Source organism: Coregonus lavaretus (assembly GCF_964263955.1).
Source record: "Coregonus lavaretus genome assembly, contig: HAP1_SCAFFOLD_336, whole genome shotgun sequence".
NCBI classification, from domain to species: domain Eukaryota; kingdom Metazoa; phylum Chordata; class Actinopteri; order Salmoniformes; family Salmonidae; genus Coregonus; species Coregonus lavaretus.
The window spans coordinates 160,696-304,874 of NW_028162029.1; the positions used below are offsets into that span (position 1 = coordinate 160,696).

The 144,179-nt window shown below is 45.4% G+C and overlaps 4 protein-coding genes across 4 annotated transcripts; 1 reads left to right on the top strand and 3 right to left on the bottom strand.

Moving 5' to 3' along the window:
* Positions 1–9,146: 9,146 nt before the first annotated feature.
* On the top strand, positions 9,147–37,721 carry LOC311119729 (uncharacterized protein). Its single transcript, XM_084194391.1, has 6 exons — positions 9,147–9,329; positions 26,500–26,601; positions 26,884–27,165; positions 27,389–27,525; positions 27,783–27,892; positions 36,289–37,721. Exons 1-6 carry the CDS (start codon positions 9,182–9,184, stop codon positions 36,419–36,421), a joined length of 912 nt encoding a protein of 303 aa, XP_084050517.1. The 5' UTR covers positions 9,147–9,181; the 3' UTR covers positions 36,422–37,721.
* A 16,241-nt stretch (positions 37,722–53,962) lies between these two features.
* On the bottom strand, positions 53,963–114,323 carry LOC311119728 (uncharacterized protein; the record flags this gene model as incomplete). The annotated part of the gene is made up of 6 exons (XM_084194390.1): positions 53,963–54,095; positions 67,826–67,935; positions 68,067–68,203; positions 68,409–68,714; positions 68,998–69,099; positions 114,176–114,323. 6 exons carry the CDS (start codon positions 114,321–114,323, stop codon positions 53,963–53,965), a joined length of 936 nt encoding a protein of 311 aa, XP_084050516.1.
* LOC311119721 (uncharacterized protein) lies at positions 91,871–107,738 on the bottom strand (the record flags this gene model as incomplete). Its single annotated transcript, XM_084194384.1, has 5 exons — positions 91,871–92,164; positions 105,133–105,242; positions 105,439–105,575; positions 105,788–106,261; positions 107,696–107,738. The coding sequence occupies 5 exons, from the start codon at positions 107,736–107,738 to the stop codon at positions 92,032–92,034; spliced, it is 897 nt and encodes a 298-aa protein (XP_084050510.1). The 3' UTR covers positions 91,871–92,031.
* Positions 114,324–124,477: 10,154 nt separating the features above from the next.
* On the bottom strand, positions 124,478–130,091 carry LOC311119720 (uncharacterized protein). Its single transcript, XM_084194383.1, has 3 exons — positions 129,936–130,091; positions 126,899–127,000; positions 124,478–126,616 (listed from the first exon to the last, which is right to left on the bottom strand). Exons 1-3 carry the CDS (start codon positions 130,081–130,083, stop codon positions 124,839–124,841), a joined length of 2,028 nt encoding a protein of 675 aa, XP_084050509.1. The 5' UTR covers positions 130,084–130,091; the 3' UTR covers positions 124,478–124,838.
* Between the last annotated feature and the right edge of the window lie 14,088 nt (positions 130,092–144,179).

Genomic DNA, 144,179 nt, shown 5'->3' on the forward strand with positions numbered 1-144,179 from the left:
TATGTGCAAATAGAGATACTGGGGTACAAATGAGCAAAATAAATAACAATATAGGGATGAGGTAGTTGGGCAGGCTAATTTCAGATGGGCTGTGTACAGGTGCAGTGATCGGTAAGGTGCTCTGACAACTGATGCTTAAAGTTAGTGAGGGAGATAAGTGTCTCCAGCTTCAGAGATTTTTGCAATTTGTTCCAGTCATTGGCAGCAGAGAACTGGAAGGAATGGCGGCCAAAGGAGGTGTTGGCTTTGGGGATGACCAGTGAGATATACCTGCTGGAGCGCATACTACGGGTGGGTGTTGCTATGGTGACCAATGAGCTAAGATAAGGCGGGGATTTGCCTAGCAGTGATTTATAGATGGCCTGGAGCCAGTGGGTTTGGCGACGAATTTGTAGTGAGGACCAGCCAACAAGAGCGTACAGGTCACAGTGGTGGGTAGTATATGGGGCTTTGGAGACAAAACGGATGGCACTGTGATAGACTACATCCAATTTGCTGAGTAGCGTGTTGGAGGCTATTTTGTAAATGACATCGCCAAAGTCAAGGATCGGTAGGATAGTCAGTTTTACGAGGGCATGTTTGGCAGCATGAGTGAAGGAGGCTTTGTTGCGAAATAGGAAACCGATTCTAGATTTAACTTTGGATTGGAGATTCTTAATGTGAGTCTGGAAGGAGAGTTTACAGTCTAACCAGACACCTAGGTATTTGTAGTTGTCCACATACTCTAGGTCAGACCCGTCGAGAGTAGTGATTCTAGTCGGGTGGGCGGGTGCCAGCAGCGTTCGATTGAAGAGAATGCATTTAGTTTTACTAGTGTTTAAGAACAGTTGGAGGCTACTGAAGGAGTGTTGTATGGCATTGAAGCTCGTTTGGAGGTTTGTTAACACAGTGTCCAATGAAGGGCCAGATGTATACAAAATGGTGTCGTCTGCGTAGAGGTGGATCTGAGAGTCACCAGCAGCAAGAGCGACATCATTGATATACAGAGAGAATAGAGTCAGCCCAAGAATTGAACCCTGTGGCACCCCCATAGAGACTGCCATAGGTCCAGACAACAGGCCCTCCGATTTGACACATTGAACTCTATCTGAGAAGTAGTTGGTGAACCAGGCGAGGCAGTCATTTGAGAAACCAAGGCTATTTAGTCTGCCAATAAGAATGCGGTGGTTGACAGAGTCGAAAGCCTTGGCCAGGTCGATGAAGACATCTGCACAGTACTGTCTATTATCGATCGCGGTTATAATATCGTTTAGGACCTTGAGCGTGGCTGAAGTGCACCCATGACCAGCTTTCAAAAACTTTCGAAAGGCAGGGCAGGATGGATATGGGTCTGTAACAGTTTGGATCTAGAGTGTCACCTCCTTTGAAGAGGGGGATGACCGCGGCAGCTTTCCAATATCTAGGGATCTCAGACGTCACGAAAGAGAGGTTGTACAGGCTAGTAATAGGGGTTGCGACAATTTCGGCGGCTAGTTTTAGAAAGAAAGGGTCCAGATTGTCTAGCCCAGATGATTTGTAGGGGTCCAGATTTTGCAGCTCTTTCAGAACATCAGCTGTCTGGATTTGTGTGAAGGAGAAGCGGGGGGGAGCATGGGCAAGTTGCAGCGGAGGGTGCAGAGCTGGTGGCCGGGGTAGTGGTAGCCAGGTGGAAAGCATGGCCAGCCGTAGCAAAATGCTTGTTGAAATTCTCGATTATTGTAGATTTATCGGTGGTGATAGTGTTTCCTAGCCTCAGTGCAGTGGGCAGCTGGGTGGAAATACTCTTATTCTCCATGGACTTTACAGTGTCCCAAAACTTTTTGGAGTTAGTGCTACAGGATGCAAATTTCTGTTTGAAAAAGTTAGCCTTTGCTTTCCTAACTGCTTGTGTATATTGGTTCCTAACTTCCCTGAAAAGTTGCATATCGCGGGGGCTATTTGATGCTAATGCAGTACGCCACAGGATGTTTTTGTGCTGGTCAAGGGCAGTCAAGTCTGAGGAGAACCAGGGGCTATATCTGTTCTTAGTTCTGTATTTTTTGAATGGGGCATGTTTATTTAAGATTGAGAGGAAATTACTTTTAAAGAACAACCAGGCATCCTCTACTGACGGAATGAGATCTATATCCATCCAGGATACCTGGGCCAGGTCAATTAGGAAGGCCTGCTCGCTGTTTTAGGGAGCGTTTGAAAGTGATGAGGGGTGGTCGTTTGACCGCGGACCCGTTACGGACGCAGGCAATAAGGCAGTGATCGCTGAGATCCTGGTTGAAGACAGCGGAGGTGTATTTAGAGGGTAAGTTAGTCAGGATGATATCTATGAGGGTACCCATGTTTACGGATTTAGGGTTGTACCTGGTAGGTTCGTTGATAATTTGTGTGAGATTGAGGGCATCTAGTTTAGATTGTAGGTCTGTAGCAAGCGGCAACAGTGAGAGACTTATTTCTGGAAAGGTGGATTTATAGAAGTAGAAGCTCAAACTGTTTGGGCACAGACCTGGATAGTATGATAGAGCTCTGCAGGCTATCTCTACAGTAGATTGCAACTCCACCCCCTTTGGCAGTTCTATCTAGACGGAAAATGTTATAGTTGGGGATGGAAATTTCAGAATTTTTGGTGGCCTTCCTAAGCCAGGATTCAGACACTGCTAGAACATCAGGGTTGGCGGAGTGTGCTAACGCAGTGAATAACTCCAACTTAGGAAGGAGGCTTCTGATATTTACGTGCAGAACACCAAGGATTTTACGGTTACAGAAGTCAACAAATGATAGCTCCTGGGGAGTAGGAGTGATACTGGGGGCTGCAGGGCCTGGGTTAGCCTCTACATCACCAGAGGAACAGAGGAGGAGTAGACTAAGGATATGACTAAAGGCTTTAAGAACTGGTCTTCTAGTGCGTTGGGTACATAGAATAAAGGGGGCAGATTTCCGGGCGTTGTAGAAAAGATTCAGGGCATTATGTACAGACAAGGATATGGAAGGATATGAGTACAGTTGAGGTAAACCTAAGCGTTGGGTAACAATGAAAGAGATAGCATCACTGGAGGCACCGATTGAGCCGGTCTCGGCGTGTATGGGGGGTGGAACAAAGGAATTATTTGAGGCAGTTTGAGAGGGACTTGGGGTTCTACAGTGAAATTGTATAATAAGAACTAACCCAAACAGCAATAGGCAATGCATATTGACATGGGAAAGAGGCATAAATCAATCACAGGTGTTATTAGAGAGAGCTAAGACAACAACTGGTAATAGCGATAAAGTTTGGGCTGAGGCTAAACAGAATAAACAGGACAGGGTACCGTGTAAAGGAACAGTCCAGCAGGCAACAGCTGTGCAGCTGAGTGATCATAAGGTCCAGTGAACAGCAATATGTGAGTCCGAGAGCAGTTCAAATTGGTGCTTCAGCACAGCTAGCAGGAAGCACAGTTGTAGTTTGCGTGTGCTAGCGGGCCGGGGCTAGCAGATGGATCTTCATGGTCGTCGCAACGGGAAGCCTGTTGAAACCACATCAGACGATTTCGTCGGCAAACCAGTCGTGTTGGATCGGCGGGGCTCAGTGTCAACACTAGGAGGTCCCGTCCGGTTGACAGAGAGGTAGATAGCCGGGAGATGGGCCTGAGGCTAGCTCAAGGCTAACTGGTGCTTGCTATGGGGCAATGGTAATTAGCCAACAACAAGTTGTAGCTAGCTGGTTGCGATGATCCGGCGCTAGGGACCAGTGATTCCGGCAGAAAGTCCGATATGCTCTGGGTCGATTGCACGCTGTGCAGACTGGCCGACGAATTGTCCAGGCTAGAGCTAGAGCTGGCTGGTGGATAGTGTAGGCCACGGACAGTGGTGAAGACGCTAACGGTGACTAATAGCAAGTAGCCATTCAGTTGCAGCTAGACTAGTTTCAGCTTAAGGTTCTTGATGAAAGTTATAAAGAAATAATAGAATCCTTTCCACGTTGGGTGAGGCGGGTTGCAGGAAAGTATATTTAGTTAAAGAATGAAAAGTAAAATTGAGAAATATATACAAAATAGACAAAAAAACAAGAAACTGGATATTTACACTAGGACACAGAATAAAAAATATCGCCCTTCCGCATTTGCGGTGGAAGGTGGAAGAGCTGGAGCGGTGTTTGACAGACCATGAGACATCCTGAAAATCGGTCTTCTCACAAAATCGTATGTAGCGTCCGAACGGTTTGGCCTACAAACAATTAAAACCACTCTATTGAAAGATGAGACTCTCACAAACGTGATGGGGTTCTCAATTTAGGACGTCCACAAGCCTCACAAGACTCTGAAGGTCCAAGATATCAGTTTTAAAAAGTGTATGGAAGTATATATGGAGATAGTTTAGTGCATGAAATAAGGGGATAAATACATGTAAAAAATATACATAAAATGTTTCCTAATCTTTCTTATTTTTCTCAGACACTTCAGCACAAACTTCCTTTAGAATTGTTTGGGGAGTATCTGTTGTTCCATGTAGTGGTCCTCTGTAGCTCAGCTGGTAGAGCACGGCGCTTGAAACGCAAAGGTAGTGGGTTCGATCCCCGGGACCACCCATACACAAAAATGTATGCACGCATGATTGTAAGTCGCTTTGGATAAACGCGTCTGCTAAATGGCATAATTAAATTATAATTTAGTGAATCTGTTATTCAATGTGTTTATTTTGGCTAATAGCAGTAATGACAAATTCAATGTTTCATCCAAGATTTTAAAAAAATCAAATATCTAAATAATCCTTGGTATAACCATCTTAAAACAATTCCATATGTTAGCTTTTTCCACATTTTATTACATTTCAATGTTATTCTAAAATTAATTACGTCCCCCCCACCCCCACACATCAATCTACACACAATACCCCATAATGACAAAGCGAAAACAGGTTTTTAGACATTTTTGCAAATGTATACAAAGAAACAGAAATACCTTTTTTACATAAGTATTCAGACCCTTTGCTATGAGACTCGAAGTTGAGCTTAGGTGCATCCTGTTTCCATTGAGCAACCTTGAGATGTTTCTACAACTTGATTGGAGTGCACCTGTGGTAAATTCAATTGATTGGACATGATTTGGAAAGGCACACACCTGACTATATAAGGTCCCACGGATGACAATGCGTGGCAGAGCAAAAACCAAGCCATGAGGTCGAAGGAATTGCCCATAGAGCCCCGAGACAGGATTGTGTTGAGGCACAGATCTGGGGAATTGTACCAAAAAACTTCTGCAGCATTGAAGGTTCCCAAGAACACAGTGGCCTCCATCATTCTTAAATGGAAGAAGTTTGGAACCACCAAGACTCTTCCTAGAGCTAGCTTCCTGGCAAAACTGAGCAATCTGGGAGAAGTGCCTTAGTCAGGGAGGTGACCAAAAACCCGATGGTCACTCTGAAAGAGCTAAAGAGTTCCTCTGTGGAGATGGGAGAACCTTCCAGAAGGACAACCATCTCTGCAGCACTCCACCAATCAGACCTTTTTGGTAAAGTGGCCAGACTGATGCCACTCCTCAGTAAAAGGCACATGACAGCCCGCTTGGAGTTTGACAAAAAGGCACCTAAAGACTCTCAGACTATGAGAAACAAGTCTGGAGGAAACCTGGCACCATCCCTATAGTGAAGCATGGTGGTTGCAGCATCATGCTGTGGGGATGTTTTTCAGCGGCAGGGACTGGGAGACTAGTCAGGATCGAGGGAAAGATGAACAGAGCAAAGTACAGAGAGATCCTTGATGAAAACCTGCTCGAGAGCGTTCAGGACCTCAGACTGGGGTGAAGGTTCACCTTCCAACAGGACAATGACCCTAAGCACAGAGCCAAGACAACACAAGAGTGGCCTTGGGACAAGTCTCTGAATGTCCTTGAGTGGCCCAGCCAGAGCCCAGATTTGAACCCGATTTGAATGTCTCTGGAGAGACCTGAAAATAGCTGTGCAGTGACACTCCACATCCAACCTGACAGAGCTTGAGAGGATCTGCAGCGAAGAATGGGAGAAACTCCCCAAATACAGGTGTGCCAAGCTTGTAGCACCATACCCAAGAAGACTCAAGGCTGTAAAAGCTGCCAGAAATGTTTTAACAAAGTACTGAGTAAAGGATCTCAATATTTATGTAAATGTGATATTTCTTTTTTTTAAATGTTAAATTAGCCAAAAAAATCTAAAAAAAACAGTTTTTGCTTTGTCATTATGGAGTTTGTGTGTAAATTGATGAGGGAAAAAAACAATTTAATCAATTTTAGAATAAGGCTGTAACGTAACAAAATGTGGAAAAAGTCAAGGGGTCTGAATACTTTCCAAATGCACTGTATGTAGACTGAGTATTGCAACACCATAACACACAGTTAAACAGACCCGTAAGTCAGCATTTCACTATTAGCATATGTTAGTACATACAGTGGGGAAAAAAGGTATTTAGTCAGCCACCAATTGTGCAAGTTCTCCCACTTAAAAAGATGAGAGAGACCTGTAATTTTCATCATAGGTACATGTCATCTATGACAGACAAATTGAGGGAAAGAAATCCAGAAAATCACATTGTAGGATTTTTTATGAATTTATTTGCAAATTATGGTGGAAAATAAGTATTTGGTCACCTATAAACAAGCAAGATTTCTGGCTCTCACAGACCTGTAACTTCTTCTTTAAGAGGCTCCTCTGTCCTCCACTCGTTACCTGTATTAATGGCACCTGTATGAACTTGTTATCAGTATAAAAGACACCTGTCCACAACCTCAAACAGTCACACTCCAAACTCCACTATGGCCAAGACCAAAGAGCTGTCAAAGGACACCAGAAACAAAATTGTAGACATGCACCAGGCTGGGAAGACTGAATCTGCAATAGGTAAGCAGCTTGGTTTGAAGAAATCAACTGTGGGAGCAATTATTAGGAAATGAAAGACATACGAGACCACTGATAATCTCCCTCGATCTGGGGCTCCACGCAAGATCTCACCCCGTGGGGTCAAAATGATCACAAGAACGGTGAGCAAAAATCCCAGAACCACACGGGGGGACCTAGTGAATGACCTGCAGAGAGCTGGGACCAAAGTAACAAAGCCTACCATCAGTAACACACTACGCCGCCAGGGACTGAAATCCTGCAGTGCCAGACGTGTCCCCCTGCTTAAGCCAGTACATGTCCAGGCCCGTCTGAAGTTTGCTAGAGTGCATTTGGATGATCCAGAAGAGGATTGGGAGAATGTCATATGGTCAGATGAAACCAAAATATAACTTTTTGGTAAAAACTCAACTCGTCGTGTTTGGAGGACAAAGAATGCTGAGTTGCATCCAAAGAACACCATACCTACTGTGAAGGATGGGGGTGGAAACATCATGCTTTGGGGCTGTTTTTCTTCAAAGGGACCAGGACGACTGATCCGTGTAAAGGAAAGAATGAATGGGGCCATGTATCGTGAGATTTTGAGTGAAAACCTCCTTCCATCAGCAAGGACATTGAAGATGAAACGTGGCTGGGTCTTTCAGCATGACAATGATCCCAAACACACCGCCCGGGCAACGAAGTAGTGGCTTCGTAAGAAGCATTTCAAGGAGTGGAGTGGCCTAGCCAGTCTCCAGATCTCAACCCCAATGAAAATCTTTGGAGGGAGTTGAAAGTCTGTGTTGCCCAGCGACAGCCCCAAAACATCACTGCTCTAGAGGAGATCTGCATGGAGGAATGGGCCAAAATACCAGCAACAGTGTGTGAAAACCTTGTGAAGACTTACAGAAAACGTTTGACCCGTGTCATTGCCAACAAAGGGTATATAACAAAGTATTGAGAAACTTTTGTTATTGACCAAATACTTATTTTCCAACATAATTTGCAAATAAATTCATTAAAAATCCTACAATGTGATTTTCTGGATTTCTTTTTCTCATTTTGTCTGTCATAGTTGACGTGTACCTATGATGAAAATTACAGGCCTCTCTCATCTTTTTAAGTGGGAGAACTTGCACAATTGGTGGCTGACTAAATACTTTTTTTCCCCACTGTACGAAGCATGTGACAAATAAAATGTGGATTTAAATACGTTCCTGTGCCCATTTTGGGTGCCTGAACTCTGCAATATGTTTAAGCCAATATTTTATAAGAGGTTCTGGAATTCAAGCAGTAGAAAATGTGAGGTGGAAGAAAGGAGAAATGTGAGTAAACATCTCTGAATACCTCTTCTCACTTAGAGAAGTAACTCTACATGGCCATCGATGGTGTGCATGGCGAAATGTGTTAAACCACTAAGAGTATGAAGCGTTGCAGCAGTGTGAAGCGTTAGGCTAAACTTCTCTGCTGTGGGGGGAGAGAGAGAGGGAGATACAGAGAGAGACACAGCGAGGCAGATATGGAATGAGAGAGATGGAGAGAGAGAGAAAATATTAGTGAAAACCGTAGACATTTAGACCCCCCTCCCTCAGTCATGCTCTGTGATGTATGTGTGAATTCACAGGGTCCAATCTTTGCTGCATGGAAATATATTTTCACTTCAACGCTTTAATCAGATGGTAAAACTAATCTACACTGAGGTAAACTAAACTAATAGAAACTAAATATACAAACTAATCTAGACTGTGGAAAACAAACATGTTTTTCAGAAAATAAGGTTGGAGTCACGTGGTGGTGGTTAGTGTCATACTATTGGTTAGACAGTTTCCCCTTTAATGAGGTTGACAGTTAAACATGTCTCTTACATTAGGCTGAGTCACACAGAGGCTCCAGCGGTGAAGTGAGGAGACACAAACCTACAACTGAGATAACAGCAGACGTTACAACCGTAGAAGTTACAACAGTAGAAGTTACAACAGTAGAAGTTACAACAGTAGAAGTTACAACAGTAGAAGTTACAACAGTAGAAGTTACAAGAGTAGAAGTTACAACAGTAGAAGTTACAAGAGTAGAAGTTACAACAGTAGAAGTTACAAGAGTAGAAGTTACAACAGTAGAAGTTACAAGAGTAGAAGTTACAACAGTAGAAGTTACAAGAGTAGTAGTTACAAGAGTAGAAGTTACAACAGTAGAAGTTACAAGAGTAGAAGTTACAACAGTAGAAGTTACAAGAGTAGAAGTTACAACAGTACAAGTTACAAAGGTAGAAGTTACAACAGTAGAAGTTACAAGAGTAGAAATTACAAGAGAAGAAGTTACAAAATTAGAAGTTACAACCGTAGAAGTTACAACAGTAGAAGTTACTGGATTTGAGCACAAGTGTGTAAAGATGTCAGAGGCAAAGTATGAAAACAGAGATGGATTTAAAGGCAAAACACCTAATGAAATAAAGACCATGGATATTGATGATAGTATATTCAGCAACGAAACACCCATCAAGCCCTGCAGGAAGGATGGAGTTGGTGATCAACCATCAGGTAACAGTTTATCCTGGTATAGTGCTTGATACTGACACATACGTATACCCCAACACACACACACACACACACACACACACACACACACACACACACACACACACACACACACACACACACACACACACACACACACACACTACATATGCCCCCCCCCCCACATACACACACACACAGACAGACACACACACCCAAACACTCACCCCAACAAACACAACCTTTTTTTGCACTAACTTTCCTGCACTGACTCTATGCACACACACTGGACTCTACAAACACACTTACACACACTTACACTGACACCACACACACACACACCCAAAACAACGCCGGCGGAGGAGAGGTACTCGGAGCGGTCTTCTAGTCCGACTTAGGAGGCGTGCACACCACCCCACCGCTTCCAAGTATATTACTCGTTAATGTTCAGTCTCTGGATAATAAAGTTGACGAGCTCAGGGCAAGGGTTTCTTACCAAGAGACATCAGGGATTGTAACGTACTCTGTTTTACGGAAACATGGCTCTCTCGGGATATACTGTCTGAGTTGGTCCAGCCAGTTGGGTTCTCAGTTCATCGCGCAGACAGGAATAAATATCTCTCTGGGACGCAGAAGGGCGGAGGAGTTGGTTTATGATTAACGAATCATCGTGTAATTGTGATAACATACAAGAACTCAAGTCCTTTTGTTCACCCAATTTAGAATAACTCACAATCAAATGCCGAATATATTATCTCCCAAGATAATTTTATTCGGTTATAGTCACTGCCGTGTATTTTCCCCCTCAAGCCGATACCACGACGGCCCTCAAATAACTTCACTGGACTTTATGTAAACTGGAAACAACATATCCTGAGGCTGCATTTACTGTAGCTGGGGATTTTAACAAAGCAAATTTGAGGAAATGGCTGCCCAAGTTCTATCAAAATATCGACTGCAGTACTCGCGCTGCTAAAACACTCGACCATTGCTACTCCAACTTCCGGGATGCCTACAAGGCCCTCCCCCGCCCTCCTTTCGGCAAATCTGACCACGACTCCATTTTGCTCCTCCCTTCCTATTCGCAGAAACTCAAACAGGAAGTGCCCGTGCTAAGGACTAATCAACGCAGACCAATCGGAATCCACACTTCAAGATTGTTTTGATCACGTGGACTGGGATATGTTCTGGGTAGCTTCAGAGAATAATTTTGACTAATATACTGATACGGTGACTGAGTTTATCAGGAAGTCTTGTGTGAATATTTGTATTCTGTACAAGCTTCCTTTTCACTCTGTCAATTAAGTTAGTATTGTGGAGTAACTATGTTGATCCATCTTCTGTTTTCTGTTTTTTATGTGTTTGAAATGCACTTCTTGACTGAGGCACCTTACAGATAATTGTATGTGTGGGGTACAGAGATGAGGTAGTCATTCAAAAATCATGTTAACCCTTAGCCTACAATGGTCGCGCCTCACGGAAATCTAATTAACATAATACAAAAATCCCCATCAAAATCCGTCAGTTTAAGAAAGAGATCTTCCGCATCTGCGGTGGAAGGTGGAAGAGATGGAGCGGTGTTTGACAGACCATGAGACATCCTGAAAATCGGTCTTCTCACAAAATCGTATGTAGCGTCCGAACGGTTTGGCCTACAAACTATTAAAACCACTCTATTGAAAGAGGAGACTCTCACAAACGTGATGGGGTTCTCCATTTAGGACGTCCACAAGCCTCACAAGACTCTGAAGGTCCAAGATATCAGTTTAAAAAAGTGTATGGAAGTATATATGGAGATAGTTTAGTGCATGAAATAAGGGGATAAATACATGTAAAAAATATACATAAAATGTTTCCTAATCTTTCTTATTTTTCTCAGACACTTCAGCACAAACTTCATTTAGAATTGTTTGGGGAGTTTGTTTCATCCAAGATTTTTAAAAATCAAATAGCTAAATAATCCTTGGTATGATCATCTTAAAACATTTCCATATGTTAGCTTTTTCCACATTTTATTACATTTCAATGTTATTCTAAAATTGATTACGTTCCCCCCCCGCCACCCCAACCCCCCCCCCCCCCACATCAATTTACACACAATACCCCATAATGACAAAGCGAAAACAGGTTTTTAGACATTTTTGCAAATGTATACAAAGAAACAGAAATACCTTTTTTACATAAGTATTCAGACCCTTTGCTATGAGACTCGAAGTTGAGCTTAGGTGCATCCTGTTTCCATTGAGCAACCTTGAGAAGTTTCTACAACTTGATTGGAGTGCACCTGTGGTAAATTCAATTGATTGGACATGATTTGGAAAGGCACACACCTGACTATATAAGGTCCCACGGATGACAATGCGTGGCAGAGCAAAAACCAAGCCATGAGGTCGAAGGAACTGTCCATAGAGCCCCGAGACAGGATTGTGTTGAGGCACAGATCTGGGGAATTGTACCAAAAAACTTCTGCAGCATTGAAGGTTCCCAAGAACACAGTGGCCTCCATCATTCTTAAATGGAAGAAGTTTGGAACCACTAAGACTCTTAGAGCTAGCTTCCTGGCAAAACTGAGCAATCTGGGAGAAGTGCCTTAGTCAGGGAGGTGACCAAAAACCAGATGGTCACTCTGAAAGAGCTAAAGAGTTCCTCTGTGGAGATGGGAGAACCTTCCAGAAGGACAACCATCTCTGCAGCATTCCACCAATCAGACCTTTTTGGTAAAGTGGCCAGACTGATGCCACTCCTCAGTTAAAGGCACATGACAGCCCGCTTGGAGCTTGCCAAAACGCACCTAAAGACTCTCAGACCATGAGAAAGAAGTCTGGAGGAAACCTGGCACCATCCCTATATTGAAGCTTGGTGGTTGCAGCATCATGCTGTGGGGATGTTTTTCAAGGGGCAGAGACTGGGAGACTAGTCAGGATCGAGGGAAAGATGAACAGAGCAAAGTACAGAGAGATCCTTGATGAAAACCTGCTCGAGAGCGTTCAGGACCTAAGACTGGGGGCGAAGGTTCACCTTCCAACAGGACAATGACCCTAAGCACAGAGCCAAGACAACACAAGAGTGGCCTTGGGACAAGTCTCTGAATGTCCTTGAGTGGCCCAGCCAGAGCCCAGATATGAACCCGATTGAATGTCTCTTGTGAGTCCTGAAAATAGCTGTGCAGTGACACTCCACATCCAACCTGACAGAGCTTGAGAGGATCTGCAGAGAAGAATGGGAGAAACTCCCCAAATACAGGTGTGCCAAGCTTGTAGCACCATACCCAAGAAGACTCAAGGCTGTAAAAGCTGCCAGAAATGTTTCAACAAAGTACTGAGTAAAGGATCTCAATACTTATGTGAATTTGATATTTCATTTTTTTATTTTAAATTAGCCAAAAAAATATAAAAAACTGTTTTTGCTTTGTCATTATGGAGTTTGTGTGTAAATTGATGAGGGAAAAAAACAATTTAATCAATTTTAGAATAAGGCTGTAACGTAACAAAATGTGGAAAAGGTCAAGGGGTCTGAATACTTTCCAAATGCACTGTATGTAGACTGAGTATTGCAACACCATAACACACAGTTATACAGACCCGTAAGTCAGCATTTCACTATTAGCATATGTTAGCACATACGAAGCATGTGACAAATAAAATGTGGATTGAAATACGTTCCTGTGCTCATTTTGGGTGCCTGAACTCTGCAATATGTTTAAGCCAATATTTTATAAGAGGTTCTGGAATTCAAGCAGTAGAAAATGTGAGGTGGAAGAAAGGAGAAATGTGAGTAAACATCTCTGAATAACTCTTCTCACTTAGAGAAGTAACTCTACATGGCCATCGATGGTGTGCATGGCGAAATGTGTTAAACCACTAAGAGTATGAAGCGTTGCAGCAGTGTGAAGCATTAGGCTAAACTTCTCTGCTGTGGGGGGAGAGAGAGGGAGATACAGAGAGAGACACAGCGAGGCAGATATGGAATGAGAGAGATGGAGAGAGAGAGAAAATATTTGTGAAAACCGTAGACATTTAGACCCCCCTCCCTCAGTCATGCTCTGTGATGTATGTGTGAATTCACAGGGTCCAATCTTTGCTGCATGGAAATATATTTAGTGAGCTGACACAAACCTACAACTGAGATAACAGCAGACGTTACAACCGTAGAAGTTACAACAGCAGAAGTTGCAACAATAGAAGTTACAAGAGTAGAAGTTACAAGAGTAGAAGTTACAAGAGTAGAAGTTACAAGATATGGGATATACTGTTACGGGATATACTGATATGGGATATACTGTTACGGGATATACTGTCTGAGTTGGTCCAGCCAGTTGGGTTCTCAGTTCATCGCGCAGACAGGAATAAATATCTCTCTGGGACGCAGAAGGGCGGAGGAGTTGGTTTATGATTAACGAATCATGGTGTAATTGTGATAACATACAAGAACTCAAGTCCTTTTGTTCACCCAATTTAGAATACCTCACAATCAAATGCCGAATATATTATCTCCCAAGATAATTTTATTCGGTTATAGTCACTGCCGTGTATTTCCCCCCTCAAGCCGATACCGCGACGGCCCTCAAATAACTTAACTGGACTCTATGCACACTGGAAACAACATATCCTGAGGCTGCATTTACTGTAGCTGGGGATTTTAACAAAGCAAATTTGAGGAAATGGCTGCCCAAGTTCTATCAAAATATTGACTGCAGTACTCGCGCTGCTAAAACACTCGACCATTGCTACTCCAACTTCCGGGATGCCTACAAGGCCCTCCCCTGCCCTCCTTTCGGCAAATCTGACCACGACTCCATTTTGCTCCTCCCTTCCTATACGCAGAAACTCAAACAGGAAGTGCCCGTGCTAAGGACTAATCAACGCTGGTCTGACCAATCGGAATCCACGCTTCAAGATTGTTTTGATCACGTGGACTGGGATATGTTCTGGGTAGCTTCAGAGAATAATTTTGACTAATATACTGATACGGTGACTGAGTTTATCAGGAAGTCTTGTGTGAATATTTGTATTCTGTACAAGCTTCCTTTTCACTCTGTCAATTAAGTTAGTATTGTGGAGTAACTATGTTGATCCATCTTCTGTTTTCTGTTTTTTATGTGTTTGAAATGCACTTCTTGACTGAGGCACCTTACAGATAATTGTATGTGTGGGGTACAGAGATGAGGTAGTCATTCAAAAATCATGTTAACCCTTAGCCTACAATGGTCGCGCCTCGCGGAAATCTAATTAACATAATACTAAAATCCCCATCAAAATCTGTCAGTTTAAGAAAGAGATATGTTTTTTTGCACGGGCTGCGTCTCAATCCACAACATCCACCGATATAAAAAAAAAAAAAAATTATTTAACCTTTATTTAACCAGGTAAGCCAGTTGAGAACAAGTTCTCATTTACAACTGCGACCTGGCCAAGATAAAGCAAAGCAGTGCGATAAAAACAACAACACAGAGATACATATGGGGTAAAACAAAACATAAAGTCAAAAATACAACAGAAAATATATATACAGTGTGTGCAAATGTAGCAAGTTATGGAGGTAAGGCAATAAATAGGCTATAGTGCAAAATAATTACAATTAGTATTAACACTGGAATGATAGATGTGCAAGAGATGATGTGCAAATAGAGATACTGGGGTACAAATTAGCAAAATAAATAACAATATAGGGATGAGGTAGTTGGGCGGGCTAATTTCAGATGGGCTGTGTACAGGTGCAGTGATCGGTAAGGTGCTCTGACAACTGATGCTTAAAGTTAGTGAGGGAGATAAGTGTCTCCAGCTTCAGCTTGCAATTTGTTCCAGTCATTGGCAGCAGAGAACTGGAAGGAATGGTGGCCAAAGGAGGTGTTGGCTTTGGGGATGACTAGTGAGATATACCTGCTGGAGCGCATACTACGGGTGGGTGTTGCTATGGTGACCAATGAGCTAAGATAAGGCGGGGATTTGCCTAGCAGTGATTTATAGATGGCCTGGAGCCAGTGGGTTTGGCGACGAATATGTAGTGAGGACCAGCCAACAAGAGCGTACAGGTCACAGTGGTGGGTAGTATATGGGGCTTTGGAGACAAAACGGATGGCACTGTGATAGACTACATCCAGTTTGCTGAGTAGCGTGTTGGAGGCTATTTTGTAAATGACATCGCCAAAGTCAAGGATCGGTAGGATAGTCAGTTTTACGAGGGCATGTTTGGCAGCATGAGTGAAGGAGGCTTTGTTGCGAAATAGGAAACCGATTCTAGATTTAACTTTGGATTGGAGATTCTTAATGTGAGTCTGGAAGGAGAGTTTACAGTCTAACCAGACACCTAGGTATTTGTAGTTGTCCACATACTCTAGGTCAGACCCGTCAAGAGTAGTGATTCTAGTCGGGTGGGCGGGTGCCAGCAGCGTTCGATTGAAGAGCATGCATTTAGTTTTACTAGTGTTTAAGAACAGTTGGAGGCTACTGAAGGAGTGTTGTATGGCATTGAAGCTCGTTTGGAGGTTTGTTAACACAGTGACCAATGAAGGGCCAGATGTATACAAAATGGTGTCGTCTGCGTAGAGGTGGATCTGAGAGTCACCAGCAGCAAGAGCGACATCATTGATATACACAGAGAATAGAGTCAGCCCAAGAATTGAACCCTGTGGCACCCCCATAGAGACTGCCATAGGTCCAGACAACAGGCCCTCCGATTTGACACATTGAACTCTATCTGAGAAGTAGTTGGTGAACCAGGCGAGGCAGTCATTTGAGAAACCAAGGCTATTTAGTCTGCCAATAAGAATGTGGTGGTTGACAGAGTCGAAAGCCTTAGCCAGGTCGATGAAGACGGCTGCACAGTACTGTCTATTATCGATCGCGGTTATAATATCGTTTAGGACCTTGAGCGTGGCTGAAGTGCACCCGTGACCAGCTTTCAAAAACTTTCGAAAGGCAGGGCAGGATGGATATGGGTCTGTAACAGTTTGGATCTAGAGTGTCACCTCCTTTGAAGAGGGGGATGACCGCGGCAGCTTTCCAATCTCTAGGGATCTCAGACGTTACGAAAGAGAGGTTGTACAGGCTAGTAATAGGGGTTGCGACAATTTCGGCGGCTAGTTTTAGAAAGAAAGGGTCCAGATTGTCTAGCCCAGATGATTTGTAGGGGTCCAGATTTTGCAGCTCTTTCAGAACATCAGCTGTCTGGATTTGTGTGAAGGAGAAGCGGGGGGGGGGGGGTATGGGAAAGTTGCAGTGGAGGGTGCAGAGCTGGTGGCCGGGGTAGTGGTAGCCAGGTGGAAAGCATGGCCAGCCGTAGCAAAATGCTTGTTGAAATTCTCGATTATTGTAGATTTATCGGTGGTGATAGTGTTTCCTAGCCGCAGTGCAGTGGGCAGCTGGGTGGAAATGCTCTTATTCTCCATGGACTTTACAGTGTCCCAAAACTTTTTGGAGTTAGTGCTACAGGATGCAAATTTCTGTTTGAAAAAGTTAGCCTTTGCTTTCCTAACTGCTTGTGTATATTGGTTCCTAACTTCCCTGAAAAGTTGCATATCGCGGGGGCTATTTGATGCTAATGCAGTACGCCACAGGATGTTTTTGTGCTGGTCAAGGGCAGTCAAGTCTGAGGAGAACCAGGGGCTATATCTGTTCTTAGTTCTGTATTTTTTGAATGGGGCATGTTTATTTAAGATTGAGAGGAAATTACTTTTAAAGAACAACCAGGCATCCTCTACTGATGGAATGAGATCTATATCCATCCAGGATACCTGGGCCAGGTCAATTAGGAAGGCCTGCTCGCTGTTTTAGGGAGCGTTTGAAAGTGATGAGGGGTGGTCATTTGACCGCGGACCCGTTACGGACGCAGGCAATAAGGCAGTGATCGCTGAGATCCTGGTTGAAGACAGCAGAGGTGTATTTAGAGGGTAAGTTAGTCAGGATGATATCTATGAGGGTACCCATGTTTACGGATTTAGGGTTGTACCTGGTAGGTTCGTTGATAATTTGTGTGAGATTGAGGGCATCTAGTTTAGATTGTAGGTCTGTAGCAAGCGGCAACAGTGAGAGACTTATTTCTGGAAAGGTGGATTTTTAGAAGTAGAAGCTCAAACTGTTTGGGCACAGACCTGGATAGTATGATAGAGCTCTGCAGGCTATCTCTACAGTAGATTGCAACTCCACCCCCTTTGGCAGTTCTATCTAGACGGAAAATGTTATAGTTGGGGATGGAAATGTCAGAATTTTTGGTGGCCTTCCTAAGCCAGGATTCAGACACTGCTAGAACATCAGGGTTGGCGGAGTGTGCTAACGCAGTGAATAACTCCAACTTAGGAAGGAGGTTTCTGATATTTACGTGCAGAAAACCAAGGCTTTTACGGTTACAGAAGTCAACAAATGATAGCTCCTGGGGAGTAGGAGTGATACTGGGGGCTGCAGGGCCTGGGTTAGCCTCTACATCACCAGAGGAACAGAGGAGGAGTAGACTAAGGATATGAATAAAGGCTTTAAGAACTGGTCTTCTAGTGCGTTGGGTACATAGAATAAAGGGGGCAGATTTCCGGGCGTTGTAGAAAAGATTCAGGGCATTATGTACAGACAAGGATATGGAAGGATATGAGTACAGTTGAGGTAAACCTAAGCGTTGGGTAACAATGAAAGAGATAGCATCACTGGAGACACCGATTGAGCCGGTCTCGGCGTGTATGGGGGGTGGAACAAAGGAACTATTTGAGGCAGTTTGAGAGGGACTTGGGGTTCTACAGTGAAATTGTATAATAAGAACTAACCCAAACAGCAATAGGCAATGCATATTGACATGGGAGAGAGGCATAAAGCAATCACAGGTGTTATTAGAGAGAGCTAAGACAACAACTGGTAATAGCAATAAAGTTTGGGCTGAGGCTAAACAGAATAAACAGGACAGGGTACCGTGTAAAGGAACAGTCCAGCAGGCATCAGCTGTGCAGCTGAGTGATCATAAGGTCCAGTGAACAGCAATATGTGAGTCCGAGAGCAGTTCAAATTGGTGCTTCAGCACAGCTAGCAGGAAGCACAGTTGTAGTTTGCGTGTGCTAGCGGGCCGGGGCTAGCAGATGGATCTTCGTGGTCGTCGCAACGGGAAGCCTGTTGAAACCACATCAGATGATTTCGTCGGCAAACCAGTCGTGTTGGATCGGCGGGGCTCAGTGTCAACACTAGGAGGTCCCGTCCGGTTGACAGAGAGGTAGATAGCCGGGAGATGGGCCTGAGGCTAGCTCAAGGCTAACTGGTGCTTGCTATGGGGCAATGGTAATTAGCCAACAACAAGTTGCAGCTAGCTGGTTGCGATGATCCGGCGCTAGGGACCAGTGATTCCGGCAGAAAGTCCGATATGCTCTGGGTCGATAGCACGCTGTGCAGACTGGCCGACGAATTGTCCAGGCTAGAGCTAGAGCTGGCTGGTGGATAGTGTAGGCCACGGACAGTGGTGAAGACGCTAACGGTGACTAATAGCAAGTAGCCATTCAGTTGCAGCTAGACTAGTTTCAGCTTAAGGTTCTTGATGAAAGTTATAAAGAAATAATAGAATCCTTTCCACGTTGGGTGAGGCGGGTTGCAGGAAAGTATATTTAGTTAAAGAATGAAAAGTAAAATTGAGAAATATATACAAAATAGACAAAAAAACAAGAAACTGGATATTTACACTAGGACACAGAATCAAAAATATCGCCCTTCCGCATTTGCGGTGGAAGGTGGAAGAGCTGGAGCGGTGTTTGACAGACCATGAGACATCCTGAAAATCGGTCTTCTCACAAAATCGTATGTAGCGTCCGAACGGTTTGGCCTACTAACAATTAAAACCACTCTATTGAAAGATGAGACTCTCACAAACGTGATGGGGTTCTCAATTTAGGACGTCCACAAGCCTCACAAGACTCTGAAGGTCCAAGATATCAGTTTTAAAAAGTGTATGGAAGTATATATGGAGATAGTTTAGTGCATGAAATAAGGGGATAAATACATGTAAAAAATATACATAAAATGTTTCCTAATCTTTCTTATTTTTCTCAGACACTTCAGCACAATCTTCCTTTAGAATTGTTTGGGGAGTATCTGTTGTTCCATGTAGTGAATCTGTTATTCAATGTGTTTATTTTGGCTAATAGCAGTAATGACAAATTCAATGTTTCATCCAAGATTTAAAAATAGCTAAATAATCCTTGGTATGATCATCTTAAAACAATTCCATATGTTAGCTTTTTCCACATTTTTTTACATTTCAATGTTATTCTAAAATTGATTACGTCCCCCCCCCCCCACCCCCCCCCCCCCCCCCCCCCCCACATCAATCTACACACAATACTCCATAATGACAAAGCGAAAACAGGTTTTTAGACATTTTTGCAAATGTATACAAAGAAACAGAAATACCTTTTTCACATAAGAATTCAGACCCTTTGCTATGAGACTCGAAGTTGAGCTTAGGTGCATCCTGTTTCCATTGAGCAACCTTGAGATGTTTCTACAACTTGATTGGAGTGCACCTGTGGTAAATTCAATTGATTGGACATGATTTGGAAAGGCACACACCTGACTATATAAAGGTCCCACGGATGGCAATGCGTGGCAGAGCAAAAACCAAGCCATGAGGTCGAAGGAATTGTCCATAGAGCCCCGAGACAGGATTGTGTTGAGGCACAGATCTGGGGAATTGTACCAAAAAACTTCTGCAGCATTGAAGGTTCCCAAGAACACAGTGGCCTCCATCATTCTTAAATGGAAGAAATTTGGAACCACCAAGACTCTTCCTAGAGCTAGCTTCCTGGCAAAACTGAGCAATCTGGGAGAAGTGCCTTAGTCAGGGAGGTGACCAAAAACCCGATGGTCACTCTGAAAGAGCTAAAGAGTTCCTCTGTGGAGATGGGAGAACCTTCCAGAAGGACAACCATCTCTGCAGCACTCCACCAATCAGACCTTTTTGGTAAAGTGGCCAGACTGATGCCACTCCTCAGTAAAAGGCACATGACAGCCCGCTTGGAGTTTGACAAAAAGGCACCTAAAGACTCTCAGACCATGAGAAACAAGTCTGGAGGAAACCTGGCACCATCCCTATAGTGAAGCATGGTGGTTGCAGCATCATGCTGTGGGGATGTTTTTCAGCGGCAGGGACTGGGAGACTAGTCAGGATCGAGGGAAAGATGAACAGAGCAAAGTACAGAGAGATCCTTGATGAAAACCTGCTCGAGAGCGTTCAGGACCTCAGACTGGGGTGAAGGTTCACCTTCCAACAGGACAATGACCCTAAGCACAGAGCCAAGACAACACAAGAGTGGCCTTGGGACAAGTCTCTGAATGTCCTTGAGTGGCCCAGCCAGAGCCCAGATTTGAACCCGATTTGAATGTCTCTGGAGAGACCTGAAAATAGCTGTGCAGCGACACTCCACATCCAACCTGACAGAGCTTGAGAGGATCTGCAGCGAAGAATGGGAGAAATTCCCCAAATACAGGTGTGCCAAGCTTGTAGCACCATACCCAAGAAGACTCAAGGCTGTAAAAGCTGCCAGAAATGTTTCAACAAAGTACTGAGTAAAGGATCTCAATACTTATGTAAATGTGATATTTCATTTTTTTATGTTAAATTAGCCAAACAAATCTAAAAAACAGTTTTTGCTTTGTCATTATGGAGTTTGTGTGTAAATTGATGAGGGAAAAAAACAATTTAATCAATTTTAGAATAAGGCTGTAACGTAACAAAATGTGGAAAAAGTCAAGGGGTCTGAATACTTTCCAAATGCACTGTATGTAGACTGAGTATTGCAACACCATAACACACAGTTATACAGACCCGTAAGTCAGCATTTCACTATTAGCATATGTTAGCACATACGAAGCATGTGACAAATAAAATGTGGATTGAAATACGTTCCTGTGCTCATTTTGGGTGCCTGAACTCTGCAATATGTTTAAGCCAATATTTTATAAGAGGTTCTGGAACTCAAGCAGTAGAAAATGTGAGGTGGAAGAAAGGAGAAGTGTGAGTAAACATCTCTGAATACCTCTTCTCACTTAGAGAAGTAACTCTACATGGCCATCGATGGTGTGCATGGCGAAATGTGTTAAACCACTAAGAGTATGAAGCGTTGCAGCAGTGTGAAGCGTTAGGCTAAACTTCTCTGCTGTGGGGGGAGAGAGAGGGAGATACAGAGAGAGACACAGCGAGGCAGATATGGAATGAGAGAGATGGAGAGAGAGAGAAAATATTAGTGAAAACCGTAGACATTTAGACCCCCCTCCCTCAGTCATGCTCTGTGATGTATGTGTGAATTCACAGGGTCCAATCTTTGCTGCATGGAAATATATTTTCACTTCAACGCTTTAATCAGATGGTAAAACTAATATACACTGTGGTAAACTAAACAAATAGAAACTAAATATACAAACTAATCTAGACTGTGGAATACAAACATGTTTTTCAGAAAATAAGGTTGGAGTCACGTGGTGGTGGTTAGTGTCATACTATTGGTTAGACAGTTTCCCCTTTAATGAGGTTGACAGTTAAAACTGCCTCTTACATTAGGCTGAGTCACACAGAGGCTCCAGCGGTGAAGTGAACAGACACAAACCTACAACTGAGATAACAGCATACGTTACAACCGTAGAAGTTACAACCGTAGAAGTTACAACAGTAGAAGTTACAACAGTAGAAGTTACAAGAGTACAAGAGTAGAAGTTACAAGAGTAGAAATTACAAGAGAAGAAGTTACAAAAATCCTAATGAAATAAAGACCATGGATATTGATGATTGTATATACAGCAACGAAACACCCATCAAGCCCTGCAGGAAGGATGGAGTTGGTGATCAACCATCAGGTAACAGTTTATCCTGGTATATGGCTTGATACTGACACATACTTACACCCCAACACACACACACTCGCGCTGCTAAAACACTCGACCACTGCTACTCCAACTTCCGGGATGCCTACAAGGCCCTCCCCCGCCCTCATTTCGGCAAATCTGACCACGACTCCATTTTGCTCCTCCCTTCCTATACACAGAAACTCAAACAGGAAGTGCCCGTGCTAAGGACTAATCAACGCTGGTCTGACCAATCGGAATCCACGCTTCAAGATTGTTTTGATCACGTGGACTGCGATATGTTCTGGGTAGCTTCAGAGAATAATTTTGACTAATATACTGATACGGTGACTGAGTTTATCAGGAAGTGTATAGGAGATATTGTACCCACTGTGACTATTAAAACCTACCCTAACCAGAAACCGTGGATAGATGGCAGCATTCATGCAAAACTGAAAGCGCGAACCATCGCATTTAACAATGGCAAGGTGACTGGGAATATGGCAGAATGCAAACAGTGTAGTTAGTGGTCCTCTGTAGCTCAGCTGGTAGAGCACGGCGCTTGTAACGCCAAGGTAGTGGGTTCGATCCCCGGGACCACCCATACACAAAAATGTATGCACGCATGACTGTAAGTCGCTTTGGATAAAAGCGTCTGCAAAATGGCATATTATCATTATATTATTATTCCCTCTTCAAGGCAATCAAACAGGCAAAATGTCAGTACAGGGACTAAGTGGAGTCAGCGGCTCAGACAAGAGACGTATCAAGAGACAGACTGAGACTCTCACAAACGTGATGGGATTATCCATTTAGGACGTCCACAAGCCTCACAAGACTCTGAAGGTCCATGATACCAGTTTAAAAAAGTGTGTGGAAGTACACTGCTCAAAAAAATAAAGGGAACACTAAAATAACACATCCTAGATCTGAATGAAATAATCTTATTAAATATTTTTTTCTTTACATAGTTGAATGTGCTGACAACAAAATCACACAAAAATTATCAATGGAAATCAAATGTATCAACCCATGGAGGTCTGGATTTGGAGTCACCCTCAAAATTAAAGTGGAAAACCACACTACAGGCTGTTCCAACTTTGATGTAATGTCCTTAAAACAAGTCAAAATGAGGCTCAGTAGTGTGTGTGGCCTCCACGTGCCTGTATGACCTCCCTACAACGCCTGGGCATGCTCCTGATGAGGTGGCGGATGGTCTCCTGAGGGATCTCCTCCCAGACCTGGACTAAAGCATCCGCCAACTCCTGGACAGTCTGTGGTGCAACGTGGCGTTGGTGGATGGAGCGAGACATGATGTCCCAGATCTGCTCAATTGGATTCAGGTCTGGGGAACGGGCGGGCCAGTCCATAGCATCAATGCCTTCCTCTTGCAGGAACTGCTGACACACTCCAGCCACATGAGGTCTAGCATTGTCTTGCATTAGGAGGAACCCAGGGCCAACCGCACCAGCATATGGTCTCACAAGGGGTCTGAGGATCTCATCTCGGTACCTAATGGCAGTCAGGCTACCTCTGGCGAGCACATGGAGGGCTGTGCGGCCCCCCAAAGAAATGCCACCCCACACCATGACTGACCCACCTCCAAACCAGTCATGCTGGATGATGTTCCAGGCAGCAGAACGTTCTCCACGGCGTCTCCAGACTCTGTCACGTCTGTCACATGTGCTCAGTGTGAACCTGCTTTAATCTGTGAAGAGCACAGGGCGCCAGTGGCGAATTTGCCAATCTTGGTGTTCTCTGGCAAATGCCAAACGTCCTGCACGGTGTTGGGCTGTAAGCACAACCCCCACCTGTGGACGTCGGGCCCTCATACCACCCTCATGGAGTCTGTTTCAACCGTTTGAGCAGACACATGCACATTTGTGGCCTGCTGGAGGTCATTTTGCAGGGCTCTGGCAGTGCTCCTCCTGCTCCTTCCTGCACAAAGGCGGAGGTAACAGTCCTGCTGCTGGGTTGTTGCCCTCCTACGGCCTCCTCCACGTCTCCTGATGTACTGGCCTGTCTCCTGGTAGCGCCTCCATGCTCTGGACACTACGCTGACAGACACAGCAAACCGTCTTGCCACAGCTCGCTTTGATGTGGCATCCTTGATGAGCTGCACTCCCTGAGCCACTTGTGTGGGTTGTAGACTCCGTCTCATGCTACCACTAGAGTGAAAGCACTGCCAGCATTCAAAAGTGACCAAAACATCAGCCAGGAAGCATAGGAACTGAGAAGTGGTCTGTGGTCACCACCTGCAAAACCAGTCCTTTATTGGGGGTGTCTTGCTAATTGCCTATAATTTCCACCTGTTGTCTATTCCATTTGCACAACAGCATGTGACATTTATTGTCAATCAGTGTTGCTTCCTAAGTGGACAGTTTGATTTCACAGAAGTGTGATTGACTTGGAGTTACATTGTGTTGTTTAAGTGTTCCCTTTATTTTTTTGAGCAGTGCATATATGGAGATAGTTTAGTGCATGAAATAAGGGGATAAATACATGTAAAAAATATACATAAAATGTTTCCTGATCTTTCTTATTTTTCTCAGACACTTGAGAACAAACTTCCTTTAGAATCTACACACAATACCCCATAATGACAAAGTGAAAACAGGTTTTTAGACATTTTTGCAAATGTATACAAAGAAACAAAAATATATTTTTTACATAAGTATTCAGACCCTTTGCTATGAGACTCGAAGTTGAGTTTAGGTGCATCCTGTTTCCATTGAGCAACCTTGAAATGTTTCTACAACTTGATTGGAGTGCACCTGTGGTAAATTCAATTGATTGGACATGATTTGGAAAGGCACACACCTGTCTATATAAGGTCCCACGGATGACAATGCGTGGCAGATCAAAAACCAAGCCATGAGGTCGAAGGAATTGTCCATAGAGCCCCGAGACAGGATTATGTTGAGGTACAGATCTGGGGAAGGGTACCAAAACATTTCTTCAGCATTGAAGGTCCCCAAGAACACAGTGGCCTCCATCATTCTTAAATGGAAGAAGTTTGGAACCACCAAGACTCTTCTTAGAGCTGGCTGCCTGGCAAAACTCAGCAATCTGGGAGAAGTACCTTGGTCAGGGAGGTGACCAAAAACCAGATGGTCACTCTGAAAGAGCTAAAGAGTTCCTCTGTGGAGATGGGAGAACCTTCCAGAAGGACAACCATCTCTGCAGCACTCCACCAATCAGGCCTTTTTGGTAAAGTGGCCAGACGGAAGCCACTCCTCAGTAAAAGGCACATGACAGCCCGCTTGGAGTTTGCCAAAAGGCACCTAAAGACTCTCAGACCATGAGAAAGAAGTCTGGAGGAAACCTGGCACCATCCCTACGGTGAAGCATGGTGGTGGCAGCATCATGCTGTGGGGATGTTTTTCAGCGGCAGGGACTGGGAGACTAGTCAGGATCAAGGGAAAGATGAACAGAGCAAAGTACAGAGAGATCCTTGATGAAAACCTGCTCGAGAGTGTTCAGGACCTCAGACTGGGGAAAAGGATCACCTTCCAACAAGACAATGACCCTAAGCACAGAGCCAAGACAACACAAGAGTGGCTTCGGGACAAGTCTCTGAATGTCCTTGAGTGGCCCAGCCAGAGCCCGGACTTGAACCCGATCGAACGTCTCTGGTGAGACCTGATAATAGCTGTGCAGCGACGCTCCCCATCCAACCTGACAGAGCTTGAGATGATCTGCAGAGAAGAATGGGAGAAACTCCCCAAATACAGGTGTGCCAAGCTCGTAGCGTCATACCCTAGGAGACTCAAGGCTGTAAAATCTGCCAAAATTGCTTCAACAAAGTACTGAGTAAAGGGTCTGAATACTTATGTAAAAAAATTGAAAAACCTGTTTATGCTTTGTCATTATGGGGTTTGTGTGTAGATTAATGAGGGGGGAAAATTATTTAATAAATGTTAGAATAAGGCTGTAACGTAACAAAATGTGGAGTAAGTCAAAGGGTTTGAATACTTTCCGAATGCACTGTAGCCAGTTATTCTGACTGTATTAATTCCTTGTATGAATATTTTAAATGTTGTATCTTTAACTGTGCATTGTTGGAAAAGGACCCTTAAGTCAGCATTTCACTATTAGCATGTGTTTACGAAGCATGTGACAAATAAAATGCAGATTGAAATACATTCAATCATACGTTCCTGTCCTCATTTTGGGTGCCTGAACTCTGCAATATGTTTAAGCCAGTGTTCTATAAGAGGTTCTGGAAGTCAAGCAGTATAAAGTGTGAGGTGTTGGAACTCAGTTCTGGTGTTCTGTCCCTTGTCAAGTTTGTGTTTTTTCCTCGGTGCTTCAAAGAGCAAATGGACACAAAAGTCAATGCAAATACAACGCTGATAAAGAGCAAGTTCTTATGGTAATAATTTGTGCTTCAGTGTTTTATCAGTGGTGGAAGAGATACTCTGGAGCTGCTGCAGTGAGTCTGGGGCTGCTGTGTGTTCTCCTATTGGCTGGGATCATAGGCCTGTTGCTCTACCGTGAGTTTGATATGTTCTCAATCAAACTTTCTCTTAATCATCAGTGGTGTAATGATCAGGGATCAATTCCATTTCAACTCCATTCAATTCAATTCAGAAAGTACACCAAATTCCAATTCCACATTTTCTTCATTGAAAAGCATTGAAGATAATTGGAATTCTATTAGAATTCCAGTGTACTTCCTGAATTGACTGGAATTTAAATGCAACTGACCCCAACCCTGATAATGTGTGATTAACTTTTCCACTGTTACCTTGTTCATTGATCGTATTATTTCACAGAGAGAAACCAATTGACCAGCAACAACACCCTGACCAAAGAGAGAGACCAGCTACAGACCAGCAACAACACCCTGACCAAAGAGAGAGACCAGTTACAGACCAGATACAACACCCTGACCAAAGAGAGAGACCAGTTACAGACCAGCTATAACACCCTGACCAAAGAGAGAGACCAGCTACAGACCAGATACAACACCCTGACCAAAGAGAGAGACCAGTTACAGACCAGTTACAAGACCCTGACTAAAGAGAGAGACCAGCTACAGAAAGGTGTTGAGAAAGGTGAGTAAAATTGTCTATTGACTGTTCTGTTTGACAGTCTCTGCATCAGTTCACATGCCACTTACAAACAGGCAATTCAACTTACATTAAAGGAAAAATTTTAGAAAACAATCTACGACTTCCAAATTGTCCATTAGTTAGTGCCCTGTCTTCCTTGAGTGTTTGATTGAGACTTAATTCAATGTGAGTTGTATGTGACTAAAGAAGAACATTTAAATTATAGTGTGTTCGCAAGGATGGAAGAAGCTTGGTAGCAGTTGTTACTACATCTCTACTGAGAAGAACACCTGGGAGAAGAGCAGACAGGACTGCAGAGGTAGAGGAGCAGACCTGGTGATCATCAACAGCCAAGACAAACAGGTGTGTGTGTGAAAAAAAAAGAGAGAGAGAGAGAGAGAGAGAGAGAGAGAGAGAGAGAGAGAGAGAGAGAGAGAGAGAGAGAGAGAGAGAGAGAGAGAGAGAGAGAGAGAGAGAGAGAGAGAGAGAGAGAGAGAGAGAGAGAGAGAGAGAGAGAGAGAGAGAGATACAGAGAGAGAGAGAGATACAGAGAGAGAGAGAGATACAGAGAGAGGTAATGGTTAAGTATTAACAATGTTGTCTCTCTCCCACAACTACAGACATTTGTCAATTGGTTATGTGGAGTAAAGAAATATGTCTGGATTGGTCTGACTGACTCTGTTACTGAGGGGACCTGGAAATGGGTGGACGACACACCACTGACCACAAGGTAAGACATTTAATGAGTTCTGTGTCACTTTGAAATCACTGTCTGGAGTACTAGACTCAGAGTGGACAGCCTGATTATATGTCTTGTTTCTTCTACAGGTATTGGAACAGTGGACAGCCTGATTCTATGTGTTGTTTATTCTACAGGTATTGGAACAGTGGACAGCCTGATTCTATGTGTTGTTTCTTCTACAGGTATTGGAACAGTGGACAGCCTGATTCTATGTGTTGATTCTTCTACAGGTATTGGAACAGTGGACAGCCTGATTCTATGTGTTGTTTCTTCTACAGGTATTGGAACAGTGGACAGCCTGATTCTATGTGTTGTTTCTTCTACAGGTATTGGAACAGTGGACAGCCTGATTCTATGTGTTGTTTCTTCTACAGGTATTGGAACAGTGGACAGCCTGATTCTATGTGTTGTCGCTTCTACAGGTATTGGAACAGTGGACAGCCTGATTCTATGTGTTGTCTCTTCTACAGGTACTGGAACAGTGGATAGCCTGATTATACAGTGGGGAAAAAAAGTATTTTGTCAGCCACCAATTGTGCAAGTTCTCCCACTTAAAAATATGAGAGAGGCCTGTAATTTTCATCATAGGTACACGTCAACTATGACAGAGAAAATGAGGAAAAAAATCCAGAAAATCACATTGTAGGATTTTTAATGAATTTATTTGCAAATTATGGTGGAAAATAAGTATTTGGTCAATAACAAAAGTTTCTTAATACTTTGTTATATACCCTTTGTTGGCAATGACACAGGTCAAACGTTTTCTGTAAGTCTTCACAAGGTTTTTGTCACACTCTGGCTCCAGGACTTGTGTATTTGAGCCAGGGTGTATGTTGTTTTGTTGGGTTTTGGGTGATTTTTTATGTTTGCATGTCTGTCACGTTTATTTCTAGGTGGGGAGTTCTGTTGTGTCTATTTCTAGGTTGTGGTTGTGTTTCCTTGTTTGTATTCAATGACTCCCAATCGGAGGTAACGAGTGTCAGCTGTCGGCTCGTTATCTCTGATTGGGAGCCATATTTATTCGGTCTGTGTTCTCATGTGGGTTGTGGGTTTTTGTTCCTAGTTCAGGCATTGTTTCTGTTGGACTTCACTTTCGTCTTTTGTTTTTGTATTGACGTGCTTTCTAATTAAAGTCATCATGTTCACTCGCAACGCTGCGTATTGGTCCGCTTCCTCAGACGATCGTGACAGAAAAACCCACCATAAAAGGACCAAGCAGCGTGTCCAGGAGCAAAGAGACTGGACATGGGTGGAGGCGCCGGGTAAGGAGATCGAGAGGCTGGCGATGGCCCAGGTGGGCAAATCGTGGTCCTGGGAGGACATGCTCGGGGGCAAGGGACCTTGGGGGAAGATCAAGGCCCTGGCGAGAGAGGAGCATCGGCGGCAGCAGGTTTTTCGTCGGAAGGACGAGAGGCAACCCCAAGAAATGTTTTGGGGGGGGCACATGGCTTGGGCAGCTGGGCAGCAGGAGGCTGCCACAGGTAGACGTGGAGAGAAGGCTACCGGAGTACGGGAGCCATTGGCGAGTAGAGGGAGGGAAGTTGTTGTGGCACGGCGTGAGAGACTGAAGTGTGTTACCAGTCCGGTCCGGCCCGTTCCTGAGCCCCGGTTAAGGCCAGTGGTGTGTGTTCCCAGTACGGACCGGCCTGTGTCTACTCCACGCGTGAAGCCTACGGTGTGCGTCGCCAGCCCAGCCCGGCCTGTTCCTGCGCCACGTAGGAAGCCTACGGTGCGCGTCGCCAGCCCGGTTCGGCCTGTTCCTGCCACCCGCACCAGGGATACGGTGCGCGTCGCCAGCCCTTTCCCACCAGTGCCTACACCACGCACCAAGCCTCCTGTGTGTCCCCAGAGTCCTGTGAGTCCTGTTGCTGCTCTCCGCACTAGGCGTTATGTGAGTCCCCAGGGTCCAGCATGCCCTGTTCCGGCTCTCCGCACTAGCCCTTATGTGCGTTCCCAGGGTCCAGCATGCCCTGTTGCTACTCCCCGCACTAGCCCTGAGATGCGTGTCCTCAGCCCGGTACCTCCAGTTCCGGCACCACGCATCAGGCCTACGGTGCGTCCCCAGGGCCAAGCATGCCCTGTTGCTGCTTCCCGCACTAGCCCTGAGATGCGTGTCCTCAGCCCGGTACCTCCAGTTCCGGCACCACGCATCAGGCCTACGGTGCGTCCCCAGGGTCCAGCATGCCCTGTTGCTTCTCCCCGCACTAGCCCTGAGATGCGTGTCCTCAGCCCGGTACCTCCTGTTCCGGCACCACGCACCAGGCCTACGATGCGCCTCAGACGGCCAGAGTCTGCCGTCTGCCCAACGGGGCCTGAACTGCCCGTCTGCCCAAAGGCGCTTAAGCCGCCAGTCTGCCATGAGCATTCAGAGCCGTCCGCCAGACCGGAGCCGTTAGAGCCTTCTGCCAGACCGGATCAGCCAGAGCCTTCCGCCAGACAGGATCAGCCAGAGCCTTCTGCCAGACAGGATCAGCCAGAGCCTTCTGCCAGACAGGATCAGCCAGAGCCTTCTGCCAGACAGGATCAGCCAGAGCCTTCCGCCAGACAGGATCAGCCAGAGCCTTCTGCCAGACAGGATCAGCCAGAGCCTTCTGCCAGACAGGATCAGCCAGAGCCTTCTGCCAGACAGGATCAGCCAGAGCCTTCTGCCAGACAGGATCAGCCAGAGCCTTCTGTCAGACAGGATCAGCCAGAGCCTTCCGCCAGACAGGATCAGCCAGAGCCTTCCGCCAGCCATGAGCAGCCAGATCCGTCAGCCAGCCATGAGCAGCCAGATCCGTCAGCCAGCCATGAGCAGCCAGATCCGTCAGCCAGCCATGAGCAGCCAGATCCGTCAGCCAGCCATGAGCAGCCAGATCCGTCAGCCAGCCATGAGCAGCCAGATCCGTCAGCCAGCCATGAGCAGCCAGATCCGTCAGCCAGCCATGAGCAGCCAGATCCGTCAGCCAGCCATGAGCCGTCCAGCCAGGATCCGCCAGAGCCGTCCAGCCAGGATCCGCCAGAGCCGTCCAGCCAGGATCCTCCAGAGCCGTCCAGCCGGGATCCACCAGAGCCGTCCAGCCGGGATCCGCCAGAACCGTCCAGCCGGGATCCGCCAGAGCCGTCCAGCCGGGATCCGCCAGAGCCGTCCAGCCGGGATCCGCCAGAGCCGTCCAGCCGGGATCCGCCAGAGCCGTCCAGCCGGGATCCGCCAGAGCCGTCCAGCCGGGATCCGCCAGAGCCGTCTAGCCGGGATCCGCCAGAGCCGACCAGCCGGGATCCGCCATTCAGCCTGGTACTGCCCCTTAGTCCGATACTGCCCCTTAGTCCGGTGCTGCCCCTTAGTCCGGTGCCGCCCCTTAACCCAGTGGGGTTTAGTTGGGGGGTGGTCATGTGGAGGAGGCTAGGGAAGCGGGTGGTGACTAAGGTGGGATGGGGACCACGACCAGGGGCAGAACCGCCACCGTGGACAGACGCCCACCCAGACCCTCCCCTAGACTGTATGCTGGTGCGCCCGGAGTCCGCACCTTTAGGGGGGGGTATTGTCACACTCTGGCTCCAGGACTTGTGTATTTGAGCCAGGGTGTATGTTGTTTTGTTGGGTTTTGGGTGATTTTTTATGTTTGCATGTCTGTCACGTTTATTTCTAGGTGGGGAGTTCTGTTGTGTCTATTTCTAGGTTGTGGTTGTGTTTCCTTGTTTGTATTCAATGACTCCCAATCGGAGGTAACGAGTGTCAGCTGTCGGCTCGTTATCTCTGATTGGGAGCCATATTTATTCGGTCTGTGTTCTCATGTGGGTTGTGGGTTTTTGTTCCTAGTTCAGGCATTGTTTCTGTTGGACTTCACTTTCGTCTTTTGTTTTTGTATTGACGTGCTTTCTAATTAAAGTCATCATGTTCACTCGCAACGCTGCGTATTGGTCCGCTTCCTCAGACGATCGTGACAGAAAAACCCACCATAAAAGGACCAAGCAGCGTGTCCAGGAGCAAAGAGACTGGACATGGGTGGAGGCGCCGGGTAAGGAGATCGAGAGGCTGGCGATGGCCCAGGTGGGCAAATCGTGGTCCTGGGAGGACATGCTCGGGGGCAAGGGACCTTGGGGGAAGATCAAGGCCCTGGCGAGAGAGGAGCATCGGCGGCAGCAGGTTTTTCGTCGGAAGGACGAGAGGCAACCCCAAGAAATGTTTTGGGGGGGGCACATGGCTTGGGCAGCTGGGCAGCAGGAGGCTGCCACAGGTAGACGTGGAGAGAAGGCTACCGGAGTACGGGAGCCATTGGCGAGTAGAGGGAGGGAAGTTGTTGTGGCACGGCGTGAGAGACTGAAGTGTGTTACCAGTCCGGTCCGGCCCGTTCCTGAGCCCCGGTTAAGGCCAGTGGTGTGTGTTCCCAGTACGGACCGGCCTGTGTCTACTCCACGCGTGAAGCCTACGGTGTGCGTCGCCAGCCCAGCCCGGCCTGTTCCTGCGCCACGTAGGAAGCCTACGGTGCGCGTCGCCAGCCCGGTTCGGCCTGTTCCTGCCACCCGCACCAAGTGTACGGTGCGCGTCGCCAGCCCAGCCCGACCTGTTCCGGCCACTCGCACCAGGGATACGGTGCGCGTCGCCAGCCCTTTCCCACCAGTGCCTACACCACGCACCAAGCCTCCTGTGTGTCCCCAGAGTCCTGTGAGTCCTGTTGCTGCTCTCCGCACTAGGCGTTATGTGAGTCCCCAGGGTCCAGCATGCCCTGTTCCGGCTCTCCGCACTAGCCCTTATGTGCGTTCCCAGGGTCCAGCATGCCCTGTTGCTACTCCCCGCACTAGCCCTGAGATGCGTGTCCTCAGCCCGGTACCTCCAGTTCCGGCACCACGCATCAGGCCTACGGTGCGTCCCCAGGGCCAAGCATGCCCTGTTGCTGCTTCCCGCACTAGCCCTGAGATGCGTGTCCTCAGCCCGGTACCTCCAGTTCCGGCACCACGCATCAGGCCTACGGTGCGTCCCCAGGGTCCAGCATGCCCTGTTGCTTCTCCCCGCACTAGCCCTGAGATGCGTGTCCTCAGCCCGGTACCTCCTGTTCCGGCACCACGCACCAGGCCTACGATGCGCCTCAGACGGCCAGAGTCTGCCGTCTGCCCAACGGGGCCTGAACTGCCCGTCTGCCCAAAGGCGCTTAAGCCGCCCGTCTGCCATGAGCATTCAGAGCCGTCCGCCAGACCGGAGCCGTTAGAGCCTTCTGCCAGACCGGATCAGCCAGAGCCTTCCGCCAGACAGGATCAGCCAGAGCCTTCTGCCAGACAGGATCAGCCAGAGCCTTCTGCCAGACAGGATCAGCCAGAGCCTTCTGCCAGACAGGATCAGCCAGAGCCTTCCGCCAGACAGGATCAGCCAGAGCCTTCTGCCAGACAGGATCAGCCAGAGCCTTCTGCCAGACAGGATCAGCCAGAGCCTTCTGCCAGACAGGATCAGCCAGAGCCTTCTGCCAGACAGGATCAGCCAGAGCCTTCTGTCAGACAGGATCAGCCAGAGCCTTCCGCCAGACAGGATCAGCCAGAGCCTTCCGCCAGCCATGAGCAGCCAGATCCGTCAGCCAGCCATGAGCAGCCAGATCCGTCAGCCAGCCATGAGCAGCCAGATCCGTCAGCCAGCCATGAGCAGCCAGATCCGTCAGCCAGCCATGAGCAGCCAGATCCGTCAGCCAGCCATGAGCAGCCAGATCCGTCAGCCAGCCATGAGCAGCCAGATCCGTCAGCCAGCCATGAGCAGCCAGATCCGTCAGCCAGCCATGAGCCGTCCAGCCAGGATCCGCCAGAGCCGTCCAGCCAGGATCCGCCAGAGCCGTCCAGCCAGGATCCGCCAGAGCCGTCCAGCCGGGATCCACCAGAGCCGTCCAGCCGGGATCCGCCAGAACCGTCCAGCCGGGATCCGCCAGAGCCGTCCAGCCGGGATCCGCCAGAGCCGTCCAGCCGGGATCCGCCAGAGCCGTCCAGCCGGGATCCGCCAGAGCCGTCCAGCCGGGATCCGCCAGAGCCGTCCAGCCGGGATCCGCCAGAGCCGTCTAGCCGGGATCCGCCAGAGCCGACCAGCCGGGATCCGCCATTCAGCCTGGTACTGCCCCTTAGTCCGATACTGCCCCTTAGTCCGGTGCTGCCCCTTATTCCGGTGCCGCCCCTTAACCCAGTGGGGTTTAGTTGGGGGGTGGTCATGTGGAGGAGGCTAGGGAAGCGGGTGGTGACTAAGGTGGGATGGGGACCACGACCAGGGGCAGAACCGCCACCGTGGACAGACGCCCACCCAGACCCTCCCCTAGACTGTATGCTGGTGCGCCCGGAGTCCGCACCTTTAGGGGGGGGTATTGTCACACTCTGGCTCCAGGACTTGTGTATTTGAGCCAGGGTGTATGTTGTTTTGTTGGGTTTTGGGTGATTTTTTATGTTTGCATGTCTGTCACGTTTATTTCTAGGTGGGGAGTTCTGTTGTGTCTATTTCTAGGTTGTGGTTGTGTTTCCTTGTTTGTATTCAATGACTCCCAATCGGAGGTAACGAGTGTCAGCTGTCGGCTCGTTATCTCTGATTGGGAGCCATATTTATTCGGTCTGTGTTCTCATGTGGGTTGTGGGTTTTTGTTCCTAGTTCAGGCATTGTTTCTGTTGGACTTCACTTTCGTCTTTTGTTTTTGTATTGACGTGCTTTCTAATTAAAGTCATCATGTTCACTCGCAACGCTGCGTATTGGTCCGCTTCCTCAGACGATCGTGACAGTTTTCACACACTGTTGCTGGTATTTTGGCCCATTCCTCCATGCAGATCTCCTCTAGAGCAGTGATGTTTTGGGGCTGTCGCTGGGCAATACGGACTTTCAACTCCCGCCAAAGATTTTCTATGGGGTTGAGATCTGGAGACTGGCTAGGCCACTCCAGGACCTTGAAATGCTTCTTACGAAGCCACTCCTTCGTTGCCCGGGCGGTGTGTTTGGGATCATTGTCATGCTGAAAGACCCAGCCACGTTTCATCTTCAATGCCCTTGCTGATGGAAGGAGGTTTTCACTCAAAATCTCACGATACATGGCCCCATTCATTCTTTCCTTTACACGGATCAGTCGTCCTGGTCCCTTTACAGAAAAACAGCCCCAAAGCATGATGTTTCCACCCCCATGCTTCACAGTAGGTATGGTGTTCTTTGGATGCAACTCAGCATTCTTTGTCCTCCAAACACGACGAGTTGAGTTTTTACCAAAAAGTTATATTTTGGTTTCATCTGACATTCTCCCAATCCTCTTCTGGATCATCCAAATGCACTCTAGCAAACTTCAGACGGGCCTGGACATGTACTGGCTTAAGCAGGGGGACACGTCTGTACTGCAGGATTTGAGTCCCTGGCAGCGTAGTGTGTTACTGATGGTAGGCTTTGTTACTTTGGTCCCAGCTCTCTGCAGGTCATTCACTAGGTCCCCCCGTGTGGTTCTGGGATTTTTGCTCACCGTTCTTGTGATCATTTTGACCCCACAGGGTGAGATCTTGCGTGGAGCCCCAGATCGAGGGAGATTATCAGTGGTCTTGTATGTCTTCCATTTCCTAATAATTGCTCCCACAGTTGATTTCTTCAAACCAAGCTGCTTACCTATTGAAGATTCAGTCTTCCCAGCCTGGTGCAGGTCTACAATTTTGTTTCTGGTGTCCTTTGACAGCTCTTTGGTCTTGGCCATAGTGGAGTTTGGAGTGTGACTGTTTGAGGTTGTGGACAGGTGTCTTTTATACTGATAACAAGTTCAAACAGGTGCCATTAATACAGGTAACGAGTGGAGGATAGAGGAGCCTCTTAAAGAAGAAGTTACAGGTCTGTGAGAGCCAGAAATCTTGCTTGTTTGTAGGTGACCAAATACTTATTTTCCACCATAATTTGCAAATAAATTCATTAAAAATCCTACAATGTGATTTTCTGGATTTTTTTTCCTAATTTTGTCTGTCATAGTTGACGTGTACCTATGATGAAAATTACAGGCCTCTCTCATCTTTTTAAGTGGGAGAACTTGCACAATTGGTGGCTGACTAAATACTTTTTTTCCCCACTGTATGTGTTGTTTCTTCTACAGGTATTGGAACAGTGGACAGCCTGATTCTATGTGTTGTTTCTTCTACAGGTATTGGAACAGTGGACAGCCTGATTCTATGTGTTGTTTCTTCTACAGGTATTGGAACAGTGGACAGCCTGATTCTATGAGTTGTTTCTTCTACAGGTATTGGAACAGTGGACAGCCTGATTCTATGTGTTGTTTCTTCTACAGGTATTGGAACAGTGGACAGCCTGATTCTATGAGTTGTTTCTTCTACAGGTATTGGAACAGTGGACAGCCTGATTCTATGTGTTGTTTCTTCTACAGGTATTGGAACAGTGGACAGCCTGATTCTATGTGTTGTTTCTTCTACAGGTACTGGAACAGTGGAGATCCTAATGGTGGTGTGTACAAGAACTGTGCGTATTTCTACTCCCAGTCATCAGACACAGGAGCATGGTGGGACTATGACTGTTCCTATCAATACAGATGGATCTGTGAGAAATAGGTTTCTCTGTACTGCTAGAGACCATTTCAGACAGATGTTTTAAATCCTTAAACCCAGACTTGGAGCAAACAAAATAGCGATTGATTTGCAACGCTTGCAGTTAGCCACTGATTCCTTCCAAACCGCTCATTGTTGAATTTGTGATTTCTGACTTGTTGTGTAATGTTTATGTCCAATGGTGATGAACACCAATACCTTTAACTATAGTTTATCTTCATCTGACAAGGATTGAAAAGGATTTGCCAGTAGATTGTCAAAGTTATTCATGATGATGACTGCTTGTTTAGCTTGTTAGCTAAGATTTTGAAAGTAACATGATCAGTCCAATCAAAGCTATGGTAGATATAACGTGATTTGACGTCATTTTATCTGTGGCCAATGACCTTGAGCCTTCTTGGATGGGCTCTTCTAATGTAACTCTATGGCAGAACCCAAGGGGGCTTGAACTGCCTAACTCTCCCTGTACATTCTCCCGAGTGGCACAGCGGTTTAAGGCACTGCATCTCAGTGCTAGAGGCGTCACTACAGACCCGCTGGTTCGATTCCATGCTGTATCATAATCCGGCTGTGATTGGGAGTCCCATAGGACGGCGCACAATTGGCCCAGCGTCGTCCTGGTTTGGCCGGTGTAGGCCGTCATTGTAAATAAGAATTTGTTCTTAACTGACTTGCCTAGTTAAATTAAAAATAAATACAAATTCTGCGGTGATATAGTGAGTGACAGAACACTGAGCCAATCACGGCGCAACTAGAGAACATTACCAAAGCGTATGCTCTGTATATTCCGCTGGCTGCCCCACCACCCCAGAAAGCACTGAGCGAGGCTGAAACACCTGCATTTAGGAGCTGCCTTACTCAAGAAAGAGAACATGTTTGTATGCGGCTTTATTAACTTAATTTTTTTTAAAAAAAATTTTTACATTGTTTGCAAACTGATATGTGACATGAATTAATGCCAAAATAACATTCAAAACAGGCAAATAAATATGTCACGCCCTGGCCTTGAGAGGCCGGTCATCTTTAGTTGGTTTGGTCAGGGCGTGAGAATCTATGCTAGAAATTCTATGTTTATGTTCTATGTATTGTATTTCTATATTTGGCCGGGTGTGATTCCCAATCAGAGACAGCTGTCGCTCGTTATCTCTGATTGGGGATCATACTTAAGTAGCCTGTTTGCCTACCTTAGTTGTGGGATCTTGTTCCGTGTCTAGGCTTGTATGTGTATAGCCTGAGGACTTCATGTTACGTTGTTTCTTGTTTTGTTTATTGAGTTTAATAAACATGTTCGCATACCACGCTGCACCTTGGTCTGACCCGTCTCTCAACATTCGTGACAAAATAAAATAAATGATTATTATATATATATATATTTTTGTATCTAAACAGGTGAGGCCCTGAATTTTGTTCATTTCTTGTGGAATTGAAAAAAGTTAGCGTTTAATATGGTTGAAATGTTTACAAACTAGATGCGCTGAAATGAAAGCAACTTCTGACAATGAACACTCGGATTATAGTGATATTATGTCTCATCTCGCAAACAATGTAAAGTATGTTTAGAGATATAACCTAGAGCCAGACGTGATGGCCTGTTGATTTTTAATCCGAGGGTATCCTGCTATTGAGGTGAGTTCTATTACGCTGGCCCGGGTTGAACTGGACAATGGGCCGTCACGTCATCGGGTTAAAGCGGGGAGGGAGGAGTACCCTTCTCAAATCAAACAGTAATCTGCACCCCACGGTCATGTTGTCAACAAGGCAGCATCATGCATCGTCAAGGAACATACAACATCTCTTTTCCATAAAATAAACGTTTGAATTTTCAAACTAGATTTACTTTGGAAGGCATTTAAAGCCTTTTTATCAAAAGCAATCACTTCAATTGCATGTGAAAACACAGAATGCTACTCATTTCTCCATGTGCTTATTTACGTCACTTTTGTTTTGAGCCGACTTTGCCGTCGGCCAGAGCGGAGCACCTGATTCATGCCTGGGAGGCAGCCCGGCTCCAAAAGGAATGAAATCACTTTTCACCCGGTTCAAACTCCTCCCAACGTGGTAACCCGGGCCAGATAAACCAACCCCCTCACTGACACACTTGTTGAATTATGCAAGAGAACAAGACAACACAGTAATTCAGAGGTGACTGAAATTTCATTTTCTTTATAAAAAAAAAAATACAAAATACCTGATACAATAACAAAATGTATATATGAGTGCATTCTTACATGAAATGAGTGCCGGAAGTTGCACAGAATTTTCACAACGTTGAAGTTTGCGGTCAGCAGACCTGAAATTTGCTCTGTGCCATATTTTTTTTGAGGGAACATTGCTCATCATTACCATGGGAACATGGGACTAATCTGAAATCCTTCCTCGGAATGTATCCTGCCAAGCGGAAGGATACTATATTGGAGTAATCCAATAGCTAACGTAACCGTGGTTACACATGTAAACCTTCGTTTTGTTTGTATAGCTTGTTTGACCCGAGTTGTGTCAAGTCACTCCGGATCACACTAACCGAGTGCAGAAAGTAGTCCATCATAACTTTTTCCCCACTGATCTTTGTCGATAGCGCCTGCTAAATTCAGGGCAGCCATGTTGTTGAGAGCAGTAGCAACACTTTAGCAGTTCTCCAATGGCTAACGTTATATCTTTCAAAAAAGCAGCGGTAGCAAGGATTATCTAAGTATACTGAGCAGCTCATGTTATAGACAGAAGCATGCTACATGGCAGACCAATCCGAACTCATCTCTCGGCACGTCCGGCCCATCCATTATCTCAGCCAATCATGGCTAGCGGGAAGGTTCCTGTCTTTTTCCATGGGCTCTATGCCGACCTTCGAGGTATAACGTGGTCCCGGTTCCAGGGACATCACTGGATAGAAAAGCCAATATGGCTGCCAACGCAATGCCATATATGGACATGTGTTTGTGACGTCCGATCTCAGTAGCTCTCCTCTCATTGGTCCACAGCCATCAAGGCGTCATAGATGAGATGAATTGATCATCAGAAATGGTTACAGTTAGATTGGCTAGTTAGTTTGAAAATACATGTAAAGTTTTTTTCAAATAAAAAAAACTAATCTGAATGCGATGCACAATAGTTCTATTCACAAAACGCTCAGCTGGCGACTGTTTAGCTAATGCTAATTAGCTAGCTACAAATAGCTAGCATTAGCTACAAATAGCTAGCTAGATGGGTGATGCATATTTAAGGTGTTAAACAGGAACTCTGGAGCTCAGGCCCAGATCAACACTGCATTTATATGGTCTAATGGCCAACACCACAATAACAAGAGACTCTATCTGTGCTATTAAGTATAGTAGGGCTGCCTATTCTAGGGTTAGTAGGGATCAGGCTTTCCTGACCTGTCAGGCATGAAGGGCATTGGTCACCAACTCTGTTCCTGGAGAGACACAGGGTGTGCAGGCTTCTGTCCCAGCTAACACTATGAGGACTAATACGCTGGAGGGTTTGTAAGTGTTGGGCTTGACCCCACTGCTTACCCCACGACTCTATCTGGTTGAATAGTGTCTACTCACCTGTTGCAGGTAGGCATGCTATATAATGACTCTACAACATAGCTCCAGATATCAGACCAGGTATGGGAGGTAGACTATAGGTCTACATATTATAGCCAGGGTTGGATGATGACCACTTAGTATCCACAGAGCAGGTCAGAAGTTACCTTGGATTTAAGGGGAGGGCAATACCTTCACTTGCAACGTCATCGTAAATTAAGACTGATTCTTCAGTGTGTGTTAGCGTTCACCTCTATGGGATCGTTGTCCCGTATACGGGACGGTTGAGCTAACGTGCACTAAAGTGATTAGCATGACTGTTGTAAGTAACAGCAAACTTTCCAGGACATAGACATGTCTTATATGGGCAGAAAGCTTAAATTATTGTTAACCTAACTGCACTGTCCAATTTACACCAGCTATTACAGTGAAAAAAGACCATGCTGTTGTTTGAGGAGAGTGCACAACAACAAAAAACGTATCACGGCAACTGGTTTGATACATTCACCTCTGAAGGTAAATAAGGTACTTACATTCAGTAATCTTGCTCTGATTTGTCATCCTAAGGGTCCCAGAGATAAAATGTAGCATAGTTTTGTTTGATCAAATCAATTTTTATATTCAAATGTAGGAACTGGGTTCTACAGTTTGAACCCATGTTGTCTCTGGCTCCACACCCACCCCGCCCGGCCATCTAGATGTGTGAAAGTTAGTGTATAAGCTAATGATCCATCATGTATGACATTCCTTGGAGTGTGTAAACTTACATTTTGTTTTACCATATCATTTTTGTATGTTGTCTATAGTTATGTACTTGAAAATGTATCAATTGACCAATTCGGCACATTTGGGCAGACTTCATACAAAATAGTCCAGTATTGCAATGCTTCACTGGATCAATCTGAATCTTTGCACACACACTGCTGCCATCTAGTGGCCACAATCTAAATTGCGTCTAAACTGCAATATTATATTGTGACCTTTCTCTTGCATTTCAAAAATGATGGAATAAAACATATATAGAAAACGCATGTTTTTTTGTTTGTATTATCTTTTACCAGATCTAATGTGTTATATTCTCCTACATTAATTTCACATTTCCACAAAGTCTATGCATATCCTTGCTTCAGGTCCTGAGATACAGGCAGTTAGATTTGGGTATGTCATTTTAGGCGAAAATTGAAAGAAAGGGTCTGATCCTTAAGAGGTTAATAACTGCATTAAATCCTGAAATGTTTAATTGTAAATATGTTGCATGATGTATCTGATCAATTACGTATGTATCTGTTATAGTGTGGACAGTATTTAAATAATTACATTTAATATGTGTTGTACTTACCTGCAGTGGCGTGGAGAGGAGGGGCTGTGGAGAGGAGGGGCTGTGGAAGGGAGGGGCTGTGGAGAGGAGGGGCTGTGGAGAGGAGGACCGGTGGAGAGGATGGCCGGTGGAGAGGAGGGGCGTGGAGAGGAGGGGCTTGGAGAGGAGGGGCGTGGAGAGGAGGGGTGTATGATTACTAATCATGTGTGCATGGTCATTATTGGCATTGACAGTAACCATTCCCTATTTATGATGTCATCACCCAGAGTCGGATCTGTACAATGCGACACTACCACATGTTGAGTGGGCTGTATCGCTTTGCTGTATTTGTACCGTTTGTACATGGCTGTACACATTTTATTTCTTAGGTTGAAAGTAAAGGAAAGTAATATTGAAATGCGTGTGGGCATTCCTTGTCAAGTTACAACAGTATCTAATAATATTTATATATGGAATAGTTCAGGAGCCAAGGAGAGAGGATGCGCGTTGTGAGGAGTGCCGTGGAGAGGAGGGGCGTGGATAGGAGGGCTGGTGGAGAGGAAGGGCGTGGAGAGGAGGGCCGGTGGAGAGGAGGGGCGGTGGAGAGGAGGGCCGGTGGAGAGGAGGGGCGTGGAGAGGAGGGGTTTGGAGAGGAGGGGCTGGGAGAGGAGGGGAGGTGGAGAGGAGGGGCTGGAGAGGAGGGGCTTGGAGAGGAGGGGCGTGGAGAGGAGGGGCTGTGGAGAGGAGGGGCTGTGGAAGGGAGGGGCTGTGGAGAGGAGGGGCTGTGGAGAGGAGGACCGGTGGAGAGGATGGCCGGTGGAGAGGAGGGGCGTGGAGAGGAGGGGCTTGGAGAGGGGTGGCGCGGAGAAGAGGGCCTTGGAGAGGAGGGGCGTGGAGAGGAGGGGCGTGGAGAGTAGGGCCTTGGAGAGGAGGGGCGTGGAGAGGAGGGGCGTGGAGAGGAGGGGTGTGGAGAGGAGGGCTGGTGGAGAGGAGGGCCGGTGGAGAGGAGGGCCGGTGGAGAGGAGGGGCTGTGGAGAGGAGGGGCTGTGGAAGGGAGGGGCTGTGGAGAGGAGGGGCTGTGGAAGGGAGGGGCGTGGAGAGGAGGGGCTTGGAGAGGGGTGGCGCGGAGAAGAGGGCCTTGGAGAGGAGGGGCGTGGAGAGGAGGGGTGTGGAGAGGAGGGCTGGTGGAGAGGGGGTGCTTGGAGAGGAGGAGCGTGGAGAGGAGGGCCTTGGAGAGGAGGGGCGTGGAGAGGAGGGGCGTGGAGAGGAGGGGCGTGGAGAGGAGGGGTGTGGAGAGGAGGGCTGGTGGAGAGGAGGGCCGGTGGAGAGGAGGGCCGGTGGAGAGGAGGGCCGGGGAGAGGAGGGCCGGTGGAGAGGAGGGCGGTGGAGAGGAGGTGCTTGGAGAGGAGGGCCGTGGAGAAGAGGGGAGGTGGAGAGGAGGGCCGGTGGAGAGGAGGTGCTTGGAGAGGAGGGCTGGTGGAGAGGAGGTGCTTGGAGAGGAGGGGCGTGGAGAGGAGGGCCTTGGAGAGGAGGGGCGTGGAGAGGAGGGCCTTGGAGAGGAGGGGTGTGGAGAGGAGGGCCGGTGGAGAGGAGGGCCTTGGAGAGGAGGGGCGTGGAGAGGAGGGGCATGGAGAGGAGAGCCGGTGGAGAGGAGGGCCGGTGGAGAGGAGGTGCTTGGAGAGGAGGGATGGTGGAGAGGAGGTGCCTGGAGAGGAGGGGCGTGGAGAGGAGGGGTGTGGAGAGGAGGGCCGGTGGAGAGGAGGGCCGGTGGAGAGGAGGTGCTTGGAGAGGAGGGGTGTGGAGAGGAGGGCCTGTGGAGAGGCGGGGCGTGGAGAGGAGGGGCGTGGAGAGGAGGGGAGTGGAGAGGAGGGGCAAGGAGAGGAGGGGCGTGGAGAGAAAGAGGTACGTTAAGTACCAGGTCACCAATCTGAAATGGTGGCAGCATCTCACACTATGCAGTGAGATATCCACCATTCAAAGCACATTGCACAACATGGCCTGGTAGTAGCCTTCACACTGGGAGATTTCATAAGCCGATTGTTTACACTGTGTTAGCTGTAAAAACATTAGGAGAGGATACAGCCCATTCTCCTAATGTTGTTGACCCTGTCATACTATGATAGGAAATGAGCCTTGTCCACTGGATACGGCGTGTGAATGACAATCTAGGAATGTTAGCGGGATGCTCTGGCTTGTTTCATGGCCATATCTATTAGACATGACTAGGGCTTTGTCCACATTTTTTATTAGATATTACAAGTTCAAATTCATGTAATTCATTCACATGGCAGAATACAATTGAATTGCATGACAAAAATAAAACTACAAATCTAACATAAATGATCCACTTTTCCCATCTCTGAAAACATTTTAGGAAATATTTTTTTTTGCTCATCTTTATCAAGGGTTCCAATCCTTTTGGACCTGACTGCAAGTGCTTTGTTTCTGGATTGGTCAAAAGCTTTTGATACTGTTGATAATGCTATTATATTGAATAAGTTGTGCTCGATAGGCCTGAGCTCTGACCCCTGTTCATGATTATCTTAGTGACAGAACTCAGGCCATCGTGATTGATGGGGTTGAAGTCGTGACTTTCTTGAAGTACATAAAAGGTGTACCACAGGGGTCGATTTTGCAACCTGTTCTCTTCACTAGTTATATAAACACCAATCTGTTTAATTTGTTTTACCTCATCTATATGTGGAGGATTGTTACGAGTACTGAGGATAGGAAGAGGCAGGACGCAGCTACAGGAATGAACAAGGTAAAGGTTTACTAAACACTGAGAATAACACAGCGTGAGTAAACGACTCGGCGCTAAACAATTACACACAACAATGACTGAACAGCCCAGGGCTATATAGGGGTGGTGATGAGATGATGAGGTGCCCAGGGCTATATAGGGGTGGTGATGAGGTGATGAGGTGCCCAGGGCTATATAGGGGTGGTGAGGAGATGATGAGGTGCCCAGGGCTATATAGGGGTGGTGATGAGATGATGAGGTGCTCAGGGCTATATAGGGGTGGTGATGAGGTGATGAGGTGCCCAGGGCTATATAGGGGTGGTGATGAGATGATGAGGTGCTCAGGGCTATATAGGGGTGGTGATGAGGTGATGAGGTGCCCAGGGCTATATAAGGGTGGTGATGAGATGATGAGGTGCCCAGGGCTATATAGGGGTGGTGAGGAGGTGATGAGGTGCAGGTGCGCTGGAGGTGGTTAGGGTGCGTTGGGTTTCCATTCCTGTGTTTGCCGAGGTGGTGCGGCTCAGACCGGTGGCTCAGTAGACCGGCGAATCAGAGCGCCGGAGGGGAGCAACGGGAGGAGACGTGACAGAGGATACTATTATGTATGCTATGGCCCCGACTTTTAGTTTTAATGCTCCGTATTGCTGGAACAACATTCAAAAATAACATTTCATCTTGAAGTTCTGGTGCCGTTTGGGCAATTTAATGTATTGATTAGGGATTTATTTGTGGACGAATGTAACTTTTTCTGGGTGATTTGTGACGTCTTATTTGTGCTTACCATGACTATTTTTGTATTCTAATATATACAGTGCCCTCCACTAATATTGGCCCCGCAGCCATGACTTCCTGTTTCACTGGGGTATAAATATGAGGTGACACACAGGCCAAGTTCCCATAGTCATCCATCACTATGGGAAAGACCCGAGAATACAGTAATGATGTGCGACAAAAGGTTGTTGAGCTGCACAAATCTGGAAATGGCTATAAAAAAAATAGCTCAACGGTTGAAAATGCCCATTTCCACTATCAGGGCAATAATTAAGAAGTTTAAAGCAGCTGGAGATGTTAACAATCAGCACAGTTAGAAAGATATGGCATATAGAAGCAAACCAGATGGACATCATGAAAATGATCGGAGAGGTTGAGAGTAGAAGAAGTTCAGGAGCAAAAAATGTTTTTGTATATATATATATATATATAATATAATTATTGTAAAATTAACTTTGTCCATAAGGTGTAGATAGTAAGTATAGACCGGAAGTAGAGGCCTGGGCATTGTTGTTCACTAATTTACCCCAAGTAGGGAAAGGATGGTGGGGTTGAAAAATAATAAAGGGGAGTATATATATAAAAAACATGGGGGATTGGAAGTGATGCAGACAATTACATTGATAGAAGATACAATCTATCTGCAATATTAAGCTGATCCATCCCCCCAAGAAAAAAATAAAATAAAAATAAATAAAAATAATAATAATAATAATTAAGAAGTTTAAAGCAGCTGGAGATGTTAACAATCGGCCTGGAAGAGGACGTGTGTCTATATTGACCCCACGCACAGTGAGGAGGAAGGGTCGAGTCGCCAAAAAAATCTCCAAGGACCACAGCTGGAGAATTGCAGTCGTTAGTTGGGTCTTGGGGTCAGAGAGTTTCCAAAACTACGATCAGACGCCACCTACATAACCACAAGTTGTTTGGGAGGGTTGCCATAAAAAAGCCTTTGCTGTCATCAAACAATAAACTCAAGCGTTTGTCAAAACGTTACTGGAACTTTCAATGGGACTGGGTTCTATGGTCAGACGAGACCAAAATAGAGCTTTTTGGAAACTAACACCAGAGGTGGGTTTGGCGTAGACAGAAAGACAGCCATGCTGAAAAGTACCTCATCCCCACTGTGAAGTATGGTGGTGGATATTTGATGTTGTGGGGCTGTTTTTCTTCCAAAGGCCCTGGACAACTTGTTAGGATACATGGTATCATGGACTCCATCAAGTACCAGCAGATATTACATAGAAACCTGACTGCTTCTGCTAGGACCCTTAAACTGGGCCGTGGTTGGATCTTCCACCAGGACAATGATCCAAAGCACACCTCAAAATCAACACAAAAACGGTTCACTGACCACAGAATCAAGGGTTTTGCCATGGCCATCCCAGTCCCCTGGACCTAAACCCCATAGAAAACCTGTGGGATGAGCTGAAGAGGAGAGTCCACAAGCGTGGACCTCGGAATCTGAAGGATCATGGAGAGATTCTGTACGGAGGAACGGTCTCAGATCCCTTGCCATGTGTTCTCTAACCTCACTACGCATTAATAGGAGAAGACTCAGAGCTGTTATCTTGGCAAAGGGAGGTTGCACAAAGTATTGAATGAAGGGGTGCCGATAATTGTGGCATCATATTTATTTGAGAAGAAAAATTATTTGTTTTATGATAAGAATAAACATTTTCTTTTTCAATTTTACTTGAATTAAAGGTTAGTTTTTTGTGAATATTTAGAACGAAAGACCAGGAGGATAAACAATAAAGACATTTTTGTTCACACCCCGTTTTGCTCATATTTACCAAAGGGTGCCAATATTAGTGGAGGGAGCTGTATATATGTTTAATGTGTGTTTTATATTGTATTATACAGGGCACATTTGGAAAAGAGACCTAGGTTTCAATATGTCTTCCCTGTCAAAATAAAGGTTCATAAATAAACTCCAGCTCCAGTTATTTTTTTGTGGCCCCGGGGGGGGTTGTTGATAAACCTTATAAAGATGAGGAAATCATACCCCTGTCTTTTCTGGAACACCGTTATCAGGTCGCTCTTCCTCTCGCATGTAGTCCAGAAAAGATTGCAGGCATTCTGCACCCGGATAGATGGTTTATGGGGAAAATCATTTAGCAGAAGAGGGTTTGTGGAACGAGGATGCAGTCATCTAACATACATGACACTGCTTAGTGAACCACAAGATATCCTGTCCTTTTTATCAATGTGATCTAATATGTTCTATTTGACAACATTCTTAGTTAGATTAAGTCAAATTAGATTTTAGCCTATATTGTCACTATATCTGTCAAATAACACATTAAATTGTACTTGCCAGGCTACTGTGGAATTGTAATGGTCATAATGACATTGACCAATAGACTGCCAGCGTGACAAATGAAACCTCCGTTGTTTCTGGATCTCATTTTATCTGTCCGGAACTCGGGTTTCTTGTAGACAGAAGTAAATATAATTAAGAAACATCCAGTAGAATAAGAATCATCCTGAACACAGTCTGATTGGTTCTACGGGGCATTACAGCTGTAGAACTCTGGAACAATTCTGGAATACTGGAGATAAGGTGGCTGACAGTTTCGCTGTAACGGTTTTGACTTCAAAGTTATTGTTTGTTATGGATGCCAGGTAGGTTGTGCCTACCAGAGAAAATATTGATTTCTCCTTTTTTGTTTGTGAGGGAGTGAGTCCCGTCTGGTCCGTCAAGTCTACACCAATACAAAGGACTCACGTAAAAGTCAGTATGGAAATAAAACGTTTCATTAACCCTTAAAACATTGCAAACAACTTCAAAACCACTGTGTTCTTTTGCGTCGGGGTTGTAAAATAAATGATCACACACATAATAACGTCACAACACAATGATCACTGGTTCCTCGAGAAAAGTCCCGTCCAGCCCGGTAAATGAGTTCAAATCTACTCAAGTGACATCAGTCGCGCAAAGTTTGTCCGTTCATAAAGTGTAGCTTAAACTCAGTCTCAATCACACAATCAAAATCTCAAAGTCTTTTACCACTCAACAATAAAGGTTACCAGAACTCCCAGTAGTCTTCACCCCCAACCAGGGGCGGTGTGTTCAATAGGGCGATATGGGCGACGCACTGCCAAACGGGAAAAGGAAGGGATTTTTTTTCTAATCAATTATATCACGGCAACAGTAGTTATCAGTGTTGTAATCTAGACGTCTGATCTGCCACAGTGCCACTAAATGTCCAATCAGGCTAAAGTCGTGCTTCAAATGGCCCCCCCCCCCTTTTGGGGCGATTTCAGTCAGGTTGAAAATCGCCCAGAAGTCTGTCATTGACTCCCATGTAAAATCTATTTTTTTCAAATATCAGAGCTTTCAATACAATCTCTATGGGTTTCTGAGGGCTTGCACTTACGTGCTTTCGTCATACGTAACATAACCATGAACGTAACTAAGAAAAGAGCGGGTAGCAGCGTCAATCAATTCACTAATACTATCAAAATGGCTAGGCTTCAGTGCAACTCGATTGTGTCTTTGAAAGAAGTTCCTTTTTGTCGGCGAACAAATGAAGATAAATTGGCAACGAAACAATTAGGACCTCCCAGACCAAATTTAATATTTCAACAGGTTTCTACTAAAGGGGGGAAGTCCTACACCCGAGGATTTTCCAAAAATTGGTACGAACGAAAAACCTGGCTAGCAGGCTGCGATGTAGCTAATGCAGTCTTCTGCTACCCCCTGCTTACTCTTTCACCCTGAAGGCGGCACGGCAGACAGCACCGCTTGGACAGCGACTGGTGTGTAACGGACATGCACCATCTTTCAGGAAAGATTAAGAAACATGAGCTGTCAAAGACCCACATGGATAGCTGTTTGAGATTGTCTGCTTTGGGGAGAGTGAACATTCCCACTCAACTGGATGAGGGATACAGGCTAGCTGTCCGCCGCCACAACGATGAGGTTAGTGTTGATAATCACAAGTTTACTGGAGAACTGAAACTGACAAGGCTGACAAGATAGGACCCTTTTGTCCATTGTTATTGGATAGGAACAGAACTTATAACCAGCTCCTGACCTAAATAGATCTTAGCACAACATTTTACTCAACATATCATATTCCATATTCACTATAACAAATATATTTACTACGACATTAGCAAGAACCGCCACATCCTCAGCCGGCTAATCCAGTGTGTGAAGATTTGCGGAGTGTTTGAGTTAGCTTTGCGAGGCAAAGATGAAACTGAGGGCTCCACCAACCCTGGTAAGCCAACACTTTTGAGTTCAGTCAATAAATGCTTCTGGTATTGACTTATATGCTGCCCCTGTCTTCATGTTGTTGCTGGACATATCTTTTTTAAAATGTGTGTAGGTCACCTAAATCATCAGAAAAATTGCCCCCCCTGAGAATTTTTTCAGGAGCCGCCACTGCCCCCAACTGAACACCATCCATCCCCTACATGACTCCATTATTGAACGGCAACTCATAACAACATCCATAACAATAGTTCCCTAAATGTATGTTGCATTTATGTTAGATTTGTAGTTTTATCATGCAATTCAATTGTATTCTGCCATGTGAATGAATTACATTATTTGAACTTGTAATATTTAATTTAAAAAATTGACAAAGCCCTAGTCATGTCTAATAGATATAGCCATGAAACAAGCCAGAGCATCCCACTAACATTCCTAGATTGTCATTCACACGCCGTATCCAGCAGACAAGCCTCCTTTCCTATCATAGTATGACAGGGTCAACAACGTTAGGAGAATGGGCTGTATCCTCTCCCAATGTTTTTACAGCTAACACAGTGTAAACAATCGGCTTATGAAATCTCCCAGTGTGAAGGCTACTACCAGGCCATGTTGTGCAATGTGCTTTGAATGGTGGATATCTCACAGCATAGTGTGAGATGCTGCCACCATTTCAGATTGGTGACATGGTACTTAACGTACATCTTTCTCTCCACGCCCCTTCTCTCATCCGGCCCTCCTCTCCACGCCCCTCCTCTCCACAGCCCTTCCTCTCCACGCCCCTCCTCTCCACGCCCCTCCTCTCCACAGCCCCTCCTCTCCACGCCCCTCCTCTCCACCGGCCATCCTCTCCACCGGCCCTCCTCTCCACCGGCCCTCCTCTCCACGCCCCTCCTCTCCACGCCCCGCCTCTCCACAGGCCCCGCCTCTCCACAGGCCCTCCTCTCCACGCCCCTAAAATGACATACCCAAATCTAACTGCCTGTAGCTCAGGACCTGAAGCAAGGATATGCATAGACTTTGTGGAAATGTGAAATTAATGTAGGAGAATATAACACATTAGATCTGGTAAAAGATAATACAAACAAAAAAATATGCGTTTTCTATATATGTTTTATTCCATCACTTTTTAAATGCAAGAGAAAGGCCACAATATAATATTGCAGTTTAGACGCAATTTAGATTGTGGCCACTAGATGGCAGCAGTGTGTGTGCAAAGTTTCAGATTGATCCAGTGAAGCATTGCAATACTGGACTATTTTGTATGAAGTCTGCCCAAATGTGCCGAATTGGTCAATTGATACATTTTCAAGTACATAACTATAGACAACATACAAAAATGATATGGTAAAACAAAATGTAAGTTTACAAACTCCCAGGAATGTCATACATGATGGATCATTAGCTTATACACTAACTTTCACACATCTAGATGGCCTGGCGGGGTGGGTGTGGAGCCAGACACAACAGGGGTTCAAACTGTAGAACCCAGTTCCTAGATTTGAATATAAAAATTGATTTGATCAAACAAAACTATGCTACATTTTATCTCTGGGACCCTTAGGATGACAAATCAGAGCAAGATTACTGACAGGTCAGGAAAGCCTGATCCCTACTAACCCTAGTATAGGCAGCCCTACTATACTTAATAGCACAGATAGAGTCTTTTGTTATTGTGGTGTTGGCCATTAGACCATATAAATGCAGTGTTGATCTGGGCCTGAGCTCCAGAGTTCCTGTTTAACACCTTAAATATGCATCACCCATCTAGCTAGCTATTTGTAGCTAATGCTAGCTATTTGTAACTAGCTAATTAGCATTAGCTAAACAGTCGCCAGCTGAGCGTTTTGTGAATAGAACTATTGTGCATCGCATTCAGATTAGTTTTTTTTTATTTGAAAAAAACTTTACATGTATTTTCAAACTAACTAGCCAATCTAACTGTAACCATTTCTGATGATCAATTCATCTCATCTATGACGCCTTGATGGCTGTGTTGCAAGCTAAAAAAAAAAAGCTAACAAATTGTTTGGACCAATGAGAGGAGAGCTACTGAGTTCGGACATCACAAACACATGTCCATATATGGCATTGCGTTGGCAGCCATAGTGGCTTTTCTATCCAGTGATGTCCCTGGAACCGGGACCACGTTATACCTCGAAGGTCAGCATAGAGCCCATGGAAAAAGACAGGAACCTTCCCGCTAGCCATGATTGGCTGAGATAATGGATGGGCCGGACGTGCCGAGAGATGAGTTCGGATTGGTCTGCCATGTAGCATGCTTCTGTCTATAACATGAGCTGCTCAGTATACTTAGATAATCCTTGCTACCGCTGCTTTTTTGAAAGATATAACGTTAGCCATTGGAGAACTGCTAAAGTGTTGCTACTGCTCTCACCAACATGGCTGCCCTGAATTTAGCAGGCGCTATCGACAAAGATCAGTGGGGAAAAGTTATGACGGACTACTTTCTGCACACGGTTAGTGTGAACCGGAGTGACTTGACACAACTCGGGTCAAACAAGCTATACAAACAAAACAAAGGTTTACGTGTGTAACCACGGTTACGTTAGCTATCGGATTACTCCAATATAGTATCCTTCCGCTTGGCAGGATACATTCTGAGGAAGGATTTCAGATTAGTCCCATGTTCCCGGGTAATGATGAGCAATGTTCCCTCCCAAAAAAAATAATGTCACTGAGCAAATTTCAGGTCTGCTGACCGCAAACTTCAACGTTGTGAACATTCTGTGCAACTTCGGGCGCTCATTTCATGTAAGAATGCACTCATATATACATTTTGTTATTGTATCAGGTATTTATTTTTATTTTTTTTTATAAAGAAAATGAAATTTCAGTCACCTCTGAATTACTGTGTTGTCTTGTTCTCTTGCATAATTCAACAAGTGTGTCAGTGAGGGGGTTGGTTTATCTGGCCCGGGTTACCACGTTGGGAGGAGTTTGAACCGGGTGAAAAGTGATTGCATTCCTTTTGGAGCCGGGCTGCCTCCCAGGCATGAATCAGGTGCTCCGCTCTGGCCGACGGCAAAGTCGGCTCAAAACAAAAGTGACGTAAATAAGCACATGGAGAAATGAGTAGCATTCTGTGTTTTCACATGCAATTGAAGTGATTGCTTTTGATAAAAAGGCTTTAAATGCCTTCCAAAGTAAATCTAGTTTGAAAATTCAAACATTTATTTAATGGAAAAGAGATGTTGTATGTTTCTTGACGATGCATGATGCTGCTTTGTTGACAACATGACCGTGGGGTGCAGATAACTGTTTGATTTGAGAAGGGTGCTCCTCCCTCCCCGCTTTAGCCCAATGACGTGACGGCCCATTGTCCAGTTCAACCCGGGCCAGCGTAATAGATCTCACTTCAATAGCAGGATACCTTCGGATTAAAAATCAACAAGCCTGGCTCTAGGTTATATCTCTAAACACACTTTACATTGTTTGCGAGATGAGACATAATATCACTATAATCCGAGTGTTCATTATCAGAAGTTTCTTTCATTTCAGCGCATCTAGTTTGTAAACATTTCAACCGTATTAAACGTTAACTTTTTTCAATTCCACAAGAAATGAACACAATTCAGGGCCTCACCTGTTTAGATAAAAAAAATATATATATAGATATATATATATATAATAATCATTTATTTTATTTTGTCACGAACGTTGAGAGACGGGTCAGACCAAGGTGCAGCGTGGTATGCGAACATGTTTATTAAACTCAATAAACAAAACAAGAAACAACGTAACGTGAAGTCCTCAGGCTATACACATACAAGCCTAGACACGGAACAAGATCCCACAACTAAGGTAGGCAAACAGGCTACTTAAGTATGATCCCCAATCAGAGACAACGAGCGACAGCTGTCTCTGATTGGGAATCACACCCGGCCAAACATAGAAATACAATACCTAGAACATAAACATAGAATTTCTAGCATAGATTTTCAGTTTGCAAACAATGTAAAAAAAATATTTAAAAAGAATTAAGTTAATAAAGCCGCATACAAACGTGTTCTCTTTCTTGAGTAAGGCAGCTCCTAAATTTAGGTGTTTCAGCCTCGCTCAGTGCTTTCTGGGGTGGTGGGGCAGCCAGCGGAATATACAGAGCGTACGCTTTGGTAATGTTCTCTAGTTGCGCCGTGATTGGCTCAGTGTTCTGTCACTCTATATCACCGCAGAATTTGTTTTTATTGTTAATTTAACTAGGCAAGTCAGTTAAGAGCTAATTATAGATACAAGGTATCGGTGCTCATCGTCATTGGACATAAACATTACACAACAAGTCGGAAAGGCAAGTCAGTTAAGAACTAATTCTTATTTACAATGACGGCCTACACCGGCCAAACCCGGACGACGCTGGGCCAATTGTGCGCCGCCCTATGGGACTCCCAATCACAGCCGGATTATGATACAGCATGGAATCGAACCAGCGGGTCTGTAGTGACGCCTCTAGCACTGAGATGCAGTGCCTTAAACCGCTGTGCCACTCGGGAGAATGTACAGGGAGAGTTAGGCAGTTCAAGCCCCCTTGGGTTCTGCCGTAGAGTTACATTAGAAGAGCCCATCCAAGAAGGCTCAAGGTCATTGGCCACAGATAAAATGATGTCAAATCACGTTATATCTACCGTAGCTTTGATTGGACTGATCATGTTACTTTCAAAATCTTAGCTAACAAGCTAAACAAGCAGTCATCATCATGAATAACTTTGACAATCTACTGGCAAATCCTTTTCAATCCTTGTCAGATGAAGATAAACTATAGTTAAAGGTATTGGTGTTCATCACCATTGGACATAAACATTACACAACAAGTCAGAAATCACAAATTCAACATTGAGTGGTTTGGAAGGAATCACTGGCTAACTGCAAGCGTTGCAAATCAATCACTATTTTGTTTGCTCCAAGTCTGGGTTAAAGGATTTAAAACATCTGTCTGAAATGGTCTCTAGCAGTACAGAGAATCCTATTTCTCACAGATGCATCTGTATTCATAGGAACAGTCATAGTCCCACCATGCTCCTTTGTATGATGACCAGGAGTAGAAATACGCACAGTTCTCGTACACACCACCATTAGGCTCTCCAATGTACCAGTACCTGTAGAAGAAACAACACATAGAATCAGGCTGTCCACTGTTCCAATACCTGTAGAAGAAACAACACATAGAATCAGGCTGTCCACTGTACCAGTACCTGTAGAAGAAACAACACATAGAATCAGGCTGTCCACTGTTCCAATACCTGTAGAATAAACAACACATAGAATCAGGCTGTCCAATGTTCCAATACCTGTAGAAGAAACAACACATATAATCAGGCTGTCCACTGTTCCAATACCTGTAGAAGAAACAACACATAGAATCAGGCTGTCCACTGTTCCAATACCTGTAGAGGAAACAACACATAGAATCAGGCTGTCCACTGTTCCAATACCTGTAGAAGAAACAACACATATAATCAGGCTGTCCACTGTTCCAGTACCTGTAGAAGAAACAACACATAGAATCAGGCTGTCCACTGTTCCAATACCTGTAGAAGAAACTACACATAGAATCAGGCTGTCCACTGTTCCAATACCTGTAGAAGAAACAACACATAGAATCAGGCTGTCCACTGTTTCAATACCTGTAGAAGAAACAACACATAGAATCAGGCTGTCCAATGTTCCAATACCTGTAGAAGAAACAACACATAGAATCAGGCTGTCCACTGTTTCAATACCTGTAGAAGAAACAACACATAGAATCAGGCTGCCTACTGTTCCAATACCTGTAGGAGAAATAACACATAGAATCAGGCTGTCCACTGTTCCAGTACATGTAGAAGAAACAACACATAGAATCAGGCTGTCCACTGTTCCAGTACCTGTAGAAGAAACACATAGAATCAGGCTGTCCACTGTTCCAATACCTGTAGAAGAAACAACACATAGAATCAGGCTGTCCACTGTTCCAATACCTGTAGAAGAAACAACACATAGAATCAGGCTGTCCACTGTTCCAATACCTGTAGAAGAAACAACACATAGAATCAGGCTGTCCACTGTTCCAATACCTGTAGAGGAAACAACACATAGAATCAGGCTGTCCACTGTTCCAATACCTGTAGAAGAAACAACACATAGAATCAGGCTGTCCACTGTTCCAATACCTGTAGAAGAAACAACACATAGAATCAGGCTGTCCATTGTTCCAATACCTGTAGAAGAAACAACACATAGAAGCAGGCTGCCCACTGTTCCCATACCTGTAGAAGAAACAACACATAGAATCAGGCTGTCCACTGTTCCAGTACCTGTAGAAGAAACAACACATAGAATCAGGCTGTCCACTGTTCCAATACCTGTAGAAGAAACAACACATATAATCAGGCTGTCCACTGTTCCTGTACCTGTAGAAGAAACAACACATAGAATCAGGCTGTCCACTGTTCCAATACCTGTAGAACAAACAACACATAGAATCAGGCTGTCCACTGTTTCAATACCTGTAGAAGAAACAACACATAGAATCAGGCTGTCCACTGTTTCAATACCTGTAGGAAAAATAACACATAGAATCAGGCTGTCCACTGTTCCAATACCTGTAGGAGAAATAACACATAGAATCAGGCTGTCCACTGTTCCAGTACATGTAGAAGAAACAACACATAGAATCAGGCTGTCCACTGTTCCAGTACCTGTAGAAGAAACACATAGAATCAGGCTGTCCACTGTTCCAATACCTGTAGAAGAAACAACACATAGAATCAGGCTGTCCACTGTTCCAATACCTGTAGAAGAAACAACACATAGAATCAGGCTGTCCACTGTTCCAATACCTGTAGAAGAAACAATACATAGAATCAGGCTGTCCACTGTTCCAATACCTGTAGAGGAAACAACACATAGAATCAGGCTGTCCACTGTTCCAATACCTGTAGAAGAAACAACACATAGAATCAGGCTGTCCACTGTTCCAATACCTGTAGAAGAAACAACACATAGAATCAGTCTGTCCACTGTTCCTGTACCTGTAGAAGAAAAAACACATAGAATCAGGCTGTCCACTGTTCCAATACCTGTAGAAGAAACAACACATAGAATCAGGCTGTCCACTGTTTCAATACCTGGAGGAGAAATAACACATAGAATCAGGCTGTCCACTGTTCCAATACCTGTAGGAGAAATAACACATAGAATCAGGCTGTCCACTGTTCCAGTACATGTAGAAGAAACAACACATAGAATCAGGCTGTCCACTGTTCCAGTACCTGTAGAAGAAACACATAGAATCAGGCTGTCCACTGTTCCAATACCTGTAGAAGAAACAACACAGGGGGGGCGCTAGAGAGCGTGCTATGGAGTAGACGTGCATTGCTAGAGCTCCGCTCAATTTTGAAACAAATTAATATTTATCTTAACCTCTCACAACCTATAACTTCAAACAAATATGACAAAGGGAAAAGGCAACAAAAAAGGGGGCGCTAAACAAGATAATTGGAATGAGATAGACAACGAACCAATTTCAACGTCGCCGACCCACGAGGAGCTAGCTGAAGAGGCTAGCTTCCAAGAGTTCCCCACAGATCCTACTCAAAGTGACATACTGGCTGCCATAAACGCACTAAGCAAGAAGGTGGACACAAGGTTGGCTGATATCTCAAAGAGTATTGGGACTTTGGCCGAAACTGTGAAGGCAACTAAGGGAAGGGTGCACGAGGTTGAGCAGACGACAATCGATCACGAGGCCAGGCTACAGGACATAGAGAAACAGTGCGCAACGTTCAAAAATGACAACAAAACCCTGAAGGCCCGACTGGAAATGCTCGAGTCGCATTCAAGACGCCAGAACATCCGAATATGTGGGATCCAGGAGGACACGGAGAAAGGGAAACCCACTGAATTTGTCTCGGAGCTGATACCGGCATTGCTGGGGAGTGAACACTTCAAAACGGCCATCCTGATCGACCGCGCACACAGAGCACAGGCAACGAAGCCGGCCAAGGGCGGGCCACCAAGGCCATTCATTGTAAGGCTGCACTATCCCCACACCAGGGATCTCATCCTCAAGCTGGCTAGTCAAAAGTTCCCCCTTAACTACAACGGAGCCAGGGTGTCTTTCTACCCAGATCTTACCTTGGAGGTGAGGAACCAACGGAAAGAGTATGATGAGGTACGCAACAAATGCAGGGCGGCCAACATCCGATATGGATTCCTCTTCCCAGCCCGGTTTAAGGTGACAGTTGAGGGATCAACACGTACGTTTGACAACGCAAAAGAGGCAGATCTGTTCTTGACAAGCAAGCTCCCCGGCTGAGGATACAGAACGGCTGTGCCAGCAGGCTAAATGGCCAAATACAGGCCAGGAATGTGTGTGAATTGAATTTCCGGCCTATGTCTTTTCGATCAGAAGATCAGAAATTGGGACTTATAGGATAGGTGAGATGTTGTGGCTAATATAGCATTGTTTGGCATGTCATGTTTTAGCGCCACTCACCCCCTAACATGAGAGTTAAGTTAAGTGTTATTTAATATTAGTTTATATGCGGAGCATCTATAGACGACGAGTTAGTTCAAGCTTTATGTCTAGACACCCTAACGTTTGTGTGTTAGCCAAGGAGTGCTTCGTTTGGGGAAGTCACTCAGTAAAGGGACGGGAGGGGGGTTGGGGTCTGTGTTTTATGTTCACGTTTATTAGTACAGGTGGCATGACAAGCTCCCGCACGGCGGGACGTTTTTCTTCTGGGTTTTGTATGACAGCAGCAATTTGCTTTAAAATAAGAAATGCCACATAGTGACCGAGCACAGAGTAGACCAGGTGGAATAAAGATAGTCAGCTGGAACTGTAATGGATTAGGGCATGTCGTGAAACGAGCTAAGGTTTTTTCTCATCTTAAATCACTGGGTGCTGACATAGTGCTTCTTCAAGAAACTCATATTAAACGCCCCGCGCAGGCCAAGCTACGAGTCGGCTGGATCGGTCAGATATACCAGTCTAACTTTGATGCAAAAGCGAGAGGGGTAGCAATCCTGATAAGGAAAAACATTCCTTTTGTTTACTCAACCTCGATTTCAGATCCTAATGGTCGGTATATTATTGTGGCTGGTACACTGAATTCAAAACCAATAACCTTGGTCAATTTATATGGACCCAACTTCGATGATCCATTATTTTTTCAAAGGGTATTTAAGGCCATACCAAATATCTCGGATACAAGTTTTATTGTTGGAGGTGACTTTAACTGTACGTTAGACCCTCTTTTAGATAAACAGCTATCAAGGTCACTTCAACAATCAAATGCCAGTGTCTGTCTAAATACATTGATGACAAACCTTAACATTGTCGATATTTGGAGACTGACGCACCCAACAGACAGGGATTATTCTTTCTTCTCATCAGTTCATAAATCATATTCCAGAATTGACTATTTTTTGTTGGACTCCAAACTAATCTCAGCAGCTGAGTCGGTTACCTATCACCCCATTCTAATTACGGACCACTCTCCTCTGTCCATGGTGCTGAAACTCGACAATATGTCGACAGGTCGGCGACCGTGGCGCTTAGACGCATACCTGTTGAAAGATGAGGCTTTTTGTCAGTATTTGGAGGAGCAGATTGCCTTTTTCCTCAGTACTAACGACACGGGGGATGTTGACGACTCCACCCTTTGGGAATCTCTAAAGGCTGTGATTAGAGGTTACATTATTTCTTATACATCAGAGAGGAAGAAACGTGCCAATACTAGGCTGAGAGAAATTGAAAGAGAGTTAGGGGAACAGGAGAACGTTTTTAGGACAAATTCCTCGTATACAGTCCTTGAGAAGATCACAAAGTTAAAGTATGAATACAATACCATCCTTTCGAAACGGGTGGGCTCTTTACTTGCTAGAACGCAACAAAGTTATTTTGAACTGGGGGACAAACCACATAAATTATTAGCAAGACAGCTAAGGCATGTACAAGCATCTAGAGCTATTCACAAAATAAAAGACAAGAAGGGTAAAATAGTAACAGATCCGCAGGACATTAATAAATGCTTTGCACAGTTTTACTCAGAGCTATACCAATCAAAATGCGATGCTACTGATCCACAAACTATGGAACGCTTTCTCGCTGATTGTGAACTTCCTAAACTAGACAGGGGGGCAGCTGCCGCACTCGATGCAGGGATAACCTTAGATGAAATGAACACAGCGATAGCACAATTTCCAAACAGCAAGGCCCCTGGGCCCGATGGATATGTAATAGAATTCTATAAGAAGTACTGCGCTAGTCTATCTCCACTTATGCTGCGAATGTTTCAACAATCCAAAGAAAATACCAAACTCCCGCAAACACTGTATGAGGCTACAATAGCCCTGATCTTGAAAAAAGATAGAGATTCCATGGAGATGTCGTCGTATCGCCCCGTGTCGTTACTCCCCATAGAAAACAAGGTGTTGACAAAGATATTGGCAAACCGATTGAAAAAATATATTTCCGACATCATACACCCTGACCAGACAGGTTTTATCCCGGGCCGACATATATACTACAATTTGAGACGCCTTTTCAACGTAATGTATCATGATCATAAAGTTGAGGCAGTGGTAATAGCTCTTGATGCAGAGAAGGCGTTTGATCAGATTGAGTGGAAGTATATGATGTCGGTTCTGGAGCATTTCGGATTTGGAAAGGAATTTATTAATTGGATAAGAATTATTTATGCACACCCAATGGCGTCCGTGGTGACCAATCAGGAAATGTCGCAGTCATTCCGCCTGTTCAAGGGGTGCCGACAGGGGTGCCCTATTTCGCCTGCTCTCTTCGCTATAGCCATGGAACCCCTTGCTACGCGCATTCGGGCATGTGCCGATATAGCTTCTGTTAAAATAAAAGACACACAGCACAAAATTTCCCTATATGCAGACGATGTTCTTTTGTTTTTGTCCAAGCCTAAAACGTCTATTCCACCATTACTTAACTTGATAAACACATTCGGCTCCTTCTCTGGCTACAAGATAAACTGGCAAAAAAGTGAGATGATGCCAATATCACGGCCTGTGGATATGCAATTTCTGCAATCTACCCCGCTTAGAACAGTGAGGGACAAGTTCACAAGCCTTGGCATTGTAGTGACAAGAGACCTTGACCAGCTATTGAAAGTGAATTGGGACATGAAAATATATCAGCTTAAACAAAATATAGATTTCTGGAAAACTCTGCCTATTTCCTTGGTTGGTCGTATAAACGCTATTAAAATGGTTGTCCTACCCAGGTTTCTTTACCTCTTCCAATGTCTACCCAATTTCATACCACAAAGCTATTTTAAGAAACTGGATTCAATAGTAACTCCATTTTTATGGGATAACAAGGCAGCCAGAATTGCAAAGAAGCATTTATGCAAGTACAAGATAGAGGGGGGCTTTGGCCTTCCTCACTTCAAACTGTATTATTGGGCTGCTAATCTGAACATTGTGTCTTTCTGGAGGGAAAGTTTACCTGAGATGAGACGGAAGGATATGCCTTCATGGCTTTTGATTGAGCAGGCCTCCTGTCAACGTTCCTCACTCCCTGCACTTGTTAATAGCCCATCATATGTGAAAAAAGCCACTTATGACTCCAATCCAGTCATTTGTCATACTCTTAGGATCTGGAAACAGATTAGGGATTTTCTTAACATACCCACTGTGTACATAGACAGCCCGATTAGCCGGAATCATGCTTTCCACCCTGCAATGGATGATGTGGTGTTTTCACAGTGGAGGGAGAAGGGGCTCACAACAATTGGTAATCTATACATAGATGGTCAGTTAGCTTCATTTCAACAACTACAGGCAAAGTTCAACATGCCAACAACACATTTTTTCAGATACCTCCAAATCAGGAATTTCTTAAGGACACACATCCCACAGTATGGCATGAAGCCAAATAGTCCTACATTAGATAGCTTGATCCTTGTCAAACCCCATTCAAAAGGGTCGGTCTCCAGACTGTATGATGTGCTACAGGCCCACATAGAGGTATCCACGGACACCATTAAAAGGGCTTGGGAACAAGAACTTGGTTCAGAAATCTCAAATGAGGACTGGATAGAAGCTCTCAGGAATATAAACCACAGTTCAGTGAATGCCAGACACAACCTTGTACAGTTTAAGGTGATACACAGGTTACACTACTCAAAAGTAAAACTGCATAAAATATTCCCGGACACCTCACCACTGTGTGAGAGGTGCAAGCAGGAGGAGGGGACGTTGTCCCACTTATTCTGGACATGCCCTAAATTACAGGCTTACTGGGCTCTCATTTTTGATTACTTATCTAAGGCCTTTGATAGAGTTCTAGCCCCAGACCCATTGATCGCTCTGTTTGGTACAGTTGATGGGAATAACCAGGAGGGGAAAGCTGTCTCTCTTTGTACTCTATTAGCCAAAAGGCTCATATTGCAATTTTGGAAATTGGAGACTGTACCTACCTTTGAAATGTGGTTACGGGATTTAGGGAATGTAATCCATATGGAAAAGATTCGATACAACACCTCCAATAGAAGTCCATTGTTTTACAAAATAAGGCAGCCGATACTGGATAAATGGTCTAGTCCCGCTTCATAACTGGGCTGACGATCTGCTGCTACTCTGTGCTGTACTCCACTCAATATTTATTTTTGGCTGAACTACACTGCTTGTAATGACTATATGCTGTCTTCTTATACACGTACCACCTAATAGGATTTTGTTTTATTTTGTGTATGTGTGAGTTAACTTTTGTTTTGTCCTCTAAACTGGCCATCCCATCCAACAGTACAATGAATGTCATTGTTTGTATTGCTGTCTCTTTTACTTTATTTTTATTGGAAAATAATAAACATATTATCAAAAAAAAAAAAGAAGAAACAACACATAGAATCAGGCTGTCCACTGTTCCAGTACCTGTAGAAGAAACAACACATAGAATCAGGCTGTCCACTGTTCCAATACCTGTAGAAGAAACAACACATAGAATCAGGCTGTCCACTGTTCCTGTACCTGTAGAAGAAACAACACATAGAATCAGGCTGTCCACTGTTCCAATACCTGTAGAACAAACAACACATAGAATCAGGCTGTCCACTGTTTCAATACCTGTAGAAGAAACAACACATAGAATCAGGCTGTCCACTGTTTCAATACCTGTAGGAGAAATAACACATAGAATCAGGCTGTCCACTGTTCCAATACCTGTAGGAGAAATAACACATAGAATCAGGCTGTCCACTGTTCCAGTACATGTAGAAGAAACAACACATAGAATCAGGCTGTCCACTGTTCCAGTACCTGTAGAAGAAACACATAGAATCAGGCTGTCCACTGTTCCAATACCTGTAGAAGAAACAACACATAGAATCAGGCTGTCCACTGTTCCAATACCTGTAGAAGAAACAACACATAGAATCAGGCTGTCCACTGTTCCAATACCTGTAGAAGAAACAATACATAGAATCAGGCTGTCCACTGTTCCAATACCTGTAGAGGAAACAACACATAGAATCAGGCTGTCCACTGTTCCAATACCTGTAGAAGAAACAACACATAGAATCAGGCTGTCCACTGTTCCAATACCTGTAGAAGAAACAACACATAGAATCAGTCTGTCCACTGTTCCTGTACCTGTAGAAGAAAAAACACATAGAATCAGGCTGTCCATTGTTCCAATACCTGTAGAAGAAACAACACATAGAATCAGGCTGTCCACTGTTTCAATACCTGGAGGAGAAATAACACATAGAATCAGGCTGTCCACTGTTCCAATACCTGTAGGAGAAATAACACATAGAATCAGGCTGTCCACTGTTCCAGTACATGTAGAATAAACAACACATAGAATCAGGCTGTCCACTGTTCCAGTACCTGTAGAAGAAACACATAGAATCAGGCTGTCCACTGTTCCAATACCTGTAGAAGAAACAACACATATAATCAGGCTGTCCACTGTTCCAGTACCTGTAGAAGAAACAACACATAGAATCAGGCTGTCCACTGTTCCAATACCTGTAGAAGAAACAACACATAGAATCAGGCTGTCCACTGTTCCTGTACCTGTAGAAGAAACAACACATAGAATCAGGCTGTCCACTGTTCCAATACCTGTAGAACAAACAACACATAGAATCAGGCTGTCCACTGTTTCAATACCTGTAGAAGAAACAACACATAGAATCAGGCTGTCCACTGTTTCAATACCTGTAGGAGAAATAACACATAGAATCAGGCTGTCCACTGTTCCAATACCTGTAGGAGAAATAACACATAGAATCAGGCTGTCCACTGTTCCAGTACATGTAGAAGAAACAACACATAGAATCAGGCTGTCCACTGTTCCAGTACCTGTAGAAGAAACACATAGAATCAGGCTGTCCACTGTTCCAATACCTGTAGAAGAAACAACACATAGAATCAGGCTGTCCACTGTTCCAATACCTGTAGAAGAAACAACACATAGAATCAGGCTGTCCACTGTTCCAATACCTGTAGAAGAAACAATACATAGAATCAGGCTGTCCACTGTTCCAATACCTGTAGAGGAAACAACACATAGAATCAGGCTGTCCACTGTTCCAATACCTGTAGAAGAAACAACACATAGAATCAGGCTGTCCACTGTTCCAATACCTGTAGAAGAAACAACACATAGAATCAGTCTGTCCACTGTTCCTGTACCTGTAGAAGAAAAAACACATAGAATCAGGCTGTCCACTGTTCCAATACCTGTAGAAGAAACAACACATAGAATCAGGCTGTCCACTGTTTCAATACCTGGAGGAGAAATAACACATAGAATCAGGCTGTCCACTGTTCCAATACCTGTAGGATAAATAACACATAGAATCAGGCTGTCCACTGTTCCAGTACATGTAGAAGAAACAACACATAGAATCAGGCTGTCCACTGTTCCAGTACCTGTAGAAGAAACACATAGAATCAGGCTGTCCACTGTTCCAATACCTGTAGAAGAAACAACACATAGAATCAGGATGTCCACTGTTCCAATACCTGTAGAAGAAACAACACATAGAATCAGGCTATCCACTGTTCCAATACCTGTAGAAGAAACAATACATAGAATCAGGCTGTCCACTGTTCCAATACCTGTAGAGGAAACAACACATAGAATCAGGCTGTCCACTGTTCCAATACCTGTAGAAGAAACAACACATAGAATCAGGCTGTCCACTGTTCCAATACCTGTAGAAGAAACAACACATAGAATCAGGCTGTCCATTGTTCCAATACCTGTAGAAGAAACAACACATATAATCAGGCTGTCCACTGTTCCAATACCTGTAGAAGAAACAACACATAGAATCAGGCTGTCCACTGTTCCAGTACCTGTAGAAGAAACAACACATAGAATCAGGCTGTCCATTGTTCCAATACCTGTAGAAGAAACACATAGAATCAGGCTGTCCACTGTTCCAATACCTGTAGAAGAAACAACACATAGAATCAGGCTGTCCACTGTTCCAATACCTGTAGAAGAAACAACACATAGAATCAGGCTGTCCACTGTTCCAATACCTGTAGAAGAAACAACACATAGAATCAGGCTGTCCACTGTTCCAATACCTGTAGAAGAAACAACACATAGAATCAGGCTGTCCACTGTTCCAATACCTGTAGAGGAAACAACACATAGAATCAGGCTGTCCACTGTTCCAATACCTGTAGAAGAAACAACACATAGAATCAGGCTGTCCACTGTTCCAATACCTGTAGAAGAAACAACACATAGAATCAGGCTGTCCATTGTTCCAATACCTGTAGAAGAAACAACACATAGAATCAGGCTGCCCGCTGTTCCAATACCTGTAGAAGAAACAACACATAGAATCAGGCTGTCCACTGTTCCAGTACCTGTAGAAGAAACAACACATAGAATCAGGCTGTCCACTGTTCCAATACCTGTAGAAGAAACAAGACATAGAATCAGGCTGTCCACTGTTCCTGTACCTGTAGAAGAAACAACACATAGAATCAGGCTGTCCACTGTTCCAATACCTGTAGAAGAAACAACACATAGAATCAGGCTGTCCACTGTTTCAATACCTGTAGAAGAAACAACATATAGAATCAGTCTGTCCACTGTTCCTGTACCTGTAGAAGAAACAACACATAGAATCAGGCTGTCCACTGTTCCAATACCTGTAGAAGAAACAACACATAGAATCAGGCTGTCCACTGTTTCAATACCTGTAGAAGAAACAACACATAGAATCAGGCTGTCTACTGTTCCAATACCTGTAGAAGAAACAACACATAGAATCAGGCTGTCCACTGTTCCAGTACCTGTAGAAGAAACAACACATAGAATCAGGCTGTCCACTGTTCCAATACCTGTAGAAGAAACAACACATAGAATCAGGCTGTCCACTGTTCCTGTACCTGTAGAAGAAACAACACATAGAATCAGGCTGTCCACTGTTCCAATACCTGTAGAACAAACAACACATAGAATCAGGCTGTCCACTGTTTCAATACCTGTAGAAGAAACAACACATAGAATCAGGCTGTCCACTGTTTCAATACCTGTAGGAGAAATAACACATAGAATCAGGCTGTCCACTGTTCCAATACCTGTAGGAGAAATAACACATAGAATCAGGCTGTCCACTGTTCCAGTACATGTAGAAGAAACAACACATAGAATCAGGCTGTCCACTGTTCCAGTACCTGTAGAAGAAACACATAGAATCAGGCTGTCCACTGTTCCAATACCTGTAGAAGAAACAACACATAGAATCAGGCTGTCCACTGTTCCAATACCTGTAGAAGAAACAACACATAGAATCAGGCTGTCCACTGTTCCAATACCTGTAGAAGAAACAATACATAGAATCAGGCTGTCCACTGTTCCAATACCTGTAGAGGAAACAACACATAGAATCAGGCTGTCCACTGTTCCAATACCTGTAGAAGAAACAACACATAGAATCAGGCTGTCCACTGTTCCAATACCTGTAGAAGAAACAACACATAGAATCAGTCTGTCCACTGTTCCTGTACCTGTAGAAGAAAAAACACATAGAATCAGGCTGTCCACTGTTCCAATACCTGTAGAAGAAACAACACATAGAATCAGGCTGTCCACTGTTTCAATACCTGGAGGAGAAATAACACATAGAATCAGGCTGTCCACTGTTCCAATACCTGTAGGAGAAATAACACATAGAATCAGGCTGTCCACTGTTCCAGTACATGTAGAAGAAACAACACATAGAATCAGGCTGTCCACTGTTCCAGTACCTGTAGAAGAAACACATAGAATCAGGCTGTCCACTGTTCCAATACCTGTAGAAGAAACAACACATAGAATCAGGATGTCCACTGTTCCAATACCTGTAGAAGAAACAACACATAGAATCAGGCTATCCACTGTTCCAATACCTGTAGAAGAAACAATACATAGAATCAGGCTGTCCACTGTTCCAATACCTGTAGAGGAAACAACACATATAATCAGGCTGTCCACTGTTCCAATACCTGTAGAAGAAACAACACATAGAATCAGGCTGTCCACTGTTCCAATACCTGTAGAAGAAACAACACATAGAATCAGGTTGTCCATTGTTCCAATACCTGTAGAAGAAACAACACATATAATCAGGCTGTCCACTGTTCCAATACCTGTAGAAGAAACAACACATAGAATCAGGCTGTCCACTGTTCCAGTACCTGTAGAAGAAACAACACATAGAATCAGGCTGTCCATTGTTCCAATACCTGTAGAAGAAACACATAGAATCAGGCTGTCCACTGTTCCAATACCTGTAGAAGAAACAACACATAGAATCAGGCTGTCCACTGTTCCAATACCTGTAGAAGAAACAACACATAGAATCAGGCTGTCCACTGTTCCAATACCTGTAGAAGAAACAACACATAGAATCAGGCTGTCCACTGTTCCAATACCTGTAGAAGAAACAACACATAGAATCAGGCTGTCCACTGTTCCAATACCTGTAGAGGAAACAACACATAGAATCAGGCTGTCCACTGTTCCAATACCTGTAGAAGAAACAACACATAGAATCAGGCTGTCCACTGTTCCAATACCTGTAGAAGAAACAACACATAGAATCAGGCTGTCCATTGTTCCAATACCTGTAGAAGAAACAACACATAGAATCAGGCTGTCCATTGTTCCAATACCTGTAGAAGAAACAACACATAGAATCAGGCTGCCCGCTTTTCCAATACCTGTAGAAGAAACAACACATAGAATCAGGCTGTCCACTGTTCCAGTACCTGTAGAAGAAACAACACATAGAATCAGGCTGTCCACTGTTCCAATACCTGTAGAAGAAACAACACATAGAATCAGGCTGTCCACTGTTCCTGTACCTGTACCTGTAGAAGAAACAACACATAGAATCAGGCTGTCCACTGTTCCAATACCTGTAGAAGAAACAACACATAGAATCAGGCTGTCCACTGTTTCAATACCTGTAGAAGAAACAACACATAGAATCAGTCTGTCCACTGTTCCTGTACCTGTAGAAGAAACAACACATAGAATCAGGCTGTCCACTGTTCCAATACCTGTAGAAGAAACAACACATAGAATCAGGCTGTCCACTGTTTCAATACCTGTAGAAGAAACAACACATAGAATCAGGCTGTCCACTGTTCCAGTACATGTAGAAGAAACAACACATAGAATCAGGCTGTCCACTGTTCCAGTACATGTAGAAGAAACAACACATAGAATCAGGCTGTCCACTGTTCCAGTACCTGTAGAAGAAACAACACATAGAATCAGGCTGTCCACTCTCAGAGCCTACTACTCCAGACAGTGATTTCATGGTAACACAGAACTCATTAAATGTCTTACCTTGTGGTCAGTGGTGTGTCGTCCACCCATTTCCAGGTCCCCTCAGTAACAGAGTCAGTCAGACCAATCCAGACATAGTCCTTTACTCCACATAACCAATTGACAAATGTCTGTAGTTGTGGGAGAGAGACAACATTATTAATACTTAGCCATTACCTCTCTCTCTCTCTGTATCTCTCTCTTCCTCACACACACACACACACACACACACACACACACACACACACACACACACACACACCTGTTTGTCTTGGCTGTTGATGATCACCAGGTCTGCTCCTCTACCTATGCAGTACTGTCTGCTCTTCTCCCAGTTGTTCTTCTCAGTAGAGATGTAGTAACAACTGCTACCAAGCTTCTTCCATCCTTGAGGACACTCTATAAGTAGAAAATGTCTCGCTTTAGTCACCTTAATATCACATTGAATTAAGTCTCAATCAAACACTCAAGGAAGACAGGGCACTAACTAATGGTCGGTTTGGAAGTCATAGATTTTTCCTTTAATGGAAGTTGAATTGCCTGTTTGTAAGTGGCATGTGAACTGATACAGAAACAGATACAGTCATTAGACAATTTCCCTCACCTTTCTCAACCAAAGATTGTTTCAGACGTTCTGTCTCTTTCTGTAGCTGGTCTCTCTCTTTGGTCAGGGTGTTGTATCTGGTCTGTAACTGGTTTCTCTCTTTGGTCAGGGTGTTGTAGCTGGTCTGTAACTGGTTTCTCTCTTTGGTCAGGGTGTTATAGCTGGTCTGTAACTGGTCTCTCTCTGTAGTCCGGGTGTTGTATCTGGTCTGTAGCTGGTCTCTCTCTTCAGTCAGGTTGTTGCCGCTGGTCTGTAACTGGTCTCTCTCTTTGGTCAGGGTGTTGGATCTGGTTAATTGGTTTCGCTCTGTGAAATAATACCATCAACGACCAAGGTAACAGTGGAAAAGTTAATCTATCATTACCAGGGTTGGGTTCAATTGCATTTCAATTCCAGTCTATTCAGGGAGTACACTGGAATTCCAAGTCCAATTCTCTTCAATATTTTTCAATGAGGACAATGTGGAATTGGAATTGGAATTTGGTGTACTTTCTGAATTGAATTGAATGGAGTTGAAATGGAATTGATCCCTGGTCATAACACCACTGATGATTAAGAGAAAGTTTGATTGAGAACATATCAAACTCACGGTAGAGCAACAGGCCTATGATCCCAGCCAATAGGAGAACACACAGCAGACCCAGACTCACTGCAGCAGCTCCAGAGTATCTCTTCCACCACTGATAAAACACTGAAGCACAAATTATTACCATAAGAACTTGCTCTTTATCAGCGTTGTATTTGCATCGACTTTTGTGTCCATTTGCTCTTTGTAAACAACAGGTGTAGGCTAATAGTGAAATGACTTACGGGTCCTTCTCCAACAATGCAGAGTTAAAGATACAACATTTAAAATAGTGATACAAGGAACAGAGAAGATGTCACGGTTTCGGCCGAGGCTGCTCCTTCTCCTTGTTCGGGCAGGCTTCGGCGGTCGTCGTCTCCGGAGTACTAGCTGCCACCGTTCTATGTTTCTATGTTTGATTGGTTTTGTCTGTTTTGTTACACCTGTTCCTTGTTAGTGTTCATTATGCGTCCTATTTAGTTCTCTTGAGTTTGTTCAGGTGTTGTGTGTAATTGTTCGATGTCACGTGTTGTGTTAGTTCGTTGTTCTGTTCTCTCTGTATATTTTCGTTAGAGAGAGTCCCGCACTTTGTGCGCCTTTATTTTGTACTTTACCATTGTGCGTAAAGTTCTCCTGTTGCCTGTTGCCGTGGTTTACTTGTTCTTTGGACTTCACTAAAGACGTCTGTTCGAAACCTCTGTGTGTCCTGCGTGTGATTCTACGCTACCTCTACACTCAACCCTGACATAATTACACACCATTACAATGGAATCAGCAGGAGCAACCGCACCCACGGAGATCATCGAGGAGCGCCTTCGTGGACAGGAGGACAGGATTAACCAAATCGGGCACGCTCTGGACAGAGTTATGAACACCCTCCATCGATGGGAGACCAGCGGGGTACCCACACCCCCACCTACCACACCATCACCATCGGTCAGCCCGCCTGTCCAACTTCCGGAACCCAGTGGGATTCGGCTCTCGCTCCCGAGGGCGTACGACGGCACCGCTGCCGGGTGTCAGGGGTTCCTGTTGCAAGTTGAACTCTACCTCGCCACCGTACACCTGGCGCCCTCGGGACACGAGAGCGTTTCCGCCCTCATCTCCTGTCTCACCGGCAAGGCGTTGGAGTGGGCCAACGCCGAATGGAGGAGAATAGACGCCGCAACTATCACCTATGCGGAGTTCTCCCGCTGCTTCCGTGCAGTGTTTGACCATCCACCGGAGGGGAAGGCGGCGGGGGAGCGTCTATTCTACCTCCGGCAGGGGATGAGGAGCGCTCAGGAGTTTGCACTGGAGTTCCGGACTCTAGCGGCAGATGCAGGGTGGAATGAGCGGGCCCTCATAGACCACTTCCGCTGCAGCCTCCGGGAGGACGTCCGTAGAGAGTTGGCGTGCAGGGATACCACGCTTTCGTTTGACCAATTGGTTGACATGGCCATTCGGCTGGACACCCTGCTCGCCACCCGCGGGCGTCCCGTGTGGGGGTCGCCCATTCCACCCTCCAGCACCTCCGAGCCGAGCCCTATGGAGCTCGGAGGTGCTGGCGCTAGAGAACGGAGGAGAAGGAGCCAGAGGGGAGCCGTCCCCTGCACCAACTGTGGCCGTGGAGGGCACACCGCGGCTAGGTGCTGGGGAGGGTCTCCTGGTGGAAGAGAAGGCAGGCCACACATTGGGGAGTCCTCCCAGGTGAGTAGGCGCCCCACTTACCCAGAGCTTTCTGTCGTACACATAACCATACCTGTTTGTTTTCCACAGGTTGCACCTCGTTCCCAGCATAAGGCGCTAGTAGATTCAGGCGCAGCTGGGAATTTTGTAGATCGCAAATTCTGTGTAGAGTTAGGGATCCCTCTCCTTCCGGTAAATAATCCTTTCCCTGTACATGCCCTAGATAGCCGTCCGTTAGGATCCGGGTTGATTAGGGAGGTCACAGTGCCACTTAGGATGGAGATGCAGGGGGGTCATGAGGAGACGATTCAGCTCTATCTGATCGACTCTCCTGCGTATCCGGTGGTGCTGGGGCTTCCCTGGTTGATTACACATGATCCTACTATTTCGTGGCGAGAGAGGGCTCTTAAGGGGTGGTCTGCCCAGTGTGAGGGGCTATGTCTGGGTGTTTCCGTAGGGGCGACCTCGGTGGAGAGTCCGAACCAAATGCCCGCAATGCACATTCCCCCCGAGTATGAGGATTTGGCACTCGTGTTTAGCAAGACGAGAGCGGCGCGATTGCCGCCTCATAGACAGGGGGATTGTGCGATAGACCTCCAGGCAGGAGCTGCGCTCCCACGGAGCCATGTGTATCCTTTGTCACAAGAGGAGAAGAGGGCAATGGAGACATACATTGCCGAGTCTCTGAGACAGGGATACATACGGCCCTCCACTTCACCCGCGTCCTCGAGCTTCTTTTTTGTGAAGAAAAAGGATGGAGGTTTGCGCCCGTGTATTGATTATCGCGGTCTCAATCAGATTACTGTGAAATATAGTTATCCACTCCCTCTGATTGCGACTATGACGGAGTCATTACACGGGGCACGGTTCTTCACAAAATTGGACCTCAGGAGCGCATATAACTTGGTGCGCATTAGAGAGGGCGATGAATGGAAGACAGCATTTAGTACTACCTCCGGTCATTACGAGTATCTCGTTATGCCATACGGGTTAATGAATGCTCCATCAGTCTTCCAATCCTTTGTAGATTAGATTTTCCGGGACATGCAGGGGCAGGGAGTAGTCGTGTACATAGACGATATTCTGGTGTACAGTTCTACCCGAGCCAAGCATGTAGCCCTGGTGCGCCGAGTGTTGAGGAGGCTGTTGGAGCATGACCTGTATGTCAAGGCAGAGAAATGTCTGTTCTTCCAGGAGTCGGTCTCCTTTTTGGGATATCAGTTGTCTGCGTCAGGGGTGAAGATGGAGGTTGACCGTGTGTCAGCCGTGCGTAATTGGCAAACCCCAACCACGGTTAAAGAGGTGCAGCAGTTCTTGGGTTTTGCGAATTACTACCGGAGGTTTATCCGGGGTTTTGGACAGGTGGCAGCTCCCATAACGTCCCTTCTGAAGGGGGGTCCGGTGCGCTTGCGGTGGTCAGCTGAGGCGGACAGGGCTTTTGGGAGACTGAAGGACCTGTTTACCTCGGCTCCGGTGCTGGCGCACCCGGATCCCGCTTTACCATTCCAAGTGGAGGTGGACGCGTCTGAAGCCGGTATCGGGGCCGTTCTCTCACAACGGTCCGGCACACCACCTAAACTCCGCCCCTGTGCTTTTTATTCGAAAAAGCTCAGTCCGGCGGAGCGTAATTATGACGTAGGGGACAGGGAGCTGTTAGCCGTGGTACAAGCCCTAAAGGTGTGGAGGCATTGGCTTGAGGGGGCTCAACACCCTTTTCTCATTTTGACTGACCACCGTAACCTGGAATACATTCGGGCAGCTAGGAGACTGAATCCTCGCCAGGCTCGGTGGACTATGTTTCTAGCCCGGTTCGTGTTTAAAATCACTTACATCCCTGGGTCCCAGAACGGGAAGGCAGATGCCCTGTCTCGGCGGTATGACACGGAGGAGAGGTCCGTTGAGCCCACTCCCATACTACCTAAGTCTTGTCTGGTGGCACCGGTGGTATGGGAGGTCGATACGGAGATCGAGCGGGCGTTACACACCGACCCTAGCCCTCCACAGTGTCCGGTGGGTCGGACGTACGTCCCGCTCGAGGTCCGGGATCGACTCATTTATTGGGCTCACACGTCACCCTCCTCTGGGCATCCAGGTATTGGCCGGACAGTGCACTGCCTTAGCACAAAGTACTGGTGGCCAACGTTAGCCATGGATGTGAGGATTTATGTCTCCTCCTGCTCGGTGTGTGCCCAGTGTAAGGCGCCCAGACACTTGCCCAGGGGTAAGTTACAACCCCTGCCCGTTCCACAACGACCCTGGTCTCACCTCTCGGTGGATTTTGTTACAGACCTTCCCCCCTCACAGGGGAATACCACCATCCTGGTCGTTGTGGATCGGTTCTCGAAGGCCTGTCGTCTCCTTCCCATGCCGGGTCTTCCTACTGCCCTACAGACCGCTGAGGCTCTATTTACCCACGTCTTCCGGCATTACGGGGTACCCGAGGATATAGTGTCTGATCGAGGCCCCCAGTTTACCTCCAGAGTCTGGAGAGCGTTTATGGAACGGTTGGGGGTTTCGGTGAGCCTTACCTCGGGTTACCACCCGGAGAGTAATGGGCAGGTCGAACGTGTCAACCAGGATGTGGGTAGGTTTCTGAGGTCGTATTGCCAGGGCCGGCCGGAGGAGTGGGCGAGATATGTTCCCTGGGCCGAGATGGCACAGAACTCTCTCCGCCACTCCTCCACTAAACTAACCCCTTTCCAGTGTGTGTTAGGGTAACAGCCGGTTCTGGCACCTTGGCATGAGAGCCAGATCGAGGCCCCTGCGGTGGATGAGTGGGTGCGGCGCTCTGAGGAGACGTGGAACGCTGCACACATCCATCTGCAGCGAGCCATCCGTCGACATAAGACGAGCGCCGATCTCCACCGCAGTGAGGGGCCAGTGTACGCACCTGGAGATCGAGTCTGGCTCTCGACCAGAAACCTGCCCCTCCGCCTGCCCTGCCGGAAGCTGGGTCGGCGGTTTGTGGGGCCTTTTAAGGTCCTGAGGAGATTGAACGAGGTGTGTTACAGGTTACAACTGCCCATTGATTACAAGAATATTAACCCCTCGTTCCATGTGTCTCTCCTCAGGCCGGTGGTAGCTGGTCCACTCCAGGATTATGAGATAGAAGAGACTCCTCCGCCCCCGTTGGACATCGAGGGGGCTCCGGCGTACACTGTTCGGTCCATCCTAGATTTGAGACGCCGGATGGGGGGTCTCCAATATCTCGTGGAGAGGGAGGGGTATGGCCCGGAGGAGCGGTGCTGGGTGCCGAGGAGGGACATCCTAGACCCGTCTCTTCTGACCGAGTTCCATCGTGGTCATCCCACGCGCCCTGCTCCGCGTCTTCCTGGTCGTCCCCGAGGCCGGGGTCGGCGCACGGCTGGAGCCGCTCGTCAAGGGGGGGGTACTGTCACGGTTTCGGCCGAGGCTGCTCCTTCTCCTTGTTCGGGCAGGCTTCGGTGGTCATCTTCTCCGGAGTACTAGCTGCCACCGTTCTATGTTTCTATGTTTGACTGGTTTTGTCTGTTTTGTTACACCTGTTCCTTGTTAGTGTTCATTATGCGTCCTATTTAGTTCTCTTGAGTTTGGTCAGGTGTTGTGTGTAATTGTTCGATGTCACGTGTTGTGTTAGTTCGTTGTTCTGTTCTCTCTGTATATTTTTGTTAGAGAGAGTCCCGCACTTTGTGCGCCTTTATTTTGTACTTTACCATTGTGCGTAAAGTTCGCCTGTTGCCTGTTGCCGTGGTTGACTTGTTCTTTGGACTTCACTAAAGACGTCTGTTCGAAACCTCTGTGTGTCCTGCGTGTGATTCTACGCTACCTCTACACTCAACCCTGACAGAAGAATAACAAGTCAAAATAAGTCTATTAGTGCAGTAGTGTAGTATTGTATATTACAGTGCATTCGGAAAGCATTCAAACCCCTTGACTTTTCCCACATTTTCTTATGTTACAGCCTTATTCTAAAATGTATTTTTTTTTAAATTAAAAATCATCAATCTACACACAATACCCTGTAATGATAAAGCAAAAACCGTTTTTTAAAATGTTTGCAAATTTATATAATTTATAAAAATATGAAATATTACATTTACATAAGTATTCATACCCTATACTCAGTACTTTGTTGAAGCACTTTTGGCAGCGATTACAGCCTCGAGTCTTCTTGGGTATGACGCTACAAGCTTGGCACACCTGTATTTGGGGAGTTTCTCCCAGTCCTCTCTGCAGATCCTCTCAAGCTCTGTCAGGTTGGATGGGGAGCGTCACTGCACAGCTATTTTCAGATCTCTCCAGAGATATTCGATCAGGTTCAAGTCCGGGCTCTGGCTGGGCCACTCAAGGACATTCAAGACTTGTCCAGAAGACACTCATATGTTGTCTTGGCTGTGTGCTTAGGGTCGTTGTCATGTTGGAAGGTGAACCTTCGCCCCAGTCTGAGGTCCTGAGTGCTCTGTAGCAGGTTTTCATCAAGGATCTCTCTGTACTTTGCTCCATTCATCTTTCCCTCGATCCTGACTAGTCTCCCAGTCCCTGCCACTGAAACCCCCCCCCCCCCCCCCCCGGGCGTGATGCTGCCACCACCATGCTTCACTGTAGGGATGGTGCCAGGTTTCCTCCAGACGTGATGCTTGGCATTCAGGCCAAAGAGTTCAATCTTGGTTTCATCAGACCAGAGAATCTTGTTTCTCATGGTCTGAGAGTCTTTAGGTGCCTGTTGGCAAACTCCAAGCGGGCTGTCATGTGCCATTTACTGAGGAGTGGCTTCCGTCTGGCCACTCTACCATTAAGGCCTGATTGGTGGAGTGCTGCAGAGATGGTTGTCCTTCTGGAAGGTTCTCCCATCTCCACAGAGGAACTTTGGAGCTCTGTCAGAATGACCATCGGGTTCTTGGTCATCTCCCTGACCAAGGCCCTTCTCTCCCGATTGCTCAGTTTGGCCGGGCGGCCAGCTCTAGGAAGAGTGTTGGTGATTCCAAACTTCATCCTTTTAAGAATGATGGAGGCCACTGTGTTCTTGGGGACCTTCAATGCTGCAGAAATGTTTTGGTACCCTTCCCTAGATCTGTGCCTCAACACAATCCTGTCTCGGGGCTTTACGGACAATTCCTTTGACCTCATGGCTTGGTTTTTGCTCTGACATGCACTGTCAACTATGGGACCTTATGTAGGCAGGTGTGTGCCTTTCCAAATCATGTTCAATCAATTGAATTTACCACATGCAGACTCCAATCAAGTCGTACATCTCAAGGATGATCAATGGAAACAGGATGCACCTGAGCTCAATTTCGAGTCTCGTAGTAAAGGGTCTGAATACTTATGTAAATAAGGTATTTCAGTTGTTTTTTTGTTTTTTTGTGTGCAGAAAATGTCTAAAAACCAGTTTTCGCTTTGTCATTATGAGGTAATTATTATGTGTGTAGATTAAAGAGGCATGTTTTTTATTTAATTCATTTTAGAATAAGGCTGTAACATAACAAAATATGGAAAAAGTCAACGGGTCTGAATACTTTCCGAATGCACTGAATATACAGGGAGCACCAGTACCGAGCCGATGTGAAGAGGTGTGAGGTAATTGAGAAAAGAAAAGTGCCTTTTTCCACATTTTGTTGTTACAGTCTGAATTTTAAATGATATTTTGTCACTGACCTACTCACAATACCCCATGTCAAAGTGGAATTATGTATTTGTTTTTATAAATTTTTTATTTAAAAAAATGACAAGCTAACATATGGAATTGTTTTAAGATGGTCATAGCAAGGATTATTTAGCTATTTGATTTTGAATTTTAAGACCCCTTAAAGTATCAAATAAATCATTAAAAAAATTGATTTGATGAAACATTGAATTTGGCATTACTGCTATCAGCCAATAGAAATGCATTGAATAACAGATTCACTACATGGAACAACAGATAGTCCCCCCAAAAAAATCTAAAGGAAGTTTGCTCTGAAGTGTCTGTCCTATATCTGAGAGATATAAGAAATATCAGGAAACATTTAATTTTTATTTTCTTACATGTATTTATCCCCTTATTTTAGGCACTAAACTATCTCCATATATACTTCCATAAATGTTTTAAACTGGTTCCGGGGACCTTCAGAGTCTTGTGAGGCTTGTGGACGTCCTAAATGGAGAACCCCATCACATTTGTGAGTCTCATCTTTCAATAGAGTGGTTTTAATAGTTTGTAGGCCAAACCGTTCGGACGCTACATACGATTTTGTGAGAGGACCGATTTTCAGGATGTCTCATGGTCTGACAACACCGCTTTAGCTCTGCCACCTTCAACTGCAGATGCGGAAGGGCGATATCGGTGGATGTAGTGGATTGAGACGCAGCCCACGCTAAAAAACATATATCTTTCTTAAACTAACGGATTTTGATGGGGATTTTTGTACTATGTTAATTAGATTTCCGTTGGGGCGCGACCATTGTAGGCTAAGGGTTAACATGATTTTTGAATGACTACCTCATCTCTGTACCCCACACATACAATTATCTGTAAGGTCCCTCAGTCAAACTGTCACGCCCTGGCTCTGGGGACACTGTTATGTTGAGCCAGGGTGTGTAGATCTATGGGTTTTGTTTCTATGGGTGTTTATTTCTATGTTGGCCAGAGTGACTCCCAATCAGAGGCAACGAGTGTCAGCTGTCGTGGGTTGTCTCTGATTGGGAGCCATATTTAAACTGTCTGTTTTTCATTCGGGTTTGTGGGATTTTGTTCTATTTTGGTTTGTGTAAAACCGTAGACATCACGTTATCGTCTGTTGTTTTGATCGTGTGATCATTCCAATTTAATAAATATGTTCACTTTCAACGCTGCGCCTTGGTCCTCCTCATTGGTAGACGATCGTGACAGAAAATCCCACCAAGATGTGACCAAGCAGCGTGTCCAGGAGCCATCGCCAGGGAGATCCCTAACAGATCTCCTTCGCCTCCTCGACTGGGTCAAGCCGAGTGAGGAAGAGAAGGGCTTGACCTTGTGGCAGAAGGGCGAAAGGCTGGCGAGGGACATGGAGACCTGGTCCACGGGTAGGGGAGACGCCCAGAAAATATTTAGGGGGGGGCTAACGCTGTGGACGACGGGGCAGCAGGAGGCCGCCAGGTTACGGGAGTCACTGGTCACCAGGGGGAGCGAGGATGTAGAAGCACGGCGAGAGGTACTGGCGTGTGTTGCCAGTCCGGTCCGGCCTGTTCCTGATCCCCACATAGGGCCAGTGGTGTGTGTTCCCAGTACGGTCCGGCCTGTTCCTGCCACTCGCACCAAGTCTACGGTGCGCGTCGCCAGCCCAGTCCGGCCCATTCCTGCTCCCCGCACCAAGTCAGGGGTGCGCTTCGACAGCCCGGCTCGGCCCGTTCCTGCTCCCCGCACCAAGTCAGTGGTGCGCTTCGTCAGCCCGGCTCGGCCCGTTCCTGCTCCCCGCACCAAGTCAGGGGTGCGCTTCGACAGCCCGGCTCGGCCCGTCCCTGCTCCCCGCACCAAGTCAGTGGTGCGCTTCGTCAGCCCGGCTCGGCCCATTCCTGCTCCCCGCACCAAGTCAGGGGTGCGCTTCGACAGCCCGGCTCGGCCCGCTCCTGCTCCCCACACCAAGCCAGTGGTGTGCGTCGTCAGTCCGGCACGGCCCGTGCCTGTTCCACCGGTGGCTGGTCCGGCACCGGTCAGATGCTTCACGCCAGAGCTAGAGCAATCCGCTCCACCAGTGTGCAGTCCAGCTCCGGCCAGCGGGGCCAGACCGGACCAGGGGTACTTTGGGGGGTTGGAGAGGGAGCGGGGATCAGGTCCGGAGCCGGATCCGCCGCCTAGGCGGAGTGCCCACCCGGTCCCTCCCCTGTGGGTTTTGGTTGACGCGGTCGGAGTCCGCGCCTTTAGGGGGGGGTACTGTCACGCCCTGGCTCTGGGGACACTGTTATGTTGAGCCAGGGTGTGTAGATCTATGGGTTTTGTTTCTATGGGTGTTTATTTCTATGTTGGCCAGAGTGACTCCCAATCAGAGGCAACGAGTGTCAGCTGTCGTGGGTTGTCTCTGATTGGGAGCCATATTTAAACTGTCTGTTTTTCATTCGGGTTTGTGGGATTTTGTTCTATTTTGGTTTGTGTAAAACCGTAGACATCACGTTATCGTCTGTTGTTTTGATCGTGTGATCATTCCAATTTAATAAATATGTTCGCTTTCAACGCTGCGCCTTGGTCCTCCTCATTGGTAGACGATCGTGACACAAGCAGTGAATTTCAAACACATTTTCAATCACAAAGACCTGGGTGGTTTTCCAACGCCTCGCAAAGAAGGGCACCTTATGGTAGATGAAAAAAAAAAAACATTTAAAAAAACAGTCTCTACAAAGCTACAGGCCTCCTTTCTAACTCAGTTGCCAGAAAGGAAGGAAACAGCTCAGGGATTTCACCATGAGGCCAATGATGACTTTAAAACAGTTACAGAGTTTAATGGCTGTGATAGGAGAAAACTGAGGTTGGATCAACATTGTAGTTACTCCACAATACTAACCTAAATGACAGAGTGAAAAGGAAGCTTGTACAGAATAAAAATATTCCAAAACATGTTTGCAACAAGCCACTAAAGTAATACAGCAAATAATGTTGCAAAGCAATTCACGTTTTGTCCTGAATAAAAAGGGTTATGTTTGGGGCAAATCCAATACAACACATTACTGAGTACCACTCTTGTCACGCCCTGGCTCTGGGGACTATGTTATGTTGAGCCAGGGTGTGTAAGTCTATGTTTTGTATATCTATGTTGGCCTGAGTGACTCCCAATCAGAGGCAACGAGGGTCAGCTGGTTGTCTCTGATTGGGAGCCATATTTAACTATCGGTCTTTTCACTTTGTGTTGTGGTTTCTTGTTCCTTTTGGTTTGTGTATCGAAGGACTTCACGTTTCGTTCATTGTTTTGATCGTGTGATCTAGTTAATAAATATAAATATGTTCACCCGCAACGCTGCGCCTTGGTCCTCCTCCTTAAGCGAACGTGACAGAAGAAACCACCAAGACAGGACCAAGCAGCATGAAGAGGAGAGAGGAAGGACCTGGGATCAGGGGAGTAGGAGTTTCGGCTGGGCCACGCTAAGTGAAGAGGAGAGAGGCTGGTCTATGAAGCAATGGATCGAGAGTCTGGCGAGAGCTAGGGAGGCCTGGTCCACGGGGAGGAGAGAACCCCAGAAATTTTTTAGGGGGGGGCTCACGACGTGGACGACGGGGCAGCAGGAGGCCGCGATGGAGCGGTCCAGCGGGTGTGAAGAGGAGGCCGCCAGGTTAAGGGGGCCACTGGTCACAGAGGAGAGGGAAAGTGTGGAGGCACGGCGAGAGATACTGGGGTGTATTACCAGTCCGGTCCGGCCCGTTCCTGATCCCTGCATAGGGCCAGTGGCGTGTGTCCCCAGTACGGTTCGGCCCGTTCCTGCTCTCCGCACCAAGTCTGTGGTGCGCGTCGCCAGCCCAGTCCGGCCCATCCAAGCTTCCCGCACCAAGCCAGTGGTGTGCGTCGTCAGTCCGGCACGGCCCGTGCCTGCTCTCCGCACCAAGTCTGTGGTGCGCGTCGCCAGCCCAGTCCGGCCCATCCAAGCTTCCCGCACCAAGCCAGTGGTGTGCGTCGTCAGTCCGGCACGGCCCGTGCCTGCTCTCCGCACCAAGTCTATGGTGCGTTTCGTCAGCCCTGTCCGGCCCGTTCCTGCTCTCCGCACCAAGTCTGTGGTGCGCGTCGCCAGCCCAGTCCGGCCCATCCAAGCTCCCCGCACCAGGTCAGTGGTGCGCGTCGTCAGCCCAGTCCGGCCCGTTCCTCCTCCACGCATCAAGCCAGAGGTGTGCGTCGTCAGTCCAGCACAACCCGTGCCTGGGTCATGTCCGGAGCCGGATCCGTCGCCGAGGCGGAGTGCCCACCCGGTCCCTCCCCTGTTGTGGTTGTTTGGCGCGGCCGGAGTCCGCGCCTTTGGGGGGGGGTACTGTCACGCCCTGGCTCTGGGGACTATGTTATGTTGAGCCAGGGTGTGTAAGTCTATGTTTTGTATATCTATGTTGGCCTGAGTGACTCCCAATCAGAGGCAACGAGGGTCAGCTGGTTGTCTCTGATTGGGAGCCATATTTAACTATCGGTCTTTTCACTTTGTGTTGTGGTTTCTTGTTCCTTTTGGTTTGTGTATCGAAGGACTTCACGTTTCGTTCATTGTTTTGATCGTGTGATCTAGTTAATAAATATAAATATGTTCACCCGCAACGCTGCGCCTTGGTCCTCCTCCTTAAGCGAACGTGACAACTCTCCATATTTTCAATCATAGCGGTGGCTGCGTCATGTTATGGATATGCTTGTAATCGTTAAGGACTGGGGTGTTTTTCAGGATTAAAACGAAACAGAATGGAGCTAAGCACAGACAAAATCCTAGAGGAAAATCTGGTTCAGTCTGCTTTCCACCAGACACTGGGAGATGAGTTTGCAGTTACAGTTTTGACTTAAATCTGCTTGAAAATCTCTGCCAAAGGTGATACTAACATTCATTGACACAGGGTTGTTATGTGTGTGTGTGTGTGTGTGTGTGTGTGTGTGTGTGTGTGTGTGTGTGTGTGTGTGTGTGTGTGTGTGTGTGTGTGTGTGTTGGGGTGTAAGTACAGTGAGGGAAAAAAGTATTTGATCCCCTGTTGATTTTGTACGTTTGCCCACTGACAAAGAAATGATCAGTCTATAATTTTAATGGTAGGTTTATTTGAACAGTGAGGGACAGAATAACAACAACAAAAATCCAGAAAAACGCATGTCAAAAATGTTATAAATTGATTTGCATTTTAATGAGGGAAAATAAGTATTTGACCCCCTCTCAATCCGAAAGATTTCTGGCTCCCAGGTGTCTTTTATACAGGTAACGAGGTGAGATTAGGAGCACACTCTTAAAGGGAGTGCTCCTAATCTCAGTTTGTTACCTGTATAAAAGACACTTGTCCACAGAAGCAATCAATCAATCAGATTCCAAACTCTCCACCATGGCCAAGACCAAAGAGCTCTCCAAGGATGTCAGGGACAAGATTGTAGACCTAAACAAGGCTGGAATGGGCTACAAGACCATCGCCAAGCAGCTTGGTGAGAAGGTGACAACAGTTGGTGCGATTATTCGCAAATGGAAGAAACACAAAAGAACTGTCAATCTCCCTCGACCTGGGGCACCATGCAAGATCTCACCTTGTGGAGTTGCAATGATTATAAGAACGGTGAGGAATCAGCCCAGAACTACACGAGAGGATCTTGTCAATGATCTCAAGGCAGCTGGGACCATAGTTACCAAGAAAACAATTGGTAACACACTACGCCGTGAAGACCTGAAATCCTGCAGTGCCCAGAAGGTCCCCCTGCTCAAGAAAGCACATATACAGGCCCGTCTGAAGTTTGCCAATGAACATCTGAATGATTCAGAGGAGAACTGGGTGAAAGTGTTGTGGTCAGATGAGACCAAAATCGAGCTCTTTGGCATCAACTCAACTCGCCGTGTTTGGGGGAGGAGGAATGCTGCCTATGACCCCAAGAACACCATCCCCACCGTCAAACATGGAGGTGGAAACATTATGCTTTGGGGGTGTTTTTCTGCTAAGGGGACAGGACAACTTCACCGCATCAAAGGGACGATGGACGGGGCCAAGTACTGTCAAATCTTGGGTGAGAACCTCCTTCCCTCAGCCAGGGCATTGAAAATGGGTCGTGGATGGGTATTCCAGCATGACAATGACCCAAAACACACGGCCAAGACAACAAAGGAGTGGCTCAAGAAGAAGCACATTAAGGTCCTGGAGTGGCCTAGCCAGTCTCCAGACCTTAATCCCATAGAAAATCTGTGGAGGGAGCTGAAGGTTCGAGTTGCCAAACGTCAGCCTCGAAACCTTAATGACTTGGAGAAGATCTGCAAAGAAGAGTGGGACAAAATCCCTCCTGAGATGTGTGCAAACCTGGTGGCCAACTACAAGAAACGTCTGACCTCTGTGATTGCCAACAAGGGTTTTGCCACCAAGTACTAAGTCATGTTTTGCAGAGGGGTCAAATACTTATTTCCCTCATTAAAATGCAAATCAATTTATAACATTTTTGACATGCAATTTTCTGGATTTTTTTGTTGTTATTCTGTCTCTCACTGTTCAAATAAATCAACCATTAAAATTATAGACTGATCATGTCTTTGTCAGTGGGCAAACGTACAAAATCAGCAGGGGATCAAATACTTTTTTCCCTCACTGTATGTGTCAGTATCAAGCACTATACCAGGATAAACTGTTACCTGGTTGTTGATCACCAACTCCATCCTTCCTGCAGGGCTTGATGGGTGTTTCGTTGGTGTATATATGATCATCAATATCCATGGTCTTTATTTCATTAGGGGTTTTGCCTTTAAATCCATCTCTGTTTCCATAGTTTGCCTCTGACATCTTTACACACTTGTGCTCAAATGCAGTAACTTCTACTGTCGTAACTTCTACTGTTGTAACTTCTACGGTTGTAACTTCTACTATTGTAACTTCTAATGTTGTAACTTCTACGCTTGTAACGTCTGCTGTTATCTCAGTTGTAGGTTTGTGTCTGTTCACTTCACCGCTGGATCCTCTGTGTGACTCAGCCTGATGTAAGAGACAGTTTTAACTGTCAACCTCATTAAAGGGGAAACTGTCTAACCAATAGTATGACACTAACCACCACCACGTGACTCCAACCTTATTTTCTGAAAAACATGTTTGTTTTCCACAATGTAGATTAGTTTGTATATTTAGTTTCTAATAGTTTTGTTTACCACATTGACACATTTCACCTTGAACACCATCGATGGCCATGTAGAGTTATTTTAATCTATGCTGTCTCAGTGAGAGGAGTTATTCAGAGATATGTGTTAGAATGTATGTCTGCATCTTTCTCAGAGGTTTTAGAGCGGCGATATCATTCACACCATTTGAAACTCTGGCGGTCCACTTCCTTTTAAACTTTAACTGAGACTCTGATATGATGTTGCCACCAGCAGCAGGGTGAACAGTAGATAGCTTAATGCAAGACGGTGAACTCACAAAGAATAACTGCTGTCTCCTGTGTGACATTGACACCAGAGAGAATAGTTATTCAGAGATGACTCTGTCTTTCTACGGTCTACATTTACTCTCACTTCCTCTTCCTCATTCTCTATCTACATCAAAACAAGCTGGCGGACAATAACTGCACTGCACACTACTCTAACATCTCCCTGTTTATCAGAGGACTGTATGGTGTCACAGAAGTGTAGAAGTGTGAATGGGTGTGACAACAGCTCTGTGTGGGAGTCAGCGTGTCACATGCTTCTTACTGGAAAAAAGGCAAATGACTTACTGGAAATTGCATGTTGATCATTTGCATAAGACTCCCATTGACCCCCACATCTCTGGATGGTTAACATTACCATTTGTGGCAGTGTGTATTGACCTCAGAACACCGGTTCACCACCTCAGGACACCAGTTCACCACCTCAGAACACCGGTACACCACCTCAGGACACCGGTTCACCACTTCAGGACACCAGTTGACCACCTCAGGACACCAGTTGACCACCTCAGGACACCAGTTCACCACCTCAGGACACCGGTTCACCGTTGTTAGTTATTGATCCTGTCATCAGATAATGGACAGTTAGTTATTGATCCTGTCATCAGATAGTGGACAGTAGTTATTGATCCTGTCATCAGATAGTGGACAGTTAGTTATTGATCCTGTCATCAGATAGTGGACAGTTACTTATTGATCCTGTCATCAGATAGTGGACAGTTAGTTATTGATCCTGTCATCAGATAGTGGACAGTTAGTTATTGATCCTGTCATCAGATAGTGGACAGTTACTTATTGATCCTGTCATCAGATAGTGGATAGTTAGTTATTGATCCTGTCATCAGATAGTGGACAGTTAGTTATTAATCCTGTCATCAGATAGTGGACAGTTACTTATTGATCCTGTCATCAGATAGTGGAAAGTTAGTTATTTATCCTGTCATCAGATAGTGGACAGTTAGTTATTGATCCTGTCATCAGATAGTGGACAGTTACTTATTGATCCTGTCATCAGATAGTGGAAAGTTAGTTATTTATCCTGTCATCAGATAGTGGACAGTTAGTTATTTATCCTGTCATCAGATAGTGAACAGTTAGTTATTGAACCTGTCATCAGATAGTGGACAGTTAGTTATTTATCCGACCTTAATGACCTCTCAATGAGTGTGTGTCCTCTCCTCTCCTCTCCTCTCCTCTCCTCTCCTCTCCTCTCCTCTCCTCTCCTCTCCTCTCCTCTCCTCTCCTCTCCTCTCCTCTCCTCTCCTCTCCTCTCCTCTCCTCTCCTCCCTCTCTCTCCTCTCCTCTCCTCTCCTCTCCTCTCCTCCCTCTCTCTCCTCTCCTCTCTTTCTCCCTCTCTCTCCTCTTCTCTCTTTCTGCCTCTTTCTCCTGTGTGTGTGTGTGTGTGTGTGTGTGTGTGTGTGTGTGTGTGTGTGTGTGTGTGTTTGTGTACGTGTGTATGTGTGACTAAATAGGAAAGAGAGAGAGAGAGGAAGAGGAAGAGGAAGAGGAAGAGGAAGTGAGAAGTTGAAAATGTGTGTGTGTGGTCTTAGCATCCATGTCTCAGTCATATCGTTAGGCTAGCTGTTACCATGGATACACACTCTCAGTCATATCGTTAGGCTAGCTGTTACCATGGATACACACTCTCAGTCATATCGTTAGGCTAGCTGTTACCATGGATACACACTCTCAGTCATATCGTTAGGCTAGCTGTTACCATGGATACACACTCTGAGTCATATCGTTAAACTAGCTGTTACCATGGATACACACTCTCAGTCATATCGTTAGGCTAGCTGTTACCATGGATACACACTCTCAGTCATATCGTTAGGCTAGCTGTTACCATGGATACACACTCTCAGTCATATCGTTAGGCTAGCTGTTACCATGGATACACACTCTCAGTCATATCGTTAGGCTAGCTGTTACCATGGATACACACTCTCAGTCATATCGTTAGGCTAGCTGTTACCATGGAGGCAACTAGTGGGGGTAGAGGGATACACCCTCAGTCATATAGTTAGGCTAGCTGTTACCATGGATACACACTCTCAGTCATATCGTTAGGCTAGCTGTTACCATGGAGGCAACTAGTGGGGGTGGAGGGATACACACTCTCAAATCAAATCAAATCAAATCAAATCAAATTTTATTGGTCACATGCGCCGAATACAACAGGTGCAGACATTACAGTGAAATGCTTACTTACAGCCCTTAACCAACAGTGCATTTATTTTAAACAAAAAAGTAAGAATAAAACAACAACAAAAAAGTGTTGAGAAAAAAAGAGCAGAAGTAAAAATAAAGTGACAGTAGGGAGGCTATATATACAATAGAATAAAGTGACAGTAGGGAGGCTATATATACAGGGGGGTACCGTTGCATAGTCAATGTGCGGGGGTACCGGCTAGTTGAGGTAGTTGAGGTAATATGTACATGTGGGTAGAGTTAAAGTGACTATGCATAAATACTTAACAGAGTAGCAGCAGCGTAAAAAGTATGGGGTGGGGGGGCAGTGCAAATAGTCCGGGTAGCCATGATTAGCTGTTCAGGAGTCTTATGGCTTGGGGGTAGAAGCTGTTGAGAAGTCTTTTGGACCTAGACTTGGCACTCCGGTACCGCTTGCCGTGCGGTAGCAGAGAGAACAGTCTATGACTAGGGTGACTGGAGTCTTTGACAATTTTGAGGGCCTTCCTCTGACACCGCCTGGTATAGAGGTCCTGGATGGCAGGGAGCTTTGCCCCTGTGATGTACTGGGCCGTACGCACTACCCTCTGTAGTGCCTTGCGGTCAGAGGCCAAGCAGTTGCCATACCAGGCGGTGATGCAACCAGTCAGGATGCTCTCGATGGTGCAGCTGTAGAATTTTTTGAGGATCTGAGGACCCATGCCAAATCAAGTCTCCTGAGGGGGAATAGGCTTTGTCGTGCCCTCTTCACGACTGTCTTGGTGTGTTTGGACCATGATAGTTCGTTGGTGATGTGGACACCAAGGAACTTGAAGCTCTCAACCTGTTCCACTACAGCCCCGTCGATGAGAATGGGGGCGTGCTCAGTCCTCTTTTTTTTCCTGTAGTCCACAATCATCTCCTTTGTCTTGGTCACGTTGAGGGAGAGGTTGTTGTCCTGGCACCACACGGCCAGATCTCTGACCTCCTCCCTATAGGCTGTCTCATCGTTGTCGGTGATCAGGCCTACCACTGTTGTGTCGTCGGCAAACTTAATGATGGTGTTGGAGTCGTGCCTGGCCATGCAGTCATGGGTGAACAGAGAGTACAGGAGGGGACTGAGCACGCACCCCTGAGGGGCCCCCGTGTTGAGGATCAGTGTGGCAGATGTGTTGTTACCTACCCTTACCACCTGGGGGCGGCCCGTCAGGAAGTCCAGGATCCAGTTGCAGAGGGAGGTGTTTAGTCCCAGGATCCTTAGCTTAGTGATGAGCTTTGAGGGCACTATGGTGTTGAATGCTGAGCTGTAGTCAATGAATAGCATTCTCACGTAGGTGTTCCTCTTGTCCAGGTGGGAAAGGGCAGTGTGGAGTGCGATAGAGATTGCATCATCTGTGGATCTGTTGGGGCGGTATGCAAATTGGAGTGGGTCTAGGGTTTCTGGGATTATGCTGTTGATGTGAGCCATGACCAGTCTTTCAAAGCACTTCATGGCTACAGACGTCAGTGCCACGGGTCGGTAGTCATTTAGGCAGGTTATCTTAGAGTTCTTGGGCACGGGGACTATGGTGGTCTGCTTGAAACATGTTGGTATTACAGACTCAGTCAGGGACATGTTGAAAATGTCAGTGAAGACACTTGCCAGTTGGTCAGCACATGCTCGGAGTACACGTCCTGGTAATCCGTCTGGCCCTGCGGCCTTGTGAATGTTGACCTGCTTAAAAGTCTTACTCACATCGGCTACGGAGAGCGTGATCACATAGTCGTCCGGAACAGCTGGTGCTCTCATGCATGCTTCAGTGTTGCTTGCCTCGAAGCGAGCATAGAAGTGGTTTAGCTCGTCTGGTAGGCTTGTGTCACTGGGCAGCTCGCGGCTGTGCTTCCCTTTGTAGTCTGTAATAGTTTTCAAGCCCTGCCACATCCGACGAGCGTCAGAGCCAGTGTAGTATGATTCAATCTTAGACCTGTATTGACTCTTTGCCTGTTTGATGGTTCGTCGGAGGTCATAGCGGGATTTCTTATAAGCGTCCGGGTTAGAGTCCCGTTCCTTGAAAGCGGCAGCTCTACCCTTTAGCTCAGTGCGGATGTTTCCTGTAATCCATGGCTTCTGGTTGGGGTATGTACGTACGGTCACTGTGGGGACGACATCATCGATGCACTTATTGATGAAGCCAGTGACTGATGTGGTGTACTCCTCAATGCTGTCTGAAGAATCCCGGAACATGTTCCAGTCTGTGCTAGCAAAACAGTCCTGTAGCTTAGCATCTGCGTCATCTGACCACTTTTTTATTAGCCGAATCACTGGTGCTTCCTGCTTCAGTTTTTGCTTATAAGCAGGAATCAGGAGGATAGAGTTATGGTCAGATTTGCCAAATGGAGGGCGAGGGAGAGCTTTGTATGCGTCTCTGTGTGTGGAGTAAAGGTGGTCTAGAGTTTTTTCCCCTCTGGTTGCACATTTAACATGCTGGTAGAAATTAGGTAGAACGGATTTAAGTTTCCCTGCATTAAAGTCCCCTGCTACTAGGAGCGCTGCATCTGGATGAGCGTTTTCCTGTTGATTAATGGCCTTGTACAACTCATTCAGTGCAATCTTAATGCCAGCATTGGTTTGTGGTGGTAAATAGACAGCTATGAAAAATATAGATGAAAACTCTCTTGGTAAATAGTGTGGTCTACAGCTTATCATAAGATACTCTACCTCAGGCGAGCAAAACCTTGAGACTTCCTTAGTATTTGATTTTGTGCACCAGCTGTTGTTTACAAATATACAGAGACCGCCACCCCTCGTCTTACCCGAGTCTGCCGTTCTGTCCTGCCGATGTAGCGTATAGCCTGCTAGCTGAATGTTATCATTGTCGTCGTTCAGCCACGACTCCGTGAAACATAAGATATTACAGTTTTTAATGTCCCGTTGGTAGGATAACCGTAATCTTAAATCGTCCATTTTATTCTCCAAAGCTTGAACGTTGGCTAATAGGATTGATGGGAGAGGCAGTTTACTCGTTCGCCGTCGGATCCTTACAAGGCACCCGGATCTGCGTCCACGATATCTCCGTCTCTTCCTCACGCGAATGACGGGGATCTGGGCCTTGTCGGGAGTCTGTAGAATATCCTTCGCGAACGCCTCGTTGAAGAAAAAGTGTTCGTCCAACGCGAGGTGAGTAATCGCTGTCCTGATATCCAGAAGCTCTCTTTGGTTATAAGAGACGATGGCAGAAACATTATGTACAAAATAAATTACAAATAACGCGGAAAAACACACATAATAGTACAATTGGTTAGAGGGCTGTAAAACGGCAGCCATCTTCTTCCGGCGCTGTTTACATGACACTCTCAGTCATATCGTTAGGCTAGCTGTTACCATGGAGACAACTAGTGGGGGTGGAGGGAAACACACTCTCAGTCATATCGTTAGGCTAGCTGTTACCATGGAGGCAACTAGTGGGGGTAGAGGGATACACACTCTCAGTGATATCGTTAGGCTAGCTGTTACCATGGAGGCAACTAGTGGGGGTAGAGGGATACACACTCTCAGTCATATCGTTAGGCTAGCTGTTACCATGGAAACACACTCTCAGTCATATCGTTAGGCTAGCTGTTACCATGGAGGCAACTAGTGGGGGTAGAGGGAAACACACTCTCAGTCATATCGTTAGGCTAGCTGTTACCATGGAGGCAACTAGTGGGGGTAGAGGGATACACACTCTCAGTCATATCGTTAGGCTAGCTGTTACCATGGAGACAACTAGTGGGGGTGGAGGGAAACACACTCTCAGTCATATCGTTAGGCTAGCTGTTACCATGTAGGCAACTAGTGGGGGTAGAGGGAAACACACTCTCAGTCATATCGTTAGGCTAGCTGTTACCATGGAGGCAACTAGTGGGGGTAGAGGGATACACACTCTCAGTCATATCGTTAGGCTAGCTGTTACCATGGAGACAACTAGTGGGGGTGGAGGGAAACACACTCTCAGTCATATCGTTAGGCTAGCTGTTACCATGGAGGCAACTAGTGGGGGTAGAGGGATACACACTCTCAGTCATATCGGTAGGCTAGCTGTTACCATGGAGACAACTAGTGGGGTTGGAGGGAAACACACTCTCAGTCATATCGTTAGGCTAGCTGTTACCATGGAGGCAACTAGTGGGGGTAGAGGGAAACACACTCTCAGTCATATCGTTAGGCTAGCTGTTACCATGGAGACAACTAGTGGGGGTAGAGGGAAACACACTCTCAGTCATATCGTTAGGCTAGCTGTTACCATGGAGGCAACTAGTGGGGGTGGAGGGAAACACACTCTCAGTCATATCGTTAGGCTAGCTGTTACCATGGAGACAACTAGTGGGGGTAGAGGGAAACACACTCTCAGTCATATCGTTAGGCTAGCTGTTACCATGGAGGCAACTAGTGGGGGTAGAGGGATAAACACTCTCAGTCATATCGTTAGGCTAGCTGTTACCATGGATACACACTCTCAGTCATATCGTTAGGCTAGCTGTTACCATGGAGGCAACTAGTGGGGGTAGAGGGAAACACACTCTCAGTCATATCGTTAGGCTAGCTGTTACCATGGAGGCAACTAGTGGGGGTGGAGGGAAACACACTCTCAGTCATATCGTTAGGCTAGCTGTTACCATGGAGGCAACTAGTGGGGGTGGAGGGATACACACTCTCAGTCATATCGTTAGGCTAGCTGTTACCATGGAAACACACTCTCAGTCATATCGTTAGGCTAGCTGTTACCATGGAGGCAACTAGTGGGGGTAGAGGGAAACACACTCTCAGTCATATCGTTAGGCTAGCTGTTACCATGGAGACAACTAGTGGGGGTGGAGGGATACACACTCTCAGTCATATCGTTAGGCTAGCTGTTACCATGGAGACAACTAGTGGGGATAGAGGGATACACACTCTCAGTCATATCGTTAGGCTAGCTGTTACCATGGATACACACTCTCAGTCATATCGTTAGGCTAGCTGTTACCATGGAGGCATCTAGAGGGGGTAGAGGGAAACACACTCTCAGTCATATCGTTAGGCTAGCTGTTACCATGGAGGCAACTAGTGGGGGTAGAGGGAAACACACTCTCAGTCATATCGTTAGGCTAGCTGTTACCATGGAGGCAACTAGTGGGGGTGGAGGGAAACACACTCTCAGTCATATCGTTAGGCTAGCTGTTACCATGGAGGCAACTAGTGGGGGTAGAGGGAAACACACTCTCAGTCATATCGTTAGGCTAGCTGTTACCATGGAGGCAACTAGTGGGGGTAGAGGGATACACACTCTCACACACATATAGCGACGGTCATCAAAATTGTTAAAAGGTTTTAGAAGCAATTCTAATAAATGGCCAATGGCCGAAGATACTCCAAACTTTTAGCATTTGTATAATCCATCAGATATGTTCTGAATTACAGCACATACAATATTTTACTGGCACGGACAAATAATGAATGGAGTTCAAGGATTTTGGTGTGAATTCAGGTATCACATTTATTGTACAATTTCAAATGAGATGTTGTATGTTTCTTGACGATGCATTATGCTGCCTTGTTGACAACATGACCGCGGGGTGCAGATTACTGTTTGATTTGAGAAAGGTGCTCCTCCCTCCCTGCTTTTGCCCGATGACGTGACGGCCCATTGTCCAGTTCAACCCGGGCCAGCGTAATAGAGCTCACCTCAATAGCAGGATACCCTGTTTTGCATGTTATTTTGGCATTAATTCATGTCACATATCAGTTTGCAAACAATTAATAAAGCCGCATACAAACGTGTTCTCTTTCTTGCGTAAGGCAGCGCCTAAATGCAGGTGTTTCAGCCTCGCTCAGTGCTTTCTGGGGTGGTGGGGCAGCCAGTGGAATATACAGAGCGTATGCTTTGGTAATGTTCTCTAGTTGCGCCGTGATTGGTTCAGTGTTCTGTCACTCACTATATAACCGCAGAATTTGTATTTATTGTTAATTTAACTAGGCAAGTCAGTTAAGAGCAAATTATAGATACAAGGTATCAGTGCTCATCGTTACACAACAAGTCGGAAATCACAAATTCAACAATGAGCGGTTTGGAAGGAATCAGTGGCTAACTGCAAGCGTTGCACATCACTCGCTATTTTGTTTGGTCCAAGTCTGGGTTTAAGGATTTAAAACATCTGTCTGAAATGGTCTCTAGCAGTACAGAGAATCCTATTTCTCACAGATCCATCTGTATTGATCGGAACAGCCAGAGTCCCACCATGCTCCTGAGTCTGATGACCAGGAGTAGAAAAACGCACAGTTCTCAGCTACACCACCATTAGGCTCTCCACTGTTCCAATACCTGTAGAAGAAACAACACATAGAATCAGGCTGTCCACTGTTCCAATACCTGTAGAAGAAATAACACATAGAATCAGGCTGTCCACTGTTCCAATACCTGTAGAAGAAACAACACATAGAATCAGGCTGTCCACTGTTCCTGTACCTGTAGAAGAAACAACACATAGAATCAGGCTGTCCACTGTTCCAATACCTGTAGTAGAAACAACACATAGAATCAGGCTGTCCACTTTTCCAGTACCTGTAGAAGAAACAACACATAGAATCAGGCTGTCCACTGTTCCAATACCTGTAGAAGAAACAACACATACAATCAGGCTGTCCACTGTTCCTGTACCTGTAGAAGAAACAACACATAGAATCAGGCTGTCCACTGTTCCAATACCTGTAGTAGAAACAACACATAGAATCAGGCTGTCCACTTTTCCAGTACCTGTAGAAGAAACAACACATAGAATCAGGCTGTCCACTGTTCCAGTACATGTAGAAGAAAAAACACATAGAATCAGGCTGTCCACTGTTCCAGTACCTGTAGAAGAAACAACACATAGAATCAGGCTGTCCACTGTTCCAATACATGTAGAAGAAAAAACACTTAGAATCAGGCTGTCCACTGTTCCAATACCTGTAGAAGAAACAACACATATAATCAGGCTGTCCACTGTTCCAATACCTGTAGAAGAAACAACACATAGAATCAGGCTGTCCACTGTTCCAACATCTGTAGAAGAAACAAAACATAGAATCAGGCTGTCCACTGTTCCAATACCTGTAGACGAAACAACACATAGAATCAGGCTGTCCACTTTTCCAGTACCTGTAGAAGAAACAACACATAGAATCAGGCTGTCCACTGTTCCAGTACCTGTAGAAGAAACAACACATAGAATCAGTCTGTCCACTGTTCCAATACCTGTAGAAGAAACAACACATAGAATCAGGCTGTCCACTGTTCCAATACCTGTAGAAGAAACAACACATAGAATCAGGCTGTCCACTGTTCCAACACCTGTAGAAGAAAAAACACATAGAATCAGGCTGTCCACTGTTCCAATACCTGTAGAAGAAACAACACATAGAATCAGGCTGTCCACTTTTCCAGTACCTGTAGAAGAAACAACACATAGAATCAGGCTGTCCACTGTTCCAGTACCTGTAAAAGAAGAAACAACACATAGAATCAGGCTGTCCACTGTTCCAGTACCTGTAGAAGAAACAACACATAGAATCAGGCTGTCCACTGTTCCAATACCTGTAGAAGAAACAACACATAGAATCAGGCTGTCCACTGTTCCAATACATGTAGAAGAAAAAACACATAGAATCAGGCTGTCCACTGTTCCAATACCTGTAGAAGAAACAACACATAGAATCAGGCTGTCCACTTTTCCAATACCTGTAGAAAAAACAACACATAGAATCAGGCTGTCCACTGTTCCAACACCTGTAGAAGAAACAAAACATAGAATCAGGCTGTCCACTGTTCCAATACCTGTAGAAGAAACAACACATAGAATCAGGCTGTCCACTTTTCCAATACCTGTAGAAGAAACAACACATAGAATCAGGCTGTCCACTGTTCCAGTACCTGTAGAAGAAACAACACATAGAATCAGGCTGTCCACTGTTCCAATACCTGTAGAAGAAACAACACATATAATCAGGCTGTCCACTGTTCCAATACCTGTAGAAGAAACAACACATAGAATCAGGCTGTCCACTGTTCCAATACCAGTAGAAGAAACAACACATAGAATCAGGCTGTCCACTGTTCCAATACCTGTAGAAGAAACAACAAATAGAATCAGGCTGTCCACTGTTCCAATACCTGTAGAAGAAACAACACATAGAATCAGGCTGTCCACTGTTCCAATACCTGTAGAAGAAATAACACATAGAATCAGGCTGTCCACTGTTCCAATACCTGTAGAAGAAACAACACATAGAATCAGGCTGTCCACTGTTCCTGTACCTGTAGAAGAAACAACACATAGAATCAGGCTGTCCACTGTTCCAATACCTGTAGAAGAAACAACACATAGAATCAGGCTGTCCACTTTTCCAGTACCTGTAGAAGAAACAACACATAGAATCAGGCTGTCCACTGTTCCAGTACCTGTAGAAGAAACAACACATAGAATCAGGCTGTCCACTGTTCCAATACATGTAGAAGAAAAAACACTTAGAATCAGGCTGTCCACTGTTCCAATACCTGTAGAAGAAAGAACACATAGAATCAGGCTGTCCACTGTTCCAATACCTGTAGAAGAAACAACACATATAATCAGGCTGTTCACTGTTCCAACACCTGTAGAAGAAACAAAACATAGAATCAGGCTGTCCACTGTTCCAACACCTGTAGACGAAACAACACATAGAATCAGGCTGTCCACTTTTCCAGTACCTGTAGAAGAAACAACACATAGAATCAGGCTGTCCACTGTTCCAGTACCTGTAGAAGAAACAACACATAGAATCAGGCTGTCCACTGTTCCAACACCTGTAGAAGAAACAACACATAGAATCAGGCTGTCCACTGTTCCAATACCTGTAGAAGAAACAACACATAGATTCAGGCTGTCCACTTTTCCAGTACCTGTAGAAGAAACAACACATAGAATCAGGCTGTCCACTGTTCCAGTACCTGTAGAAGAAACAACACATAGAATCAGGCTGTCCACTGTTCCAGTACCTGTAGAAGAAACAACACATAGAATCAGGCTGTCCACTGTTCCAATACCTGTAGAAGAAACAACACATAGAATCAGGCTGTCCACTGTTCCAATACATGTAGAAGAAACAACACATATAATCAGGCTGTCCACTGTTCCAATACCTGTAGAAAAAACAACACATAGAATCAGGCTGTCCACTGTTCCAACACCTGTAGAAGAAACAACACATAGAATCAGGCTGTCCACTGTTCCAATACCTGTAGAAGAAACAACACATATAATCAGGCTGTCCACTGTTCCAGTACCTGTAGAAGAAACAACACATAGAATCAGGCTGTCCACTGTTCCAATACCTGTAGAAGAAACAACACATATAATCAGGCTGTCCACTGTTCCAATACCTGTTAAAGAAACAACACATAGAATCAGGCTGTCCACTGTTCCAATACCAGTAGAAGAAACAACACATAGAATCAGGCTGCCCACTGTTCCAATACCTGTAGAAGAAACAACACATATAATCAGGCTGTCCACTGTTCCAATACCTGTAGAAGAAACAACACATAGAATCAGGCTGTCCACTGTTCCAATACCTGTAGAAGAAACAACACATAGAATCAGGCTGTCCACTGCTCCAATACCTGTAGAAGAAACAACACATATAATCAGGCTGTCCACTGTTCCTGTACCTGTAGAAGAAACAACACATAGAATCAGGCTGTCCACTGTTCCAATACCTGTAGAAGAAACAACACATAGAATCAGGCTGTCCACTTTTCCAGTACCTGTAGAAGAAACAACACATAGAATCAGGCTGTCCACTGTTCCAGTACCTGTAGAAGAAACAACACATAGAATCAGGCTGTCCACTGTTCCAGTACCTGTAGAAGAAACAACACATAGAATCAGGCTGTCCACTGTTCCAATACATGTAGAAGAAAAAACACATAGAATCAGGCTGTCCACTGTTCCAATATCTGTAGAAGAAACAACACATAGAATCAGGCTGTCCACTGTTCCAATACCTGTAGAAGAAACAACACATATAATCAGGCTGTCCACTGTTCCAACACCTGTAGAAGAAACAAAACATAGAATCAGGCTGTCCACTGTTCCAACACCTGTAGACGAAACAACACATAGAATCAGGCTGTCCACTTTTCCAGTACCTGTAGAAGAAACAACACATAGAATCAGGCTGTCCACTGTTCCAGTACCTGTAGAAGAAACAACACATAGAATCAGGCTGTCCACTGTTCCAATACCTGTAGAAGAAACAACACATAGAATCAGGCTGTCCACTGTTCCAATACCTGTAGAATAAACAACACATAGAATCAGGCTGTCCACTGTTCCAACACCTGTAGAAGAAACAACACATAGAATCAGGCTGTCCACTGTTCCAATACCTGTAGAAGAAACAACACATAGAATCAGGCTGTCCACTTTTCCAGTACCTGTAGAAGAAACAACACATAGAATCAGGCTGTCCACTGTTCTAATACCTGTAGAAGAAACAACACATACAATCAGGCTGTCCACTGTTCCTGTACCTGTAGAAGAAACAACACATAGAATCAGGCTGTCCACTGTTCCAATACCTGTAGTAGAAACAACACATAGAATCAGGCTGTCCACTTTTCCAGTACCTGTAGAAGAAACAACACATAGAATCAGGCTGTCCACTGTTCCAGTACATGTAGAAGAAAAAACACATAGAATCAGGCTGTCCACTGTTCCAGTACCTGTAGAAGAAACAACACATAGAATCAGGCTGTCCACTGTTCCAATACATGTAGAAGAAAAAACACTTAGAATCAGGCTGTCCACTGTTCCAATACCTGTAGAAGAAACAACACATATAATCAGGCTGTCCACTGTTCCAATACCTGTAGAAGAAACAACACATAGAATCAGGCTGTCCACTGTTCCAACATCTGTAGAAGAAACAAAACATAGAATCAGGCTGTCCACTGTTCCAATACCTGTAGACGAAACAACACATAGAATCAGGCTGTCCACTTTTCCAGTACCTGTAGAAGAAACAACACATAGAATCAGGCTGTCCACTGTTCCAGTACCTGTAGAAGAAACAACACATAGAATCAGTCTGTCCACTGTTCCAATACCTGTAGAAGAAACAACACATAGAATCAGGCTGTCCACTGTTCCAATACCTGTAGAAGAAACAACACATAGAATCAGGCTGTCCACTGTTCCAACACCTGTAGAAGAAAAAACACATAGAATCAGGCTGTCCACTGTTCCAATACCTGTAGAAGAAACAACACATAGAATCAGGCTGTCCACTTTTCCAGTACCTGTAGAAGAAACAACACATAGAATCAGGCTGTCCACTGTTCCAGTACCTGTAAAAGAAGAAACAACACATAGAATCAGGCTGTCCACTGTTCCAGTACCTGTAGAAGAAACAACACATAGAATCAGGCTGTCCACTGTTCCAATACCTGTAGAAGAAACAACACATAGAATCAGGCTGTCCACTGTTCCAATACATGTAGAAGAAAAAACACATAGAATCAGGCTGTCCACTGTTCCAATACCTGTAGAAGAAACAACACATAGAATCAGGCTGTCCACTGTTCCAATACCTGTAGAAGAAACAACACATAGAATCAGGCTGTCCACTGTTCCAACACCTGTAGAAGAAACAAAACATAGAATCAGGCTGTCCACTGTTCCAATACCTGTAGAAGAAACAACACATAGAATCAGGCTGTCCACTTTTCCAATACCTGTAGAAGAAACAACACATAGAATCAGGCTGTCCACTGTTCCAGTACCTGTAGAAGAAACAACACATAGAATCAGGCTGTCCACTGTTCCAATACCTGTAGAAGAAACAACACATATAATCAGGCTGTCCACTGTTCCAATACCTGTAGAAGAAACAACACATAGAATCAGGCTGTCCACTGTTCCAATACCAGTAGAAGAAACAACACATAGAATCAGGCTGTCCACTGTTCCAATACCTGTAGAAGAAACAACAAATAGAATCAGGCTGTCCACTGTTCCAATACCTGTAGAAGAAACAACACATAGAATCAGGCTGTCCACTGTTCCAATACCTGTAGAAGAAATAACACATAGAATCAGGCTGTCCACTGTTCCAATACCTGTAGAAGAAACAACACATAGAATCAGGCTGTCCACTGTTCCTGTACCTGTACAAGAAACAACACATAGAATCAGGCTGTCCACTGTTCCAATACCTGTAGAAGAAACAACACATAGAATCAGGCTGTCCACTTTTCCAGTACCTGTAGAAGAAACAACACATAGAATCAGGCTGTCCACTGTTCCAATACATGTAGAAGAAAAAACACTTAGAATCAGGCTGTCCACTGTTCCAATACCTGTAGAAGAAAGAACACATAGAATCAGGCTGTCCACTGTTCCAATACCTGTAGAAGAAACAACACATATAATCAGGCTGTTCACTGTTCCAACACCTGTAGAAGAAACAAAACATAGAATCAGGCTGTCCACTGTTCCAACACCTGTAGACGAAACAACACATAGAATCAGGCTGTCCACTTTTCCAGTACCTGTAGAAGAAACAACACATAGAATCAGGCTGTCCACTGTTCCAGTACCTGTAGAAGAAACAACACATAGAATCAGGCTGTCCACTGTTCCAACACCTGTAGAAGAAACAACACATAGAATCAGGCTGTCCACTGTTCCAATACCTGTAGAAGAAACAACACATAGATTCAGGCTGTCCACTTTTCCAGTACCTGTAGAAGAAACAACACATAGAATCAGGCTGTCCACTGTTCCAGTACCTGTAGAAGAAACAACACATAGAATCAGGCTGTCCACTGTTCCAGTACCTGTAGAAGAAACAACACATAGAATCAGGCTGTCCACTGTTCCAATACCTGTAGAAGAAACAACACATAGAATCAGGCTGTCCACTGTTCCAATACCTGTAGAAGAAACAACACATAGAATCAGGCTGTCCACTGTTCCAACACCTGTAGAAGAAACAAAACATAGAATCAGGCTGTCCACTGTTCCAATACCTGTAGAAGAAACAACACATAGAATCAGGCTGTCCACTTTTCCAATACCTGTAGAAGAAACAACACATAGAATCAGGCTGTCCACTGTTCCAGTACCTGTAGAAGAAACAACACATAGAATCAGGCTGTCCACTGTTCCAATACCTGTAGAAGAAACAACACATATAATCAGGCTGTCCACTGTTCCAATACCTGTAGAAGAAACAACACATAGAATCAGGCTGTCCACTGTTCCAATACCAGTAGAAGAAACAACACATAGAATCAGGCTGTCCACTGTTCCAATACCTGTAGAAGAAACAACAAATAGAATCAGGCTGTCCACTGTTCCAATACCTGTAGAAGAAACAACACATAGAATCAGGCTGTCCACTGTTCCAATACCTGTAGAAGAAATAACACATAGAATCAGGCTGTCCACTGTTCCTGTACCTGTAGAAGAAACAACACATAGAATCAGGCTGTCCACTGTTCCAGTACCTGTAGAAGAAACAACACATAGAATCAGGCTGTCCACTGTTCCAATACATGTAGAAGAAAAAACACTTAGAATCAGGCTGTCCACTGTTCCAATACCTGTAGAAGAAAGAACACATAGAATCAGGCTGTCCACTGTTCCAATACCTGTAGAAGAAACAACACATATAATCAGGCTGTTCACTGTTCCAACACCTGTAGAAGAAACAAAACATAGAATCAGGCTGTCCACTGTTCCAACACCTGTAGACGAAACAACACATAGAATCAGGCTGTCCACTTTTCCAGTACCTGTAGAAGAAACAACACATAGAATCAGGCTGTCCACTGTTCCAGTACCTGTAGAAGAAACAACACATAGAATCAGGCTGTCCACTGTTCCAACACCTGTAGAAGAAACAACACATAGAATCAGGCTGTCCACTGTTCCAATACCTGTAGAAGAAACAACACATAGATTCAGGCTGTCCACTTTTCCAGTACCTGTAGAAGAAACAACACATAGAATCAGGCTGTCCACTGTTCCAGTACCTGTAGAAGAAACAACACATAGAATCAGGCTGTCCACTGTTCCAGTACCTGTAGAAGAAACAACACATAGAATCAGGCTGTCCACTGTTCCAATACCTGTAGAAGAAACAACACATAGAATCAGGCTGTCCACTGTTCCAATACCTGTAGAAGAAACAACACATATAATCAGGCTGTCCACTGTTCCAATACCTGTAGAAAAAACAACACATAGAATCAGGCTGTCCACTGTTCCAACACCTGTAGAAGAAACAACACATAGAATCAGGCTGCCCACTGTTCCAATACCTGTAGAAGAAACAACACATATAATCAGGCTGTCCACTGTTCCAGTACCTGTAGAAGAAACAACACATAGAATCAGGCTGTCCACTGTTCCAATACCTGTAGAAGAAACAACACATAGAATCAGGCTGTCCACTGTTCCAATACCTGTTAAAGAAACAACACATAGAATCAGGTTGTCCACTGTTCCAATACCAGTAGAAGAAACAACACATAGAATCAGGCTGCCCACTGTTCCAATACCTGTAGAAGAAACAACACATATAATCAGGCTGTCCACTGTTCCAATACCTGTAGAAGAAACAACACATAGAATCAGGCTGTCCACTGTTCCAATACCTGTAGAAGAAACAACACATAGAATCAGGCTGTCCACTGCTCCAATACCTGTAGAAGAAACAACACATATAATCAGGCTGTCCACTGTTCCTGTACCTGTAGAAGAAACAACACATAGAATCAGGCTGTCCACTGTTCCAATACCTGTAGAAGAAACAACACATAGAATCAGGCTGTCCACTTTTCCAGTACCTGTAGAAGAAACAACACATAGAATCAGGCTGTCCACTGTTCCAGTACCTGTAGAAGAAACAACACATAGAATCAGGCTGTCCACTGTTCCAGTACCTGTAGAAGAAACAACACATAGAATCAGGCTGTCCACTGTTCCAATACATGTAGAAGAAAAAACACATAGAATCAGGCTGTCCACTGTTCCAATATCTGTAGAAGAAACAACACATAGAATCAGGCTGTCCACTGTTCCAATACCTGTAGAAGAAACAACACATATAATCAGGCTGTCCACTGTTCCAACACCTGTAGAAGAAACAAAACATAGAATCAGGCTGTCCACTGTTCCAACACCTGTAGACGAAACAACACATAGAATCAGGCTGTCCACTTTTCCAGTACCTGTAGAAGAAACAACACATAGAATCAGGCTGTCCACTGTTCCAGTACCTGTAGAAGAAACAACACATAGAATCAGGCTGTCCACTGTTCCAATACCTGTAGAAGAAACAACACATAGAATCAGGCTGTCCACTGTTCCAATACCTGTAGAAGAAACAACACATAGAATCAGGCTGTCCACTGTTCCAACACCTGTAGAAGAAACAACACATAGAATCAGGCTGTCCACTGTTCCAATACCTGTAGAAGAAACAACACATATAATCAGGCTGTCCACTGTTCCAATACCTGTAGAAGAAACAACACATAGAATCAGGCTGTCCACTGTTCCAATACCTGTAGAAGAAACAACACATAGAATCAGGCTGTCCACTTCTCCAATACCTGTAGAAGAAACAACACATATAATCAGGCTGTCCACTGTTCCTGTACCTGTAGAAGAAACAACACATAGAATCAGGCTGTCCACTGTTCCAATACCTGTAGAAGAAACAACACATAGAATCAGGCTGTCCACTGATCCAGTACCTTTAGAAGAAACAACACATAGAATCAGGCTGTCCACTGTTCCAGTACCTGTAGAAGAAACAACACAAAGAATCAGGTTGTCCACTGTTCCAATACATGTAGAAGAAAAAACACATAGAATCAGGCTGTCCACTGTTCCAATATCTGTAGAAGAAACAACACATAGAATCAGGCTGTCCACTGTTCCAATACCTGTAGAAGAAACAACACATATAATCAGGCTGTCCACTGTTCCAACACCTGTAGAAGAAACAAAACATAGAATCAGGCTGTCCACTGTTCCAACACCTGTAGACGAAACAACACATAGAATCAGGCTGTCCACTTTTCCAGTACCTGTAGAAGAAACAACACATAGAATCAGGCTGTCCACTGTTCCAGTACCTGTAGAAGAAACAACACATAGAATCAGGCTGTCCACTGTTCCAATACCTGTAGAAGAAACAACACATAGAATCAGGCTGTCCACTGTTCCAATACCTGTAGAAGAAACAACACATAGGATCAGGCTGTCCACTGTTCCAACACCTGTAGAAGAAACAACACATAGAATCAGGCTGTCCACTGTTCCAATACCTGTAGAAGAAACAACACATAGAATCAGGCTGTCCACTTTTCCAGTACCTGTAGAAGAAACAACACATAGAATCAGGCTGTCCACTGTTCCAGTACCTGTAGAAGAAACAACACATAGAATCAGGCTGTCCACTGTTCCAGTACCTGTAGAAGAAACAACACATAGAATCAGGCTGTCCACTGTTCCAGTACCTGTAGAAGAAACAACACATAGAATCAGGCTGTCCACTGTTCCAATACCTGTAGAAGAAACAACACATATAATCAGGCTGTCCACTGTTCCAATACCTGTAGAAGAAACAACACATAGAATCAGGCTGTCCACTGTTCCAACACCTGTAGAAGAAACAACACATAGAATCAGGCTGTCCACTGTTCCAATACCTGTAGAAGAAACAACACATAGAATCAGGCTGTCCACTGTTCCAGTACCTGTAGAAGAAACAACACATAGAATCAGGCTGTCCACTGTTCCAATACCTGTAGAAGAAACAACACATAGAATCAGGCTGTCCACTGTTCCAATACCTGTAGAAGAAACAACACATATAATCAGGCTGTCCACTGTTCCAATACCAGTAGAAGAAACAACACATAGAATCAGGCTGTCCACTGTTCCAATACCTGTAGAAGAAACAACACATATAATCAGGCTCTCCACTGTTCCAATACCTGTAGAAGAAACAACACATAGAATCAGGCTGTCCACTGTTCCTGTACCCGTAGAAGAAACAACACATAGAATCAGGCTGTCCACTGTTCCAATACCTGTAGAAGAAACAACACATAGAATCAGGCTGTCCACTTTTCCAGTACCTGTAGAAGAAACAACACATAGAATCAGGCTGTCCACTGTTCCAGTACCTGTAGAAGAAACAACACATAGAATCAGGCTGTCCACTGTTCCAGTACCTGTAGAAGAAACAACACATAGAATCAGGCTGTCCACTGTTCCAATACATGTAGAAGAAAAAACACATAGAATCAGGCTGTCCACTGTTCCAATATCTGTAGAAGAAACAACACATAGAATCAGGCTGTCCACTGTTCCAATACCTGTAGAAGAAACAACACATAGAATCAGGCTGTCCACTGTTCCAACACCTGTAGAAGAAACAAAACATAGAATCAGGCTGTCCACTGTTCCAATACCTGTAGACGAAACAACACATAGAATCAGGCTGTCCACTTTTCCAGTACCTGTAGAAGAAACAACACATAGAATCAGGCTGTCCACTGTTCCAGTACCTGTAGAAGAAACAACACATAGAATCAGGCTGTCCACTGTTCCAGTACCTGTAGAAGAAACAACACATAGAATCAGGCTGTCCACTGTTCCAATACCTGTAGAAGAAACAACACATATAATCAGGCTGTCCACTGTTTCAATACCTGTAGAAGAAACAACACATATAATCAGGCTGTCCACTGTTCCAATACCTGTAGAAGAAACAACACATAGAATCAGGCTGTCCACTGTTCCAACACCTGTAGAAGAAACAACACATAGAATTAGGCGGTCCACTGTTCCAATACCTGTAGAAGAAACAACACATATAATCAGGCTGTCCACTGTTCCAGTACCTGTAGAAGAAACAACACATAGAATCAGGCTGTCCACTGTTCCAATACCTGTAGTAGGAACAACACATAGAATCAGGCTCTCCACTGTTCCAATACCTGTAGGAGAAACAACACATAGAATCAGGCTGTCCACTGTTCCAATACCTGTAGAAGAAACAACACATAGAATCAGGCTGTCCACTGTTCCAATACCTGTAGAGGAAACAACACATATAATCAGGCTGTCCACTGTTCCAATACCTGTAGAAGAAACAACACATAGAATCAGGCTGTCCACTTTTCCAGTACCTGTAGAAGAAACAACACATAGAATCAGGCTGTCCACTGTTCCAGTACCTGTAGAAGAAACAACACATAGAATCAGGCTGTCCACTGTTCCAGCACCTGTAGAAGAAACAACACATAGAATCAGGCTGTCCACTGTTCCAATACCTGTAGAAGAAACAACACATATAATCAGGCTGTCCACTGTTCCAATACCTGTAGAAGAAACAACACATATAATCAGGCTGTCCACTGTTCCAATACCTGTAGAAGAAACAACACATAGAATCAGGCTGTCCACTGTTCCAACACCTGTAGAAGAAACAACACATAGAATTAGGCTGTCCACTGTTCCAATACCTGTAGAAGAAACAACACATATAATCAGGCTGTCCACTGTTCCAGTACCTGTAGAAGAAACAACACATAGAATCAGGCTGTCCACTGTTCCAATACCTGTAGTAGGAACAACACATAGAATCAGGCTCTCCACTGTTCCAATACCTTTAGGAGAAACAACACATATAATCAGGCTGTCCACTGTTCCAATACCTGTAGAAGGAACAACACATAGAATCAGGCTGTCCACTGTTCCAATACCTGTAGAGGAAACAACACATATAATCAGGCTGTCCACTGTTCCAATACCTGTAGAAGAAACAACACATAGAATCAGGCTGTCCACTGTTCCAATACCTGTAGAAGAAACAACACATAGAATCAGGCTGTCCACTGTTCCAATACCTGTAGAAGAAACAACACATAGAACCAGGCTGTCCACTGTTCCAATACCAGTAGAAGAAACAACACATAGAATCAGGCTGTCCACTGTTCCAATACCTGTAGAGGAAACAACACATAGAATCAGGCTGTCCACTGTTCCAATACCTGTAGAAGAAACAACACATAGAATCAGGCTGTCCACTGTTCCAATACCTGTAGAAGAAACAACACATAGAATCATGCTGTCCACTGTTCCAGTACCTGTAGAAGAAACAACACATAGAATTAGGCTGTCCACTCTGAGCCTACTACTCCAGACAGTGATTTCATGGTAACACAGAACTCATTAAATGTCTTACGTTGTGGTCAGTGGTGTGTCGTCCACCCATTTCCAGGTCCCCTCAGTAACAGAGTCAGTCAGACCAATCCAGACATATTTCTTTACTCCACATAACCAATTGACAAATGTCTGTAGTTGTGGGAGAGAGACAACATTGTTAATACATAGCCATTACCTCTTTCTCTCTCTCTCTCTCTCTCTCTCTCTCTCTCTCTCTCTCTCTCTCTCTCTCTCTCTCTCTCTCTCTCTCTCTCTCTCTCTCTCTCTCTCTCTCTCTCTCTCTCTCTCTCTCTCTCTCTCTCTCTTCTCTCTCTCTCTCACACACCTGTTTGTCTTGGCTGTTGATGATCACCAGGTCTGCTCCTCTACCTATGCAGTCCTGTCTGCTCTTCTCCCAGTTGTTCTTCTCAGTAGAGATGTAGTAACAACTGCTACCAAGCTTCTTCCATCCTTGAGGACACTCTATAAGTTGAAAATGTCTCGCTTTAGTCACCTTAATATCACATTGAATTAAGTCTCAATCAAACACTCAAGGAAGACAGGGCACTAACTAATGGTCGGTTTGGAAGTCATAGATTTTTCCTTTAATGGAAGTTGAATTGCCTGTTTGTAAGTGGCATGTGAACTGATACAGAGACTGTCAAACAGAACAGTCAATAGACAATTTCCCTCACCTTTCTCAACCAAAGATTGTTTCAGACGTTCTGTCTCTTTCTGTAATTGGTCTCTCTCTTTGGTCAGGGTGTTGTAGCTGGTCTGTAACTGGTTTCTCTCTTTGGTCAGGGTGTTGTAACTGGTCTGTAGCTGGTCTCTCTCTTTGGTCAGGGTGTTATAGCTGGTCTGTAGCTGGTCTCTCTCTTTGGTCAGGGTGTTGTAGCTGGTCTGTAGCTGGTCTCTCTCTTTGGTCAGGGTGTTATAGCTGGTCTGTAGCTGGTCTCTCTCTTTGGTCAGGGTGTTGTAACTGGTCTGTAGCTGGTCTCTCTCTTTGGTCAGGGTGTTGTAACTGGTCTGTAACTGGTCTCTCTCTGTAGTCAGGGTGTTGTTGCTGGTCTGTTGCTGGTCTCTCTCTTCAGTCAGGTTGTTGCCGCTGGTCTGTAACTGGTCTCTCTCTTTGGTCAGGGTGTTGGATCTGGTTAATTGGTTTCGCTCTGTGAAATAATACCATCAACGACCAAGGTAACAGTGGAAAAGTTAATCTATCATTACCAGGGTTGGGTTCAATTGCATTTAAATTCCAGTCTATTCAGGAAGTACACTGGAATTCCAAGTCCAATTCTCTTCAATATTTTTCAATGAGGACAATGTGGAATTGGAATTGGAATTTGGTGTACTTTCTGAATTGAATTGAATGGAGTTGAAATGGAATTGATCCCTGATCATTACACCACTGATGATTAAGAGAAAGTTTGATTGAGAACATATCAAACTCACGGTAGAGCAACAGGCCTATGATCCCAGCCAATAGGAGAACACACAGCAGACCCAGACTCACTGCAGCAGCTCCAGAGTATCTCTTCCACCACTGATAAAACACTGAAGCACAAATTATTACCATAAGAACTTGCTCTTTATCAGCGTTGTATTTGCATCGACTTTTGTGTCCATTTGCTCTTTGTAAACAACAGGTGTAGGCTAATAGTGAAATGACTTACGGGTCCTTCTCCAACAATGCAGAGTTAAAGATACAACATTTAAAATAGTGATACAAGGAACAGAGAAGATGTCACGGTTTCGGCCGAGGCTGCTCCTTCTCCTTGTTCGGGCAGGCTTCGGCGGTCGTCGTCTCCGGAGTACTAGCTGCCACCGTTCTATGTTTCTATGTTTGATTGGTTTTGTCTGTTTTGTTACACCTGTTCCTTGTTAGTGTTCATTATGCGTCCTATTTAGTTCTCTTGAGTTTGGTCAGGTGTTGTGTGTAATTGTTCGATGTCACGTGTTGTGTTAGTTCGTTGTTCTGTTCTCTCTGTATATTTTCGTTAGAGAGAGTCCCGCACTTTGTGCGCCTTTATTTTGTACTTTACCATTGTGCGTAAAGTTCGCCTGTTGCCTGTTGCCGTGGTTTACTTGTTCTTTGGACTTCACTAAAGACGTCTGTTCGAAACCTCTGTGTGTCCTGCGTGTGATTCTACGCTACCTCTACACTCAACCCTGACATAATTACACACCATTACAATGGAATCAGCAGGAGCAACCGCACCCACGGAGATCATCGAGGAGCGCCTTCGTGGACAGGAGGACAGGATTAACCAAATCGGGCACGCTCTGGACAGAGTTATGAACACCCTCCATCGATGGGAGACCAGCGGGGTACCCACACCCCCACCTACCACACCATCACCATCGGTCAGCCCGCCTGTCCAACTTCCGGAACCCAGTGGGATTCGGCTCTCGCTCCCGAGGGCGTACGACGGCACCGCTGCCGGGTGTCAGGGGTTCCTGTTGCAAGTTGAACTCTACCTCGCCACCGTACACCCGGCGCCCTCGGGACACGAGAGCGTTTCCGCCCTCATCTCCTGTCTCACCGGCAAGGCGTTGGAGTGGGCCAACGCCGAATGGAGGAGAATAGACGCCGCAACTATCACCTATGCGGAGTTCTCCCGCCTCTTCCGTGCAGTGTTTGACCATCCACCGGAGGGGAAGGCGGCGGGGGAGCGTCTATTCTACCTCCGGCAGGGGATGAGGAGCGCTCAGGAGTTTGCACTGGAGTTCCGGACTCTAGCGGCAGATGCAGGGTGGAATGAGCGGGCCCTCATAGACTACTTCCGCTGCAGCCTCCGGGAGGACGTCCGTAGAGAGTTGGCGTGCAGGGATACCACGCTTTCGTTTGACCAATTGGTTGACATGGCCATTCGGCTGGACACCCTGCTCGCCACCCGCGGGCGTCCCGGGTGGGGGTCGCCCATTCCACCCTCCAGCACCTCCGAGCCGAGCCCTATGGAGCTCGGAGGTGCTGGCGCTAGAGAACGGAGGAGAAGGAGCCCGAGGGGGGCCGTCCCCTGCACCAACTGTGGCCGTGGAGGGCACACCGCGGCTAGGTGCTGGGGAGGGTCTCCTGGTGGAAGAGAAGGCAGGCCACACATTGGGGAGTCCTCCCAGGTGAGTAGGCGCCCCACTTACCCAGAGCTTTCTGTCGTACACATAACCATACCTGTTTGTTTTCCACAGGTTGCACCTCGTTCCCAGCATAAGGCGCTAGTAGATTCAGGCGCAGCTGGGCATTTTGTAGATCGCAAATTCTGTGTAGAGTTAGGGATCCCTCTCCTTCCGGTAAATAATCCTTTCCCTGTACATGCCCTAGATAGCCGTCCGTTAGGATCCGGGTTGATTAGGGAGGTCACAGTGCCACTTAGGATGGAGACGCAGGGGGGTCATGAGGAGACGATTCAGCTCTATCTGATCGACTCTCCTGCATATCCGGTGGTGCTGGGGCTTCCCTGGTTGATTACACATGATCCTACTATTTCGTGGCGAGAGAGGGCTCTTAAGGGGTGGTCTGCCCAGTGTGAGGGGCTATGTCTGGGTGTTTCCGTAGGGGCGACCTCGGTGGAGAGTCCGAACCAAATGCCCGCAATGCACATTCCCCCCGAGTATGAGGATTTGGCACTCGTGTTTAGCAAGATGAGAGCGGCGCAAATGCCGCCTCATAGACAGGGGGATTGTGCGATAGACCTCCAGGCAGGAGCTGCGCTCCCACGGAGCCATGTGTATCCTTTGTCACAAGAGGAGAAGAGGGCAATGGAGACATACATTGCCGAGTCTCTGAGACAGGGATACATACGGCCCTCCACTTCACCTGCGTCCTCGAGCTTCTTTTTTGTGAAGAAAAAGGATGGAGGTTTGCGCCCGTGTATTGATTACCGCGGTCTCAATCAGATTACTGTGAAATATAGTTATCCACTCCCTCTGATTGCGACTATGACGGAGTCATTACACGGGGCACGGTTCTTCACAAAATTGGACCTCAGGAGCGCATATAACTTGGTGCGCATTAGAGAGGGCGATGAATGGAAGACAGCATTTAGTACTACCTCCGGTCATTACGAGTATCTCGTTATGCCATACGGGTTAATGAATGCTCCATCAGTCTTCCAATCCTTTGTAGATTAGATTTTCCGGGACATGCAGGGGCAGGGAGTAGTCGTGTACATAGACGATATTCTGGTGTACAGTTCTACCCGAGCCGAGCATGTAGCCCTGGTGCGCCGAGTGTTGAGGAGGCTGTTGGAGCACGACCTGTATGTCAAGGCAGAGAAATGACTGTTCTTCCAGGAGTCGGTCTCCTTTTTGGGATATCAGTTGTCTGCGTCAGGGGTGAAGATGGAGGTTGACCGTGTGTCAGCCGTGCGTAATTGGCAAACCCCAACCACGGTTAAAGAGGTGCAGCAGTTCTTGGGTTTTGCGAATTACTACCGGAGGTTTATCCAGGGTTTTGGGCAGGTGGCAGCTCCCATAACGTCCCTTCTGAAGGGGGGTCCGGTGCGCTTGCGGTGGTCAGCTGAGGCGGACAGGGCTTTTGGGAGACTGAAGGACCTGTTTACCTCGGCTCCGGTGCTGGCGCACCCGGATCCCGCTTTACCATTCCAAGTGGAGGTGGACGCGTCTGAAGCCGGTATCGGGGCCGTTCTCTCATAACGGTCCGGCACACCACCTAAACTCCGCCCCTGTGCTTTTTATTCGAAAAAGCTCAGTCCGGCGGAGCGTAATTATGACATAGGGGACAGGGAGCTGTTAGCCGTGGTACAAGCCCTAAAGGTGTGGAAGCATTGGCTTGAGGGGGCTCAACACCCTTTTCTCATTTTGACTGACCACCGTAACCTGGAATACATTCGGGCAGCTAGGAGACTGAATCCTCGCCAGGCTCGGTGGACTATGTTTCTAGCCCGGTTCGTGTTTAAAATCACTTACATCCCTGGGTCCCAGAACGGGAAGGCAGATGCCCTGTCTCGGCGGTATGACACGGAGGAGAGGTCCGTTGAGCCCACTCCCATACTACCTAAGTCTTGTCTGGTGGCACCGGTGGTATGGGAGGTCGATACGGAGATCGAGCGGGCGTTACACACCGACCCTAGCCCTCCACAGTGTCCGGTGGGTCGGACGTACGTCCCGCTCGAGGTCCGGGATCGACTCATTTATTGGGCTCACACGTCACCCTCCTCTGGGCATCCAGGTATTGGCCGGACAGTGCACTGCCTTAGCACAAAGTACTGGTGGCCAACGTTAGCCATGGATGTGAGGATTTATGTCTCCTCCTGCTCGGTGTGTGCCCAGTGTAAGGCGCCCAGACACTTGCCCAGGGGTAAGTTACAACCCCTGCCCGTTCCACAACGACCCTGGTCTCACCTCTCGGTGGATTTTGTTACAGACCTTCCCCCCTCACAGGGGAATACCACCATCCTGGTCGTTGTGGATCGGTTCTCGAAGGCCTGTCGTCTCCTTCCCATGCCGGGTCTTCCTACTGCCCTACAGACCGCTGAGGCTCTATTTACCCACGTCTTCCGGCATTACGGGGTACCCGAGGATATAGTGTCTGATCGAGGCCCCCAGTTTACCTCCAGAGTCTGGAGAGCGTTTATGGAACGGTTGGGGGTTTCGGTGAGCCTTACCTCGGGTTACCACCCGGAGAGTAATGGGCAGGTCGAACGTGTCAACCAGGATGTGGGTAGGTTTCTGAGGTCGTATTGCCAGGGCCGGCCGGAGGAGTGGGCGAGATATGTTCCCTGGGCCGAGATGGCACAGAACTCTCTCCGCCACTCCTCCACTAAACTAACCCCTTTCCAGTGTGTGTTAGGGTACCAGCCGGTTCTGGCACCTTGGCATGAGAGCCAGATCGAGGCCCCTGCGGTGGATGAGTGGGTGCGGCGCTCGGAGGAGACGTGGAACGCTGCACACATCCATCTGCAGCGAGCCATCCGTCGACATAAGACGAGCGCCGATCTCCACCGCAGTGAGGGGCCAGTGTACGCACCTGGAGATCGAGTCTGGCTCTCGACCAGAAACCTGCCCCTCCGCCTGCCCTGCCGGAAGCTGGGTCGGCGGTTTGTGGGGCCTTTTAAGGTCCTGAGGAGATTGAACGAGGTGTGTTACAGGTTACAACTGCCCATTGATTACAAGAATATTAACCCCTCGTTCCATGTGTCTCTCCTCAGGCCGGTGGTAGCTGGTCCACTCCAGGACTATGAGATAGAAGAGACTCCTCCGCCCCCGTTGGACATCGAGGGGGCTCCGGCGTACACTGTTCGGTCCATCCTAGATTTGAGACGCCGGATGGGGGGTCTCCAATATCTCGTGGAGTGGGAGGGGTACGGCCCGGAGGAGCGGTGCTGGGTGCCGAGGAGGGACATCCTAGACCCGTCTCTTCTGACCGAGTTCCATCGTGGTCATCCCACGCGCCCTGCTCCGCGTCTTTCTGGTCGTCCCCGAGGCCGGGGTCGGCGCACGGCTGGAGCCGCTCGTCAAGGGGGGGGTACTGTCACGGTTTCGGCCGAGGCTGCTCCTTCTCCTTGTTCGGGCAGGTTTCGGTGGTCATCTTCTCCGGAGTACTAGCTGCCACCGTTCTATGTTTCTATGTTTGACTGGTTTTGTCTGTTTTGTTACACCTGTTCCTTGTTAGTGTTCATTATGCGTCCTATTTAGTTCTCTTGAGTTTGGTCAGGTGTTGTGTGTAATTGTTCGATGTCACGTGTTGTGTTAGTTCGTTGTTCTGTTCTCTCTGTATATTTTTGTTAGAGAGAGTCCCGCACTTTGTGCGCCTTTATTTTGTACTTTACCATTGTGCGTAAAGTTCGCCTGTTGCCTGTTGCCGTGGTTGACTTGTTCTTTGGACTTCACTAAAGACGTCTGTTCGAAACCTCTGTGTGTCCTGCGTGTGATTCTACGCTACCTCTACACTCAACCCTGACAGAAGAATAACAAGTCAAAATAAGTCTATTAGTGCAGTAGTGTAGTATTGTATATTACAGTGCATTCGGAAAGCATTCAAACCCCTTGACTTTTCCCACATTTTCTTATGTTACAGCCTTATTCTAAAATGTATTTTTTTTAAAATTAAAAATCATCAATCTACACACAATACCCTGTAATGATAAAGCAAAAACCGTTTTTTAAAATGTTTGCAAATTTATAATTTATAAAAATATGAAATATTACATTTACATAAGTATTCATACCCTATACTCAGTACTTTGTTGAAGCACTTTTGGCACCGATTACAGCCTCGAGTCTTCTTGGGTATGACGCTACAAGCTTGGCACACCTGTATTTGGGGAGTTTCTCCCAGTCCTCTCTGCAGATCCTCTCAAGCTCTGTCAGGTTGGATGGGGAGCGTCACTGCACAGCTATTTTCAGATCTCTCCAGAGATATTCGATCAGGTTCAAGTCCGGGCTCTGGCTGGGCCACTCAAGGACATTCAAGACTTGTCCAGAAGACACTCATATGTTGTCTTGGCTGTGTGCTTAGGGTCGTTGTCCTGTTGGAATGTGAACCTTCGCCACAGTCTGAGGTCCTGAGTGCTCTGTAGCAGGTTTTCATCAAGGATCTCTCTGTACTTTGCTCCTTTCATCTTTCCCTCGATCCTGACTAGTCTCCCAGTCCCTGCCACTGAAACCCCCCCATGTATTTATCCCCTTATTTTAGGCACTAAACTATCTCCATATATACTTCCATAAATGTTTTAAACTGGTTCCGGGGACCTTCAGAGTCTTGTGAGGCTTGTGGACGTCCTAAATGGAGAACCCCATCACATTTGTGAGTCTCATCTTTCAATAGAGTGGTTTTAATAGTTTGTAGGCCAAACCGTTCGGACGCTACATACGATTTTGTGAGAGGACCGATTTTCAGGATGTCTCATGGTCTGACAAACACCGCTTTAGCTCTGCCAACTTCAACTGCAGATGCGGAAGGGCGATATCGGTGGATGTAGTGGATTGAGACGCAGCCCACGCTAAAAAACATATATCTTTCTTAAACTAACGGATTTTGATGGGGATTTTTGTACTATGTTAATTAGATTTCCGTTGGGTCGCGACCATTGTAGGCTAAGGATTAACATGATTTTTGAATGACTACCTCATCTCTGTACCCCACACATACAATTATCTGTAAGGTCCCTCAGTCAAGCAGTGAATTTCAAACACATTTTCAATCACAAAGACCTGGGTGGTTTTCCAATGCCTCGCAAAGAAGGGCACCTTTTGGTAGATGGGTACAAAAAAAAGCAACCAGTCTCTACAAAGCTACAGGCCTCCTTTCAAACTAAGTTGCTAGAAAGGAAGGAAACAGCTCAGGGATTTCACCATGAGGCCAATGATGACTTTAAAACAGTTACAGAGTTTAATGGCTGTGATAGGAGAGAACTGAGGATGGATCAACATTGTAGTTACTCCACAATACTAACCTAAATGACAGAGTGAAAAGGAAGCTTGTACAGAATAAAAATATTCCAAAACATGTTTGCAACAGCAAATAATGTTGCAAAGCAATTCACTTTTTGTCCTTAATAAAAAGTGTTATGTTTGGGGCAAATCCAATACAACACATTACTGAGTCCCACTCTCCATATTTTCAATCATAGCGGTGGCTACGTCATGTTATGGATATGCGTGTAATCGTAAAATCCTAGAGGAAAATCGGGTTCAGTCTGCTTTCCACCAGACACTGGGAGATGAGTTTGCAGTTACAGTTTTGACTTAAATCTGTTTGAAAATCTCTGGCAAGACTTGGAAATGGTTGTCTAGCAATGATCAACAAACAATTTGACAGAGCTTATTGAATTTTGAAAATAATAATGTGCAAATATTGAACAGTCGAGGTGTACAAAGCTCTTAGAGTCTCACCCAGAAACTCACAGCTGTAATCGCTGCCATTGACACAGGGGTGTGAATATTGATGTAAATGAAAAATGTCTGTATTCATGTGTGTGTGGGCATATGTCGTGTGTGTGCGTGTGTGTGTATGTGTGTGTGTGTGTGTGTGTGTGTGTGTGTGTGTGTGTGTGTGTGTGTGTGTGTGTGTTGGGGTGTAAGTATGTGTCAGTATCAAGCACCATACCAGGATAAACTGTTACCTGATTGTTGATCACCAACTCCATCCTTCCTGCAGGGCTTGATGGGTGTTTCGTTGGTGTATATACAATCATCAATATCCATGGTCTTTATTTCATTAGGTTTTTTGCCTTTAAATCCATCTCTGTTTTCATAGATTGCCTCGGACATCTTTACAGACTTGTGCTCAAATGCAGTAACTTCTACTCTTGTAACTTCTACTCTTGTAACTTCTACTCTTGTAACTTCTACTGTTCTACTACTTCTACTTATTTAACTACGCTGTCTCCTGTGTGACATTGGCACCAGAGTGAAGAGTTATTCAGAGATGTTTACTCACACTTCTCCTTTCTTCTTCCGGGGAGGGATAGAGGGAGAGAGGGAGGTCTAAATGTCTAAGGTTTTCACAAATATTTTCTTTCTCTCTCCATCTCTCTCCTTCCATATCTGTCTTTCTGTGTCTCTCTCTGTATCTCCCTCTCTCTCCCCCCACTCTGTCTGTTGTCTGTTTGTCTGTTTGTGATGAACTGCAGATAGTTAGATGCAAGACTGTTCTTCACACCGCTGCAACGTGATAGCTGCAGGACCTAAACAGCTTAGTCTGACGCTTCACACACATTTCACCTTGAACACCATCGATGGCCATGTAGAGTTATTTTAATCTATGCTGTCTCAGTGAGAAGAGTTATTCAGAGATATGGGTTAGAATGTATGTCTGCATCTTTCTCAGGAGGTTTTAGAGCGGCGATATCATTCACACCATTTGAAACTCTGGCGGTCCACTTCCTTTTAAACTTTAAGCGGTGGTTTAAACTGAGACTCTGATATGATGTTGCCACCAGCAGCAGGGTGAACAGTAGATAGCTTAATGCAAGACGGTGAACTCACAAAGAATAACTGCTGTCTCCTGTGTGACATTGACACCAGAGAGAATAGTTATTCAGAGATGACTCTGTCTTTCTACGGTCTACATTTACTCTCACTTCCTCTTCCTCATTCTCTATCTACATCAAAACAACCTGGCGGACAATAACTGCACTGCACACTACTCTAACATCTCCCTGTTTATCAGAGGACTGTATGGTGTCACAGAAGTACAGAAGTGTGAATGGGTGTGACAACAGCTCTGTGTGGGAGTCACTAAGTACAGAAGTGTGAATGGGTGTGACAACAGCTCTGTGTGGGAGTCAGCGTGTCACATCCTTCTTACTGGAAAAAAGGCAAATGACTTCCTGGAAATTGCATGTTGATCATTTGCATAAGACTCCCATTGACCCCCACATCTCTGGATGGTTAACATTACCATTTGTGGCAGTGTGTATTGACCTCAGAACACCGGTTCACCACTTCAGGACACCAGTTGACCACCTCAGGACACCAGTTGACCACCTCAGGACACCAGTTCACAACCTCAGGACACCGGTTCACCATTGTTAGTTATTGATCCTGTCATCAGATAATGGACAGTTAGTTATTGATCCTGTCATCAGATAGTGGACAGTAGTTATTGATCCTGTCATCAGATAGTGGACAGTTAGTTATTGATCCTGTCATCAGATAGTGGACAGTTACTTATTGATCCTGTCATCAGATAGTGGACAGTTAGTTATTGATCCTGTCATCAGATAGTGGACAGTTACTTATTGATCCTGTCATCAGATAGTAGACAGTTAGTTATTTATCCGACCTTAATGACCTCTCAATGAGTGTCTCCTCTCCTCTCCTCTCCTCTCCTCTCCTCTCCTCTCCTCTCCTCTCCTCTCCTCTCCTCTCCTCTCCTCTCCTCTCCTCTCCTCTCCTCTCCTCTCCTCTCCTCTCCTCTCCTCTCCTCTCCTCTCCTCTCCTCATCTCTCCTCTCCTCTCCTCTCTCTTTCTCCCTCTCCTCTTCTTTCTTTCTCCCAATATCTGTCAGCTCTCTCTCTCTTTCTGCCTCTATCTCCTGTGTGTGTGTGTGTGTTTGTGTACGTGTGTTTGTGTGTGTATGTGTGACTAAATAGGAAAGAGAGAGAGAGAGAGAGAGAGAGGAAGAGGAAGTGAGAGGTTGAAAATGTGTGGTCTTAGCATAGTCTCAGTCATATCGTTAGGCTAGCTGTTACCATGGAGGCAACTAGTGGGGGTGGAGGGAAACACACTCTCAGTCATATCGTTAGGCTAGCTGTTACCATGGAGACAACTAGTGGGGGTAGAGGGAAACACACTCTCAGTCATATCGTTAGGCTAGCTGTTACCATGGAGGCAACTAGTGGGGGTAGAGGGAAACACACTCTCAGTCATATCGTTAGGCTAGCTGTTACCATGGAGGCAACTAGTGGGGGTAGAGGGATACACACTCTCAGTCATATCGTTAGGCTAGCTGTCATTCTGTGTTTTCACTGTCATTCACACGCCGTATCCAGCGGACAAGGCTCCTTTGCTATCATAGTATGACAGGGTCAACAACGTTAGGAGAATGGGCTGTATCCTCTCCCAATGTTTTTACAGCTAACACAGTGTAAACAATCGGCTTATGAAATCTCCCAGTGTGAAGGCTACTACCAGGCCATGTTGTGCAATGTGCTTTGAATGGTGGATATCTCACAGCATAGTGTGAGATGCTGCCACCATTTCAGATTGGTGACATGGTGCTTAACGTACATCTTTCTCTCCACGCCCCTTCTCTCATCCGGCCCTCCTCTCCACAGCCCCTCCTCTCCACGCCCCTCCTCTCCACGCCCCTCCTCTCCACAGCCCCTCCTCTCCACGCCCCTCCTCTCCACCGGCCCTCCTCTCCACCGGCCCTCCTCTCCACCGGCCCTCCTCTCCACAGGCCCTCCTCTCCACGCCCCTAAAATGACATACCCAAATCTAACTGCCTGTAGCTCAGGACCTGAAGCAAGGATATGCATAGACTTTGTGGAAATGTGAAATTAATGTAGGAGAATATAACACATTAGATCTGGTAAAAGATAATACAAACAAAAAAATATGCGTTTTCTATATATGTTTTATTCCATCACTTTTTAAATGCAAGAGAAAGGCCACAATATAATATTGCAGTTTAGACGCAATTTAGATTGTGGCCACTAGATGGCAGCAGTGTGTGTGCAAAGTTTCAGATTGATCCAGTGAAGCATTGCAATACTGGACTATTTTGTATGAAGTCTGCCCAAATGTGCCGAATTGGTCAATTGATACATTTTCAAGTACATAACTATAGACAACATACAAAAATGATATGGTAAAACAAAATGTAAGTTTACAAACTCCCAGGAATGTCATACATGATGGATCATTAGCTTATACACTAACTTTCACACATCTAGATGGCCTGGCGGGGTGGGTGTGGAGCCAGACACAACAGGGGTTCAAACTGTAGAACCCAGTTCCTAGATTTGAATATAAAAATTGATTTGATCAAACAAAACTATGCTACATTTTATCTCTGGGACCCTTAGGATGACAAATCAGAGCAAGATTACTGACAGGTCAGGAAAGCCTGATCCCTACTAACCCTAGTATAGGCAGCCCTACTATACTTAATAGCACAGATAGAGTATTTTGTTATTGTGGTGTTGGCCATTAGACCATATAAATGCAGTGTTGATCTGGGCCTGAGCTCCAGAGTTCCTGTTTAACACCTTAAATATGCATCACCCATCTAGCTAGCTATTTGTAGCTAATGCTAGCTATTTGTAGCTAGCTAATTAGCATTAGCTAAACAGTCGCCAGCTGAGCATTTTGTGAATAGAACTCTTGTGCATCGCATTCAGATTAGTTTTTTTTATTTGAAAAAAACTTTACATGTATTTTCAAACTAACTAGCCAATCTAACTGTAACCATTTCTGATGATCAATTCATCTCATCTATGACGCCTTGATGGCTGTGTTGCAAGCTAAAAAAAAAAAGCTAACAAATCGTTTGGACCAATGAGAGGAGAGCTACTGAGTTCGGACATCACAAACACATGTCCATATATGGCATTGCGTTGGCAGCCATATTGGCTTTTCTATCCAGTGATGTCCCTGGAACCGGGACCACGTTATACCTCGAAGGTCGGCATAGAGCCCATGGAAAAAGACAGGAACCTTCCCGCTAGCCATGATTGGCTGAGATAATGGATGGGCCGGACGTGCCGAGAGATGAGTTCGGGTTTTGGTCTGCCATGTAGCATGCTTCTGTCTATAACATGAGCTGCTCAGTATACTTAGATAATCCTTGCTACCGCTGCTTTTTTGAAAGATATAACGTTAGCCATTGGAGAACTGCTAAAGTGTTGCTACTGCTCTCGCCAACATGGCTGCCCTGAATTTAGCAGGCGCTATCGACAAAGATCAGTGGGGAAAAAAGTTATGACGGACTACTTTCTGCACACGGTTAGTGTGAACCGGAGTGACTTGACACAACTCGGGTCAAACAAGCTATACAAACAAAACGAAGGTTTACGTGTGTAACCACGGTTACGTTAGCTATCGGATTACTCCAATATAGTATCCTTCCGCTTGGCAGGATACATTCCGAGGAAGGATTTCAGATTAGTCCCATGTTCCCGGGTAATGATGAGCAATGTTCCCTCAAAAAAAAATTATGTCACTGAGCAAATTTCAGGTCTGCTGACCGCAAACTTCAACGTTGTGAACATTCTGTGCAACTTCCGGCGCTCATTTCATGTAAGAATGTACTCATATATACATTTTGTTATTGTATCAGGTATTTTATTTTTTTTTTTTTAAATAAAGAAAATGAAATTTCAGTCACCTCTGAATTACTGTGTTGTCTTGTTCTCTTGCATAATTCAACAAGTGTGTCAGTGAGGGGATTCGTTTATCTTGGGCCGGGTTACCACGTTGGGAGGAGTTTGAACCGGGTGAAAAGTGATTGCATTCCTTTTGGAGCCGGGCTGCCTCCCAGGCATGAATCAGGTGCTCCGCTCTGGCCGACGGCAAAGTCGTCTCAAAACAAAAGTGACGTAAATAAGCACATGGAGAAATGAGTAGCATTCTGTGTTTTCACATGCAAATTAAGTGATTGCTTTTGATAAAAAGGCTTTAAATGCCTTCCCAATGAAATCTAGTTAGAAAATTCAAACATGTATTTAATGGAAAAGAGATGTTGTATGTTTCTTGACGATGCATGATGCTGCTTTGTTGACAACATGACCGTGGGGCGCAGATTACTGTTTGATTTGAGAAGGGTGCTCCTCCCTCCCCGCTTTAGCCCAATGACGTGACGGCCCATTGTCCAGTTCAACCCGGGCCAGCGTAATAGATCTCACTTCAATAGCAGGAAACCCTCGGATTAAAAATCAACAAGCCTGGCTCTAGATTACACCTCTAAACACACTTTACATGGTTTGTTTGTTTTGATGAGACATAAAATCACTATAATCCGAGTGTTCATTGTCAGAAGTTGCTTTCATTTCAGTGCATCTAGTTTGTAAACATTTCAACCGTATTAAACGCTAACTTTTTTCAATTCCACAAGAAATGAACACAATTCAGGGCCTCACCTGTTTAGATTTTTTTTTTAAATACACACACACATAATATATATATATATATATATATATATATATATATATATATATAATAATCATTTATTTAATATTTTTGCCTGTTTTGCATGTTATTTTGGCATTAATTCATGTCACATATCAGTTTGCAAACAATGTAAAAATATATATATTTGAGTTAATGAAGCCGCATACATTTTTACATTTTAGTCATTTAGCAGACGCTCTTATCCAGAGCGACTTACAGTTAGTGAGTCCATACATAATTTTTTTATTTTTCATATTGCCCCCCCATGGGAATCGAACCCACAACCCTGGCGTTGCAAACGCCATGCTCTACCAACTGAGCTACATCCCTGCCAGCCATTCTTTCCCTGGACGACACTGGGCCAATTGTGCGCCGCCCCATGGGTCTCCAGGTCGCGGCCGGCTACGACATGTTCTCTTTCTTGAGTAAGGCAGCTCCTGAATGCAGGTATTTCAGCCTCGCTCAGTGCTTTCTGGGGTGGTGGGGCAGCCAGTGGAATATACAGAGCGTATGCTTTGGTAATGTTCTCTAGTTGCGCCGTGATTGGTTCAGTGTTCTGTCACTCACTATATCACCGCAGAATTTGTATTTATTTTTAATTTAACTAGGCAAATCAGTTAAGAACAAATTATAGATACAAGGTATCGGTGCTCATCGTCATTGGACATAAACATTACACATCAAGTAGGAAATCAGAAATTCAACAATGAGTGGTTTGGAAGGAATCAATGGTTAACTACAAGCGTTGCAAATCAATCGCTATTTTGTTTCGTCCAAGTCTGGGTTTAAAGATTTAAAACATCTGTCTGAAATGGTCTCTAGCAGTACAGAGAATCCTATTTCTCACAGATCCATCTGTATTGATAGGAACAGTCATAGTCCCACCATGCTCCTGTGTCTGATGACCGGGAGTAGAAATACACACAGTTCTCAGCTACACCACCATTAGGCTCTCTACTGTTCCAATACCTGTAGAAGAAACAACACATAGAATCAGGCTGTCCACTGTTCCAATACCTGTAGAAGAAACAACACATAGAATCAGGCTGTCCACTGTTCCAACACCTGTAGAAGAAACAACACATAGAATCAGGCTGTCCACTGTTCCAGTAACTGTAGAAGAAACAACACATAGAATCCGGCTGTCCACTGTTCCAATACCTGTAGAAGAAACAACACATAGAATCAGGCTGTCCACTGTTCCAATACCTGTAGAAGAAACAACACATAGAATCAGGCTGTCCACTGTTCCAATTCCTGTAGAGGAAACAACACATAGAATCAGGCTGTCCACTGTTCCAGTACCTGTAGAAGAAACAACACATAGAATCAGGCTGTCCACTGTTCCAATACCTGTAGAAGAAACAACACATAGAATCAGGCTGTCCACTGTTCCAATACCTGTAGAAGAAACAACACATAGAATCAGGCTGTCCACTGTTCCAATACCAGTATAAGAAACAACACATAGAATCAGGCTGTCCACTGTTCCAATACCTGTAGAAGAAACAACACATATAATCAGGCTGTCCACTGTTCCAATACCTGTTGAAGAAACAACACATAGAATCAGGCTGTCCACTGTTCCAATACCTGTAGAAGAAACAACACATAGAATCAGGCTGTCCACTGTTCCAATACCTGTAGAAGAAACAACACATAGAATCAGGCTGTCCACTGTTCCAATACCTGTAGAAGAAACAACACATAGAATCAGGCTGTCCACTGTTCCTGTACCTGTAGAAGAAACAACACATAGAATCAGGCTGTCCACTGTTCCAATACCTGTAGAAGAAACAACACATGGAATCAGGCTGTCCACTTTTCCAGTACCTGTAGAAGAAACAACACATAGAATCAGGCTGTCCACTGTTCCAGTACCTGTAGAAGAAACAACACATAGAATCAGGCTGTCCACTGTTCCAGTACCTGTAGAAGAAACAACACATAGAATCAGGCTGTCCACTGTTCCAATACATGTAGAAGAAAAAACACATAGAACCAGGCTGTCCACTGTTCCAATACCTGTAGAAGAAACAACACATAGAATCAGGCTGTCCACTGTTCCAATACCTGTAGAAGAAACAACACATAGAATCAGGCTGTCCACTGTTCCAACACCTGTAGAAGAAACAAAACATAGAATCAGGCTGTCCACTGTTCCAATACCTGTAGAAGAAACAACACATAGAATCAGGCTGTCCACTTTTCCAGTACCTGTAGAAGAAACAACACATAGAATCAGGCTGTCCACTGTTCCAGTACCTGTAGAAGAAACAACACATAGAATCAGGCTGTCCACTGTTCTAATACCTGTAGAAGAAACAACACATAGAATCAGGCTGTCCACTGTTCCAATACCTGTAGAAGAAACAACATATAGAATCAGGCTGTCCACTGTTCCAACACCTGTAGAAGAAACAACACATATAATCAGGCTGTCCACTGTTCTAATACCTGTAGAAGAAACAACACATAGAATCAGGCTGTCCACTGTTCCAGTACCTGTAGAAGAAACAACACATAGAATCAGGCTGTCCACTGTTCTAATACCTGTAGAAGAAACAACACATAGAATCAGGCTGTCCACTGTTCCAATACCTGTAGAAGAAACAACATATAGAATCAGGCTGTCCACTGTTCCAGTACCTGTAGAAGAAACAACACATAGAATCAGGCTGTCCACTGTTCTAATACCTGTAGAAGAAACAACACATAGAATCAGGCTGTCCACTGTTCCAATACCTGTAGAAGAAACAACATATAGAATCAGGCTGTCCACTGTTCCAACACCTGTAGAAGAAACAACACATATAATCAGGCTGTCCACTGTTCCAATACCTGTAGAAGAAACAACACATAGAATCAGGCTGTCCACTGTTCCAATACCTGTAGAAGAAACAACACATAGAATCAGGCTGTCCACTGTTCCAACACCTGTAGAAGAAACAAAACATAGAATCAGGCTGTCCACTGTTCCAATACCTGTAGAAGAAACAACACATAGAATCAGGCTGTCCACTGTTCCAGTACCTGTAGAAGAAACAACACATAAAATCAGGCTGTCCACTGTTCCAGGACCTGTAGAAGAAACAACACATAGAATCAGGCTGTCCACTGTTCCAATACCTGTAGAAGAAACAACACATAGAATCAGGCTGTCAACTGTTCCAATACCTGTAGAAGAAACAACACATAGAATCAGGCTGTCCACTGTTCCAATACCTGTAGAAGAAACAACACATAGAATCAGGCTGTCCACTTTTCCAGTACCTGTAGAAGAAACAACACATAGAATCAGGCTGTCCACTGTTCCAGTACCTGTAGAAGAAACAACACATAGAATCAGGCTGTCCACTGTTCCAATACCTGTAGTAGGAACAACACATAGAATCAGGCTCTCCGCTGTTCCAATACCTGTAGAAGAAACAACACATAGAATCAGGCTGTCCACTGTTCCAGTACCTGTAGAAGAAACAACACATAGAATCAGGCTGTCCACTGTTCCAATACCTGTAGAGGAAACAACACATAGAATCAGGCTGTCCACTGTTCCAATACCTGTAGAAGAAACAACACATAGAATTAGGCTGTCCACTGTTCCAATACCTGTAGAAGAAACAACACATAGAACCAGGCTGTCCACTGTTCCAATACCAGTAGAAGAAACAACACATAGAATCAGGCTGTCCACTGTTCCAATACCTGTAGAGGAAACAACACATATAATCAGGCTGTCCACTGTTCCAATACCTGTAGAAGAAACAACACATAGAATCAGGCTGTCCACTGTTCCAATATCTCTCTCTCTCTCTCTCTCTCTCTCTCTCTCTCTCTCTCTCTCTCTCTCTCTCTCTCTCTCTCTCTCTCTCTTTCTCTCTCTCTCTTTCTCTCTCTCTCTCACACACCTGTTTGTCTTGGCTGTTGATGATCACCATGTCTGCTCCTCTATCTCTGCAGTCCTGTCTGCTCCTCTCCCAGGTGTTCTTCTTAGTAGAGATGTAGTAACAACTGCTACCAAGCTTCTTCCATCCTTGCGGACACTCTTTAAGTTGAAAATGTCTCGCTTTAGTCACTTTAATATCACATTGAATTAAGTCTCAATCAAACACTTGAGGAAGCCAGGGCACTAACTAATGGTCGGTTTGGAAGTCATAGATTTTTCCTTTAATGTAAGTTGAATTGCCTGTTTATAAGTGGCATGTGAACTGATACAGAGACTGTCAAACAATCAATTTCCCTCACCTTTCTCAACCAAAGATTGTTTCAGACGTTCTGTCTCTTTCTGTAGCTGGTCTCTCTCTTTGGTCAGGGTGTTGTATCTGGTCTGTAACTGGTCTCTCTCTTTGGTCAGGGTGTTGTATCTGGTCTGAAGATGGTCTCTCTCTTTGGTCAGGGTGTTGTATCTGGTCTGTTGCTGGTCTCTCTCTTTGGTCAGGGTGTTGGAACTGATCTGCAACTGGTCTCTCTCTTTGGTCAGGGTGTTGTATCTGGTCTGTAGCTGGTCTCTCTCTTTGGTCAGGGTGTTGTATCTGGTCTGTTGCTGGTCTCTCTCTTTGGTCAGGGTGTTGTATCTGGTCTGTTGCTGGTCTCTTTCTTCGGTCAGGGTGTTGGAACTGATCTGCAACTGGTCTCTCTCTTTGGTCAGGGTGTTGTAACTGATCTGCAACTGGTCTCTCTCTTTGGTCAGGGTGTTGTATCTGGTCTGTAGATGGTCTCTATCTTTGGTCAGGGTGTTGTATCTGGTCTGTTGCTGGTCTCTCTCTGTAGTCAGGGTGTTATAGCTGGTCTGTAACTGGTCTCTCTCTCTGTAGTCAGGGTGTTGTTTCTGGTCTGTAGCTGGTCTCTCTCTTTGGTCAGAGTGTTGGATCTGGTCTGTAGCTGGTCTCTCTCTTTGGTCAGAGTGTTGTTTCTGGTCTGTAGCTGGTCTCTCTCTTTGGTCAGAGTGTTGGATCTGGTCTGTAGCTGGTCTCTCTCTTTGGTCAGAGTGTTCGATCTGGTCTGTAGCTGGTCTCTCTCTTTGGTCAGGGTGTTGTATCTGGTCTGAAGATGGTCTCTCTCTTTGGTCAGGGTGTTGTATCTGGTCTGTTGCTGGTCTCTCTCTTTGGTCAGGGTGTTGTAACTGGTCTGAAGATGGTCTCTCTCTTTGGTCAGGGTGTTGTATCTGGTCTATTGCTGGTCTCTCTCTTTGGTCAGGGTGTTGTATCTGGTCTGTTGCTGGTCTCTCTCTTTGGTCAGGGTGTTGGAACTGATCTGCAACTGGTCTCTCTCTTTGGTCAGGGTGTTGTATCTGGTCTGTAGCTGGTCTCTCTCTTTGGTCAGGGTGTTGTATCTGGTCTGTTGCTGGTCTCTCTCTTTGGTCAGGGTGTTGTATCTGGTCTGTTGCTGGTCTCTTTCTTCGGTCAGGGTGTTGGAACTGATCTGCAACTGGTCTCTCTCTTTGGTCAGGGTGTTGTAACTGATCTGCAACTGGTCTCTCTCTTTGGTCAGGGTGTTGTATCTGGTCTGTAGATGGTCTCTATCTTTGGTCAGGGTGTTGTATCTGGTCTGTTGCTGGTCTCTCTCTGTAGTCAGGGTGTTATAGCTGGTCTGTAACTGGTCTCTCTCTGTAGTCAGGGTGTTGTTTCTGGTCTGTAGCTGGTCTCTCTCTTTGGTCAGAGTGTTGGATCTGGTCTGTAGCTGGTCTCTCTCTTTGGTCAGAGTGTTGTTTCTGGTCTGTAGCTGGTCTCTCTCTTTGGTCAGAGTGTTGGATCTGGTCTGTAGCTGGTCTCTCTCTTTGGTCAGAGTGTTGGATCTGGTCTGTAGCTGGTCTCTCTCTTTGGTCAGAGTGTTGTAACTGGTCTGTAACTGGTCTCTCTCTTTGGTCAGGGTGTTGTAACTGATCTGCAACTGGTCTCTTTCTTTGGTCAGGGTGTTGTATCTGGTCTGTAGATGGTCTCTCTCTTTGGTCAGGGTGTTGTATCTGGTCTGTTGCTGGTCTCTGTCTGCAGTCAGGGTGTTGTATCTGGTCTGTTGCTGGTCTCTTTCTTCGGTCAGGGTGTTGGAACTGATCTGCAACTGGTCTCTCTCTTTGGTCAGGGTGTTGTAACTGATCTGCAACTGGTCTCTCTCTTTGGTCAGGGTGTTGTATCTGGTCTGTAGCTGGCCACTCTCTTTGGTCAGAGTGTTGGAAATGATCTGCAACTGGTCTCTCTCTTTGGTCAGGGTGTTGTAACTGATCTGCAACTGGTCTCTCTCTTTGGTCAGGGTGTTGTATCTGGTCTGTAGCTGGTCTCTCACTTTGGTCAGGGTGTTATAGCTGGTCTGTAGCTGGTCTCTCTCTTTGGTCAAGGTGTTATAGCTGGTCTGTAACTGGTCTCTCTCTGTAGTCAGGGTGTTGTTTCTGGTCTGTAGCTGGTCTCTCTCTTTGGTCAGGGTGTTGTAACTGGTCTGTAGCTGGTCTCTCTCTTTGGTCAGGGTGTTGTAACTGGTCTGTAGCTGGTCTCTCTCTTTGGTCAAGGTGTTATAGCTGGTCTGTAACTGGTCTCTCTCTGTAGTCAGGGTGTTGTTTCTGGTCTGTAGCTGGTCTCTCTCTTTGGTCAGAGTGTTGGATATAGTCTGTAGCTGGTCTCTTTCTTTGGTCAGAGTTTTGTAACTGGTCTGTAGCTGGTCTCTCTCTTTGGTCAGGGTGTTGTAGCTGGTCTGTAGCTGGTCTCTCTCTTTGGTCAGGGTGTTGTAGCTTGTCTGTAACTGGTCTCTCTCTTTGGTCAGGGTGTTGTTACTGGTCTGTAGCTGGTCTCTCTCTTTGGTCAGGGTGTTGTAACTGGTCTGTAACTGGTCTCTCTCTGTAGTCAGGGTGTTGTTGCTGGTCTGTAGCTGGTCTCTCTCTTCAGTCAGGTTGTTGCCGCTGGTCTGTAACTGGTCTCTCTCTTTGGTCAGGGTGTTGGATCTGGTTAATTGGTTTCGCTCTGTGAAATAATACCATCAACGACCAAGGTAACAGTGGAAAAGTTAATCTATCATTACCAGGGTTGGGTTCAATTGCATTTCAATTCCAGTCTATTCAGGAAGTACACTGGATTTCAAATTTAATTCCAATTATCTTCAATGCTTTTCAATGAGGAAAATGTTGAATTGGAATTTGGTGTGCTTTCTGAATTTAATTGAATGGAGTTTAAATGGAATTGATCCCTGATCATTACACCACTGATGATTAAGAGAAAGTTTGATTGAGAACATATCAAACTCACGGTAGAGCAACAGGCCTATGATCCCAGCCAATAGGAGAACACACAGCAGCCCCAGACTCACTGCAGCAGCTCCAGAGTATCTCTTCCACCACTGATAAAACACTGAAGCACAAATTATTACCATAAGAACTTGCTCTTTATCAGCGTTGTATTTGCATCAACTTTTGTGTCCATTTGCTCTTTGAAGCACCGAGGAAAAAACACAAACTTGACATGGGACAGAACACCAGAACTGAGTTCCAGCACCTCACACTTTATACTGCTTGAGTTCCAGAACCTCTTATAGAACACTGGCTTAAACATATTGCAGAGTTCAGGCACCCAAAATGAGTACTGGCACCTATTTCAGTCCAAATCAAATCAATTTTTCTTTTTTTCACATGCTTCATAAACAACAGGTGCAGACTAAAAGTGAAATGCTGACTTATGGGTCCTTTTCCAACAATGCAGAGTAAAAAATAATAACAAATACACTGTGAATAACAAATAACATGAACAAGTAAAAATAACATGGCTATATACAGTGAGTACCAGTACCGAGTCCATGTGCACGGATACGGGGTCATCAGAAAGTGACTTTTTTCACATTTTGTTGTGTTACAGTCTAAATAAATAAAAATGTGTCACTGGCCTGGTCTGGAGTTATGTTTTTAGAAATGTTTACAAATTAATTAAAAATGAAAAGCTGAAATGTCTCGAGTCAATATGTATTCAACCCCTTTGTTATGGCGAGCCTTAATATGTTCAGGAGTAAAAAGTTGTTTAACAAGTCACATAATACGTTGCATGGACTCAATCTGTGTGCAATAGTAGTGATTTTTGAATGACTACCTCATCTCTGTACCCTACACCTATAATGATCTGTAAGGTCCCTCAGTCGAGCAGTGAATTTCAAACACAGATTCAACCACAGAGACCAGGGTGGTGTTCCAATGCCTCGCAAAGAAGGGCACCTATTGGTAGATGGGTAAACAAAAAAAACAGAGCTGTACAGAATAAAAATATTCCTAAACGTGCATCCTGTTTGCAACAAGGCACTAAAGTAATACTGCAAAACATGTGGCAAAGCAATTCACATTTTGTCCTCAATACAAAGTGTTATGTTTGGGGCAAATCCAATACAACACATTACTGAGTACCACTCTCCATAGTTTTTCAGGATAAAAAAAAAAAAGAAACTGACTGGATTTAAACACAGGCAAAATCCTAGACGAAAACCTGGTTCAGTCTGCTTTCCACCAGACACTTGGAGATGAATTCACCATTCAACAAGACAATAACCTAAAACACAAGGCCACAAGAAGTTTGCAGAGTTACAGTTTACTTAAATCTGCTTGAAAATCTATGGCAAGACTTGAAAATGGTTGTCTAGCAATGATCAACAACGAATTTGACAGATGAAAAGAATAAATGGGCAGATATTGTACAATCCAGGTGTGTAAAAGCTCTTAGAGACTTACCCAGAGACTCACAGCTGTAATCGCTGCCAAAGGTGATTCTAAGATGCATTGACTCAGGGGTGTGAATACATATGTAAATTAGATATTTCATTTTCAATAAATTTGCAAAAATGTCTTACATGTTTGCACTGCGTCATTATGGGGTATTGTGGGTAGATTTTGTCCATTTTGAATACCAGTGTTGTAGTACTCATCCGGTCTCGAGACCACACAGTGTCTCGTGCTTGGCTCTGTCTTGGACAGTGAGGACTCGTACTTTTCTTCCTGAGACCAGCATAAAACCGCTTCGCCAGGCCAAATATATACACTCCTTTCTTGATACATTAATATCTTAACAGCCTTATCTATTACAGACATGTTTGCGCAAACCTATAGGCCTTCAGTTTGTGACAGGTTCGTGATTGTTAAAGGACAGCAACCGTAACCACTCATGTAAGAGACTTTTTGTAAAACACAAAGGGCCAGTGGTGTAGTGGAGGGGATACGCCCACTTTTGTTTCAGTGGTATACTCACTTTTAATCCCTACTGATGCGTATCATGGAGGTATGCGACTTATCAATGATGTAGTACAATAGAGAAATCATTCACAACGTAGACAACACAATCGTAAAGCACGTGAAATATATTCACACAAGGTGGCTTTCCTTCACTGGGGTGGGCCGTTTGGGAACTTTTGGGCACCAAAAAAAATATTGCTATCTGGTTGTAAATCACAGCTGGCCTGGTATATTGTTTGCTGACTACATTCAAGATGCACCGTTTCAATATTCTGGACAAAACGAATAAATATAACTAAGGCTGGGTATGTCAATACAATCAAACTAGCAAGGGCAATGATCACAAGTCAGTCATAACGTCGCTAATAGGCTAGCGGATCTATTTATGTAGCAAGCAGTACTGAGGATACGAAGAGGCAGGACGCAGGAATCAACAATGTAAAGGTTTACTTTAACACTGAGCAAGAGAACAACAACGAGGGAGTACAAGACATGACACTAACAATCACACACAACACAACACTGAACAGCCCAGGGCTATATAGGGGTGGTGATGAGATGATGAGGTGCAGGTGCGCTGGAGGTGTTTAGGGTGCGTTGGGTTTCCATTCCTGTGTTTGCCGAGGTGGTGCGCTCAGACCGGTGGCTCAGTAGACCTGCGAATCAGAGCGCCGGAGGGGAGCAACGGGAGGAGACGTGACAGAGGATACTACTATGTATGCTGTGGCCCCGACTGGTGATCTGGCTGTGTCAAAACTACGGTCAGATTTTAAAGCTATGCAGGAATCCCTTGCTGATTTCAAAACGTGTGCTTAATACGAGCAAAATGGAGGAGACATGACACTAACGTTACTTTCTGAAAGAACTGTACATGGAGGTAAGGGTCAAGTAACTAGGCAACAGGATAGATAATAGACAGTAGCAACAGTGTGTGTGTGTGTGTGTGTGTGTGTGTGTGTGTGCGTGTGTGTGTGTGTGTGTGTGTGTGTGTGTGTGTGTGTGTGTGTGTGTGTGTTGGGGTATGTGTCAGTATTGGGGTATGTGTCAGTATCAAGCACTATACCAGGATAAACTGTTACCTGATGGTTGATCACCAACTCCATCCTTCCTGCAGGGCTTGATGGGTGTTTCGTTGCTGTATATACAATCATCAATATCCATGGTCTTTATTTCATTAGGTGTTTTGCCTTTAAATCCATCTCTGTTGTCATAGTTTGCCTCTGACATCTTTACAGACTTGTGCTCAAATGCAGTAACTTCTACTGTTGTAACTTCTTCTGTTGTAACTTCTACGGTTGTAACGTCTGCTGTTATCTCAGTTGTAGGTTTGTGTCTCCTCACTTCACCGCTGGAGCCTCTGTGTGACTCAGCCTAATGTAAGAGACAGTTTTAACTGTCAACCTCATTAAAGGGGAAACTGTCTAACCAATAGTATGACACTAACCACCACCACGTGACTCCAACCTTATTTTCTTTGTTTTCCACAGTGTAGATTAGTTTTACCATGAGATTAAAGCGTTGAAGTGACAATGTGACCCGTTTCAGGAAGCTAAGCGTATGTCGCACATCACCTCTTCACATGAGAGGCATTTGAACGTAATAGTTTTTTATTTTATCAAAGTTTTTTTGTTGTTGCAGAAATTGAACTTTAACAAACGTAATAACAAACTTGTAAAAACTGTAAATACGATTAGGCTCTATGATATAGATATATCTATTATACATGTATGTATGAAAATGTATGCACTCACTAACTGTAAGCCGCTCTGGATAAGAGCGTCTGCTAAATGACTAAAATGTAAATGTAAATATTATATACTGCTCTATGCCGAAGGTATAACGTGGTCCCGGTTCCAGGGAGATCACCGGATAGAAGATCCAACATGGCTGCCAACGCAATGCCGTATATGGCCATGTGTGTGTGACGTCAGTAGCTCTACTCTCATTGGTCCAAACAATTTGTTTACTTTTTTTTTTTGCATTTAGCTTGCAACACAGCCGTCAAGACGTCATGGATTAGATCAATAGATCATCAGAAATGAATAGATAGATAGATAGATAGATAGATAGATAGATAGATAGATAGATAGATAGATAGATAGATAGATAGATAGATAGATAGATAGATAGATAGATAGATAGATAGATAGATAGATAGATAGATAGATAGATAGATAGATAGATAGATAGATAGATAGATAGATAGATAGATAGATAGATAGATAGATAGATAGATAGATAGATAGATAGATAGATAGATAGATAGATAGATAGGATAGTTAGTTTGAACAAATATTTCAAGTAAAAAAAAAAATGTGAATGCGATGCAGCTGGCAATTGTTTAGATAACGCTAGACTAGCTAGCTACAAATAGCTAGCTAGATGGGTGATGCATATTTAAGGTGTTAAACAGAGCAAATAGTGTTAGAAAGTGTTGTATTATATTTACCTGCATGTATACCTAACTACCTGCATGTATACCTAACTACCTGCATGTATACCTAACTACCTGCATGTATACCTAACTACCTGCATGTATACCTAACTACCTGCATGTATACCTAACTACCTGCATGTATACCTAACTACCTGCATGTATCTACAGTGCATTTCGGAAAGTATTCAGACCCCCTTGACTTTTTCCACATTTTGTTAAGTTACAGCCTTATTCTAAAATTGATTAAATAAATAAAAATCCTCATCAATCTACACACAATGCCCCATAATGCATGGAGAGGCGTGGAGAGGAGGGGCGTGGAGAGGAGGGGCGTGGAGAGGAGGGGCGTGGAGAGGAGGGGTGTGGAGAGGAGGACCTTGGAGAGGAGGGCCGGTGGAGAGGAGGGGCGTGGAGAGGAGGGGTGTGGAGAGGAGGACCTTGGAGAGGAGGGCCGGTGGAGAGGAGGGGCGTGGAGAGGAGGGGCGTGGAGAGGAGGGGTGTGGAGAGGAGGGGCGTGGAGAGGAGGGGTGTGGAGAGGAGGACCTTGGAGAGGAGGGCTGGTGGAGAGGAGGGGCGTGGAGAGGAGGGGCGTGGAGAGGAGGGGTGTGGAGAGGAGGACCTTGGAGAGGAGGGCCGGTGGAGAGGAGGGGCGTGGAGAGGAGGGCCGGTGGAGAGGAGGGGCGTGGAGAGGAGGGGTGTGGAGAGGAGGGGCGTGGAGAGGAGGGGTGTGGAGAGGAGGACCTTGGAGAGGAGGGCCGGTGGAGAGGAGGGGCGTGGAGAGGAGGGGCGTGGAGGGGAGGGGCTGTGGAGAGGAGGGGCTGTGGAGGGGAGGGGCTGTGGAGAGGAAGGGCTGTGGAGAGGAGGGGCTGTGGAGAGGAGGACCGGTGGAGAGTAGGGGCGTGGAGAGGAGGGGCGTGGAGAGGAGGGTGGGTGGAGAGGAGGTGCTTGGAGAGGAGAACCGGTGGAGAGGTGGTGCTTGAAGAGGAGAACCTTGGAGAGGAGGGGCGTGGAGAGGAGGGCCGGTGGAGAGGAGGGGCTGTGGAGGGGAGGGGCTGTGGAGAGGAAGGGCTGTGGAGAGGAGGGGCGTGGAGAGGAGGGCCGGATGAGAGGAGGGGCGTGGAGAGGAGGGGCGTGGAGAGGAGGGCTGGTGGAGAGGAGGGGCGTGGAGGAGGGGCTGTGGAGAGGAGGGGCTGTGGAGAGGAGGGGCTGTGGAGGGGAGGGGCTGTGGAGAGGAGGGGCTGTGGAGAGGAAGGCCGGTGGAGAGGAGTCCTCTGTAGCTCAGCTGGTAGAGCACGGCGCTTGTAACGCCAAGGTAGTGGGTTCGATCCCCGGGACCACCCATACACAAAAATGTATGCACGCATGACTGTAAGTCGCTTTGGATAAAAGCGTCTGCTAAATGGCATATTATTATTATTATTATTAGGAGGGGCTTGGAGAGGAGGGGCTTGGAGAGGAGGGGCGTGGAGAGGAGGGGCATGGAGAGGAGGGGCGTGGAGAGGAGGGGCGTGGAGAGGAGGAGGATGGAGAGGAGGAGGATGGAGAGGAGGGGCGTGGAGAGGAGGAGTGTGGAGAGGAGGGGCGTGGAGAGGAGGGGCGTGGAGAGGAGGGGCGTGGAGAGGAGGGGCGTGGTGAGGAGGAGCGTGGAGAGGAGGGGCGTGGAGAGGAGGGGCGTGGAGAGGAGGGGCGTGGAGAGGAGGGGCGTGGAGAGGAGGGGCGTGGAGAGGAGGTGCGTGGAGAGGAGGGGCGTGGAGAGGAGGGGCGTGGAGAGGAGGGGCGTGGAGAGGAGGGGCGTGGAGAGGAGGGGCGTGGAGAGGAGGAGCGTGGAGAGAAGGGGCGTGGTGAGGAGGAGCGTGGAGAGGAGGTGCGTGGAGAGGAGGTGCGTGGAGAGGAGGGGTGTGGAGAGAAGGGGTGTGGAGAGGAGGGGCGTGGAGAGGAGGGGCGTGGAGAGAAAGATGTACGTTAAGCACCATGTCACCAATCTCAAATGGTGGCAGCATCTCACACTATGCAGTGAGATATCCACCATTCAAAGCACATTGCACAACATGGCCTGGTAGTAGCCTTCACACTGGGAGATTTCATAAGCCGATTGTTTACACTGTGTTAGCTGTAAAAACATTGGGAGAGGATACAGTCCATTCTCCTAACGTTGTTGACCCTGTCATACTGTGATAGCAAAGGAGCCTTGTCCGCTGGATACGGCGTGTGAATGACAATCTAGGAATGTTAGCGGGATGCTCTGGCTTGTTTCATGGCTATATCTATTAGACATGACTAGGGCTTTGTCCACATTTTTTGTTAGATATTACAAGTTCAAATTCATGTAATTCATTCACATGGCAGAATACAATTGAATTGCATGACAAAAATAAAACTACAAATCTAACATAAATGATCCACTTTTCCCATCTCTGAAAACATTTTAGGAAATGTTTTTGCTCATCTTTATCAAGGGTTCCAATCCTTTTGGACCTGACTGCAAGTGCTTTGTTTCTGGATTGGTCAAAAGCTTTTGATACTGTTGATCATGCTATTATATTGAATAAGTTGTGCTCGATAGGCCTGAGCTCTGACGCCTGTTCATGATTATCTTAGTGACAGAACTCAGGCCATCGTGATTGATGGGGTTGAAGTCTGACTTTCTTGAAGTACATAAAGGTGCACCACAGGGGTCGATTTTGCAACCTGTTCTCTTCACTAGTTATATAAACACCATTGGTCAATCTGTTTCATTTGTTTTTACATCATCTATATGTGGAGGATTGTTACGAGTACTGAGGATAGGAAGAGGCAGGACACAGCTACAGGAATCAACAAGGTAAAGGTTTACTAAACACTGAGAATAACACAGTGTGAGTAAACGACACGGCGCTAAACAATTACACACAACAATGACTGAACAGCCCAGGGCTATATAGGGGTGGTGATGAGATGATGAGGTGCCCAGGGCTATATAGGGGTGGTGATGAGATGATGAGGTGCTCAGGGCTATATAGGGGTGGTGATGAGATGATGAGGTGCTCAGGGCTATATAGGGGTGGTGATGAGATGATGAGGTGCCCAGGGCTATATAGGGGTGGTGAGGAGATGATGAGGTGCCCAGGGCTATATAGGGGTGGTGATGAGGTGATGAGGTGCCCAGGGCTATATAGGGGTGGTGAGGAGATGATGAGGTGCCCAGGGCTATATAGGGGTGGTGATGAGATGATGAGGTGTCCAGGGGCTATATAGGGGTGGTGAGGAGATGATGAGGTGCCCAGGGCTATATAGGGGTGGTGATGAGATGATGAGGTGCCCAAGGGCTATATAGGGGTGGTGAGGAGATGATGAGGTGCCCAGGGCTATATAGGGGTGGTGATGGGATACTGAACAGGCCAGGGCTATATAGGGGTGGTGATGAGATGATGAGGTGCCCAGGGCTATATAGGGGTGGTGATGAGATGATGAGGTGCCCAAGGCTATATAGGGGTGGTGATGAGGTGATGAGGTGCCCAGGGGCTATATAGGGGTGGTGATGAGGTGATGAGGTGCCCAGGGCTATATAGGGGTGGTGATGAGGTGATGAGGTGCCCAGGGCTATATAGGGGTGGTGATGAGGTGATGAGGTGCCCAGGGGCTATATAGGGGTGGTGATGAGGTGATGAGGTGCCCAGGGCTATATAGGGGTGGTGATGAGGTGATGAGGTGCCCAGGGCTATATAGGGGTGGTGATGAGGTGATGAGGTGCCCAGGGGCTATATAGGGGTGGTGATGAGGTGATGAGGTGCCCAGGGCTATATAGGGGTGGTGATGAGATGAACAGCCCAGGGCTATATAAGGGTGGTGATGAGATGATGAGGTGCCCAGGGCTATATAGGGGTGGTGATGAGGTGATGAGGTGCCCAGGGCTATATAGGGGTGGTGATGAGATGATGAGGTGCCCAGGGCTATATAGGGGTGGTGATGAGGTGATGAGGTGCCCAGGGCTATATAGGGGTGGTGATGAGATGATGAGTTGCCCAGGGCTATATAGGGGTGGTGATGAGATGATGAGGTGCCCAGGGCTATATAGGGGTGGTGATGAGATGATGAGGTGCCCAGGGCTATATAGGGGTGGTGATGAGATGATGAGGTGCCCAGGGCTATATAGGGTGGTGATGAGATGGTGAAGTGCTCAGGGCTATATAGGGGTGGTGATGAGATGATGAGGTGCTGGTGCGCTGGAGGTGGTCACAAATCTGGAAATGGCTTAAAAAAAATAGCTCAACGGTTGAAAATGCCCATTTCCACTATCAGGGCAATAATTAAGAAGTTTAAAGCAGCTGGAGATGTTAACAATCAGCACAGTTAGAAAGATATGGCATATAGAAGCAAACCAGATGGATATCATGAAAATGATCGGAGAGGTTGAGAGTAGAAGAAGTTCAGGAGCAAAAAAAAAATGTGTGTATATATATATATATATATAATAGAATTATTGTAAAATTAACTTTGTCCATAAGGTGTAGATAGTAAGTATAGACTGGAAGTAGAGGCCTGGGCATTGTTGTTCACTAATTTACTCCAAGTAGGGAAAGGATGACGGGGTTGAAAAGTAATAAAGGGGAGTATATATATAAAAAACATGGGGGATTTGGAAGTGATGCAGACAATTACATTGATAGAAGATACAATCTATCTGCAATATTAAGCTGATCCATCCCCCCAAGAAAAAAATAAAATAAAAATAAATAATAATAATAATAAAAATAATTAAGAAGTTTAAAGCAGCTGGAGATGTTAAAAATCAGCCTGGAAGAGGACGTGTGTCTATATTGACCCCACGCACAGTGAGGAGGATGGGTTGAGTCGCCAAAAAAATCTCCAAGGATCACAGCTGGAGAATTGCAGTCGTTAGTTGGGTCTTGGGGTCAGAGAGTTTCCAAAACTACGATCAGACGCCACCTACATAACCACAAGTTGTTTGGGAGGGTTGCCACAAAAAAGCCTTTGCTGTCATCAAACAATAAACTCAAGCGCCTACAGTTTGTCAAAACGTTACTGGAACTTTCAATGGGACCGGGTTCTATGGTCAGACGAGACCAAAATAGAGCTTTTTGGAAACAAACACCAGAGGTGGGTTTGGCGTAGACAGAAAGACAGACATGCTGAAAAGTACCTCATCCCCACTGTGAAGTACGGTGGTGGATCTTTGATGTTGTGGGGCTGTTTTTCTTCCAAAGGCCCTGGACAACTTGTTAGGATATATGGTATCATGGACTCCATCAAGTACCAGCAGATATTACATAGAAACCTGACTGCTTCTGCTAGGAACCTTAAACTGGGCCGTGGTTGGATCTTCCACCAGGACAATGATCCAAAAGCACACCTCGAAATCAACACAAAAACATGGTTCACTGACCACAGAATCAAGGGTTTTGCCATGGCCCTCCCAGTCCCCCTGACCTAAACCCTATAGAAAACTTGTGGGATGAGCTGAAGAGGAGAGTCCGTCAGCGTGGACCTCGGAATCTGAAGGATCTGGAGAGATTCTGTACGGAGGAACGGTCTCAGATCCCTTGCCATGTGTTCTCTAACCTCACTGCGCATTAATAGGAGAAGACTCAGAGCTGTTATCTTGGCAAAGGGAGGTTGCACAAAGTATTGAATGAAGGGGTGCCGATAATTGTGGCACACATTTATTTGAGAAAAATTATTTGTTTTATGATAAGAATAAACATTTTCTTTCAATTTTACTTGAATTAAAGGTTCGTTTTTTTTGGTGAATATTTAGAACGAAAGACCAGGAGGATAAACAATAAAGACGTTTTTTGTTCACACCCCGTTTTGCTCATATTTACCAAAGGGTGCCAATATTAGTGGAGGGAGCTGTATATATGTTTAATGTGTGTTTTATATTGTATTATGTGCCCTTGAGCAAGGCACTTGACCCTAATTGCTCCTGTAAGTCGCTCTGGATAAGAGCGTCTGCTAAATGACTAAAATGTAAAATGTAAATGTAATTATACAGGGCACATTTGGAAAAGAGACCTAGGTTTCAATATGTCTTCCCTGTCAAAATAAAGGTTCATAAATAAACTCCAGCTCCAGTTATTTTTTTGTGGCCCCGGGGGGGTTTTGATAAACCTTATAGAGATGAGGAAATCATACCCCTGTCTTTTCTGGAACACCGTTATCAGGTCGCTCTTCCTCTCGCATGTAGTCCAGAAAAGATTGCAGGCATTCTGCACCCGGATAGATGGTTTATGGGGAAAATCATTTAGCAGAAGAGGGTTTGTGGAACGAGGAGGCAGTCGTCTAACATACATGACACTGCTTAGTGAACCACAAGATATCCTGTACTTTTTATCAATGTGATCTAATATGTTCTATTTGACAACGTTCTTAGTTAGATTAAGTCAAATTAGATTTTAGCCTATATTGTCACTATATCTGTCAAATAACACATTAAATTGTACTTGCCAGGCTACTGTGGAATTGTAATGGTCATAATGACATTGACCAATAGACTGCCAGCGTGACAAATGGAACCTCCGCTGTTTCTGGATCTCATTTTATCTGTCCGGAACTCGGGTTTCTTGTAGACAGAAGTAAATATAATTAAGAAACATCCAGTAGAATAAGAATCATCATGAACACAGTCTGATTGGTTCTACAGGGCATTACAGCTGTAGAACTCTGGAACAATTCTGGAATTCTGGAGATAAGGTGGCTGACAGTTTCGCTGTAACGGTTTTGACTTCAAAGTTATTGTTTGTTATGGATGCCAGGTAGGTTGTGCCTACCAGAGAAAATATTGATTTCTCCTTTTTTGTTTGTGAGGGAGTGAGTCCCGTCTGGTCCGTCAAGTCTACACCAATACAAAGGACTCACGTAAAAGTCAGTATGGAAATACACTTTTCATTAACCCTTAAAACATTGCAAATAACTTCAAAACCACTGTGTTCTTTTGCGTCGGTTGTAAAATAAATGATCACACACATAATAACGTCACAACACAATGATCTCTGGTTCCTCGAGAAAAGTCCCGTCCAGCCCGGTAAATGAGTTCAAATCAACTCAAGTGACATCAGTCGCGCAAAGTTTGTCCGTTCATAACGTGTAGCTTAAACTCAGTCTCAATCATACAATCAAAATCTCAAAGTCTTTTACCACTCAACAATAAAGGTTACCAGAACTCCCAGTAGTCTTCACCCCCAACTGAACACCATCCATCCCCTACATGACTCCATTATTGAACGGCAACTCATAACAACATCCACAACAATAGTTCCCTAAATGTATGTTGCATTTATGTTAGATTTGTAAATTTATCATGCAATTCAATTGTATTCTGCCATGTGAATGAATTAAATTATTTGAACTTGTAATATTTAATTAAAAACATTGACAAAGCCCTAGTCATGTCTAATACATATAGCCATGAAACAAGCCAGAGCATCCCGCTAACATTCCTAGATTGTCATTCACACGCCATATGCAGCGGACAAGGCTCCTTTGCTATCATAGTATGACAGGGTCAACAACGTTAGGAGAATGGACTGTATCCTCTCCTAATGTTTTTACAGCTAACACAGTGTAAACAATCGGCTTATGAAATCTCCCAGTGTGAAGGCTACTACCAGGCCATGTTGTGCAATGTGCTTTGAATGGTGGATATCTCACAGCATAGTGTGATATGCTGCCACCATTTCAGATTGGTGACATGGTACTTAACGTACCTCTTTCTCTCCACGCCCCTCCTCTCCACCGGCCCTCCTCTCCACGCTCCTCCTCTCCACGCCCCTCCTCTCCACGCCCCTCCTCTCCACACCCCTCCTCTCCAAGCCCCTCCTCTCCACCAGCCCTCCTCTCCACGCCCCTCCTCTCCACCGGCCCTCCTCTCCACGCCCCTCCTCTCCACGCCCCTCCTCTCCACGCCCCTCCTCTCCAAGCTCCTCCTCTCCACGCCCCTCCTCTCCACCGGCCTTCCTCTCCACAGCCCCTCCTCTCCACAGCCCCTCCCCTCCACAGCCCCTCCTCTCCACAGCCCCTCCTCTCCACAGCCCCTCCTCCAGGCCCCTCCTCTCCACCGGCTCTCATCTCCAAGCCCCTCCTCTCCACCAGCCCTCCTCTCCACGCCCCTCCTCTCCACGCCCCTCCTCTCCACGCCCCTCCTCTCCACGCCCCTACTCTCCACCGGTCCTCTTCTCCACAGCCCTTCCTCTCCACAGCCCCTCCCCTCCACAGCCCCTCCTCTCCACCGGCCCTCCTCTCCACGCCCCTCCTCTCCAAGGTTCTCCTCTTCAAGCACCACCTCTCCACCGGTTCTCCTCTCCAAGCACCTCCTCTCCACCCACCCTCCTCTCCACGCCCCTCCTCTCCACGCCCCTCCTCTCCACCGCCCCTCCTCTCCACACCCCTCCTCTCCACGCCCCTCCTCTCCAAGCCCCTCCTCTCCACGCCCCTCCTCTCCACGCCCCTCCTCTCCACGCCCCTCCTCTCCAAGCCTCTCCATGCATTATGGGGCATTGTGTGTAGATTGATGAGGATTTTTATTTATTTAATCAATTTTAGAATAAGGCTGTAACTTAACAAAATGTGGAAAAAGTCAAGGGGGTCTGAATACTTTCCGAAATGCACTGTAGATACATGCAGGTAGTTAGGTATACATGCAGGTAGTTAGGTATACATGCAGGTAGTTAGGTATACATGCAGGTAGTTAGGTATACATGCAGGTAGTTAGGTATACATGCAGGTAGTTAGGTATACATGCAGGTAAATATAATACAACACTTTCTAACACTATTTGCTCTGTTTAACACCTTAAATATGCATCACCCATCTAGCTAGCTATTTGTAGCTAACGCTAGCTATTTGTAGCTAGCTAGTCTAGCGTTATCTAAACAATTGCCAGCTGCATCACATTCAAATTTTTTTTTTTACTTGAAATATTTGTTCAAACTAACTATCCTATCTATCTATCTATCTATCATCTATCTATCTATCTATCTATCTATCTATCTATCTATCTATCTATCTATCTATCTATCTATCTATCTATCTATCTATCTATCTATCTATCTATCTATCTATCTATCTATCTATCTATCTATCTATCTATCTATCTATCTATCTATCTATCTATCTATCTATCTATCTATCTATCTATCTATCTATCTATCTATCTATCTATCTATCTATCTATCTATCTATCTATCTATCTATCTATCTATCTATCTATCTATCTATCTATCTATCTATCTATCTATCTATTCATTTCTGATGATCTATTGATCTAATCCATGACGTCTTGACGGCTGTGTTGCAAGCTAAATGCAACAAAAAAAAAGTAAACAAATTGTTTGGACCAATGAGAGTAGAGCTACTGACGTCACACACACATGGCCATATACGGCATTGCGTTGGCAGCCATGTTGGATCTTCTATCCGGTGATCTCCCTGGAACCGGGACCACGTTATACCTTCGGCATAGAGCAGTATATATTATTTACATTTACATTTTAGTCATTTAGCAGACGCTCTTATCCAGAGCGGCTTACAGTTAGTGAGTGCATACATTTTCATACATACATGTATAATAGATATATCTATATCATAGAGCCTAATCGTATTTACAGTTTTTATAAGTTTGTTATTACGTTTGTTGAAGTTCAATTTCTGCAACAACAAAAAAACTTTGATAAAATAAAAAACTATTACGTTCAAATGCCTCTCATGTGAAGAGGTGATGTGCGACATACGCTTAGCTTCCTGAAACGGGTCACATTTTCACTTCAACGCTTTAATCTCATGGTAAAACTAATCTACACTGTGGAAAACAAAGAAAATAAGGTTGGAGTCACGTGGTGGTGGTTAGTGTCATACTATTGGTTAGACAGTTTCCCCTTTAATGAGGTTGACAGTTAAAACTGTCTCTTACATTAGGCTGAGTCACACAGAGGCTCCAGCGGTGAAGTGAGGAGACACAAACCTACAACTGAGATAACAGCAGACGTTACAACAGTAGAAGTTACAACCGTAGAAGTTACAACCGTAGAAGTTACAACCGTAGAAGTTACAACCGTAGAAGTTACAACCGTAGAAGTTACAACAGTAGACGTTACAACAGTAGAAGTTACAAGAGAAGAAGTTACAAAAAACCTAATGAAATAAAGACCATGGATATTGCTGTTTGTATATACACCAACGAAACACCCATCAAGCCCTGCAGGAAGGATGGAGTTGTTGATCAACCATCAGGTAACAGTTTATCCTGGTATAGTGCTTGATACTGACACATACGTATACCCCAACACACACACACATACACACACACACACACACACACACACACACACACACACTCACACACACACACACACACACACACACACACACACACATACACACACACACACACGCACACACACGACATATGCCCACACACACACACACACACACACACACACACACACACACACACACACACACACACACACATACACACACACGCACACACACGACATATGCCCACACACACATGAATACAGAAATATTTCATTTACATCAATATTCACACCCCTGTGTCAATGGCAGCGATTACAGCTGTGAGTTTCTGGGTGAGACTCTAAGAGCTTTGTACACCTGGACTGTTCAATATTTGCACATTATTATTTTCAAAATTCAATAAGCTCTGTCAAATTGTTTGTTGATCATTCCTAGACAACCCTTTCCAAGTCTTGCCAGAGATTTTCAAACAGATTAAAGTCAAAACTGTAACTGCAAACTCATCTCCCAGTGTCTGGTGGAAAGCAGACTGAACCAGATTTTCCTCTAGGATTTTACGATTACAAGCATATCCATAACATGACGCAGCCACCGCTATGATTGAAAATATGGAGAGTGGGACTCAGTAATGTGTTGTATTGTATTTTCCCCAAACATAACACTTTTTATTCAGGACAAAAAGTGAATTGCTTTGCAACATTATTTGCTGTATTACTTTAGTGCCTTGTTGCAAACATGTTTTGGAATATTTTTATTCTGTACAAGCTTCCTTTTCACTCTGTCATTTAGGTTAGTATTGTGGAGTAACTACAATGTTGATCCATCCTCAGTTCTCCCCTATCACAGCCATTAAACACTGTAACTGTTTTAAAGTCATCATTGGCCTCATGGTGAAATCCCGGAGCTGTTTCCTTCCTTTCTAGCAACTTAGTTTGAAAGGAGGCCTGTAGCTTTGTAGAGACTGGTTGCTTTTTTTTGTACCCATCTACCAAAAGGTGCCCTTCTTTGCGAGGCATTGGAAAACCACCCAGGTCTTTGTGATCGAAAATGTGTTTGAAATTCACTGCTTGACTGAGGGACCTTACAGATAATTGTATGTGTGGGGTACAGAGATGAGGTAGTCATTCAAAAATCATGTTAACCCTTAGCTTACAATGGTCGCGCCCCAACGGAAATCTAATTAACATAGTACAAAAATCCCCATCAAAATCCGTTAGTTTAAGAAAGAGATATGTTTTTTAGCATGGGCTGCGTCTCAATCCACTACATCCACCGATATCGCCCTTCCGCATCTGCAGTTGAAGGTGGCAGAGCTAAAGCGGTGTTTGTCAGACCATGAGACATCCTGAAAATCGGTCCTCTCACAAAATCGTATGTAGCGTCCGAACGGTTTGGCCTACAAACTATTAAAACCACTCTATTGAAAGATGAGACTCACAAATGTGATGGGGTTCTCCATTTAGGATGTCCACAAGCCTCACAAGACTCTGAAGGTCCCCGGAACCAGTTTAAAACATTTATGGAAGTATATATGGAGATAGTTTAGTGCCTAAAATAAGGGGATAAATACATGGGGGGGGTTCAGTGGCAGGGACTGGGAGACTAGTCAGGATCGAGGGAAAGATGAAAGGAGCAAAGTACAGAGAGATCCCTGATGAAAACCTGCTGCAGAGCGCTCAGGACCTCAGACTGGGGCGAAGGTTCACCTTCCAACAGGACAACGACCCTAAGCACACAGCCAAGACAACATATGAGTGTCTTCTGGACAAGTCTTGAATGTCCTTGAGTGGCCCAGCCAGAGCCCGGACTTGAACCTGATCGAATATCTCTGGAGAGATCTGAAAATAGCTGTGCAGTGACGCTCCCCATCCAACCTGACAGAGCTTGAGAGGATCTGCAGAGAGAACTGGGAGAAACTCCCCAAATACAGGTGTGCCAAGCTTGTAGCGTCATACCCAAGAAGACTCGAAGGCTGTAATCGCTGCCAAAAGTGCTTCAACAAAGTACTGAGTATAGGGTATGAATACTTATGTAAATGTAATATTTCATATTTTTATAAATTATGAATTTGCAAACATTTGTAAAAAAAGGTTTTTGCTTTATCATTACAGGGTATTGTGTGTAGATTGATGATTTTTAATTTAAAAAAAAATACATTTTAGAATAAGGCTGTAACATAAGAAAATGTGGGAAAAGTCAAGGGGTTTGAATGCTTTCCGAATGCACTGTAATATACAATACTACACTACTGCACTACTAGACTTATTATGACTTGTTATTCTTCTGTCAGGGTTGAGTGTAGAGGTAGCGTAGAATCACACGCAGGACACACAGAGGTTTCGAACAGACGTCTTTAGTGAAGTCCAAAGAACAAGTCAACCACGGCAACAGGCAACAGGCAAACTTTACGCACAATGGTAAAGTACAAAATAAAGGCGCACAAAGTGCGGGACTCTCTCTAACAAAAATATACAGAGAGAACAGAACAACGAACTAACACAACACGTGACATCGAACAATTACACACAACACCTGAACAAACTCAAGAGAACTAAATAGGACGCATTATGAACACTAACAAGGAACAGGTGTAACAAAACAGACAAAACCAATCAAACATAGAAACATAGAACGG

Coding starts and splice junctions, on each gene's coding strand:
- LOC311119729 (XM_084194391.1), top strand. CDS start 9,182: ATGTCAGAGGCAAAGTATGAAAACAGAGATGGATTTAAAGGCAAAACA. Junction 9,330..26,499: donor AGTTGGTGATCAACCATCAG/GTAACAGTTTAT, acceptor TTTGTGCTTCAG/TGTTTTATCAGTGGTGGAAG. Junction 26,602..26,883: donor CATAGGCCTGTTGCTCTACC/GTGAGTTTGATA, acceptor ATTATTTCACAG/AGAGAAACCAATTGACCAGC.
- LOC311119720 (XM_084194383.1), bottom strand. CDS start 130,083: ATGTCAGAGGCAAACTATGACAACAGAGATGGATTTAAAGGCAAAACA. Junction 127,001..129,935: donor AGTTGGTGATCAACCATCAG/GTAACAGTTTAT, acceptor TTTGTGCTTCAG/TGTTTTATCAGTGGTGGAAG. Junction 126,617..126,898: donor CATAGGCCTGTTGCTCTACC/GTGAGTTTGATA, acceptor ATTATTTCACAG/AGCGAAACCAATTAACCAGA.